The sequence below is a fragment of the Scyliorhinus torazame genome, chromosome 14 (assembly GCF_047496885.1).
Source record: "Scyliorhinus torazame isolate Kashiwa2021f chromosome 14, sScyTor2.1, whole genome shotgun sequence".
Classification (NCBI taxonomy): Eukaryota; Metazoa; Chordata; class Chondrichthyes; order Carcharhiniformes; family Scyliorhinidae; genus Scyliorhinus; species Scyliorhinus torazame.
The window spans coordinates 210,655,628-210,798,651 of NC_092720.1; the positions used below are offsets into that span (position 1 = coordinate 210,655,628).

The 143,024-nt window shown below is 50.3% G+C and overlaps 2 protein-coding genes and 1 long non-coding RNA gene across 8 annotated transcripts; 1 reads left to right on the plus strand and 2 right to left on the minus strand.

The window, feature by feature from the left end:
• Nucleotides 1-5,453: 5,453 nt before the first annotated feature.
• LOC140390459 (zinc-binding protein A33-like) lies at nt 5,454-34,524 on the minus strand. 3 transcript variants are annotated; one of them, XM_072475611.1, is made up of 6 exons: nt 34,055-34,521; nt 33,871-33,966; nt 33,544-33,777; nt 32,426-32,448; nt 31,489-31,604; nt 5,454-5,518 (listed from the first exon to the last, which is right to left on the minus strand). In XM_072475611.1, exons 1-6 carry the CDS (start codon nt 34,463-34,465, stop codon nt 5,484-5,486), a joined length of 915 nt encoding a protein of 304 aa, XP_072331712.1. In that variant the 5' UTR covers nt 34,466-34,521; the 3' UTR covers nt 5,454-5,483. The 3 variants fall into 3 exon arrangements, with proteins under 3 accessions (XP_072331712.1, XP_072331711.1, XP_072331710.1); XM_072475610.1 differs by lacking the exon at nt 5,454-5,518 and adding an exon at nt 12,159-13,005 and having other exon boundaries at nt 34,055-34,500; XM_072475609.1 differs by lacking the exon at nt 5,454-5,518 and adding an exon at nt 17,132-19,525 and having other exon boundaries at nt 34,055-34,524.
• On the plus strand, nt 34,423-69,302 carry LOC140390461 (uncharacterized). Of its 3 annotated transcripts, none has more exons than XR_011934642.1 (4): nt 34,423-34,583; nt 49,129-49,202; nt 64,895-65,001; nt 69,129-69,302. It is a non-coding gene; the product is annotated as an uncharacterized lncRNA (long non-coding RNA). The 3 variants fall into 3 exon arrangements; XR_011934641.1 differs by having other exon boundaries at nt 34,423-34,548; XR_011934643.1 differs by lacking the exon at nt 34,423-34,583 and adding an exon at nt 37,241-37,359.
• A 6,037-nt stretch (nt 69,303-75,339) lies between these two features.
• LOC140390454 (nuclear factor 7, brain-like) lies at nt 75,340-109,697 on the minus strand. 2 transcript variants are annotated; one of them, XM_072475604.1, is made up of 6 exons: nt 109,084-109,697; nt 108,899-108,994; nt 108,572-108,805; nt 107,529-107,551; nt 106,592-106,707; nt 75,340-75,472 (listed from the first exon to the last, which is right to left on the minus strand). In XM_072475604.1, the coding sequence occupies exons 1-6, from the start codon at nt 109,492-109,494 to the stop codon at nt 75,438-75,440; spliced, it is 915 nt and encodes a 304-aa protein (XP_072331705.1). In that variant the 5' UTR covers nt 109,495-109,697; the 3' UTR covers nt 75,340-75,437. The 2 variants fall into 2 exon arrangements, with proteins under 2 accessions (XP_072331705.1, XP_072331704.1); XM_072475603.1 differs by lacking the exon at nt 75,340-75,472 and adding an exon at nt 82,168-83,014 and having other exon boundaries at nt 109,084-109,696.
• Between the last annotated feature and the right edge of the window lie 33,327 nt (nt 109,698-143,024).

Consider the following 143,024-nt stretch of genomic DNA (forward strand, 5'->3'; position numbering starts at 1 on the left):
CTCACATTTGTCCGGATTAAACTCCATCGCCATCTCTCCGCCCAAGTCTCCAAACAATCTAAATCCTGCTGTATCCTCTGACAGTCCTCATCGCTATCCGCAATTCCACCAACCTTTGCGTCGTCTGCAAACTTACTAATCAGACCAGTTACATTTTCCTCCAAATCATTTATATATACTACAAACAGCAAAGGTCCCAGCACTGATCCCTGTGGAACACCACTGGTGTTCCTTCCTTCCTTCCGCGGCCCCGCAAGATCCGTCCCCCATCTTCTTGCGGTGCGGATTTAGAGAGGGCGACAACCACGCATGCACGGGTTACCGCCGGCCAACCCGCGCATGCGCGGATGATGCCCGTTATGCGGCGCCGGCCGCGTAATCTATGCGCGCCGCTTTTACGCAGGCGACAAGGCCTGGCGCGTGTAGATGACGCGGCCCCGATCCTGGCCCGTTGTCAGGGCCTGAATCGGTCGGGACCGGGGCCGTTCCGCGCCGTTGTGAACCTCGATGGCGTTCACGACGGCGCGGCCACTTCGGCGTGGGGGTGGAGAATCCCGCCCTGGGTTTTCACCGGGTTGGATATAACCCTACAAAGGCTCAAGTGGTACAAGCAACAATCACCTACCCGGGTTAGCTCATTTCTCAGGGATCCAAGACATTGCCCCCTGAACGGAGACAGGCCATTCAGCCCTTCCAATTCCACGGACTGTCCGAGGGCTCCGCAGATACTGGGACTGTTTAACTATTGCCCTAACTTTATAGACAACTGTGCGGGAATAGTCAGCCCCATTCCCAATCTGGGGAAAGGGGGCCGAGCTTCAAGTGAGGAATGACAAAGGGCAGAATGGACAGAGTGCGAGGGGACATTTACCCCATTAAACAGCGAATGGCAACAGCTCCAGCGTTAGTGCTGCCAGATTTGAGTGGCCCATTCCATTGATACTGTCCCAACAACAGGAATGACTGCACTGCTGCAGTGAGGCAGCTACACGGACACTGGGAGCGAGCTGCAGCTTATTACTCTAACCCGCGATCGGCAGTCGCTGTGGGGCTGAGCAGATCCATTCCAGCAATGGACTGTGCAGCCTGCCCAGTGAAAGGGAGGGAACCGCTCACGGTGCTGGGGGAAATAGTCTGACACACGGAACATGGCATCGTGCAAATGGTGAATCTGGGGAGGCTGAAGCCCGGGTCTGATGTCAGAAGAGCTCAATGGGCGAGTCTGCTACTGCCCCCCAATGGCCGGATGACCACAGTCAGGGATGATGGGAATAACCCCCAGGATATCTGAATGTTGAAGGCGAGGATCATGTTTGCGATACAGAGACAGGGGATGAGGAAGTGGACAGAGTGAGGCAGGAACCCCTGGAAGGGGCGGAGATAACGTTATTTGTGGATGGATCCCGGAAAATAACAGCCGGGGACCCGGGAACAGGATGGGCAGTGGCCCAAGGCGGGTTCCTGAAGGCAAGCGGCCGGGTAGCGGCCAGTAAATCAGCCCAAGGAGCAGAGTTAGCGGCCCTGATAGAAGCATTGGGACTATCCAGGGGCAGGCGAGTCAATATCTCCACCGAGAGCCGCTGTGCCTTTGGTGCAGGACATGACTGCGGGAGCCCGGAGTGGGCGAGGGGACGTCAGCTCTGGTGGGCAGCTGCTCCCACAGGAAACAAAGAATGCAAAGCCCTGAACAGACAGGACATGATCAGACAGACAGAGCAGCCACAGAGACAGCGGCACAGGAAGAAGCGGAGGGAGAGGACAGTGTAGCTGTCTCCAGCCTGACAGAAGTGAATATACTGAATGGACACAATAGTTCAAAGGCAGAGTGGGGGGAATGGGGAGCAATCCCAGATAGTGATGGGGTCTGGAGGAAAGAGGGAAATGTAGTTGCCCTGAAAAGTATCAGAAACTGTTACTGGGAGTTTCCCACGGGACACAACACACCGGCCGGAATAACATGTTGGGCCTGATGGGCCGGTGCTGGTGGTGGGAGGGGTTAGGAAGGGACACAGCCCAGTTATTACCTGTGCCCAATATAACCCTGGAAAAGCAACGGGAATAAAACTTCACCACCAACCCCGTCCTAGGGACCCTGGGAACAAACACAAACCGATCTCACCGGCCCATTCCCCCCATCAGAGGGAAAGAGGGATTGTTTAGTAATAATAGATCAGTTCACCAGATGGATGGAAGCATTCCCCACCCGGGGCTGCTCTGCCTTGACTGCGGCTAAAATACTCGAGGGAGAAAGAATCCCAAAATGGGGAGTTCCAACTGAAATGGAGCCAGACCCGAGCACTCATTTCCCCAGGAATATTGTCAGGGAAGTGAGCAAACAGATGGGGATCGAGCAGAAATTCCACAAATCCCATCACCCACAAAGCTGTGGAATGGTTGCGAGAATGAATCTTAAAACATCGACAGCAAAGGAAATTCGGGAAACCGGGGAAGGCTGGGCAACAGTCTCTCCGGGAATTCTGATGTACCTACCGGCCACTCCAAACCCAAATCCCGGATTTCCACCCTTCGAGTTAATGACGGGCCGAGACATGCAATTACCTGAGGGGTTATTCCGGGAGGAACCGAGGCGGGACCCCTCAGGGAGAGGATCCGGGAATATGGGAGGGAATTCAGCAACAATTCCACATGATTGGGAAAGAAGTTAGAGATGGACAAGCAGTGCAGGATATAGAGCGAGAGGAGACATGGGAAACATCAATAGTAGCTCAGCTCGGTGAGAGGGGAATGGGAAAAGTGGGGCGGGAAGGGAGCGGTTTGCAGCCGCGGTGACAGGGACCGGAGCAGCTCAGTGTGACAGTGAGACAGCCAAATTATTGATCCGGAGACAGGGAGTGGGTGGCAACACTCTACTCAACTAAAACTGGACAAGGGTGGGGACCATTGTTAAATGTTTCACAGGAACCTACTGACTCCCATTCCATTCCTGGGACCATGGGAAGCAGCGACTGGGAATGTGGGGAACAGCAGGGACCTACATCCCGGACAGTCTGTTCACTTCCCAACTGGAGGAAGAGGAGAATGAATCAATAAACCCAATATCTGGATACGGGATTGAGTAACTCCCACCAGTCATCGGACACAAGTAATCCTGTCACCATGGGAGCAAGCAATATGGAGAGAGGGGTTTCCGTGTCCCGAGAGAGAGCAGGCCTGCCAATTGGAATTGCGGCTCCGGGCTGTGATTGGGGTAAGAGGAGCTGGGACGGGACTACAGCCTGGGAACCTGGCACTATGTTTTCTCCGAGAGGTTGGCGATTTGAAAAAGGCTTGAGAAGGGGAAACCTGTTCATTGAACCCTCTGAACTGGGACTGCGAGTCGAGGTAGATTCAGAGGGCAATTTAGGTGTTAAAGGAATATCTGACTCAAATACAGGACTAGGCTTAAGGACATATTCATGTGATGTCACAGAATCGGATGGATCGGATGGATCATATTGGTTGGTCGATCCTCGATTAAACATAACAGCCAGATAGACCCATCTTCCTCCTTTTGTGTGGGAAGCAGGACTAGACAGTCTTTATTGTCAGGAATGATGTCCTCGGGTAATAGGTAGACTGGATTGTATTGATGTTAGATGTTATAATCTTAGCACGTGTGGCTATCAAAAACCTACCCAAGGTCCAAAAATGATCGAGCTTTCCCCAGTTGGGTTAGCGAGGATTGGGAAGGCTAAAGGTTTACTACATGATGTGACAATGGTGTCCTTAGGGGTAAAACACAATGTTTCTGGGTTATTGGACATGTTACATTCCAAATGCAGCGACCACCCCAAAGCTATAGAATGGATACAGTCCAGATCCAGGGACTCATTGAGGGTTACACGTACCAGATTGCTCCGGAATCCCGAATAAGACATAAAATAATCACCCTGGGAGATATTGGGGAATATTTGGAAATGCAAAGTCGGTAGTCACCTCAGTCTAATTATTCAAACTGAACAGCGCCTCCTCTTGGGTGTCGAGAGAAGTCAGGAAGGGGCTCCGAAAGTTTGGAGCTTATGGGACCGAGTCCGCACTGACCGCCGTAGATTGACAGGGTGAAGCTCTTACAGACACTGAACCGAACAGCTCCGGGGTAGTTAAAGCTGTGGAGACACAGGCCTGGCCTGGGACCTGCTGTGGGGGTTCGTTCACACATCGAGGATTTCAGATTCGGGACTATTCCCCGATATTTATTTGTCTCCCTGGACAAATTACATTTTCTTACCATCCACCCAGACAGACATGAATTGTGGTCACTCGGCCAGGTGGGGCACAGAGAAAGCAGCTATAAAATTCATCGTGGCTGTTCCACAGGAAGGCGCAGCTAACGGGATCTTTGAGGACAGTTATAGATTTGAATCAATGGGTCTAAACGATACAAAACCCTGAATGAGGGCCTGACATATGTAAGCACTGCAGTATGCTGCTCAGAACCGGAACATAGTGAGTGCTTGTCACAGCTCAGAGCCTCCACACAACAGCAAAGTAACCGTTGACATCTTACCAATGAAGGAGACGTTTGAGGCGGTGCACAGATCCTCAATTGTATTGAGGAAGCTGAATTCTTCAAATCAGACTGCGTCTGAAAAGTGTAACAAAAATTACAAGGACACAATGTATCATTGAGAGGCCAGTTTCCGGCAGAGAAACTGCCGGTTACAATTCAAGCTCTATTCTGCAATGTGAATCATGATTGAGTTTATCCCAACTCCATTTACCCACCGTAGCTCCATAACCCTTCATACTCTGGGAAGCTCCAATTATCCCAGTATCCACAGGCTGCGGGTGGAGAGAATTCCACATTTTTCGGAACTGAAGGTCAAGATGACCTTTCATCGGTGTTTTGAAAGCTGAAACATTAATTCTATTTGTCTCCACAGATGCTGCCTGACCTGCTGAGTATTTCCAGCATCTTTGTTTTTAATTTCAGTTTTCCAGCTCCCACAGTATTTTACTCTTCTTCCTGTGTTATGGAATTGTCTGGGAGGAACCGGCCACAACAGGAAATCCATCGCATCATCTCCCCTGACCTGCTGGGCAGAGAAACATTCCAGAAACGTGTGGGAAACTGCCTGGGCTCGTCTGGTCAGTGTCAGTTGTAGTTCAGTGGCAGCGCCCTTATCGCTGAGTGAGAAGAGAGTGGGATCGATCCCAATCCACACTTCAGCACATAACCGGAATTGGAGGGATCTCGCTGATCTCAAATCAGCTCCATGACCCCAGGAGCGAGGAAAGAAACTTTGTTCTTTGCTTCCTTGCAGACAAAACCGAATCTCACATTTCCCTCCCCTCTAAAGATTTCCTCTGTGTGACAGGATGTATTTCCCTAAACCAAACCTGTGACACCGTAATCCTTCCTTTTGGTGAAAATGCATCAGTCAACCACAGACATCAGATTGATGGAGACATTCTGGCCTCACATCTCTAACAGCAGAAAATAAAACAAACACTTCAATCTGTTACTTTATAATGTTGCTCAGTTATTTTTGGAAAACGTGCCGTCGGATGTACTCTCCTGAAATAAACAAAAACACAAATATTAACACACAGTAAACTGATGGCCGTCCACAAATAGAGTAAAAAATCCTCGACTTTCTAGCCTGAAAGAAGACGAGAGTCAATAGTAAAATGTTCAGCAAATTGCTGATCTCAGCTGCCAAGAAGCTGAAGGGAAAGTTTTGGTTCTTGGACAGGAGTGGATGTGAATTAATGGAAGGAAGCGATTGGAAAGCGAATTAGAAAAGGCGAGTGAATAAAACAGGAATAATCGAGTAATGGTTCAGTGAAGTGGACGGGCTGGTGCTCAATATTGAGGGTGAATCACTGGAGAACTGTGACAGGGATTTTTACCGACAGGCACAGGGTCAGCAAGAAACAGGAATAAGTGCTGGGGAAAACCAAAACACAGAAAATAATAGAGGATGTACTGACACCAGGAAGAACACTTGTAAAGACAGTGAGACAGGCACAACAATGTGAAACTACAGGAACAGGAGGAGGCCATTCAGCCCCCTGAGCCTGTCCCATAATTCTATTAAATGAAGAGACCCTATCATGGAGGGGATAGTTCAGAACCCAGAGAACGTGATTAGGATAAAGATGGAGTTGGGAAGGTGCAGGGAGATCCTGGCTGTGGGTAGTGATGCATGTGGGAATAATGATGGAGTTAGTTACCTGAAGACAGGTCTGTGCACATTGAAGATAAATGACAAAAGGGTCTGGAGGAGCTGGAAGGAGTAAATGACAAAGTAAGAAATGATGAGATTATTCAGGAAATGAGAGCCAGACCTCACAGGAGTGAAATGAGGAAATATTTCAAGTTAAAGAGGGTGGTCAAAGTCTGCAACTCCCTTCCCCAGATGGCAACTGATGCTAGATCGAATTGAATTTCAAATCCGAGATAGAGAGATGTTTGTCAAGCAGAGGTTAATGGGAAAGGCGAGTATCTGGAGTTAGATCATAGCTCAGTGAATGTCTCACTGAAAGACAGAACAGGTTTGAGGGTTAAATACCTCCCCCTGCTGTTCTTATGTTCTTTCAAGATAAATTTGTATTTTGATGCCCTTTTGAGTTGTTTGTAGGAATATTTAGTGAATGTTTCAGAAATTAAACTAATCTCAGAAGTTTATGGTCAAAATTATAAAGAATAAGAATAACATTTCAGCTCAGTGGCAAATAATCAGAACAGTAAACACTGAACTAATAAATAATGATAATGATAAAAATAAAACCTTGTTCACCAAAATACTGGAGTCGCATCATTTTCGACAGACAGGATGACCAGTGAAGACAGTCTGTCCTCTCCCACAGTCGATCACTGGTGAATTTTATAAGCTACAACTTCAAGAAGCTCCGTTAACAGCTCATCGCTGATGTGAACACGGTTAACAGGGTCCCGAGTGTTCTCCTTGTGTCGACATTGCTGTTGGCATCACAACTGCACATCTAAATACTTTGTAAATGTTATTGGTCTCTGCCTCCACCATGTTTTCGGGCAGTGAGTTCCAGACTCGCACCAGCCTCTGGGTGGAAAGGTTTTCCTCACATCCCCTCTGAACCTTCTGCCAATTACCTTAAAGCTCTGCCCCCTGGTCACTGATCCCTCAACGAAGGGAAAGAGGTGCTTCCTGTGCACTCCACCCATCCTCTTCAAAATTTTATACATCTCAATTACGTTCCCCCTCAGTCACTTCCATTCCAAGGAAAACAACCCCAGTCTATCCAATCTCTCTTCATAGCTAAAACTCTCCAGCCCAGGCAACAGGCTGGGAAATCTCCTCTGCACCCTTTCCAGTGCGATCACATTCCTTCTGCAATGTGGATTTGAGAACTGCACACAATACTCTAACTGTGGCCTAATCAATGTTTTATACAGTTCCTGCATTGCCTCCCTGCCTATTAAACTCTAAACTTTTCCTGATAAAGGGAAATATACCATATGCCTTCTTAACCACTGTATCCACCTGCCCCTCCTACCTTAAGAAACCGGTGTACATGCACACCAAGGGCCCTCTGATCCTCAGTACGTCCCAGGGTCCTGCCATTTATCCTGTATTCCATTGCCTTGTTTGTCCTGCCCAAATGCATCACCTCACACTTATCTGGACTGAACCCCATTTGCCACTGATCAGCCCATCTGACCAGTCCATCTACATCCTCCTGTAATCTCAGCTATCCTTCTCACTAATTACCGCCCCACTAATATCCGTAACATCCGCAAACTTATTGATCAACCCTCCTACATTCAAGTCTAAATCTATATGCAAACCACAAACAGCAAGGGCCCCAACATTGATCCCTTCGGACCCTACTGGACACAGGATTCCAGTCAAGAAAATAACCCTCGCCCATCATCCTCTGCTTCCTGCCACTCAGCCAATTTTGGATTAAATTTGCAAAATTTCCATGGATCCCATGGGTTCTTACACAAGAAATGGAAGAACTCTTGCGAGTACTGACAGGCAGAGAGATCTGGGCGTGCATGTCCAGCGATCACTGGAAGTGGCAAGGCACGTGGATAAACTGGTGAAGAAGGCATACGGCATGCTGGCCTTCATCGGTCGTGGTTTCAATATAAAAATTGGCAAGTCATGTTGCAGCTGTACAGGACCTTAGTTAGGCCTCACTTGGAATATTGTGTACAATTCTGGTCGCCACACTACCAGAAGGATGTGGATGCTTTGGAGAGGGTACAGAAGCGGTTTACTCGGGTGTTGCCTGGTATGGAGGGCATTAGCTATGAGGAGAGGTTAGATGAACTTGGTCTGCTCTCACTGGAATGACGGGAGTTGAGAGGCGACCTGATAGATGTCTACAAGATTATGAGTGGCATGGTCAGAGTGGATAGTCGGATGCTCTTTTCTAGGGTAGGAGAGTCAAGTACTCGGGGACATAGGTTTTAAACTGTGTGGGGAAAAGTTTAGATCAGATGTCCGATGCAAGTTTTTTTTTTTTTTTTTTTTGACACAGAGGGTGTTTAATACGTGGAATGCGCTGCCTGGGGAGGTGGTGGGAGCAGGTACGATAGCAGCATTTTAGGGACATCTAGACAAATATATGAAAGGGTGGGAATGGAAGGATACGGACCCCCTAAGTGCAGACGGTTTTAGTTTAGGCAGGTACCATGGTTGGCGCAGGCTTGGAGGGCAGAAGGGCCTGTTCCTGTGCTATATTGTTCTTCGTTCTTACCTTCATTATCAGTCTCTCATCTGGAATCTTATCAAAGTCCTTGCTGAAGTCCAAGTAGATTACGTCAGGTGTATTGCCCTCTTTGAAAAATTCAATGAAGTTGGTCAGACATGACCTCCCCTTAACAAAACCATGCTGACTTTCTTGATTAATTCCTACCTCTCCAAATACAGATTAATTCTGTCTCTCAGAATTACCTCCAATATGTTAGACTGGCTGGTCTGTAGTTTCCTGGTTTATCCATTCCGCCCTTGTTGAATAATGGTACCATATTGACTCTCCTCCAGTCCTCTGGCACCTCTCCTGTTGCCAGACTGGAATTGAAAATTATTGCCAGCGCCCCTATTTCCTCCCTTGCCTCATTCAAAAGTCGGGGAAACATTTCATCTGGCTCTGGAGATTTGCCAATTTCTAAGTCTGCCAGACCACTCAGAATCGATGTTTACTTCTTTGATTTTAATCACAGTCGTTCTTCCTGATTTCTGTACCCACACGTCACTTTCACGAGCAAACACGGACACAAAGTTTTCATTTAGAACCCTACCTATGTCCTCCCGCTCCACATACAAATTACCACTCAGCTCCTTAATTCTTTCCCTAGTTACCCTTTTATGGACTTGTAAAGCAACTAAGGATTTTCCTTTATTTTACCTGCCACTGTCCTTTCATATTCTCTCTCCTATAAAGATCCTTTTTGCACATTCTGTAGACCTTGAGGGAGTCTGCTGTTCTGAGCTCTCGCTATCTGTCATAAGCCTCCCTTTTTCTTTTTACCCAAGGCCGCTCCAAATACAGATTAATTCTTTATCCCTCGAGATCCAGGGTTTACCCTTTTTCTTTGTTGGAACATGTTGGCCCTGCACTCTCCCTATTTCCTTCTTGAATGTGTCCCACTGTTCAGTCGCAGATGAATCTAAACATGTCCAGTCCAAGTCCACTCTGAACAAATCATTTCTGATCCTAGTAAAGTCGGCCTGCCCCCAGTTTAGAACTTTGATTTCAAAATAATTTCTTAACTGCTCTTTCAAACGTGTCCTTGCAGCTTCAATCACTTACTTACATGGACACCAAGGTCCCTCTGTTCCTAAACTTCCTTTACAGGTTCTCCCTTTAGTTTAGACTGCCTATCTATATTTGTGGGTTTCCTCCGGGTGCTCCGGTTTCCTCCCACAGTCCAAAGATGTGCAGGTCAGGTGGATTGGCTGTGCTAAATTGCCCTTAGTGTCCAAAAAAAGGACAGGTGGGATAGGGTGGAGGTGTGGGGATAGCATGGAGGTATGACCTTAGGTAGGATGCTCTTTCCAAGGGCCGGTGCAGGCTCGGTGGGGCGAATGGCCTCCTTCTGCACTGTAAATTCTATGACGATTCTTAACGAAATGATTTACTTCACACTTCTCTGAATCGAACTTAATTTGCCACTTGTCTTCCCAATCAAATATATCAATGTTCCTTTTGAAGTTCAAGACTATCCTCATCACAGTCAGCAATGTTTCAAATCTTTGCATTATCTCTAAATTATGAAATCAAGCCCTGGACACTAGTGTCTCAGTCATTAATATATATATCAGAAAGAGCAAGGGTCTCAACACAGACCCTTGGAGATCTCCACTAAAAACCTTCCTCCAAACTTAAAAAAGCCATTGATCACAACTCTCTGCTTTCACTGTCATCGAGGAATATTTGAGCTTTAATAGGAGTGAAGAGATTTCCCCTTCCACGCTATGGGACACACTGAAGCTAATCGTTAGAGGGTAAGGCACAGGGAGGCGGAGGTTGGCGGACACCACCTTAGAGATGGACCGCCAACACTCAATCAGACACCAGAATTGCTGGCAAGGAGGAAGAAGGGAGTTTGGGCTTCTATGCACAGAGAGGGCGGTGCACTGGCTGCAACATTCACGCTGGGAGCAGGGGGAAGGGGTTGCTCTTTATGAACACCATGTTTTACCTTTAAGTCCATTACAGGGCACTTGACAGCAAGGCACTGAATCACTATTAGGAGTGGGGATCATGGTTAAATGTTCCCATTCTCAAACTAGGGATATTGAGGCGAACTGTCGTACATCAGATCAGGAAAAATCAAATTTGGGTTTTCTGAATTGCAATCAGTCTGTTTCATGTCACAGTCATTGAGCCTTTAGTGGAGGTGGAATAAGAAACAACAGACGTTATTCCTCAGGCTAATTCTGTCCATTGTATTTCTTCATTTATTTTAAAGGAGAATTTTGCCTCAAACCCCTTGAGTGTAAAAGACACTGAATTGTTCTTGTCATAATATACACACAGGTATAAGATGGTGCACAGACAGGCAGTGATTGACACACAGGATGACCAGTGAACACAGCAGAACACATCAGCCAATCACCAGACAGGACACAAGCACTATAAAGCCAGAGGGCACTAGTTTTCCCACTCTCTCGGGACCCAGCCTCTGAGACAATCAGAGCCTGTGAGCAGCAACTGGAACACACACCATGTGGTAGTAAGATAGTCTGGTCACGTTAGCCTCGGGTCTCCAGTCAAGTCATCATAGTGTCAACCCAGAGTTTAAGTATGTTTAATTGTTAAGAGTTCAATAAAATCGAGTTGCATTTCTCCAAGTGTTGGAAGCCTGTCTCTCTCACTGCTGCAGTAAACGCAGTCCTCGCAGACCCAGCTTACCCAACACATCAGTTCTGACACAATATTCTGTACAGTTCAGGGCAGTGAAAATTCCTAAAGAATGTGTTCTTTAAGATTCAGGTCTTGTGAGAAAGACATTCCCCCTTCCCCAGCCCCACCCCCCCTCAATGAAAAGGGAGCCCCTCTTACCTGTGCCTGTTACCGGGTGGACAATGCCTCCTTCTCCCATTGACGGCTCCCAATTTGATCTCCCAGTAACCGCTCTTGCTGGGTGGGGCCTTCAGGCTGCGGTGAGGTCTGACTTTCACTGACCTCACACTGACCTCTGCTCAGTGCCACAGGGCGTCATCACTCTGAGTGACAGGGGCTCCGACCAATTCATTTCCCCATCTGCTGGGACCCGCCTTCCGCGCTCTGAGTGACAGGTAGGTTGGCCAATCGGCGTTTACGTTTTCAGGAAATCCGGCTCCCTCACTGTGAGTGGCCCAATAACTGACCAATCCACTTGACGTACAACGCTCGGTTTCTCGGTCCCTTTGTGAGTAGCACTTTGACCAATCCACTTCCGTAATCATCGGAAACCCGCCTCCCTTAGTTTGAGTGACAGAAGGAGCGACCAATCCGCTTCAATAATCCAATTAACCCACCTCACTTGCTGAGTGACAGGAATATCAACCAATCAGTTTTCCTAGTGCCCGGTAACCGCCTCCCTCACTCTGAGTGACAGGCCCTCTGCCCCATCCGCTTCTCTATTCTCCGGAAACCCGCCCCCTCACTCAGTGACGACACAAACAAGGTGTTGAGTTTCTGCTTCGGAATAATAAGCACAATATGACCAGGTTCCATTTACAGAGAACATTAATAATGTTTTAATAAAACAGGTAATTACATACCAGTGATTTCAGGATTATTTCTCTGGTGTGGACAGTGATGAGACAGAGCAGACAAACCAGAGATAAATTACTCACCCAGTAAGGAAACAAAAAACAAAATCACCAAAACATTATTGTCACTCAGCTGGAATCACCCTGAGCTCAGGAACCATTGGAACCATCCGCACCCCCTGTGACTGAGACCCACACCCAGCAGCTTACAGCTGGCAGGAGGCAGGGAGATGGTGTGAAATTATGGGATGGATCTGTTAGTGACCTTTAATCCCGCAGATTGTCAGCGGGGCCGAGTTTTTCCCGCCACTAATCCATCCCGGACAGAAGAAGGGAAAGATTCTCTCAGTGAAAGTGAGGGTGAAAGTGTGGAGATGGGACATGTTGTCCGCATTGTAAAATGACACCTGTCCCCCCTCATAGTCCAGGAAAACCCCGATCTTCCCGGGATTCACACTCGGGGTGAGGCGGGTCGGTGAGGGGGAGGTGGCGGCAGAATAACCAAATCCGGGAAACAGCCTCAAAATCCAGAATCCAGACTCAGGGATCAGGGAGATTCTCTCTTTCCTGTTCACAGACTCTCGGGCCACTCCCAGCCACCACCGGGTCTTCTCCCCCACCCCCACCTCCCAGTAATGTCTCCCTGATGTGAATCCCTCTGATCCCAGGACACATTCCCAGGAATCAAACCTCTCCGGGGTGTCAGGCAGCGGCTGCTGTTTGTCTCCGAATCTCACACTGGTCCGGTCCTCAGACAGGATGAGCCGGGGATTCGCTGTGTTCGGATCCAGAGTCAGAGAGGCTGGAGCTGGGGGAAAGTTAAAATAACACAGTCAGTGATTTAGAGAGGGAGGGGGAGGGAAGAGAGAGAGAGGGGGGAGGGAAGAGAGAGGGAGGGGCAGAGAGGGGCCAACGGGGTAGGTGAGGGAGAGGATAGTGAGGGAGGGGGAGGGAAGAGAGAGGGAGGGGCAGAGAGGGGCCAACGGGGTAGGTGAGGGAGAGGATAGTGAGGGAGGGGAAGAGAGAGGGAGGGGCAGAGAGGGAGGGGCAGAGAGGGGTAAACGGGGTAGGTGAGGGAGAGGATAGTGAGGGAGGGAAGAGAGGGGGGGAGGGAAGAGAGAGGGAGGGGGAGGGAAGAGAGAGAGGGGGAGGGAAGAGAGGGGGCGGAGGGAAGAGAGAGGGGGAAGAGAGAGGGAGGGGGAGGGAGGGGGAGGGAAGAGAGGGGGAGGGAAGAGAGAGGGAGGGGGGAGGGAAGAGAGAGGGAGGGGGGAGGGAAGAGAGAGGGAGGGGGAGGGGGAGGGAAGAGAGAGAGAGAGGGGGAGGGAAGAGAGGGGGGGAAGAGAGAGGGAGGGGGAGGGAAGAGAGAGGGAGAGGGAGGGAAGAGAGGGGGCGGAGGGAAGAGAGAGGGAGGGGGAGGGGGAGGGGAGAGGGAGGGAAGAGAGAGGGAGGGGGAGGGAAGAGAGAGGGAGTGGGGCGGGAAGAGAGAGGGAGGGGGGCGGGAAGAGAGAGGGAGGGGGGCGGGAAGAGAGAGGGAGGGGGGCGGGAAGAGAGAGGGAGGGGGGCGGGAAGAGAGGGAGGGGGACGGGAAGAGAGGGCGGGGGGAGGCAGGGGGGCGGGAAGAGAGAGGGAGGGAGGGGGAGGGAAGGGAGGGAGGGGGAGGGAAGAGAGAGGGGGGGGGCCACGTGCAGACCCGGCCTGCCAAATAGCGTCCCCTTTAACCCTCTCGCCGCCCCCGGACCACCCCCCACCAGTTTACACAGTCCCCGCCTAAGCCCCACAGGCCAGCAGAACGGCTCCCCGTCCCCCGACTGTGGAAGCGCTGGACACAGTCCGCAGCTGCCCTGCAAGGTCCCAGAAAACTGTGAGCAAACGCGGCCCACGCCATCAGGAAGTGGCCAATTGGGGGCGGAGCATCGGGGGAGGGCCTCAGGTGACGTCCTGAGGCCGTCCCGACGGCGTGTGTCATACTCACTGCTGACCCCGCTTTGGAGGGGGCGGTGCATCTGAAAAATGCCGCCCCCCCCCAATTTTGCCGTAAAAATGGGTTCTCCAGCCGATTGCCGAATTTGGTTTCAGCGCCGGTGATTTGAGAATCCAGCTCTAAGTGTTGACACCAACAGAGAATCCATGGACTTCACGGCAGAAAAATCGTCGCCACACCTGCCGGGTCCGTGACTGACACTCGGGAGGCTGACAAGCTGCAGCTGCACAGAAACAATTCTCCCCCCACACACACCATCCCAGCCAACACGGTGGCTGTAAGGAGAGCGGCGCCAAGGTTCACGGACGCAGAGCCCGAGACCCTCTTGGACGCCGTGGAGGAGACTAGGGCGACCCTGTACCCCGGCCCGGGAAGAAGGCTGCCAGCCGCCGCCGTTCGTCGTGCCTGGGCGCAGGTGGCAGAGGCGGTCAGCGCCGGGGGCAACATAGTCCGGACCGGCCAGCAGCGCAGAAAAAAACTGCACGACCTCCTCAGGGTGCCCACGGTGAGTAGGCAGCACTGTCCCCCTGGCACTAACACCCGCCCACTCAGGAGAAGGCCGCACACAAACGCTGGGAGCAGGCGAAGCCAGGAGGTGGACCACGAGACCTGTGGCCCCTCACCGTGGCAGAGCAGAGGGCCCTGGAAGTGGCCGGCGGCCCGGAGGAAAGGGAGGTCGCCGAGGCGGAGTGCGGCCACGGGCGAGGGAGTGAGACCCCGCTGAATTGCGGTTCTCCAGGACACGTGTGAACAATGCCCCGCGAACCACCCAACACCACCCTCACCCCTACACCACTCTCACCCCCACACCACCCTCACCCCCACACCACCCTCACCCCCACATCACCCTCACCCCCACACCATCCTCACTCCCACACCACCCTCACCCCCACACCACACTCACCCCCACACCACCCCCAGACCCTCACCTACCCCAACACCACCCCCACATCACCTCCTCAACACCCTCACCTACCCCCCCACACCACCCTCACCCCCACACCACCATCCATTCCCACACCCTCCCGCCCACCAAAACCCCCGGCCCACGGTCTAATCAGGCATTTTTCTTGTGGCTTGCAGGACCTGCTGGAGATAGGGTGGGTCTACCTGGCGTCCCCCACCCCCAGCCAGTGCCACAGCCGGAGCCCACCCACGTGACCGAGCAGTGATGGGAGCAGCTCGGACACCAGCCCGAGGCCCGAGGCCCAGGACACCCCAGAGCTCAGGTTGGAGGATGACACTGACTTCCCGTCACAGCGTCTCCAACATCCTCCCCCATCCCGGAGACACACACATCGGTTGGCCATGTTAGTGAAGAGGCTCCTGGGACACTCTCTGGTGCTCAGCACACAGCTGACCCGGTACAGCAGGTGGAGGTAGGAGCACCCGAGGGGGAGGACGGTCGGAGGGCCGATCCCAGGGACTAGCTGCCGTCCAGATGGCTCTCGGGCGTCTGGAACAGACAGTCCCATCGATAGTGGAGATGCAGTCGCAGAGCCAGGGACTACATGAGGGGATGTCGGCGAGCATCCAACACCTGCAGGCGCAGGTGGAGGAGTCCAACCGCGTGCCGGAGCAGGAGGTGGTGCCGACCATGCGTGTCACCCAGGGCAACACCGCATGGGTGGGGTCCAGAGTGGAGGGATTGGGGCGATGGTTTTGACTAAGGATCGGCATGCCCAAGGCCTGGGGCATTATGTGCAGGCGCTGGCCGAGGCCCAGGACCGGGTTTGCTGCCCCACAGGCGACCATGTCCCAGAGCCACCTGGAAATTGCAGCGGTGCTCCAGAGCATGGCCCAGTCACAGCAGTGCCAGGTGGCGGGGAGCCTCAGGGGGTAACTCCCCTCACACGCCAGTCCCAGCGAGAAGCCCAGGGGTCATTGGGCACCCGAGGGAGGAGGAGGTGATGAGACCCGTGCCGGTGACTCCCGCAGGGGAAGTGCCAGAACACAACAGCACCTCGGACTCCCCATCCTGCTCCTGGCGTATCTGGTGGGCAGCAGGCAGAACATGGCGGCACAACGCCACCAGGGGGAGTGAGGGGGGGGTGCGGTTGGGATGCAGTGTCCGTGCCCCTGGCCAGTCCCCCAGCACCCCCCCCACCCACCCTGCCTCCTAGTCGGTGAACCTGGAGGCGATCTGACCGTCCAGTGCACGTAGGCCCAGGCATCCCGCGCCTGCCGGGCATCCTGGTGGGCTCGGTCCACATCGAAGTGGATGTATTGATCCGCCTGGGAATATAGGACCTCCGTGAGGGTATTGATGCACCTGTGCACCGAGGTCTGTGAAATCCAGGTCCCCACTCGGCGCCAGGAAGGACCCTGTGGCATAAACATTCAAGTCAACCGTCACCTTGGGAGCGGGTGTCCTCCCCCATACCCCCGCGGTGCCAGGTGTGCCATCATCGGGAGTCTTCGACGGCATGCCCGGTCCGGCAGCTCCTCGAATGACAGGCGGTGCCGGAACACACGTGGTCTCATGTGGTGCCTCCTTGGCACCTCCCCCTCCTCGGCCTGTTGGACAGCCAGCTCTCCAACCTGGGCGGCTGCTCTCTGTCCCTCTGCTGCCCTCTGCCCCTCTGCTGCTCGCACCGCTGCTGCCTGCTCCGCTGCTGCAGCTTCCTCCTCCTCCTCGAGGAGCTCCCGCTCGTACAGCCACAGGGCATCCCCCAGGGCTGCGGCGACCAGCAGGAAGGCCACCATTGCTGGTTGAATTCCAATATCCATTGTCTGCAGGGGACGAAAGGTCGACGCGTTAGCATGTTGCGCACCACCCCCCCCCCCCCCCAAACCCGTGCCCAACCAGGTCCACAGGGCTACACGGTGGTCCCGGTTGGCACTGCGGGATCCACCCCCGCATCTCCCCCCCATCCCCTCACCCCTGGCCCTGTCGGTCCCACAGTCCCAGCTCCTCGGCTGAGCTGCTGCCAACAACTGCTGCTCCCAGCTCCTTAAACTAAAAACAACTGAACACAAACAGTTGTTCACTGACCCTTGAGGTGACCTGTGACCCCCCATCAGGGTTCAGCCTCCTGCCCTGAGACAGGATCTGAATGTGTCAACCCTCGGGACATTCTGAACCTGAAACGTTACAATCTCCAGTCAACTCAAAGGTCACTCCCACATGTGTTCCACACTGAAAACCAACACAAGACAATCTCCAGAATATATATTTCCTCACCCTCTCCATGTAATTAATATATTCTCTTTATATTCTTCCTGCCTTTTCCCACATTATACTCCATCTACTAACTGAACTACCAGCACACGGCACGGTGGCACAGTGGTTAGCACTGCTGCCTCACAGCTCCAGGGTCCCAGGTTCAATTCCGGCCTCGGGTGACTGTCTGTGTGGAGTTTGCACTTTCTCCCTGTGTCTACGTGGGTTTCCTCCGGGTGCTCCGGTTTCCTCCCACAGTCCAAAGATGTGTAGGTTAGGTAGATTGGCCATGTTAAATTGCCCCTTTGTGTCCAAAAGGTTAGGTTGGGTTACTGGGTTACAGGGATAGGGTGGGAGCCTGGGCTAAAGTAGGGTGCTCTTTCCAAGGGCCAGTACAGACTCGATGGGTCAATGGCCTCTTCTGCACTGTAAATTCTGTGATGAACATCACTTTGGAGTTGGGGAGAGTGTGAATGGACTGAGGGAGGATCGAGTGAGCTAGAGGGGACAGGGCATATTCTGGAGGGGAGGGAGAGACGGTTAGGGAAGCTGGAAGTGAAGGAATGGAGATTGTGGTGAACAGTGTGTGGGAGTAGGAGAGAGAGTGTGGGATTGAGGGGTGTGGAACAGCAGAATGGTGAGAGTGATGGGATGGGAGATGAGGGAAGGATAGACAGTGGGAGAGAGGATGTACAGGGAGCAGAACATGTGTAAGATGACGACGAGAGATCTGTGGGTCGTGGGCAGAAGGGGTGTAGATGGAGGAGAGAGAGGGCAGAGGAATGGGAGGTGAGAGAGAAAACTGCAGCGAAAGGGGAGGTGGCTGGCAGCAACTTCTGGATGAGTGGGAGGGCAGAGAATTGGGGAGAGGAATAGAGGAATGGAGAGGGGAAGGGTCTAAATCGGCTGGGAGTGGGGAGAAAGCAGGGGAGGGAGACAGTGTTGGTGCGTTACTTTCTTAACTTCTGCAGTCTATGTGGTGTAGGTACACCCACAGTGCTGTTATGGAGAGAATTCCAGGATCTTGACACAGTGACAATGAAGGAATGGGGATATATTGCCAAGTCAGCATAGTGTGTGGCTGAGAGGGGAACTTCCAGGTGGTGGTGTGTCCAGGCATCTGCTGCTCTTGTCCTCCGAGATGGTAGCGGTTGTGGGTTTGGAAAGAGGCCTTGGCGAGTTTCTGAAGAGCATCTTGTAGACGGTACACACGGCTGACATTGTTCGATCTTGTTAGAGGGATTGCATGTTTGTGGAAGGGGGGGCGATAAAACGGGCGACTTTGTCCTGGATGGTGTTCAACTTCTTTAGTGTTGTTGGAGCTGCAGATAAGCTGACAAGACACTGGCAGTGGGGGGGTCAAGAGAGGTAATGGAGAGATCGAACTGGGTGTCATTTGAAAACTGTCCCTCTTTCTGTGGGTGAGGTTACTAAGTGGCAGCAAGTAGATCAGGAAAAGGAGACAATCAAGGATAAAATGTTTGAGAGTCTCCTCGGGTGCAGTATGGAGGTGAGAAGTGAAACTTTGCTGGAGATACTCTGGCTGTGATAGAATCGGCAAGTGTGGAACCAAATAAAGACAGTGCCACAGAGTCGGGAAATAGAGGAGATTGTTTGGAGGAGAATGGTGGTGTTGACCATGTCAATGTTTGCAGAGATGTTCAGAGGGATGAGGAGGGATAATGTATTATACTCGTTATGTGTGTCATTTATTTGGACCATTCTGCGCTGTGATCGGGATGAAAATCTGGTTGCTGTGGTTCAAATATCCACGTGCAGGAAAATTGGACATTTATTTCAGAAGTGCTCATTTCTGGAAGACTTTGTAGAAGAATGTAAGGTCAGAGAACAATTATAAATACAGAGGGATCGAGTTTGGGGATTTGAACATGGGCTTAAAACTCAGAAAAGGAATTTAACAGGAGGTGACAGCACAGGAACAAGATCGGAGAGAGAACACAGCCCTGTCTGACTCCGGATTTAACTGGAAAACTTTTCAGTTTCAATTGGATCCATTTGCAGATTTGCTCCTCAAACTTCATTTTGGAGAACATATTGACCATGTGGGTGTGTGATATTCTGTTACAGGTCTTCTCCTGGTCCAAGCTGATGAGGCAGGTGTCTACAATCTGTCCCAGATATAGGTGATTATATCCCTGTAGAAGCCAGGTATTTCTAATATACCTAATATAGGTAAAAGATAGCTGTTTAGCGTAAATATTAAGCCCCAGTTTTAAATTAAGGATTAAAAAACACATATTCTGCAAATTAATTTTCATAGTTTTAAAATAACACAGAAGTCTGATAAGACAAAACACTTTTCATTACATTTCTCCAAGGACAAGGGCTGAATCCAGCCCAGTAACTTAAAGGCTCTATTGTTCTCATTTCAGACCATTAGTGATAACAGCCTGAACCACATTCCATAACTTAAACAGGCTGAAACATTCTAGACTATTGCTGGTTTGTTTTTAATAAATGGACAGTTAGAACATCAAATCAAATATATTTGATTCCAACATTCTCAAAACATGACAATTTCATAGAAACAGCATAATTCATTTTACTAGATTAAAACAGACAGTTTGATTTACATTTTTCAAGTCATTGTACAGCATGGCATAACGAGATAACATGAAGTTTCCATTGTTGCAATAGCCAAGCCAGCATAAAACCAGTTTTTGCTGGCTTTGAGAAAGCACAATGTTGCATTCTTTAACATACACAAGTATGCAGATACACATCAATTAGAAGTAATGTTACATTTTGAAGATGGACGGCTTGCCGTCAAATCAGATGTGTTTGAGTCTAACCCAAACCAATTAGGATTATATTGGGGTGTGATCAGATGACTTAAGACAGATATGAAACAGTATAACTGAGGAGTTTCATTCCGCCATTTTTTGGTTAGTTTTAGGTTAGTTTTTTGGGTAGGTAGCTTCAGTTAGTTTTTGACTTTGACTGTTGAAGTTTTGCCGAAGCAAGAAGATATTTCTGTGATTCTTTGAAAGCTTCAAATTGTCTACGAATTGCCTTTTAAATGACTTTCAAATTGTAATCAATAGAAGACAAATAAAACAATTCTTATTTGCACCTGAGAAGTTTTAACTTAAATTTCTACTGAGTTCCAGTAATCGCAAGTGCAGCTGGTAACCTGAATGCTTTCAAAATCCCTCAACTGGCACAATCGAATCCTACAATCCCTGAGGAGCACAAGGCTATCAGAGATCTTCCTTCCGGATACAGCAGAGGTCTGATCAAAGTAGATCACCAACTCTAGAGCAGACTTGACTCGATTGATGACCTTGGACAGAATTCTGTTGTCCATGTTAAGCAGTGGAATGTCGGAGGACTTCCGGGTGCGGCGATGACTAGCTAAGTCGCACGTTTCGGCAGCTCCTGGTGGAACGGACTTTTGGGCTCTTAATAAGAGCCCCAACGGCAATTTTAACGGCTAATAGCACAGTGCGGTAAACCAGAAGGGAATCCCCCCCCGGATACGGATGGAAAAAGGAGAGGAAAGTTGCCAGATTGCAGTGGATCCTTTGGAGCAGCGGCAAGGAAGGCAAGCAAGAACCAAGATGGCGTCGGAAGGTGGCAGTTTAACATGGGGCCCTGAACAACAAGAGTTTTTGAAATGCTGCGTGGAAGAACTTAAAAAGGAGATGAAGAAGGAGCTGTTGGCCCCGATATTACAAGCGATCGAAGGGCTAAAGGATGAGCAAAAGACCCAGGAGCGGGAGCTTCGGGTCGTGAAGGCAAAGGCTGCCGAGAATGAGGACGATATACAGTGCCTGGTGGTAAAGACGGAAATGTATGAGGCACACCATAAACGATGTGTGGAAAGACTGGAAGTGCTGGAGAATAACGCGAGGAGGAATAATTTAAGGATTCTTGGTCTTCCTGAAGGTGCAGAAGGAGTGGACGTCGGGGCATATGTGAGCACGATGCTGCACTCGTTAATGGGAGCGGAGGCCCCGGCGGGTCCGCTGGAGGTGGAGGGAGCATACCGAGTGATGGCGCGAGGACCGAGAGCAGGAGAAATTCATAGAGCCATAGTGGTGAGATTCCTCCGTTTTAAGGACAGAGAGATGGTCCTTAGATGGGCAAAGAAAACTCGGAGCAGTAGGTGGGAGAACGCGGTGATCCGCGTATACCAAGACTGGAGTGCGGAGGTCGCGAGAAGGAGGGCGAGCTTTAATCGGGCCAAGGCGGTGCTTCACAAAAAGAAGATAAAATTTGGAATGCTGCAACCGGCAAGACTGTGGGTCACATATCAAGGGAGGCACCACTACTTTGAGACGGCGGATGAGGCGTGGACTTTTATTGTGGAAGAAAAATTAGAATAAGCGGGTTATTAAAAAAAGAACGTTTGAAACAAAGTGGTGGGGTGAGTATGGGGGGCGAAGAGGGGGAAAAAGGGGGGGAAAGATGAGTTTTATGTTATTAATCCTGCGATGCGGTAACTTTTCTCTCTTCCACAGGTGGTGGTGGAGGGAGGAAGGGAGGTGGAGGAGATGGGGGCCGGGGCCAAAAGGGAAGCGCGGGCTTTGTTCCCGCGCTATGATAATCACGGCGGGAATAGGGAAGCAGGAAGGAGGGGACATCGTACGGTGCGAGCCGAGGTCACGGGGGGAAGCCGAGGTCGGCCAGAGTTTGCTGACTTCTGGGAGCAACATGGGGGGTGTAACTATGCTAGTGGAGGGTCTAGCGGGGGGGGGTGGGAGGGGGGAGTTTCTGGGTTGCTGCTGCTGGGGAGAGGGGGGAGCCGGTAGGGGGTGGGGTGGGCGGGGGGGCGCCGCCTGGGGGGGGGACACAGCTGCGTGGGAACCGGGTGAGGAGCTGGAAAAAGGGGATGGCTAATCGACAAGGGGGGGGGGGGGTAAAAAGCCCCCCAACCCGGTTGATCACGTGGAATGTGAGAGGGCTGAACGGGCCGATAAAGAGGGCACGGGTACTCGCACACCTTAAGAAACTTAAGGCAGACGTGGTTATGTTACAGGAGACGCACTTGAAACTGATTGACCAGGTCAGACTCCGCAAAGGATGGGTGGGGCAGGTGTTTCATTCGGGGCTAGATGCGAAAAACAGGGGGGTGGCTATACTAGTGGGGAAGCGGGTAATGTTTGAGGCAAAGACCATAGTGGCGGATAGCGGGGGCAGATACGTGATGGTGAGTGGCAAATTACAGGGGGAGGCGGTGGTCTTGGTAAACGTATATGTCCCGAACTGGGATGATGCCAATTTTATGAGGACCTAGAGGTGGGAAAGTTGGTAATGGGGGGAGATTTTAATACGGTGCTGGAACCAGGGCTGGACAGGTCGAGGTCCAGGACTGGAAGGAGGCCGGCTGCAGCCAAGGTGCTTAAAGATTTTATGGAGCAGATGGGAGGAGTAGACCCGTGGAGATTTAGCAGACCTAGGAGTAAGGAGTTTTCGTTTTTCTCCTATGTCCACAAAGTTTATTCGCGAATAGACTTTTTTGTTTTGGGAAGGGCGTTGATCCCGAAGGTGAGGGGGACGGAGTATACGGCTATAGCCATTTCGGATCACGCTCCACATTGGGTGGACTTGGAGATAGGGGAGGAAACAGAACGGCGTCCACCCTGGAGAATGGACATGGGACTAATGGCGGATGAGGGGGGGTGTCTAAGGGTGAGGGGGTGCATTGAAAAATACTTGGAACTCTATGATAACGGGGAGGTCCAGGTGGGAGTGGTCTGGGAGGCGCTGAAGGTTGTGGTTAGAGGGGAGCTGATATCAATAAGGGCACATAAAGGAAAGCAGGAGAGTAGGGAACGGGAGCGGTTGCTGCAAGAACTTCTGAGGGTGGACAGGCAATATGCGGAGGCACCGGAGGAGGGACTGTACAGGGAAAGGCAAAGGTTACACGTAGAATTTGATTTGCTGACAACGGGTACTGCAGAGGCACAGTGGAGGAAGTCACAGGGTGTACAGTACGAATATGGGGAGAAGGCGAGCAGGTTGCTGGCCCATCAATTAAGGAAAAGGGGAGCAGCGAGGGAAATAGGGGGAGTGAGGGATGAGGAAGGAGAGATGGAGTGGGGAGCGGAGAGAGTGAATGGAGTGTTCAAGGCATTCTATAAAAGATTATACGAAGCTCAGCCCCCGGATGGGAAGGAGAGAATGATGTGCTTTCTGGACCGGCTGGAATTTCCTAAGGTGGAGGAGCAGGAGAGGGTGGGACTGGGAGCACAGATTGTAATGGAGGAAGTAGTGAAAGGAACTAGGAGTATGCAGGCGGGGAAAGCTCCGGGACCGGATGGATTTCCAGTTGAATTTTATAGGAAATATGTGGACTTGCTTGCCCCGCTACTGATGAGAACCTTTAATGAGGCGAAGGAAAGGGGACAGTTGCCCCCGACTATGTCAGAGGCAACGATATTGCTTCTCCTAAAGAAGGAAAAAGACCCGCTGCAATGCGGGTCCTATAGACCCTATTTCCCTCCTAAATGTAGACGCTAAGATTCTGGCAAGGTAATGGCAATGAGGATAGAGGATTGTGTCCCGGGGGTGGTCCACGAGGACCAAACTGGGTTTGTAAAGGGGAGATAGCTGAATACGAATATATGGAGGCTGCTGAAAAGTGAGTTGTTTGTGGTGCATCCAGGGGAGCAGAGCAGAGAAATAGAGGACTACCGCTGAGGAAGGTAACAAGGGACTTTCACTACTTGGGGATCCAGATAGCCAAGAATGGGGGGTACATTGCATAGGTTAAATTTAACGTGGTTGGTGGAACAGATGGAGGAGGACTTCAAGAGATGGGACATGGTATCCCTGTCACTGGCAGGGAGGGTGCAGGCGGTTAAAATGGTGGTCCTCCGAGATTCCTCTTTGTGTTTCAGTGCCTCCCGGTGGTGATCACGAAGGCTTTTTTCAAAAGGATTGAGAAGAGTATCATGAGTTTTGTGTGGGCCGGGAAGACCCCGAGAGTGAGGAGGGGATTTTTACAGCGTAGTAGGGATAGGGGGGGATGGCACTACCGAGCCTAAGTGATTACTACTGGGCCGCCAACATCTCAATGGTATGTAAGTGGATGGGAGAAGAGGCAGGGAGCGGCGTGGAAGAGATTGGAGAAGGCGTCCTGCAGGGGGACTTGCCTACAAGCTATGGTGACGGCGCCGTTGCCGTTCTCACCGAAGAAATACACCACAAGCCCGGTGGTGGTGGCTACTCTGAAAATTTGGGGGCAATGGAGACAGCATAGGGGAAAGACGGGAGCCTCGGTGTGTCCCCGATAAGAAATAACCATAGGTTTGCTCCGGGGAGAATGGATGGGGGATTTGGAACATGGCAAAAAGCAGGAGTAACACAATTGAGAGATCTGTTTGTAGATGGGACGTTTGCAAGTCTGGGAGCGCTGACCGAAAAATATGGGTTGCCCCCAAGGGAATGCATTCCGGTATATGCAACTGAGGGCTTTTGCGAGGCAACAGGTTAGGGAATTCCCGCAGCTCCCGACGCAGGAGGTGCAGGACAGAGTGATCTCAAAGACATGGGTGGGGGACGGTAAGGTGTCAGACATATATAGGGAAATGAGAGACGAGGGGGGGAGATTATGGTAGATGAGCTGAAAGGGAAATCGGAAGAAGAGCTGGGGGAGGAGATTGAGGAGGGGCTGTGGGCTGATGCCCTAAGTAGGGTAAACTCATCGTCCTCGTGTGTCAGGCTGTGCCTGATACAATTTAAGGTGTTACACAGGGCGCATATGACTGGAACACGGCTCAGCAAATTTTTTGGAGTAGAGGATAGGTGTGCGAGATGCTCGAGAAGCCCAGCAAATCACACCCACATGTTCTGGTCATGTCCGGCACTACAGGGGTTTTGGGTGAGGGTGACAAAGGTGCTTTCGAAGGTAGTGGGGGTCCAGGTCGAACCAAGCTGGGGGTTGGCTATATTTGGGGTTGCAGAAGAGCCGGGAGTGCAGGAGGCGAGAGAGGCTGATGTTTTGGCCTTTGCGTCCCTAGTAGCCCGGCGCAGGATACTGTTGATGTGGAAGGAAGCTAAGCCCCCGGGTGTGGAGACCTGGATAAATGACATGGCAGGGTTTATAAAGCTGGAACGGATTAAGTTCGTCCTAAGGGGATCGGCTCAAGGGTTCACCAGGCGGTGGCAACCGTTCGTCGAATCCCTCACAGAAAGATAGAGGGAATGGAAAAGAAGACAGCAGCAGCAGCCCAGCCAGGGGGGGGGGGGGGGAGGGGGGGGGGGGGGCGGGGGGGGGGGCGGGGGGGGGGGGGGGCGGGGGGCAGGAACCAGAAGGACTCTCAGGGATGTTAATATATAAGTATAATATGTATAGGTTGTTGTTATAGATAATTGTATATTGGACTGTTAAAACATATTTTTGGAGAGTATTTATCTGGGACAAGGCAGTTGCCATTTAGTTTTGTTTTTGTTTATATATTATTTATTTCTTGTTTATAAAACTGGCCATTGTTATTTATATTGTTATATTACTGTGTAAAGGATACACAATGTACTGTTATGGTTGGCCAAAAATTTTCAATAAAATATATTTTTTTTAAAAAGCAGTGAAATGTCACCAATTTCTAAATCCTCTCTGTCCCCTTCCACTTGTAGATGAAGGTGAGAAAGCCTTTCCTCATGGATTCTAAAATCTTATCAGTCAGAATCAAACTCTCACTCACTGGCCTGATCCAGTCTCACAGAGTCAAACACAAATGACCTGATGAACTGTCACTTCCTCTCAAGAAGCTGGCAGTTTGTGTCAACTCAACCAAATTTAGTGTATTTTCTCGTGTCATCTAAGATTTCTGTGATAGGGGACAGTAAAGCTGGGGGGGGGGGGTCTGTGGGCTTCATGTCGCACAATCTGGCACAAAATGATTTGCTGATCCTCAGTATGTCAGACTGCGATGATGTCACTGAACCAACTTCTTCCTTCAGGCTGTTGATCACAGATCTCTCGATCTCTCTCTCTGTCTCTCTCTCTCTCACTGTCTCTCTCTCTCCCTCTCTCTATCTCTCTCTCTCTCTCTCTGTCTCTCTCTCTGTCCCTGTATCCCTCTCTCTCTGTAACCTGTGGAAGATGAAACGTGAGCGGAGTCTGGAATGAATGATAATCTTGGAGCCTCTGCAGCGAAGAGTGAGTCATGAAGAACAAAGAACAAACAACAGTACAGCAAAGGAATAGGCCCTTCTGCCCTCCAAGCCTGCGCCGACCATGCTGCCCGTCTAAACTAAAATCTTCCACACTTCCGGGGTCCGTATCCCTCTGTTCCCATCCTATTCATGCATTTGTCATGATGCCCCTTAAACATCACTATCGGCCCTGCTTCCACCACTCCTCCGGTAGCGAGTTCCAGGCACCCACTACCCTCTGTGTAAAAAACTTACCTCGTACATCTCCTCTAAACATTGCCCCTTGCACCTTAAACCTATGCCCCCTAGGAAACCTGGGAAAAAGTCTCTGACTATCCACTCTGTCTATGCCCCTCATAATATTGTTGACCTCTATCAATTTGCCTCTCAACCTCCGATGTTCCAGTGAGAACAAACCAAGTTTACTCAACCTCTCCTCATAGCTAATGCCCTCCATACCAGGCAACATCCTGGTAAATCTCTTCTGCACCCTCTTTTTTTTTTTTTGGCAATTTACTATTTATTTTGTACAGTGCACACCTTCATTCGAAACAAAAATAATGGATTGATATATTTAAATGATTTACAGTAAATTATGACTGAGGCACAGTGATTGTCACCAAGCTAATGAGGAAGTTCATGATGCTCAAGTTTATAGTGAGAGCCACAGGGTGGACATCGCTGGGGATTTCCAGAATGCAGCCAGAACCAAACAATCGCAGTGTTATCTTCTTCACAAATGCAGCCAACAAGCCTCTTGTCAGCGATTGAAGGAACAACATGAGGATCTTCCTTGGTACCTGCATACTCCTTTGATTTGAAGATACTGGAGGGATCCTTCCCTTTCTTCATAGCTTGCAATACTTTCCTCTCGAGACCAGTCGATTGTTCTTCATCTGTCGGAATACCTGTGGAGGCCAAGGACCTGCTGGCTATGATCCTGCTGGCGGCGGGCACCCTTGGGGCCGCCACCGCGGGACAGCACGTTCCACGTGACACCGCCGCCATCTCAGCGTCCTCTCTTCTGCACCCTCTCTAAAGCCTCCACATCCTTCTGGTAGTCTGGCGACCAGAATTGAACACGATATTCCAAGTGTGGCCTAACTCAGGTCACCTTATACTCAATGCCCGGCCAATGAACGCAAGCATGCCGTATGCCTTCTTGACTACCTTCTCCACTTATGTTGTCCCTTTCAGTGACCTGTGGACCTGTACACCTAGATCTCTCTGACTTTCAATACTCTTCAGGGTTCTACCATTCACTGTATATTCCCTATTGCATTAGACCTTCCAAAATGCATTACCTCACATTTGTCCAGATTAAACTCCATCTGCCATCTCTCCGCCCAAGTCTCCAAACAATCTAAATCCTGCTGTATCCTCAGACAGTCCTCTTCGCTATCCGCAATTCCACCAATCTTTGTGTTGTCTGCAAACTTACTAATCAATGACCCCGATCATCAGCAGCAGGAGCAGATTCTATTTGCTTTTCTCGAGTCAGGACATTTCCTTTTGTCTCTCTCACCCTCTGAACACCTCTAAGGATAAACAACATCTCGATTTTCCACTTGACTGCTTCCCCAGGCACCAGGACCTCAAAGAGGAGTTCCAAAGGCATCCACCTTTTTGTAATCCCGTTTGAGTTCCTTGATGTCCTCTGGGGTCACCAATTTCACGTTGCCCGTCGCCCCCTCTCCCCCGCCCCCCCCCCCCCCCGCACCACCCCCTCCCCACCCCTACAACTCGGTTGTCTGCAAATACAGATGTTCAAGATGTCTGTCAGGGGCACGCGGGAGACAGGTGGGAATGTGGTGTGGTGAACATGGGAATGATCAGGCCCGATTTTCCACAGATTCAACAAAGTCTGCGCTGTCCAGTGAAGACAAGGTGACCCTGGTTTCCCCTGATAACAAAGCTGGAGGGAGGGTGGGGATTGCTCCCTTACCATCCACCTTCAAGGTCATTCTGACCTGCCATTTGCTGGTCCCCAAATCGAATCTTGCCTCACAGGCAATGACCCAGATTCTTCAGGCTAAAACTCATCCCTTACTATTGACACCCTCTACATAAAGTATTTGGAGTGATTTACATTTCAGAATCCTCCAGATTTACTCAGTAAACGGAGCCGTTAGGAGACCAAAATCACTCTCAGTACTTACTACCCAACTCCCACTAATGTCACCAAACACTCTGCAGTTATGTAGCAGCTGCAGGTATCCAGTGTTCCCACACTGAACACAAGAAGAAGCCTCATTGTCTCCACAAACTGGAGACATTTGATTCAGATGGGGAGTCAATACACTCTTGATCCTCCACTGGATGGTGATGCCCCACCCAGAGGAACAGTCTGTAGAATGGTTGAATCACTAGTCTGAAAGTGACCTCTGGAAACTCCATCAGAAATTATGTTCGGAGTTCATTCTCTCTGAGTCCTGCCCAATATTTATAACATCACAACAACGTCATCAAAACAGAAATCTCCCTGATTGGTCAATACTGTTTCTGGAATCTTGCTGTTCAGAAATTGGTTTTCTAATTTCCTACATTACAACAGTGACTGTTCCTCAACAATATTCCACTGGTTATGATGCGTTTGGGGTCACACTGCCGGAATGAGGGCAGTTTTTCAGTTCAATATCTATTTTTCCCTATTGTGTAATGATTTCTCTGTGACCAGGAGGTGGGATTTTTCTTACTGCTGCTCGCCGCTCTTTTCCCTCTCTCACCCCCGCTGTATATACATGTCACCCCACTCCCCTCACCGGAGTCAGAGGAGGATTTCCTGTCTCTTGTCCCCTCCTCAGGAACCACAGAACATCTTCCCACACTGCAAACCCGTGGGAAAGTGGACAGTGATATTGTTCTGAAGATCAGCCCTCAGAATGGACTGGGCCTCTGAGCAAATTCACAGAGTGAGCAGTGGCTTCACTGGTTCACCACCTGCTCCATCAATGGAGTCACTCAAAAAATCAACCTCACTCAGTCCAAACTCCCTATTCTAGATTTAAAACTATACCGACTTTGATCTGGACCCTGTGGCTGTGTTAAACTTGTGGATTTTTACATTCTCCCTTCTGTTTTGAACCTTGAACATTTCAATAATATCACCACACTCCCTCCCTTATCCAGTGCAGACTCGCAGTTTCTGCAGCCCCTCCTCTTGATGAAGGTAACCTACTCCAATCCTACTCCTCTCCGAGGTCCCCTCCTGCTTCAAGAAGACCACCATCATCCCGGTACCAAAAAAGAACCAGGCAACGTGCCTCAATGACTACCGTCTGGTGGCCCTGACGTCAGTCGCAATGAAGTGCTTCGAGACGTTGATCATGAAGCGCATCGCCTCCATACTCCCAGAACACCTTGATCCACTGCAATTCGCATACCGTTGCAATCGGTCCACATCAGACGCCACTTCCGTGGCCCTACACCCATCCCTAGAGCATCTCGAAAACAAGGACTCCTACATTCGACTCCTATTTATTGACTACAGCTCCGCCTTCAACACCATAATCCCAGCCAAGCTCATATCAAAGCTCCAAAACCTAGGACTTGGCTCCTCCCTCTGCAACTGGATCCTTGATTTTCTGACCAACAGACCACAATCAGTAAGAATGAACAACAACACCTCCTCCACAACAGTCCTCAATACCAGGGCCCTGCAAGGCTGCGTACTTAGCCCCCTACTCTACTCCCTGTACACACATGACTGCGTCGCAAAAATTGGTTCCAACTCCATCTACAAGTTTGCTGACGATACGACCATAGTGGGACGGATGTCGAATAACGACGAGTCAGAATACAGGAGGGAGATAGAGAACCTAGTGGAGTGGTGTAGCAACAGCAATCTCTCCCTCAATGCCAGCAAAACTGAAGAGCTGGTCATTGACTTCAGGAAGCAAAGTACTGTACACACCCGTGTCAGCATCCACGGTGCCGAGGTGGAGATGGTTCGCAGTTTCAAATTCCTAGGGGTGCACATCTCCAAAAATCTGTCCTGGTCCACCAACATCAACGCTACCACCAAGAAAGCACAACAGCGCCTATACTTCCTCAGGAAACTAAGGAAATTCGGCATGTCCACATTGAGTCTTACCAACTTTTACAAATGCACCATGGAAAGCATCCTATCGGGCTGCATCTCAGCCTGGTATGGCAACTGCTCGGCCCAGGACTGCAAGAAACTTCAGAGAGTTGTGAACACTGCCCAATCCATCACACGAACCTGCCTCCCATCCATTGACTCCACCTACACCTCCCGCTGCCTGGGGAAAGCGGGCAGCATAATCAAAGATCCCTCCCACCCGGCTTACTCACTCTTCGAACTTCTTCCATCGGGCAGGAGACACAGAAGTCTGAGAACACGCATGAACAGACACAAAAACAGCTTCTTCCCCACTGTCACCAGAATCCTAAATGACCCTCTTATGGACTGACCTCATTAATACTACACCCTGTATGCTTCATCCGATGCCAGTGCTTATGTAGTTACATTGTGTACCTTGTGTTGCCCTATTATGTATTTTCTTTTATTCCCTTTTCTTGCCATGTACTTAATGATCTGTTGAGCTGCTCGCAGAAAAATACTTTTCACTGTATCTCGGTACACTTGAGAATAAACAAATCCAATCCAATCCAATCCAGGAGTTCAATTCCACCAACCAGATTATCTGCCGTTTAACACTTGCTCTCTAATGTCTGAATGTCTTCCCGATAAACAATGATAAAAAATGTTCCCAGAATGACAGACGGGACCAGTCCAGTCTCCTCGACAAATTGGGTTTCCCATCCTGAGATTGGTGCTCTATTCCTCTGGTTATACAGATCCCTTCACTGCTTTGACACACGGTGCTGATGGCTTCAGACACTCACCCAGAGGAACCCACAGAGAGTAAAATATGAGAATGGAGAGGCTCCCGGGGATTAACAACCGGCAAAGAGAATATTTAATCTGGGACCTTGGAGACCCTTTAGTCCCGTCACAACTGGATTTAAAATCAGGAAAATGAATAGAAGAGTTTTACCGGGGTTAATGGAGTTTATCATTTCTCTCCACGCTGTGTACTGTAAAGGGCCTTTGAACTTTCTGATAGACAGGGCGGCAGCAGATACGGAGAGTGTGCGATCCTCATCACTAATCCTGTATGTTAAAAAAATGCAATAAATTTGTATGTTAGAAGATTTTAGAACATATGTAAATGGTCACATTTTCAGCATTTTTGGTGATAGAGAAAATGTAGAAAGTGAAATCTTAATCACGTTTCTATAACTGAGAAAGGGATAACTTGGAAACTCAAAGGCAGAGAATGGAAACCCCCCTGTTCTGAAAAAGGTTCACAGTCTGATAACAGATTAGTTACCGGGATATCACAAATCACAGGAGAAGAGAAACATTTAGCCTGTCCACTTGCTGTTTTACAAACAAAGTTTGTAGAACAAAGACAATGACTGAAAACACCTGGAACTTCTAAAAAATAAATTTAGAGTATCCAATTCATTTTTTCCAATCAAGTGGCAGTTTAACATGGCCAATCCACCTGCCTGGCACATCTTTGGGTTGTGGGGACGAAACCCACACAAACCCACACAAACACGGGGAGAATGTGCAAACTCCACATGAACAATGACCCAGAGCCGGGATCAAACCTGGAAGGTCACAGACACTAACAGCCAACATCAGGCAAGTGATCAGCTCCAGCCTGGGAACCAGGTTGTATTATTTACCTGACATCTTGTCATTTATACAATATTGTAGAACAGTTATAGAAAATCTAATACTGTTTAATCACGGTCATAACGTTTGTTATTGTAAAATACTCGCCAGTGAACAATACGCCGAGTTTTCATGGCCCGATGGACGACCATTTAAAGTTGTGACAACAACCAAGGGATAAATCCATAACAACAATTGACTGAATTATTTTATAAAACTGCAGAGTTTCAGTAAAGAACATGTCCTACCTTCTCTTCCGAAAAGCTTCCTCCTGAAAGAAACGAATGAGGAACAGTGAGGATGTCAGTAACAGATTTCAGGAGGAGTTAGACAGGCTGGTGAAATGAGCAGACTCAGAGCAGATGAGATTTCACACGGAGGTGTGAAGTGATGGATTTTGGAAGGAAGATTGTGGAGAGTCAAATAAACTGGAACTGAGCATCAGCCCCGCTCACAGACACAGTGACTCTCACACACCGTACCAGACACACCCACACACTCACAATATGCTGGAACTGAGCATCAGTCCCGCTCACAGACACTGTGACTCTCACACACCGTACCAGACACACCCACACACTCACAACATGCTGGAACTGAGCATCAGCCCCGCTCACAGACACTGTGACTCTCACACACCGTAGCAGGCACACACACACACTCACAACATGCTGGAACTGAGCATCAGCCCCGCTCACAGACACAGTGACTCTCACACACCGTACCTGACACACCCACACACTCACAACATGGAACTGAGCATCAGCCCCGCTCACAGACACAGTGACTCTCACACACCGTACCAGACACACCCACACACTCACAACATGCTGGAACTGAGCATCAGTCCCGCTCACTGACACAGTGACTCTCACACACCGTACCAGACACACCCACACACTCACAACATGGAACTGGAACTGAGCATCAGCCCCGCTCACAGACACTGTGACTCTCACACACCGTACCAGACACACCCACACACTCACAACATGCTGGAACTGAGCATCAGCCCCGCTCCCAGACACAGTGACTCTCACACACCGTACCAGACACACCCACACACTCACAACATGGAACTGGAACTGGATTACAATGGGAGTTCCAGGAGAAAATTAAACTTGAGAAACACGGAAATAATCACAAAGCGAGTGTATAAATCAGGGCAACACATTTTAGTCCCTGGGTTCTGCAGACAGTTTGGGAGCCGTTCGTTGAGAGACAACAGCAGAACAGTTCAGGAAGGGAAACAATTTCAGTTTAATTCTGTATTTTTTCAGTAAATTCTACAATTATTTCACAATTATCATCAGTTATTTTGTGGCTGTGAAGTTTCACTGAACTGGGCCACAATATATTCCCTCACCTTCAGAAATATCAGTTCGTCTTTTTGCTCCATCTGTTTCTGCAACTTGGAGAGTTTCTCCTCAATAGAATTTAAATTCTCCTGAATCTCTCGAAGATTTTTCTCCATTCTTTCTAGAATCCTCTCCTCTTCTCCCCTGAGATCTCTGAGTAAACGCTGCTCTTTCTCAGTGAGAATCTGATGCATTTTACTGAACTCGGATGTGATGTGGGTCTGCAGACTGCTCGACTGTTCCTACCAAATGAAATGTGAAACATAATTAATGTCCCGCGATAAAGGGAACAAAACTAACCGAGATCCCAGAAAATCAGCACAGGGAGACCTTACCCTAACTTCAGAAATCTTCCGTTTCTGTTTCTGTTCCGTTTCTAGAACCGCCGATTTCTTCTCTGTGAGAGAATTTAAGGAAGATTTCAGCTGATTCTGGGATTGGGAGAGAAAATCACAGAATGAAAATGTTACAGCTGGAAATGGGAGAAAATATCAGTTTATAAAATAATATCTCTTTTACCTTGTAGATTTCAACAGCTTCATCGATGGGCAGAAAGTTGTGAGATTTGTGTTCCCGCGAATCTCTACAAATCAGACAGATCAATTTCTTGTCAGTTTCACAAAACAGCTTCAGTTCTTCCTGATGTTTCTCACAGTGAAGTTTATTTTCCTTCTCTTTCCGATTCAGATTTAATTTTCGAGTTTTCTCGGTCAGATTCGCTAAGGCCCGATTTATCCTGAGGTTTCTTTCCGGAAACTCCTCTCTACATTCCGGGCATGAATTTATCTCCTTCTTTTCCCAACACTGGGAGATACAGGAGCGGCAGAAGTTGTGTCCACAATCCAGTGAAACCGGATCAGTGAAGAAATCAAGACAAATGGGACAAATTGTCTCCTCGGCCAAACTCTGGACCTGCTGTCTGAGAGCCATGTTCACACTCAGCACTTCCTGATTCAAACTGCTTTCAGTTTCAATGATATTGCGCTGCTGACTCGACTGAACAACTTCACCCAGTGAGAATTTTAATTGTATTGACTAAAATATACTGGTCTGTATCCTGTCGACTGTTTTTTAACGTTATGTCAGGGTGAGGATTAGGTTTAGGGCTCGGGTAAGTGTGAGGAGGGTGAGGGTTAGATGGTAATCATATCGAAGTTGGAAGATCTTGGTAATCTTACAGATCTTGTAGAAGTGAAAGGAGGAGGAAGACAAAAGGGAAGGTCTGTAATAGGGTGGAGAACAGGACAGATTAAAGGATTCATAGTGAAATAAAAAATAAAAGATTGACTAGAGGGGATGGAAAAGACATATTCGCAGCCTCACAAATATAAAGTAAATCAATAAAGAAATAAACCAAAGTGGGTAGTGGGGGAGGGGTCAGTTTGGGAGCGAGTAGAGGCGGCATCCTGTAAGAGTACGAGTTTGGAGGCTTTATTAAAGGCACCCCTGCCATTCTCGCCGGCTCGGTACTCCACAAGCCCAGTGGTGGTGGCAGCCCTGGGGGTGTGGGGACATTGGAGAAAGCACATGAGATTGGAGTGTCAGTGTGGTCACCGATCTGTGACAATCACCGTTTTGTTCCGGGGGGGTTGGATGGGGGCTTTAGGAGGTGGCAGCGGGCAGGGATTGAGAGGTTTGGGGATCTCTTCATTCAGGAGGGTTTCCCGAGCCAGGAGGCATTAGAGGAGGAGTTTGAGTTACCGGATGGGAACGGGTTTCGGTACCTACAGGTACGGCACTTTGTCTGGAGGCAGGTTCCAAGCTTTCCTCGCCTCCCCCTGAGGGGACTACAGGATAAGGTGATGTCAAAAACCGGGGTTGGGGAGGGGAGGGTCTCAGAGATATACATGGAATTGATGGAGTGGGAAAGAGTCCCAATTGGGGAGGTGAAGAGGAAGTGGAAGGAAGAGTTGGGAGGGGAGTTGGAAGCCGGGAAAAGGCCTTGAGGGGAGTTAATTCATCCTCATCATGTACCAGGCTTCGCCTGATCCAGTTCAAGGTGGTCCATAGGGCTCATATGACTGTGGCCCGGATGAGTAGTTCTTTTGAGGAGGTGGAGGGGCGGTGTGGGGGTAACCCGGCAAACCACATGTTCTGGGCATGTCCAACGTTGTGGGGATTCTGGCAGGGATTTGCAGACGTCATGTCTGAGGTCCTGGAAAGGAGGGTGACTCCGAGTCCAGAATTTGCAATTTTTGGGGTATCGGAAGATCCGGGAGACCAGCGGAGGGGGCGGGGGTTAGAAGCCGACATTTTGGACTTTGCCTCCCTGGTGGCCCGGAGACGCATTTTGCTGGGATGGAGGGACTCGGAGCCTCCAAAGTCAGGAGTGTGGGTCAGCGACATGGCAGGGTTTCTCAGGCTGGAAAAGATTACGTTCTCCTTGAGAGGTTCAATTCCGGGGTTCGCCCGGAGGAGGCAGCCGTTCATCGACTTCTTCAAGGAAAATTGACCATCAGCAGCAAGGAGGGTGAGTGGAAAAGGGGGGGGGGGGGGAGAAGGAAAATGGCATGGTAGTGTAAGACAAGGACAGGGAACTTAATATACGGGTAATTAGGAAATAGGGCGGGGATGGTAGGGGATGTTACTCATATGTTTTTTGCGTGTGTCGGCCCGCACGGTTGTTTAAGAGATGTTAAACTGTGAAAATTACAAATGCTTCAATAAAATATTATCTAAAAATATAAAGAAATAAACCAGAGAAAAATGAATAAACCAACTAAATGAACATGGGAAGAATGGGAGCAGAGGTTGTGATCTAAAATTGTTGAACTCAGTGTGGTGTCCAGATGGCTGTAAAGTGCCCAGTGGGAAGATGAGGTTCTGTTCCTTGAGGTTGTGTTGAACTTTATTGGAACACTGCAGCAGGCCAAGGACAGGACGGTCAGAGTGGGCGGAAGGTAATTAAAATCACTCCCGAGTGGGATCTCACTATCATACTTACAGTCTGAATGGAGGTGTCAGTAAAACACTCACCCAGTCTTTGTTTCATTTCCCAGGGTAGAGGAGACACATCCTGAGCTTCAAATACAGGATATTTAATTGAAATAAATATAAATTAATCAGTGTTTCATTTGGAAGGAGTGTTTGGAATTTTACACAGTGAGAATGGTGGAGGATAAGGGCAGGTTTTACACCTTCTGTGTTTGTAATGAATTGTTCTGTAGGTGTTGGGTGTAACTAAGTAATAAACTACCTGAAACGCGAACTATGTTTATCTACCGCTGCTGCCTGACCTGCATTTCCAGCATTTTCTGTGTTTATTTCAGATTTCCAGCCACGACAATATTCTGTTCTGGCTTTTCCCGGTGTCCTGGACCACACCAGCAACCACCCCACATTCCCCCACCACCCACCCTCTTAACTTCACCCCACCTCTCAGGAAACATCACCGAAGTGAGATTAACTGGTCATTCGTGTCATTATTAGTTTGTGTTGTTTCTGTGAGTAAAATAGCTGCTGCCTTTTCGTATAAACTCAAATCTTCCACAGTTACAAAGAGCACCGCTGCCACCTGCTGACAGAATGTCGGTGCTGCAGGAAAGAATTCCCCATTAAAAACAGCCCGAGAAATGGGGAGTGTCTTTGAAGGTTCACACACACGATGGGCCGAATGGTCTCTTTCCATTGTGACATCATATTGATTGTTGCGTCACTGAGATTCGGATCGGATCAAATCCACATTTTCAAGATTGACTCACTTCAATCCCATGATTTGATTCCATGTTTGATGGCCATCATTGAGAAAGATCAGTTATAAACTGTCACGTTAATATCCACAATGATGTGACAAATGTCTACTCATTAGGATCCCCTATTCCTGTGTAAGTGTTGATAAATACTGAAGCTGGTTCTGGATTGCAGTACAAAACATCTATCTGGATGACCTCTGGGTATTTTTGCACCAACGGAACGATTTAAGTACAGGAATGGGAGAAAGCAAGTGATTGGAGAACTCAGGAATCGGATAGGATCGCTCTCAGTCTTGGTATCAAACCTCTGCTTTGGGAAAGTCTGCTGCAGTCCTGGTTTGTCGCTGCTTCTGGTGAATATTGCAACGCGAAATCTGGATGCAAATATAGAGAACCTTCACTGCACCAGAAACACGGGTACAGTTCTGGTCTCCTCAATGAAGGAAGGAAATATTTCCCTTCCGGTGACAATGTTCTAGACTGATTCCTGGGGAGATTGTCCTTGCAGAAGAGAATGAACAGTCTGTCGTTGTTACAAAGAGCACCGCTGCCACCGACTGACACAATCTCGGTGCTGCAGGAAATAATTCCACATTGAAAACGGCCCAATAAACATTGACGAAAGAGAAAATGCTGGAATGTCTCAGCAGGTCTGGCAGTATCAGTAGGGAGAGAAAAGAGCTAACGTTTCGAGTTCGATGACTCTTTGTCAAAGCTAACAGACAGAGAAAGTGGGAATGAAAGATGAGTCATAGCCACAAAAACCCAGGGAAAGCGGGTGCTATTGGATTGGATTTGTTTATTGTCACGTGTACTGGGGTACAGTGAAAAGTATTTTTCTGCGAGCAGCTCAACAGATCATTAAGTACATGAGAAGAAAAGGGAATAAAAGAAAATACATAATAGGGCAACACAAGGTACACAATGTAACTACATAAGCACTGGCATCGGATGAAGCATACAGGGTGTAGTGTTAATGAGGTCAGTCCATAAGAGGGTCATTTAGGAGTCTGGTGACAGTGGGGAAGAAGCTGTTTTTGAGTCTATTCGTGCGTGTTCTCAGACTTCTGTATCTCCTGCCCGATGGAAGAAGTTCGAAGAGTGAGTAAGCCGGGTGGGAGGGATCTTTGATTATACTGCCCGCTTTCCCCAAGCAGCGGGAGGTGTACATGGAGTCAATGGATGGGAGGCAGGTTCGTGTGATGGACTGGGCGGTGTTCACGACTCTCTGAAGTTTCTTGCGGTCCTGGGCCGAGCAGTTCCATACCAGGCTGTGATGCAGCCAGATAGGATGCTTTCTATGGTGCATCTGTAAGAGTTGGTAAGAGTCAATGTGGACATGCCGAATTTCCTTAGTTTCCTGAGGAAGTATAGGCGCTGTTGTGCTTTCTTGGTGGTAGCGTCGACGTGGGTGGACCAGGACAGATTTTTGGAGGTGTGCACCCCTCGGAATTTGAAACTGCTAACTATCTCCACCTCGGCCCCGTTGATGCTGACACGGGTGTGTACAGTACTTTGCTTCCTGAAATCAATTACCAGCTCTTTAGGTTTGCTGGCATTGAGGAAGAGATTGTTGTCGCTACACCAGTCCAGTAGGTTCTCTATCTCCCTCCTGTATTCGGACCAAGGGGAAAGAGTGCTAATGGCAGTACCCAGAGAGAACAAAAGATGTGAAAGGTGAAACAGCAGCGAAACTAACATCAGAGGATGAACTGGTGATGTGGGGGGAGGGGAAAACAATGAGAAGGTGAAGGAAAAGTGGATAAGATTCGGGGGGGGGGGGAATTAAATATATATTAAGAAAGAAAGAAATGGTAAAAGACAGTTAAAATGAAATGGGATGAAAACAAATCAGTCGAGGTGGGGTAGAGCTGATCATCTGAAGTTGTCATAGATTATCATAGAATTTACAATGCAGAAGGAGGCCATTCGGCCCATCGAGTCTGCACCGGCTCTTGGAAAGAGCACCCTACCCAAGGTCAACACCTCCACCCTATCCCTATAATCCAGTAACCCCACCCAACACTAAGGGCAATTTTGGACACTAATGGCAATTTATCATGGCCAATCCACCTAACCTGTCCACCTATTGTTGAATTCGATGTTCAGGCCGGAAGGTTGTAGTGTGCCTAACCGGAAGAAGAGATGATATTCCTCGTTGAGCTTCACTGGAACATTGCAGCAGGCCAAGAACAGACATGTGGGCATGGGAGCAAGGTCTTTTGTTAAAATGGCAAGCAACAGGAAGGTCAGGATCCTGAATGCGCACAGACCGAAGATGCTCAGCAAAGCAGCTTCAAGGTATTTACCAAGACTCGCTTCCACAGCCATATTTCCTTGCTCAGTGACTGTCTTCATCTTTTATCCAATAAACATTGACTGTCTTTGAAATATGCACGCAAAATGGGGTGAATGTCCTTCTTCTATCCTGGATAACACGATGATTCTGGTATATTCTCAGATCTGAATCTGACCAAATCCACACTCTGAGAATTAATTCCATCCAATCTAATTGTTTGGTTATAATTTCCCTGTCCATCATTGCGAAAGATTAGCTGGAAAGTCCCAAACTGAAAATCACAATCATGTGGAAATGATTTACCAATTAAGATTCTCCATCAATGTATAAGGTCTGATAGAGTCTTTACTATTTATCCGGCTTTGATTTCAGCGACAGAAAACAATTGTGCCAACAGAGCGATTGCTGGTGGGGAATAAAAATGCTGCCCAGCCAGCAAAACCCGTGAGAAAATGAGAAGGGACCAGGTTTAACCCCTCAGGTCCCTGACCAGAATCCATCCAGCGCTGGGCTGTCGTGTTGGGTGTTCTGGTTTACAAACAAGCCAACAATGCTGGAAGTGGTGTAATGCTATTTTATTAACTGTTCAATTATGTTGACATACTGTTAACGTGGGTATAAGCAATACCAGCTTAACTGTGGACCCTTTCCTATCACTAGCTATGGTGAGGCACTTAGCACACGGTGAATGTCTGTGATGCAGGCTGTGAGCTCTGTGCTCTGAGCTGGCTGCTGCTAGAATGAGCGGGAACTCTCCTGTCCCCTGTCTTTATAGTGCTTGTGCTCTCACTGGCGATTGGCTGCGGTGTTATGTATGCTGGTTGGTCCTACTGTATGTCATCAGTGTGTATATGTGATTGCACCATAATGTACTGATGTATATTATGACATCCCCCTTTTTTTTACAAAGAACATGTGCTTATGTGAGAATAAATAACATGTAATGAGTGTATCTGTGTGTGCAGTATTTATATAACTATGTACATGAGGCTAGTCTATATACACGGGAAGGTGCCTGGTGCAGAGAAAAAACAAGGTGTTACACCAACAACAAAACTAATAACAAATGCTATAAACAAACTAGTGAAATGCTGAAACAGGATGAAAGAACAAAGCATTGAGTCCAACATTGTAAGGCTCATAAATCAAGTCTCTGAGATGGGCGACGAATTCGGGTTGACCGCCTCAAGGGTGGGTCAGGAGCCACCGGCTGAGGATCGGGCCGGGCCACGGCCAAGTGAGGAGGATGCAGAGTATCCGGAAGCTCTACAAAGTCCAGGTCGTGGACAACAGGAGGGCGTGGCACCGGTGGAGGATCGCGTAGCGAGCGTGGAAGCAGACGAAGGGCACGCCGATTGTGGCGGCAAATGGAGCCATCAGGCAGACGGACCAGGAATGAGCGGGGAGCCACCAGCCGAAGAACCACAGCAGTCGCAGACCAGCCACCCTCTGGGATTCGGACGTTGTCACCTGGCGCCAGAGCAGAAGATCAGTCGCTCGAGCGTCATGCGCCGCCTTGTGCTGCGCGCGAGACTGTTGCATCCGCTAAAGGACCGGAGCATGGTCGAGGTCTGGGACGTGAATGGACGGTACAGTGGTCCTGAGGGTGCGACCCATCAGCAGCTGGGCTGGTGACGGGCCTGTGGACATTGGAGCCAAGCGATAGTCCAGGCAAGACGAGGCAGAAGTCGGATCCTACATCAGCAGCCTTGCAGAGGAACCTCTTTACGATGTGGACGCCATTTTCTGCTTTGCCATTTGACTGGGGGTGCAGGGGACTGGACGTCACGTGTACAAAGTCGTACCTGCTAGCGAAGTTAGACCATTCCTGGCTCGCGAAGCATTGTCCGACATCACAGTGAGTGGGTTGCCATGACGAGCAAAGGTCTCTGCAGGCACGGATAACAGCCGATGACGTGATGTCGTGCAGGCGTACAACCTCGGGATAGCTGGAAAAATAATCAACTATGAGAACATAGTCCCTGCCGAGCGCATGGAACAGGCCCACGCCTACCTTAGACCAAGGGGACGTGACCAACTCATGGGGCTGAAGGGCCTCCCGTGGTTGGGCCGGCTGGAACCTCTGACAGGTGGGGCAATTGAGCACAGTGTTGGCAATGTCCTCATTAATGCCAGGCCAGTAGACAGCCTCTCGGGCCCTCTGTCGCCACATCTCTAAGCCGAGATGGCCCTCGTGCAGCTGCTCTAAAACCAGGTGATGCATGCTGTGTGGGATCACAATGCGGTCCAGCTTCAGGAGGACGCCATCAACGACTGCCAGATCGTCTCGAATATTATAGAACAGCGGGCGATGGTCGGTCTCCACAATGAACTCGGGAAGGCCATACACGTAGTCATGGAACTTGTCGACACCGATCGACAGGCCTAGGCACTCCTTCTCGATTTGTGCATAGCGCTGCTCTGTGGGGGTCATGGCCCGTGACGCATAGGCAACAGGGGCCCATGATGAGGTGTCATCTCGTTGCAGGAGCACCGCCCCTATGCCAGATTGGCTAGCGTCCGTTGATATTTTCGTCTCCCTTGCAGGATCGAAAAACGCCAATACCAGGGCGGTGGTCAGCTTGACCTTGAGCTCCTCCCATTCACACTGATGGCCGGGAAGCCACTGGAAGTCTGTCGTCTTCCTAACTAGGTTGCGGAGAGCCGTGGTGTGGGAAGCGAGGTGAGGGATGAACTTTCCTAGGAAGTTGACCATTCCTCAGAACCGGAGCACCGCCTTCTTATCCGCCGGCTTCTGCATGGCCGTGATGGCTGCCACCTTGTCCGCATCCGGCCGCACAACCAACCGGGAGATGTGGTCTCCTAAAAATCTGAGTTCGGTCTGGCCGAAAGAACATTTGGCTCTGTTGAGGCACAGGCCTTGGTCCCATATTCGCTTAAAAACGCGTTGGAGGCGACTGATATGCTCCTGCGGGGTGGTGGACCAGATGATGATGTCGTCCACATAGACGCGCACACCCTCAATGCCCTCCATCATCTGCTCCATGATGTGGTGGAACACTTCAGATGCTGATATGATTCCAAATGGCATTCTATTGTAGCAGTACCTGCCAAATGGGGTGTTGAAAGTACACAGCTTTCTGCTGGACTTGTCCAATTGAATCTGCCAGAAGCCCTTTGATGCATCCAGCATGGTGAATATGTTGGCTCGAGCCATCTCGCACGTGATCTCCTCACGCTTGGGGATAGGGTAATGCTACGATGTTACGATTTAAATCCTTCGGGTCGATACAGATCCGGAGCTCGCCGGAAGGCTTCTTGACGCACACCATGGAACTGACCCAGTTGGTTGGTTCCATCACTCTGGAAAGCACTCCTTGGTCCTGGAGGTCCTGCAGCTGCTGCTTGAGGCGGTCCTTGAGGGGTGTTGGGACTCTGCGAGGTGCATGAACCACAGGCGTGGCGTCCTGTTTGAGCAGGGTTTTGTATGTGTATGGAAGTGTGCCCATGCCTTCGAAGACCTCGCGGTGTGGAGTGATGATGGCACTTAGTTGCGCCCTGAAGTCCGCATCTTGGAAGTCAGACATGTCCTCTGGAGAGAGGGAATGTACGCGCTGCACGAGGTTGAGGAGCTTGCACGCCTGTGCGCCGAGCAGGGAGTCCTTTGAGGAGCCCACAATCTCGAAAGGTAGGGTGACTTTTTGCGAGTTGTGCATCACCTCGAGTTGGTATGACCCGGTGGCGGGGATGACGTTACCATTATGGTCGACCAGTTGGCAATTGGATGGAAGAATTGTTGGTTTGACCCCCAGGGTTTGAAATGCTGACCATGCGAGGAGATTGGCGGAAGCACCAGTGTCCAGACGGAATCTGATCTGGGATCGGTTGACCGTCAGGGTGGCACACCACTCGTCGTCCGGATCAATGCTGTGCACCAACAGCGGCTGGTGCTTTCGATTCGGGGACAGCCTGTTCTTGGTTATGACAGTGACTCGAAAAGGCTCCCTGTCCTCTGTGTCACTGGTCTGCATGAAGTCAGGATCGGACTCGGTGAAGGTGCGTTGGATTGCCCGAACATTCCTGCGAGGCTGGTTAAATCGTTGCGAGTTGGCAGGCTGGGCTGCTCGACAGCAGGCAGCATAGTGGCCAAGCCAGCCACAGCGTAGGCACTGTCGCGATTTTGCAGGGCACTGCCGCTTAAAGTGGGCGGAGCCACCGTTGCCGCTCGTCGTGACGTCAGTGCGTTCGTTGCGCCACCGCGCATGCACGGTACGGTCTTGTGTGGTGCGGGCCTGCGCATCGCGTTCCTCCATGTCTCCGTCCCCTCGTTTGGCGTGTACAAGCGCGGGAGGCCTCGGAAAGCGCGCAAAATGGCCGCCCTCCTCCAGACTGCGGCCCGGGAGATGTTCGATCGTTTAGACCCGTTCCACCTCATGGGGCCCTTGCCACGCCGTTTCAGCTGCCTGTATGTAGGAGTACCGGCTGGTGGCATTCTCATGCAGGACACAGGTCCCGATGGCAGTCGGTAGCGTTAGTTGTTTAACTTTAAGGAGCTGCTGACGCAGGGTGTCCGACATGACCCCAAAAACAATCTGGTCGCGTATCATGGAGTCGGAGGTGGGCCCATAACCGCAGGATTGCGCGAGGATGCGGAGGTGTGTTAAATAGGATTGGAAAGGATTGTCCTTACCCTGCAAGCGCTGCTGGAACAGGTACCTTTCGAAGCTTTCGTTGACTTCAACACTGAAGTGTGTGTCGAATTTGAGGAGCACCGTCGTGTTCTTGGTCTTGTCCTTGTCGTCCGCGAATGTCAGGGAGTTAAAGATGTGGATGGCATGTTGCCCAGCCGTGGAGAGAAGAAGGGCTATCTTCCTGGCGTCCAATGCATTCTCCCTGTCCGTGGCCTCGAGGAAGAGCTGGAAGCGCTGTTTAAATATCTTCCAATTTATCCCGAGATTGCCAGCGATGCGGAGCGGCGGCGGCGGGTTGATGTTCTCCATGCTGTAGGATGCCGGAATGCTGAGAAGTTGCAGGTGGGTCTCACAAGTGCTAGATTGCGGCCACTCCTTGTACCATGTCGTGTTGGGTGTTCTGGTTTACAAACAAGCCAACAATGCTGGAAGTGGTGTAACGCCATTTATTAACTGTTCAACTATGCTAACATTCTGTAAACGTAGGTATCAGCAATACCAGCTTAACTGTGGACCCTTTCCTATCACTAGCTATGGTGAGGCACTCAGCACATGGTGAGTGTCTGTGATGCAGGCTGTGAGCTCTGTGCTCTGAGCTGGCTGCTGCTAGAATGAGCGGGAACTCTCCTGTCCCCTGTCTTTATAGTGCTTGTGCTCTCACTGGTGATTGGCTGCGGTGTTATGTATGCTGGTTGGTCCTACTGCATGTCCATCAGTGTGTGTATGTGATTGCACCATAATGTACTGATGTATATTATGACAGGATGGATCTGTTAGTGATCTTTAATCCCACAGATTGTCAGCGGGGCTGAGTTTTTCCCACTGATATTCCATCCCGGATTGAAGATGGGAAAGATTCAGTGAAAGTGTGGGTGAAAGTGTGGAGATGGGACATGTTGTCCGCATTGTAAAATGACACCTGTCCCCCCTCATAGTCCAGGAAAACCCCGATCTTCCTGGGATTCACACTCGGGGCGAGCGGGGTCAGTGAGGGGGAAGTGGCGGCAAAATAACCAAATCCGGGCTCCAGCCACAAAACCCAGAATCCAGACTCAGGTCTCGGGGAGATTCCCCCTTTCCTGTTCACAGACTCTCGGGCCACTCCCAGCCACCACCGAGTCTTCTCCCCCACCCCCACCTCCCAGTAATGTCTCCCTTATGTGAATCCCTCTGATCCCAGGACACAGGGCCAGGGATTAAACCTCTCCGGGGTGTCAGGGAGCGGCTGCTGTTTGTCTCCGAGCCTCACACTGGTCCGGTCCTCAGACAGGATGAGCTGGGGATGCGCTGTGTTCAGATCCAGAGTCAGAGAGGCTGGAGCTGGGGGAAAGTTAAAATAACACAGTCAGTGATTTAGAGAGGGAGGGGGAGAGATGAGAGAGGGAGGGGGATGGAAGAGAGAGGGAGGGGTAGAGAAGGGCCAACGGGGTAGGTGAGGGAGAGGATAGTGAGGGAGGGAGAGGGAAGAAAGAGGGAGGGGTGGGGAGCAGAGGAGAGAGGTTTCTGAGGGAAGGGGAGAGGAGAACGAGTGGTAAAGGAGAAGGAGCAGGAATGGGAACATGGAGAGAGGTGGGGAGAGAGGTAGTGACACAGATGGAAAAGAGAAGGGAGGGCAAGGGGTGCAGTTGAGAAGAGAGATAACAAGACAGCAATGCGAGGGAGTGGAGAGAGCAGGAGTAAAGAGGGAGAGTCCAGATGAAAAAGTTTGGGAGAGGGTGAGAAACAGTGAGCAGTGTATCATAGCAGGATAGTGTGGGGCTTTGAGAGAACGAGATGGAGGAGTAGGGAGTTCAGGCTGGCAGGGAGAGTCTGTGTGTGAGAGACAGGAGGATGGGGAATAAAAGTGGGAGAGTGAGAAAGAAAGAGGGTGATGATTAGTGAGAGAAATAGAGTGGGAAGGGAGAGAATGTGCAAGACAGACAGAGAAAGAAAGTGGAAGGAGCAGGGAAGGAAGTGCAGAGGGTGAGAGGGAGAGATGGAGCAGAATGATGAGGGAAGAGCAAGGGTGCAATTGGAGAGAGTATGGGTAGGTGGGAGAGAGCGTGGTGTTTAATAAGGCCAAGGCCACTCTGTACAAGAACAACGTGAGGTTTGGTGTGGTGCACCCGGCTCATCTTCGAGTAACTTTCGAGGACAGAGATTATTATTTTGATGGGCTGGAGGATGCGTTTGTGAGGAAGCACGGATTGGGGATGAACTGCAGTGCTTGAGGACTATGGAGTTTTTTCTTTGATTACTGTTAACTTAATCTGCATTTGTATCTTGTGGGGGACTGTTACAATGTGGGGGTGGATTTGGGGTTGTGCTCAGGCTTGTTGGTGGGTGTGTGTTATGGGTGAAGTTGGGGTTTGTATGTTGTACTGTTCAGTTGTATTTGTGAGGGGGGGGGGAACTGGGTGTCGTTTTTTAGTTATCCTCTGGGCTTCAGTATTAAAGTTTGATTAGGGCGGGCGGGGGTTGATTGTTGATATATTGTGTGTTGACTTTGACCTTTACCCTCTGCTGGGGTCGCAATGCTGGCAGTGCAGCAAGTCAATGGGAGCGGAGAAGGGGGGATGTCTGCAGTTTGTTACCATGGGGATTTTTTTTTAAGGTAATGAGCTTTGACCTTTTGTTTCTGTTTTGTTTGGGCTCGGGGATGAGGATGGGGGTGGATTTTGTTTTTCTCTTGGTTGTTAGGATGGTGTTCAGGATGGGGTGGGGCTGGGAGGGAGCTGAGGAGGGGGGAGGGGAAACTGCTGACAGTGATGATTCCCTGGCTCTGCGACTGACGTTTTGGGGATGTGGCGGCCATCTTGAATGTGCCCGGAGTTGGCGCAGGTTGCGGCAATGCTGGATTGCCTCACAGGGTGGATATGGCTAATTCTGGGATGGAGGTGGTGCCAGAGGTTCCCGATCCAGTTGATAACCTGGAATTTGAGGGGTTAAATGGTCCAGTAAAATGGTCGCAGGTGTTTGAACACTAGAGATGTTTGAAGGTGGATGTGGTCTCTTGACTGGAGACCCATCAAAGCATTAAAGATCAAACAAGGTTGCGGAAGGGTTGGGTGGGACAGGCAAACTATTCGGGTTTTGATTGTAGGATGTGGGGGGCTGCTGGCACGGTAGCACAGTGGGGAGCACTGTTGCTTCACAGCTCCAGGGTCCCAGGTTCGATTCCCGGCTTGGGTTTCTGCCTGTGTGGAGTCTGCACAGCTTGGTTGGGGGACATGGGATTTCTGCACTGAGTGAAGATCAAGTAGACTCTGAGGGGGTGGGTGGGAGGATTCTACTGGAGGTGACAGCCGTTTATCTCCTTTCTCAGGAATTGGTCACCATCAGCTGTTCAGTGTGGGGGTGGGGGGGTTTGTCGTTTAGTTGGGTGAAGGGTCATTAAGGTTTTGTTTTCTGTATGGGGGAGGGAAGTGGGGATTTGGGGGTGGGTGGGATGGTTCTATTGTTGGGGGCTTGTTTGTTATAAGGAAAAATTTTGCTTGAATAAGTTACTCTGTTCATAATGAAAACCGTTGCAATAAAAATATTTTTTAAAAGATGGCAGAGATCAAACCCTTGCAATTATGTAGCAGCAACAAAATCGATATCGAGACTTCCGGTGGCGGCCATGACCTGCTAGGTAGCGCGAACGGCACCTCCCGCCGGGATCGGTATTTCGAGCCACTAAACGGGGTGGTGGCGGCACTTGACGGCAGGGACCGGTGCAGGAACGGACGCGGGAGAGGTTCCCCCCGGTGTTGCATGGAGGGAACCAGGAGTGGAGCCGGCAGACGTGCGAACGCGGGGAAGAAGACAGAGAAGGTCCGGGAGGACAAAATGGCGGCCGGAGAAGATCGGGAGGTGTGGGACCAGTGGGCCAGAGAACAGCAAGAGCTCCTTAAAAACTGCTTCATGGAGTTGAAAACGGAGATGCTGGCCTCCATGGAGAGAATTGTGGTGACCCAGAAGGCGCAGGAGAAGGAGATCAAGGAGGTGAGGAGGAAGGTGGCGGAGAATGAGGACGAGATCCTGGGCCTGGCGGTGAAGGTGGAAGCGCACGAGGCGCTACATAAGAGATGGCAGGAGAGGCTAGACGACCTTGAGTACAGGCCTCGGAGCCATAATCTGCAGATCCTGGGCCTTCCCGAAGGAGCGGAGGGGGCGGACGCGAGCACATACTGTGGTAGTCTGTGTTCGGAGGATTACGGTACCTAGTAATGCCGGAATACCATTGGTGGAGAATGTACTTGTTCCCATTGGATAAGCTTGTATGTTAGCTCCGCCCTGCAAGGCGGGGTATAAGAGCCCGTGCCGCCCCAGCGGCTTTCTTCTGTACCTGCGCTGCTGGGAGAAACATCTAGCGTATTATAGCCTTCAATTGTCTCCAATCTCGTTTCTGGGGTTATTGATCGTGCATCACGTACGTGGCCACAATGTTGGGGACGCTGATGGGCGTGGGGGCCTTCCCGCGGCCCTTGGAGCTGGATGGGGCGCACAGGGTTCTCGCCAGAAAGCCGAGGGTAAACGAGCCACCGAGGGCAATGGTGATACGGTTTCATCGCTTGGCAGACCGGGAGCGAGTCCTGCGGTGGGCAAAGAAAGAGCGGAGCAGTAAGTGGGAGAACGGCGAGATCCGCATTTACCAGGACTTGGGAGCTGAGCTGGCGAGGAGGTGTGCGGGTTTCAACTGGGCTAAGGCGGTCCTCCACAGTAAAAGGGTGAATTTTGGGCTCCTGCACCCGGCGAGACTTTGGCTAACATACCAGGACAGGCACCACTACTTTGATACGCCGGACGAGGCGTGGTCGTTCCATCAGGCAAGAGAAGCTGGACCTGAACTAAGGAACAGTTGTATGGGGGTGAAATGTGTGGGTGAGGGGGAGGGAAACCAAGGGTAAGACGGCGGGTAAAGCATAAGTTTATTGACTTGTCTGCTCCAGTTTGGTTGGTGATTTTGTTGTGTGTTTTGTTTTCCAGGTGTTTGGTTCTAGGGGGTGGGAAACGCCCGGGACGGGTGTAGAATCCTGGTATTTCCAATACAACTAGTACAGGTAAAAGATAGCTGTTTAAGCAAAACATATAGCTTCAATAGATACATGAAACAGCATAATTCCATCATAGATTAAAACAGCGCAGTTGCGAGACAATTTGACACTATACTTGTGCTGTTGTCAAGGACAAAGGCTGAATTCCATGGCAACGAGGTGGCAGGAGTCCAGTGCAGTTTGTAGAGCATTGAATCAAATATATGTTTGATTCCAGCTTTCTCGACATGAAGTCTCCATTGTTACATTAGCCAAGCTAGCTTAAAACCAGTTTATTGCCGGTAAAGATAAAGCAGAATATCTCAATCCTTAACAGAGACAAGTATGCAGATACGCATCATTTAAAGCTAATGTTGCACATTGAAGATGGATGGCTTGCGGCCAAATCAATTGTGTTTGAGTCTAACCCAAACCAATTCGGATTATATCGGGGTGTGATTAGATGACTTAAGACAGATATGGAAGTGTATAACTGAAAAGTTTCCCCCCCGCCATTTTAGTCTGTCCTTAATTGACTGTCCTTAATTGTCAGTCTGTTAGTCTGTTTAGTCTGTTAGTCTGTCTGTTTAGTAAGTCTGTCTTTAATTCTCTTAGTCTGTCTTTAATTTGCTGAGTCTGTCTGTCTGTCTGTCAGTCTGTTTAGTCAGTCTGTCTTTGTAGTGATGTAGTGTTTTTGACTTTGAGTTTGAGTTTAGCTGAAGATTAGTTCTCTTTCTTTTTCATGTTTCATTTCCAGAATTTGACCTTTTAAAAGTTACTTTCGAGCTGTCTGCCTAAACAAAAAGATAATGTATTTGATTCTCTGGAAGCTTCAAATTGTCTACGAATTGCCTTTTAAATGACTTTCAAATTGTAATCAATAGAAGACAAATAAAATAATTCCTTTTTGGCACCGGAGAAGTTTCAACTTAAATTTCTGCTGAGTCCGAGTAATCGCAAAGTGCCACTGGTAACCGAATAGTAGAAATAACATAAATTCCTTCAACTTTACACAGTCAAAGAATAGTAGGAATCTAACAACTTGGCGCAGTCCAAAAATATTACAGATCTTTCAACTTGTCGTAGTTCGGCAGGAATAGATCCTTCAACTAGGTTTCCCACAGCGGGTTGTCCGGCGCACGGGGTGGTCCCAGATGGAGCTTGCCCCTCTACCCTGCGGGGGAGGGGGGGGGGGATTGGGTGGCCAGAAGGAGGCAACAAGTTTAGGGTTGGAATATAGAGGCGGGAGCGGCCGGGGTCAGCATGGGTGAGCTGACTCCCGGAAGCACAATGGGGGGGGGGAAACCGGGGCTAAGCGGATGCTTGGCAGGAGGGGGGGGGGGCGCTGGGGGAGGGGGGGGAATGGGTGCTGCTTTGCTGACTGAAGGGGAGCCAGGCGAGGGGTATGGATGGAGAGTCAGGCGGGGGGGGGGGGGGGGGGGGGGGACGCCAAGGGGAGAGCTGGAAGCGGGAGGCGGGGGCACGTGGCTGGCCGAAAAAGGGAGATGGCTAGCCGGCGGGATGGGGGGGGTTGTCAACCCCCCAACCAGGCTGATCACGTAGAACGAGGGGCCTGAATGGGCCGGTCAAGAGGTCCCGTCTGTTCTCGCATCTGAAGGGGTTGAAGGCGGACGTGGCCATGTTGCAAGAGATGCACTTAAAGCTCGCTGACCAGGCTGAGGAAAGGATGGGTGGGACAGGTGTTTCACTCGGGGTTAGACTCCAAGACCAGAGGGCTGGCAATTTCGGTTAGGAAACGAGTGGCATTTGAGGCCGGGGAGTATCGTAGCGGATAAGGGGGGGCAGGTATATAATGGTGAGTAACAAGCTGCAGGGGGCCCGGGTGGTGCTAGTGAATGTATATGCCCCGAACTGGGTCGATGCGGACTTCATGAGGCGCGTGTTGGGTAGGCTCCCGGACTTGGAGACAAGTAACCTGAAAATGGGAGGGGACTTTAATACGGTCTTGGATCCGAGCTTAGATCGTTCCAAGTCCAGGTCGGGAAAGAGGCTGGTGGCGGCCAGGGCCTTTTGGGAGTTCATGGGCCAGTTGGGGGGGGGAGTGGACCCCTGGAGGTTTGCGCGGCCAAGGGCGAAGGAGTTCTCCTTTTCCTCCCACGCCCATAAAGTCTATTCGCAGATAGACTTCTTTGTGCTGAATAGGGCGTTGATCCCGAGGGTGGAGGGGGTCGAATACTCAGCCATTGCGGTCTCAGACCATGCCCCGCACTGGGTGGACCTGCGATTGGGGGCGGAGCGGGGTCAGTGCCCTCTCTGGAGACTGGATGTGGGGCTGCTGGCGGATGAAGAGGTGTGTGGGCAGATAAGGAGGAGTATTGAGAATTATGTGGGAGTGAATGACACAGGGGAGGTAACGGTGGCAGTGGTTTGGGAGGCTCTGAAGGCGGTTGTTAGGAGAGAGTTAATCTCCATTAGGTCCCACAGAGAGAAGAAGGAGAGGGTGGAGAGGGAGAGGCTGGTGGGAGAGATACTCAGGGTAGACAGGAGGTACGTGGAGGCCCCAGAGGGGGGGGCTGTTGAATGAGCGCCGGAAACTACAGGCGGAGTTTGACTTGCTGACCACGGGGAAGGCAGAGGTGCAGCTGAGGAAAGTGAAAGGGGCAGTTCATGAGTATGGGGAGAAGGCGAACAGGATGCTGGCGCACCAGCTGCGTAAGAGGGAGGCGGCTAGAGAGATTGGGGGAGTGCGGGATAGGGAAGGCAACATGGTGCTGAGCCCGGAGAGGGTTAATGAAGTCTTCAGGGAGTTCTATGGGAAGCTAAACGAGTCGGAGCCCCCTGGGGAGGGGGAAGGGATGAGGCAGTTTATGGACCGGTTGAGATTCCCAAGGGTGGAAGTGGAGCGGGTGGAGCGACGGGGGACCCCAATTGAGTTGGAGGAGGTAGTCAGGGGGCTGGTAGTCAGGGGGCTGGCAGGCATGCAGACGGGCAAGGCCCCGGGCCCGGACCGCTTCCCCGTAGAATTTTATAAGAATTTCTCGGAGCTGCTGAGCCCACTCCTGCTAAGAACCTTCAATGAGGCAAAGGAGAGAGGGACCCTCCCTCCGACAATGTCGCAGGCATTGATTTCACTCATCTTGAAGAAGAAGGATCCACTTCAGTGTGGGTCCTACAGGCCGATATCGCTCCAGAACGTAGATGTCAAGCTGTTGGCAAATATTCTGGCCACCAGAATAGAGGACTGTGTCCCAGGAGTGATTGGGGAGGACCAGACGGGTTTTGTTAAGGGCAGGCAGCTGAACACGAATGTGAGGAGGCTCCTGAATATCATCATGATGCCCTTGGAGGGGGGCGAGGTGGAGGTGGAGGTGGTGACTGCGATGGACGCGGAGAAGGCCTTTGACAGGGTGGAGTGGGAGTATCTGTGGGAGGCGCTAGGCGGGTTTGGATTCGGGGAGGGATTTATAGGGTGGGTCAAGCTGCTGTATCAGGCCCCTGTAGTGAGTGTGTCCACAAACTGGCTAAGGTCGGAGTATTTCAGGCTGCACGGGGGGACGAGACAGGGGTGTCCCCTGTCCCCGTTGCTGTTTGCCCTGGCAATTGAGCCGTTGGCCATTGCACTCAGGACTTCGGGGATTGGAGGGGGCTGGTGCGCGGAGGGGAGGAGCACCGGGTCTCCCTCTACGCGGATGTTGTATATTTCGGACCCGTTAGAGGGGATGGGGGAGGTCATACGGATCCTGAGGTACTTTGGGAGGTTCTCGGGGTATAAGTTGAACGTGGGGAAGAGTGAGCTGTTCGTGAACCACGCTAGGGGCCAGGAGGAGAGACTGAGGGAGCTCCCGCTCAGGATAGTGGAGAGGAGCTTTCGGTACTTGGGGATACAAGTGGCCAGGAACTGGGATGTCCTGCACAGGCTCAACTTAACCCGGCTCGTGGAGCAGATGGAGGGAGAGTTTCAAAGGTGGGATATGCTCCTGCTTTCCCTGGCAAGAGGGGTGCAGACTGTGAAGATGACGGTTCTCCCCAGGTTCCTCTTTGTATTTCAGTGCCTCCCCATTTTCATCCCCAAGTTCTTTAAGCGGGTGAATAGGATTGTTACGGGATTTGTGTGGGTGAAGAAAGGGGGGGGGGGGGGGGGCTGGCTCTGCCGAGCTTCTGCAGTTATTACTGGGCGGCCAATGTGGCCATGATTAGGAAATAGATGATGGAGGAGGGGGCTGCGTGGGTGCGGCTGGAGACGGCGTCGTGTAAAGGCACCAGCCTGGGGGCACTAGTCACGGCTCCGCTGCCGTTCTCGCCGGCGCGATACACCACAAGTCCGGTGGTGACGGCACTGAGGATCTGGGGACAGTGGAGGAGACAAAGGTGGGAGGAGGGGGCCTCTGTGTGGACCCCGATACAGAATAACCACAGATTTGCTCCGGGTAGGATGGATGGGGGTTCCAAGGCTGGTATAGGGCAGGTATTAGGAGGATGGGGGACCTGTTTATAGATGGGGCTTTCCCCAGCATGCAGGCGCTGGAGGAGAAGTTCGGCCTGACCCCGCGGGAATGCGTTCAGGTACCTTCAGGTTCGGGACTTCCTTAGAAAACAGGTGGGGACATTCCCGCTGCTGCCCCCGCGTAGGATCCAGGATAGGGTGGTGTCTGGCATCCGGGTAGGGAGGGGAAGGTGTCGGACATATATCAGGAACTGCAGGAGGTAGAGGAAGCCTCAGTGGAGGAGTTGAAGGACAAGTGGGAGGAGGAGCTGGGCGAGGATCTGGATGAGGGCCTGTGGGCCGATGCCCTGGGCAGGGTGAACTCCTCATCATGTGCCAGGCTCGGCTTAATTCAATTTAAGGTGGTGCATCGGGCGCATATAACGGCGGCAAGAATGAGTAGGTTTTTTGGGGTGGAGGACAGGTGCCCGAGATGTGCAGGGGGTCCGGCGAATCATGCCCATATGTTCTGGGCATGCCTAGCGCTTAAAGAATTCTGGCAGGGGTTTGCGAGGGTGATGTCTAGGGTTCTGGACACTCGGGTGAAGGCGAGTCCAACGGCAGCGATATTTGGGGTGTCGGAGGATCCGGAAGGGCAGGAAGCGAAAGAGGCCAAGGTACTGGCCTTTGCCTCCCTGGTAGCCCGGAGATGGATTTTGTTAATGTGGAGGGACTCGAAACCCCCGAGCAGGGAGACCTGGGTTAGCGATATGGTGGGGCTCCTCAGCCTGGAGCGAATAAAGTTTGCCTTGAGAGGGTCCTTGATGGGGTTCTCCCGGCGGTGGCAACCTTTCCTTGACTTTCTCGGGGAGCAGTAAGTGTCAGCAGCAGCAGCATCCCGGGGGGTTGGTTTCAGGTGGGGGGGGGGGAACTGTTGATATAATGTAAGTTGGGTATGGAGACAACACCCACCTTGTTCTGTTTTTTAAAAAAATTGTTTAGTTTTAGTGTAAGTTTTAGGTTATTCTTATTGTTATTTTTATTACCATTTGTATTTCTATTTTTTAATATAAAAACGCTGATTGGGAAAACTTTAATAAAACATTTATTTAAAAAGAAAAAAAAATCGGTATCCAGTATACCCATACTAAACATAAGGAGAAGTCTCATTGTCTCACAAACTGGAGACATTTAATACACCTGGAGACTCAATTCAATCTTAATCTTCCACTGGATGGTGATGCCCCACCCAGAGGAACATTCTGTAGAATGGTCCAATCACTGGTCTAAGAGGGACCACTGAAAACTCCATTGGAGATGATGTGAGGAGTTCATTCTCTCCGTGTCCTTCCCAATATTTATACCACAAACAACATCATCAAAATATAAAACCATCACAGTGCAGTTTCTGGGATATTGCTGTTCACAAATTAGTTTTCTCATTTCCTACATTAAAACAGTGACTGTTCCTCAACAACATTCCACTGGATCCCCCCCCCCCCCCCCCCCGGTCGGTATGGTAACGTGGAATGTGCGATGGTTGGGTGGGCCGCTGAAGCGAGCGGGATTCTTCTCGCATTTAAAGAGCTTGAGAGTTGACTTGGTGCTGCTGCAGGAGACCCATCTGAGGGGGAAGGACCAAGTTAGGCTTCAGAAGGGCTGGGGTGAGTCAGGTGTTCCACTCAGGCTGTGACAGCAGGACCCAGGGGGGTAGCGATACTGGTGGGTAAGAGAGTGAGATTTCAGATGGAAAAGGTCCTGGCAGATCAGGGGGCAGGTATGTTATGGTAACGTGTGCTTTGGAGGGGAGGCTGGTAGTGTTGGTTAGTGTGTCCCGAATTGGGACGATGTAGGGTTCATGAAGGGGAGGTGGCTGCCAGACCGAATTTGGATCAGTAAATCCTGGTGGGTGGTTGAATACAGTGCTGAATCCGAAGGTGGATAGATCTGAGCCGCGCTCGCCGACCCCCTCGGAAGGAGATGGGGGAACGGATCCATGGAATTTTTCGCATCCATAGATTGGGGAGTATCCCTTTTCACCAGTCCATAGGGTGCATTCAAGGATCGATTTCTTCACTATGGGGAAGGTGTATTTGTCGGGGGTAAGGAAAACGGAATACTCGGTAATTGTTATCTCGGACCATGGGTTCCGCATTTCCTGGACATGGTCCTGGAGTAGGGGCCGGCACAGAGGCCAGCGTGGAGGTTGGATGTGGGGCTGCTGGCAGATCTGAATTTTTGTGTGAAGATTGGAAAGGTGATTGATGACTATGTGGGTTCAGCAGGAACAGGGAGGGCTCACCATCAGTGGTCTGGGAGCGCTGAAGGTGGCAGTAAGGGGCGAGATCATCTCGTTTAAGGTGGACAGGGAGGCAAGAGAGGATCTGCAGTGGCTGGTAGAGGAAATTGTGGAAGTGGATGGGAGATATGCGGAAGATCTCACTCCAGAACTTCTGGCGAGGAGAAAAGAATTGCAGGCACGGTTTGCCATTTTGTCCACAGGGAAGGCGGTTCAGCACAAGGCAGGGGAAGGGGGTAGGATATGAATATGGGGAGAAGACTGGTTGTTTCTGGTGGGCCAGCTCCTCTGGAAGGCGGCTGCACGAGAGATTGTTCAGACTGGGATGGGGCAGGGGAGTTGGTGGTGGCGCCGGAGCAGGTGAATGAAGCATTTGAGGAGTTTTATAAAAGGTTGTCTAGGTCGGAGATCCCAGGAGGAGAGTCGGATATGAGGGATTTTTTTGGGGGGTTGGAGTGTCCTAGGGTAGGAGAGGAAGAGAAGGCCCGGCTGGAGGAGCCAGTGGGATGGAGGAGGTTCAGGGGGCGATAGGGAAGATGCAGATGGGTAAGGCACTCGGGCTGGCTGGTTCCCAGTGGAGTTTTACAAAAGGTTTCTGGATAGACTGGCAATGTGGGGGAGATGTTTGAATATGTTGTGGCCAAGGGGGTGCTTCCGGAGACGATGGGACAGGCATGAATTTTGTTAATGTTAAAAAGGATAAGGAACCGGTGAATGTGGGTCGTATAGACCAATATCTCTGCTAAATGCAGAAGAGATTTACGAGGATGTTGCCTGATATGGAGGGCATTAGCTATGAGGAGAGGTTGACTAAACTTAGTTTGTTTTCACTGGAATGAAGAAGGTTGAGGGGTGACCTGATAGAGGTCTACAAAATTATGAGGGGCATAGACAGGGTGGAGAGTCAGAGACTTTTTCCCAAGGTAGAGGGGTCACTTACTAGGGGGCATAGGTTTAAGGTGTGAGAGGCAAGGTTTAGAGGAGATGTACGAGGCAAGTTTTTTATACAAAGTGTAGTGGGCGCCTGGAACTCGCTACCGGAGGAGGTGGTGGAAGCAGGGACGATAGTGACGTTTAAGGGGCATCTTGACAAATACATAAATAGGATGGGAAGAGAGGGATACGGACCCCGGAAGTGTATAAGATTTTAGTTTAGACGGGCAGCATGGTCGGCACAGGCTAGGAGGGCCGAAGGGCCTGTTCCTGTGCTGTACTTTTCTTTGTTCTTTGTTCTAAATGTGGAAGTGGAGATCCTGGCAAAAATGCTGGCACTTTGGTTGAAGGAGTGCCTCCCGCAGGTGATTGGGGAAGATCAGGAGATTCGGGGCTTTTTCAGGTTGTAAGGTGAATCTGGAAAAGAGTGAGTGATTTCTGGTGTCTTCTCCAGGGGCGGGAGCTGGTTTGGGGGGTTTGCCGTTTCAGGTGGTGACTACCCACTTTCAGTATCTGGGAGTGCAGGTGCCTTGAGACTAGGCCCGGCTTCGTGACTGAATTTTTATTTCAGTGGTTTTTATTTTTATTTCAGTGCCTACCCGTCTTTATGTGGGTGGAACGATTGATTTTGTCATTTGTTTGGGCAGGTCAGGTAGTAAGGATTAGGAAGATGGTGCTTCAGAGAGGGCGGCAGTCAGGGGGCGTGACCCTTCCAAAGCTGATGTATTATTATTGGGTGAACACTGAGAAGGTGCGGGGTTGGGGTAAGGAGCCTGAGGCCTTGTGGGTGAGGATAGAGGCAGGCTCTTGTAAGGGGTCGAGGTTGTGGGTGCAGGCGTCGGCGCCGCTCCTGTTTGCCCCGGGGAAATATTCAAGGAGTCCGGTGGTGGTGGCCACATTGAAGATATGGAGGCAATTTCGGCAGCACTTTAGGTTAGGGGCAGCGTCGGGACTTCCAGTGGCGGCTGTGAAGGAGTAGGTCGCACGTTTGGTGGCTCCCACTCGGGTCGGACCTTTGGACCTTTTTCCCCGATTTTTATCGGACCTGATTCGGTAAATTAATGGTGAAGGCAATTGTGGAGTGGATTCCCACATCAGTGCATGGAGAGGCAGACTAGAAGTGCTTGCAAGGGAAGAAACAGACGAACAGAGAAGGCTTGGGCTGAAGCTGCAGCGGGAGAAAGCATGGTGGACGACCGGAGTCCTGGCTTGACGACCCAGCGGTCATCGGAGCAGCTGATACGGTTCGTACAGGAGTGCTACGCCAAGCAGAAGCAGGAATGTTTTGATCTGATTAAACAATCGATTGTCCAGCTGGAACTAAGATTGGATGCCCAAGATCGGGCGATCCAGAAAGTAGAGAAGACGCAGGCTGAGCAGGAGGAACATCAAACAGCAGTGGAGTTGGAGGTGGGAATACCCCCCAACTAGGCTGATCACATGGAATGTGAGAGGGCTAAATGGGCTGGTTAAGAGGACACATATGTTCGCGCACTTGAGGGAACTGAAGGTGGACGTGGTAATGTTACAGGAAACGCACCTTAGAGTAACTGATCAGATTAGATTCAGGAAGGGATGGGTCGGACAGGTTTTTCACTCGGGGCTGGACTCGAAGACTAGAGGGGTCGCGGTCCTGATTAATAAACGAGTGGTATCTGAGGTGGGAAGAATATTTGCTAATGTGGGAGGTCGGTACATTATGGTCAGTGGGAAACTGGAAGGACTGCCGGTGGTACTAGTGAATGTGTACGCGCCAAATTGGGATGATATGGAGTTTATAAAGAGGATGGTGGGGAAGATCCCGGACCTGGATTCGCATAAGTTGGTTATGGGAGGGGATTTTAACACAGTTATCGACCTTGGGTTAGACCGGTCGAGCTCAAGGACGGGTAGGGTGCCAGCAATAGCGAAGGAGCTAAAGGGGTTCAGGGAGCAAATGGGGGGGGTGGACCCATTGGGCAGCCGAGAGTGAAGGAATTCTCCTTCTACTCACACGTGCATAAAGTGTATTCCCAGATTGATTTTTTAATTTTGAACAGGGCTTTACTGACGGGGGTAGTGGACACGGGGTATTCGGCGATTACAATCTCAGATCATGCCCCGCACTGGGTTGACCTGCAGGTTAGCAGGGAGAGTAGCCAGCGCCCGCACTGGAGGCTGGACGTGGGACTTTTAGCTGATGAAGAGGTGTGCGGACGGCTGAGGAAATGTATTCAGAACTACCTGGAAGTCAATGACAAAGGTGAAGTTTCGGCAGCGGTGGTCTGGAAGGCATTGAAGGCGGTGGTTAGAGGAGAGCTGATCTCGATACGGGCCCACAGGGTGAAGTCAGACAGAGTAGAAACGGACCGACTGGTGAAGGAGATATTGCAGATCGACAGGAGGTTTGCGGAGACCACAGAAGCAGGGCTTCGACGGGAGCGACGGAGGCTACAGGCAGAGTTTGGCTTGTTAACTACAGGGAGGGTGGTGGAGCAGCTGAGGAAGGCGAGGGGGCAATCTATGAGCATGGAGAGAAGGCCAGCAGGATGCTTGCACAGCAGCTTAGAAAGAGGGAGGCAGCCAGGGAGATGAGGAAAGCAAAGGACGGGGACGGGAACCTGGTCAGAGATTCAGCAGGGGTGAATAAGGCGTTCAAGGAGTTTTACAGCAGGCTGTATGGGTCGGAACCCCCAGCTACGCCCGGGCTGAGGCACCTTTTAGGGGGGCTGAAATTCCCGAAGGTGGACGGGAGGTTGGTTGAAGGGCTTGGAGCCCCGATCGGGTTGGAGGAAATAGCTGAGGGACTGAAGGCCATGCAGTCGGGTAAAGCCCCGGGGCCGGAAGGGTACCCAGTGGAGTTCTATAAAAAGTTCTCAGGGATATTCGGGCCACTGTTGATGAGGACATTCAATGAGGCGAGGGAACGTGGGGTGCTTCCCCCGACAATGTCACAGGCCACGATCTCATCGATCCTGAAGCGGGACAAGGACCCGGAGCTATGTGAGTCCCACAGGCCGATATCCCGACTAAATGTGGACGCCAAACTGTTGGCCAAAATCTTTGTCCACTGGGATTGAAGACTGTGTTACGGACGTGATTGGGGAGGACCAGACAGGATTTGTTAAGGGTATACAGTTGGTGGCCAACGTAAGAAGGTTGTTAAATGTAATTATGATGCCCCCAGAAGGTAGGGATGTGGAGATAATAGTCGCAATGGACACAGAGAAGGCTTTTGATCGGGTGGAATGGGAATATCTGTGGGAGGTACTGGGGCGGTTTGGATTTGGGCGGGGCTTCATTGACTGGGTCAGGCTGTTGTATCAGGCTCCTGTTGCGAGCATATGGACAAACAGGTCAACATCGGACTATTTTAGGCTGCATCGGGGGACCAGACAAGGATGCCCCCTCTCCCCACTGCTGTTTGCGTTAGCCACAGAGCCACTGGGAATAGCGCTGCGAGCCTCAAGGGGCTGGTCCGCGGGGGAGTGGAACACATGGTCTCGCTTTATTCAGACGATCTGTTCTTGTATGTTTCGGACCCACTAGAGGGGATGGAAGAAATTATGAGGATTCTGGGGAAATGCGGCCAGTTTTCAGACTACAAACTAAATATGGGGAAAAGAGATGTTTGTGGTTCAGGCAAGGGGCAGGAGAGGCGATTGGGGGAGCTGCCGTTTAGGGTGGTAGGGGGAAGCTTTCGATACCTGGGCATCCAAGTGGTGCGGGAATGGGAATGGCTACACAAGTTTAATCTGGCCCAACTAGTAGACCAAATTAAGGAAGATTTCCGAAGGTGGGGCGTGCTCCCGTTGTCACTAGCTGGGAGGGTGCAGATAGTGAAAATGACGGTCCTCCCGAGATTCCTGCTTGTGTTTCACTGTCTCCCCATCTTTGTTCCGCGGTCCTTCTTTAAACGAGTTAATAAGGTGATCACTGGCTTTGTATGGGCGGGTAAGACCCCGCGAGTAAAAAAGGGGATGCTTGAGCGGAGCCAGGGGAGAGGGCGGGCTGGCACTGCCAAACTTCAGTAATTATTACTGGGCGGTGAACATAGCCATGATCAGGAAGTGGGTGGTGGGGGGAGGGTCGGTATGGGAGCGTGTGCAAGGGCACCAGTTTGGGACATTGGTAACGGCGCCTCTGCCGTTCCCGTCGACAAGGTACTCCACCAGCCCTGTGCTGGTGGCGGCCCTGAGAGTCTGGGGGCAATTGAGGAGGCATGTGGGAGTGGAGGGAGCATCGGTGTGGTCTCCAATCTGAAATAATCACCAATTTGCCCCCGGGAAGGCTGGATGGAGGGTTCCGGAGATGGCAGAGAGCGGGGATTGAGAGGTTGGGGGATATGTTTATCGAGGGGAGCTTTTCTAGCCTGAAGGAGCTGGTGGAGAAATTTGGATTGGCGAGGGGAAATGAGTTTAGGTACCTGCAGGGGAAGGACTTTCTACCCAGGCTGGTTTCAACCTTCCCGCTCCTACCACCAAGGGGGATAGAGGATAGGGTAGTTTCCAGTGTGTGGATGGGAGGAGGGAGGGTTTCTGACATTTACAAGGAACTCATGGGGTCAGAGGAGACGCAGATCAAGGAGTTGAAACGCAAGTGGGAAGAGGAGTTCGGTGGAGAGATTGAGGATGATCTCTGGGCGGATGCATTGAGTAGGATCAATACATCCACAACATGTGCCAGGCTCAGCCTGATACAATTTAAGATCGTCCACCGGGCCCACATGATAGTGGCCCGGATGAGCAGGTTCTTTGGGATAGAAGACAGGTGCGCAAGGTGTGTGGAATGGTCAGCGAATCATGTCCACATGTTCTGGGCATGCCCGAAGCTGAGGGGATTCTGGCAGGGATTTGCGGATTTCATGTCCAAAGTGCTGAAGACAAGGGTGGCACCGAGTCCAGAGGTGGCGATTTTTGGAATGTTGGAAGATCTGGGAATCCAGGGGGAGAAAGAGGCAGATGTTCTGGCCTTTTCTTCCCTGGTAGCCTAGAGATGGATACTATTAGCTTGGAGGGACTCAAAGCCCCTGATGACGGAGACCTGGCTAACTTACATGGCTAGCTTTCTCTGTTTGGAGAAAATCAAGTTTGCCTTGAGAGGGTCAATGGTAGGGTTCGCCCGGAGGTGGCAGCCGTTCGTCGACTTCTTTGGGGAAAATTAACCGTCAGCAGAAGGGGAAGGTTGGGGCTTAGTTTAGTTTAGAGTAGGGGGTTAGTAAAGGTGGGACCTGTAAGGGAGGAAGACGGCTTTTGCACTAGGTTTATAAATTCATGTACATTGTTTATTTTGTTGTTGTTGTAAAACCATAAATACCTCAATAAAATGTTTTTTAAAAAGGTTCGGGGCAGGGTCGATGTTGATGCTGATCTGTGGGAATCACGGGTTTGAGCCGGTGAGGTTGGATGCTAGGCTTCGGGATGGGAGGAGTGGGGGTTAATGGAGATGAAGGACTTATTTCTGGAAGGGCGGTTCGCCAGCTTGGAGGAGTTGAGGGAGAAGTTTGGGATTCTGCAGGGAGAGGTCTTTAGGTATGTGCCGTGTGGGATTTTCCGAAGAAGGTTTTTCCAACATTGCCAGTAGCTCCCCCTTCCTCGATGTTGTAGGCGGTGTCGGACTTGGCGGAGTGACAGATGGGAGCGGGGGCAGATGATTTAGCCTTCACCTCGCTGATTGTTCGCAGACAGGTCCTGTTGGGGTGGAGGTCAGACTCTCCACCCTGTGCGTTGGTATGACTAGGGGAGTTAATGGGGTTCCTGTATTTGGAGACGGTAACATTTATTTTGAGGGGTGTGAGTGAGGGGATCCTCAAGAGATGGTGTTTGTTTATATTACATTTGAAAGAGCTGGTTACCATCAGGTGCTGGGCTGGGGGGGTGCGAGTGGGTCTTTTGGTTAAGGGGGTGGAGGGGGGGGGGGTCTGGGTCTTTTGTTGTTTTCCTTTGTTGGGTTGTATGTTTGAAATGTTAGTAATTTAATTTTTTTTTTTTTAAATTCCACTGGTTCTGAAGTGTTTGGGTCACACTGCGGAAATGAGGGCAGTTTTTTAGTTCAAGGTCTATTTTCCCCTATTGTGTATTGATTTCTCTGTAACCAGGAGTTGAGATTTTTCTTACTGCTGCTCGCCGCTCTTTTCCCTCTCTCACCCCCGCTGTATATTCATGTCACCCCCACTCCCCTCACCGGAGTCAGAGGAGGATTTCCTGTCCCCTGCCCCCTCCTCAGGAACCACAGAACATCTTCCCACACTGCAACCCCGTGGGAAAGTGGACAGTGATATTGTTCTGAAGATCAGGCCTCAGAATGGACTGGGCCTCTGAGCAAATTCACAGAGTGAGCAGTGGTTTCACTGGTTCACTACCTGCTCCATCAATGGAGTCACTCAAAAAATCAACCTCACTCAATCCAAACTCCCTATTCTAGATTTAAAACTATACTGACTTTGATCTAGACTCTGTGACTGTGTTAAACCTGTGGATTTTTACATTCTCCCTTCTGTTTTGAAACTTAAACATTTCAATAAGATCACCACACTACCTCCCTTATCCAGTGCAGACTCGCAGTTTCTGCAGCCCCTCCTCTTGATGAAAGTGTCCAATTCCACCAACCAGATTCTCTGCCGTTTAACACTTGCTCTCTAATGTCTGAATGTCTTCCCGCTAAACAATGATAAAAAATGTTCCCCAGAATGACAGACGGGACCAGTCCAGTCTCCTCGACAAATTGGGTTTCCCATCCTGAGATTGGTGCTCTATTCCTCTGGTTATACAGATCCCTTCACTGCTTTGACACACGGTGCTGATGGCTTCAGACACTCACCCAGAGGAACCCACAGAGAGTCAAATATGGGAATGGAGAGGTTCCCGAGGATTAACAACCGGCAAAGTGAATATTTAATCTGGGACCTTGGAGACCCTTTAGTCCCGTCACAACTGGATTTAAAATCAGGAAAATGAATAGAAGAGTTTTACTGGGGTTAATGGAGTTTATCATTTCTCTCCACGTTGTGTACTGCAGATACTGAGAGTGAGCGAGTCTCATACTAATCCTGTATGTTAAAAAAAGATGCAATAAATTTGTTTGTTAGAAGATTTTAGAATGTATGTAAATGGTCACATTTTCAGCATTAATCATCATCGAGAAAATACACAAAGTGAAATATTAATCACGTTTCTATAACTGAGAAAGGGAAAACTTGGAAATTTAGAGGCGAGAATGGAAACCCCCATGTCCTGAAAAAGGTTCACAGTCTGATAACAGATTAGTAACCGGGATATCACAAATCACAGGAGAAGAGAAACATTTAGCCTGTCCACTTGCTGTTTTACAAACAAAGTTTGTGGAACAAAGACAAAGGCTGAAAACACCTGGAACTTAATGTTCAACCCTTAGTAACTGACCCCACAACCCGCCGAGAATCCTGCTCTCCTCTACTGGCATCTTGAATATCTCTGATTTTAGTCACTCCCCCATTGGGAGCTGGACCTTCAGCTGCCGAGGTCCTGAGCGACAGGCAGTCTAGCCAATCCAATTACACAGAGTAGGTAAATCCGCCAGCTTCAGCCTGAGTGACAAGCAGTCTAGCCAATCTAATTCCACAGGGTCAGTAAGCCCGCCTCCTTCTGTCTGAGCGATAGTCAGTGCAAAAAATGCACAGTTGGTTCACGGCTCCAGGGTCCCGGGTTCAATTCCCGGCTTAGGTCGCTGTCTGTGTGGAGTCCGCACGTTCTCCCTGTCTCTGCATGGATTTCCTCCAGGTGCTCCAGTTTCCTCCCGCGGTCCAGGGATGTGCAGGTTGGGTGGATTGGCCGTGCTAAATTGACTTAGTGTCCAAAAATGTTAGGTGGGGTTACTGGGTTACGGAACAGGATGGAGGTGTGGGCTTAGGTAGGTTGCTCTTTCCAAGGGCCCGTGCATACTTGATGGGCCGAATGCAAACTTCTGCACTGTAAATTCTATGATTCTATTAATCGGATTCCCCATTCTCCTCAGCCCGCTCCCTTTCTCTGAGTGACAGATGTAATGATGTGTAGAATACCGTTTGTGTATGTAATATAATAACCAAACTATATATAAACATTAGTGCCTGTTTGTATTGATTACAATTCTTGCATCCGACCACAGGTGGCATGATGAGAGGAGAGCATTACTGGAACACAGACACATGTGAGGCAGAACATGGATAGCAGACGGACAGTCCAGTCGCATATCGAGTCGCTGCTGAGTCAACAGTAATTAACACTAGTTAATCATAGTTGTTTATATTTAGTTGTCATATCCAACTATAATCATAGTAGACATCATAGAAAGCTTTTAATGTTTTAGTTAGTTAATGAACTGTTTTGTTCATTTACAAAGCCGTATGTTCTCTGATCACTTGAACTACAAAGGCCTCACCATCTGTCCAGACTGAGAACATAACAACAGACAGTTTGGCCAATCCGACTGCCTGATGCCCAGGAACTCTGCCGCCTCCCTCAGTATGAGTGACAGGTGTTCCGACGAATCCACATCCCTACTGTCCAGAAAACCCACCTCCCTCAGTCTGAGTGACAGGTGTTCTGGCCAATCCACATCCCTACCGTCTGACAAAAACCACCACCCTCTGTCTGAGTGACAGGTGTTCTGGCCAATCCACATCCCTACTGTCCAAAAAACCCACCTCCCTCAGTCTGAGTGACAGGTGTTCTGGCCAATCCACATCCCTACCGTCTGACAAAAACCACCACCCTCTGTCTGAGTGACAGGTGTTCTGGCTAATCCACATCCCGACCGTTCAAAAAACCCACCTCCCTCAGTCTGAGTGACAGGTGTTCTGGCTAATCCTCTCCCACAAGGATATTCCCTGGAAGGCTGCCCCTGTTCTAGTGCGGTTTTGACATTTCCAGACAATCCAAATCGCTTTAAAACACAATGTAATACTTGGAGAAAAATCATTCAATGTCGAAATTGACAGCAACTAGTGTGTAAATAGAATCTGCAATGTGATGTTGGAGAACATTCCAGTTCCAGATTTGTTTGGTTGCAGACAATTTTTTTCTCAGGTCTTCACTGTTTCTTTTCCCAATTAACTGAACTCCAAGCCATCTTGTTCTCGAACCTTTCACCAATGGGAACAGTTTTCCAAACTCCTCAGTCCGGATCCCTCAGGATTTTGAACAGTCCAAAGATGTGCAGGTCGGGTGGATTGGCCATGCTAAATTGCACTTTAGGGTCGAAAGGTTAGGTGGGTATTATAATCTGCCCGGATCCTGTTGGTTGGATCCAACTGGTTATCCTATAATATATTTTAGGGTCCAATCAACTTAATAGAATAACAAAAATTAACTCAGGGGCAAATTAAAAGGGGCCGTTCCTGGTAGGGGCACTGTCTGAGAACAACAAAGACCAATGGAAACTCGAGATCGTCAAATCATAATGTGCAGAGAGGGGTTGATGAAGCAATCCAACCCCTGTGGTGCCCAGAGGCACGGAAGGCCTCAAGTGTGCCCATGGACACCGCATGCTCCCTCTCCAGGGCACCCTGCTGCGAATGAAGCCGCTGAAGAGGGGCAGACAGTCCGGTCGGACGACCCCCGTGGTTGCTTGCCGCCAGGACCTATTAATAATGGCGAGTTTGGCCAGGCCCAGGAGCAGGTTTATGATGAGGTCCTCCATCTTCCCCCCTCCTCTCCATACTGGGTACCCGTAGATTAGGAGTGTGGGGCTGAAGTGCAAACAAAGTTACAATGAAAGATTTGTGAAGAAACCAAAAAAGAGTGCAGCCTGGAACATTCAACATTGACGTGGCTCAAAGACTCCACAAGACTGCAAAAATGGCAGGGCTCTTGGGCATCTGTGAAAAGGTGCAAATGGTGGTTACAGGGTAGTGTTGCATGCATCACCCTCCACCACAGGTCACCAAGATTGAGGGGGAGGACACCTCCGTAGAGGGACTTCCAGTGGGGACCTCCGCTGCCAGACGCAACGAGGCACGCCAAGGCATTTCTAAATGGCGGGCAAGGGCAAGGAGGTGGATGGTGTGCAGCAGCAGCCCGTACAGGAAACCCCGCCGCGCACAGGGCTAAATCGCTGGCTTTGAAAGCAGACCAAGGCAGGCCAGCAGCACGGTTCAATTCCCGTAACAGCCTCCCCGAACAGGCGCCAGAATGTGGTGACTAGGGGCTTTGCACAGTAACTTCATTTGAAGCCTACTTGTGACAATAAGCGATTTTCATTTCATTTTTTTTCATTTTCATTTATCCCATAATCCTTGGGGAATATGAGCTTCCCCAATGAGGGGAGAGGGTGGGGCAATCATTAGCAGTAGAGCTCTATAAATAGAGCTGGCCAGGGTGGTACTGGCTGGAGAAGGAATCAGTAGTGAACTGCTGGTACTCTGAAGATATTGTTTTTTTAAAGTAAATGTTTTCCAAATAAGGGGCAATTTAGCGTGGCCAATCCACCTACCCTACACATCTTTGGGTTGTGCGGGTGAAATCCATGCAGATACGAGGAGAATGTGGAAGCTCCACACAGACAGTGACCCAGGGCCAGGATCGAACCCCGGTCCTCAGCACCGTGAGGCACCGTGTACATATTGGTGTAAATAAAGTTACTTTCTGTCTGACTCTACAAAAACATGGCCCTCACAAAAGTGGGTTACAGAACGGGACGGGCCAGTGTACCTGGCTAGGGTGCTCTTTCAGAGGGTTGGTGAAGACTTGATGGGCTGAATGGCCTCATTCTGCACTGTCAGGATTTGGTGATTCTGTGACCTGCAGCAAATATTCTCCAAACCTCTTGTCTCAGGAAAACAGTCACATTATTTTCCAATCAATCAATGTCAGGGAAGCGCCTCACTCCGGACCCAATCGCGTGAATCTTATCTGCACTCTCGCTCTCAAATATCGTCACATATGTTTCATGAAGTGTGAGTCTCTTAATGCTCCACACAATGCTCCAGTTGAGGAAGAACCAATCTTCTATAGAAATGTATCATATTTCACTTGCTCTTCTATGACCCAATGATAAAGCCTCGTGTTATATATGTTTTATTAACGGCTCTATCAAACTCTCTTGTCACATTCCCTTATCTACATATGTGCCCAGGTCCCTCTGCTCCTGTAGCAACACTACCATTGGACCCCTTATTTTATATTGTATCTTCATATTCTTCCTACCAAAGCGAATCACTTCACACTTCTCTGCACTGAATTTCACACACCACTGCCTCTTCCACCAACCAGTCTATGTCCTGGAGAAATTTTACCCCGTTCACAAGTCACAATGATTCTACATTGTGTATCTACTGCAAGTTTTGAAATTGAGCCCGTACACCAAGGCCTAGGTCAGTAATATCTATCAGGGGAAACTAGGGTCCTAACACTGAACCCTGGGAGCTCCACCAAAAATCATCCTGCTCTTCAAAAAACATACATTAACCACAAATCTGTTTCCTACCACTCAGCTAAATTTCCAGCCATGTTACTACTGTCCCTTTTATTCCATGAGCTATAACATTGGTCAATAGCTTTAAATTCCTGGGGGTCACCATCGCCATCAGTCTGTCCTGGTCATATTTTCTCATATACCCGTCCTTGTTTTCTTCATTGATCCATTAATCTTCCCAAGTGAATATTAACTTTGTCCTGAATTATTGTTTCTCAAAGTTTGCCATGACCAAAGTAACAAATAATTCTCAGTACTCCACATGGCATTGATATAGGTGACGGTGAATTGAAGTGAAAGTGAGGAAATGGGTTTGAGATACAGACCACACACAATCTACTCAAAAGACAGAAAAGTCTGAGTAACTTGCTCCTGTTTGTAGCTTCCTGCGACTTGCTCAGTTTGCGAATCTGCAGACATTCTGTCCCTTGCAATTCAATCAATGCCACGTTCGGCTCAAGTTAATGTTTCAGGTTTGAAAACAAAACAGAGCAACACAATTCTCTTCATCCCTCACCTTGTCCCATTGAAGAAAGTGATTAACAGATCGTTCATTTCATTCACTATTTGCAGATTTTTTGCTGAATTGTAAATGGCTGCTGCATTTTCCTACCTGAAGGCATCCACCGCAATGGCCAGTACGACATCCCATTTGTAGGAAATGTCTGGAATTAAACAGATGCTGGAAATACACAATAGCATCTTTCGGAGAGAGAAACAGACAAGAGTTAATTTCACGTATCTTTCCCCAGCCATTTCATTTTGTTCCCAGTGCTGTATAAGATTGGTGAGGTAACAGGTATTAAGCAAATGCAGAGACAGGGGAAGCAGTCAGGGGATGTGCTTTTCCACAGTGTACCCGAGGTGGCAGATTCTTGCTGTACTTCAACTAAAATAGAAACAGCCAAATATTTTCTCTTGTTCACAGATGCTGGTTTTTCCAGTGTAGATATTCCTCGAGCCAAGTCTACATCAGTTGGAATATACTTCAAACGTATATCAAAACCTCCTTGTTCAAAGACCACCAAGTGCTTGAATGGGTTTGTGTCTGACAGAGATGTTTGCATTTATTTCATTGTATGATTAAACCAACGTAGAACTCTGTGTGACAATATTAATCTTACATAGTCCAAAGATGTGCAGGTTAGGTGGATGGCCATGCTAAATTGCTCCTAAATGTCCAAAGGTTGGATGGGGTTCCAGGGATTGGGCGGGGGATTGTGCCTGGTGGGTGTTCTTTCGAAGGGTCAGTGCGGACTCAATGAGCTGAATGGCCTCCTTCTGCACTGCAGGGATTCTATGATATCTGGCCCTTTACGTCAGGCTAAGCGACAATATCCCATTGCTGCAGAATCCCTCACGGTTGTCGGGAGAGAATAGGGGATTTAGAGGAACAGGGAATAGTTTAGAAACAATCTCCTGCACCAACTCACCTATTTGGCCAGGGGTAAAATGCTGATGTGTCGGACAGACTGACCATTGACTAAACCATTTTGAATGTAGTCACCCCCCCCCCCCCCCCCGCATTCATCCAATTGGGACAAGCCCATCTTCCAGATTGAATTCCCTTCATCCACGACACAGGATTTTCACGAGGTTGGATATTTCCAACGGATTCTGGGCCATACCTCTTGACGTGGATTCCAAATCCAAATTCACCTTCACAACAGGGGAAAGACAATTTAGCTGGACCCGAGTCCCACAGGAGTTTCAGACCAGTCCGGGGAGATTCCACCCAAATATGGCCAAAGCCATTGAGGAAATAGATTTTACAGGGACAGGGGGTGTTTTACTGCAAGACGTGGATGACCTCCTTTAGACCTCCGATGGCCATAGGAGCCACACCCTGGAGTTAATACAATTACTGCGAGTCAGCAAGGACGCAGGACTAAAAATCAACCCTACAAAGGCTCAAGTGGGACAAGCAACAGTCACCTACCCGGGTGAGCTCATTTCTCAGGGATCCAAGACATTGCCCCCTGAACGGAAACAGGCCATTCGGCCCTTCCAATTCCCCGGACTGTCCGAGGGCTCCGGCAGATACTGGGACTGTTTAACTATTGCCCGAACTTTATAGACAACTGTGCGGGAATAGTCAGCCCCATTCCCAATCTGGGAAAAGGGGGCCGAGCTTCAAGTGAGGAATGACAAAGGGCAGAATGGACAGAGGAGTGTGAGGGGACATTTACCCTATTAAACGGCGAATGGCAACAGCTCCAGCGTTAGTGCTGCCAGATTTGAGTGGCCCATTCCATTGATACTGTCCCAACAACAGGAATGACTACACTGCTGCAGTGAGGCAGCAACACGGACACTGGGAGCGAGCTGCAGCTTATTACTCTAACCCGCGATCAGCAGTCGCTGTGGGGCTGAGCAGATCCATTCCAGCAATGGACTGTGCAGCCTGCCCAGTGAAAGGGAGGGAACCGCTCACGGTGCTGGGGGAAATAGTCTGACACACGGAACATGGCATCGTGCAAATGGTCAATCTGGGGAGGCTGAAGCCCGGGTCTGATGTCAGAAGAGCTCAATGGGCGAGTCTGCTACTGCCCCCCAATGGCCGGATGACCACAGTCAGGGATGATGGGAAGAACCCCCAGGATATCTGAATGTTGAAGGCGAGGATCATGTTTGCGATATAGAGACAGGGGATGAGAAAGTGGACAGAGTAAGGCATGAACCCCAGGAAGGGGCGGAGATAACGTTATTTGTGGATGGATCCCGGAAAATAACAGCCGGGGACCCGGGAACAGGATGGGCAGTGGCCCAAGGCGGGTTCCTGAAGGCAAGCGGCCGGGTAGCGGCCAGTAAATCAGCCCAAGGAGCAGAGTTAGCGGCCCTGATAGAAGCATTGGGACTATCCAGGGGCAGGCGAGTCAATATCTCCACCGAGAGCCGCTGTGCCTTTGGTGCAGGACATGACTGTGCGGGAGCCCGGAGTGGGCGAGGGGACGTCAGCTCTGGTGGGCAGCCGCTCCCACAGGAAACACTGATCGAGAACTTACCCAAACATTCAAGAGACAGAGGAGGCGGCAGTTATTAAAATCAAAGGCCACAGGAGAATGCAAAGCCCTGAACAGACAGGAAATGATCAGACAGACAGAGCAGCCTCAGAGACAGCGGCACAGGAAGAAGCGGAGGGAGAGGACAGTGTAGCTGTCTCCAGCCTGACAAGTGAATATACTGAATGGACACAATAGTTCAAAGGCAGAGTGGGGGGAATGGGGAGCAATCCCAGATAGTGATGGGGTCTGGAGGAAAGAAGGAAAGGTCGTTGCCCCGAAAAGTATCAGAAACTGTTACTGGGAGTTTCCCACGGGACACAACACACCGGCCGGAATAACATGTTGGGCCTGATGGGCCGGTGCTGGTGGTGGGAGGGGTTAGGAAGGGACACAGCGCAGTTATTACCTGTGCCCAATATAACCCTGGAAAAGCAACGGGAATAAAACTTCACCACCAACCCCGTCCTAGGGACCCTGGGAACAAACACAAACCGATCTCACCGGCCCATTCCCCCCATCAGAGGGAAAGAGGGATTGTTTAGTAATAATAGATCAGTTCACCAGATGGATGGAAGCATTCCCCACCCGGGGCTGCTCTACCTTGACTGCGGCTAAAATACTCGCGGGAGAAAGAATCCCAAAATGGGGAGTTCCAACTGAAATGGAGCCAGACCCGGGCACTCATTTCCCCGGGAATATTGTCAGGGAAGTGAGCAAACAGATGGGGATCGAGCAGAAATTCCACAAATCCCATCACCCACAAAGCTGTGGAATGGTTGCGAGAATGAATCTTAAAACATCGACAGCAAAGGAAATTCGGGAAACCGGGGAAGGCAGGGAACAGTCTCTCCGGGAATTCTGATGTACCTACCGGCCACTCCAAACCCAAATCCCGGATTTCCACCCTTCGAGTTAATGACGGGCCGAGACATGCAATTACCTGAGGGGTTATTCCGGGAGGAACCGAGGCGGGACCCCTCAGGGAGAGGATCCAGGAATATGGGAGGGAATTCAGCAACAATTCCACATGATTGGGAAAGAAGTACAGGGAAGTATTGGGAAAGATGGACAAGCAGTACAGGATATAGAGCGAGAGGAGAAATGGGAAACACCAATAGTAGCTCAGCTCGGTGAGAGGGGAATGGGAAAAGTGGGGCGGGAAGGGAGCGGTTTGCAGCCGCGGTGACAGGGACCGGAGCAGCTCAGTGTGACAGTGAGACAGCCAAATTATTGATCCGGAGACAGGGAGTGGGTGGCAACACTTTACTCAACTAAAACTGGACAAGGGTGGGGACCATTGTTAAATGTTTCACAGGAACCTACTGACTCCCATTCCATTCCTGGGACCATGGGAAGCAGCGACTGGGAATGTGGGGAACAGCAGGGACCTACATCCCGGACAGTCTGTTCACTTCCCAACTGGAGGAAGAGGAGAATGAATCAATAAACCCAATATCTGGATATGGGATTGAGTGACTCCCACCAGTCATCGGACACAAGTAATCCTGTCACCTTGGGGAGCAAGCAAAATGGAGAGAGGGGTTTCCGTGTCCCGAGAGAGAGCAGGCCTGCCAATTGGAATTGCGGCTCCGGGCTGTGATTGGGGTAAGAGGAGCTGGGACGGGACTACAGCCTGGGAACCTGGCACTATGTTTTCTCCGAGAGGTTGGCGATTTGAAAAGGGCTTGAGAAGGGGAAACCTGTTCATTGAGCCCTCTGAACTGGGACTGCGAGTCGAGGTAGATTCAGAGGGTAATTTAGGTCTGAAAGGAATATCTGACACAAATACAGGACTAGGCTTAAGGACATATTCATGTGATGTCACAGAATCGGATGGATCATATTGGTTGGTCGATCCTCGATTAAACATAACAGCCGGATAGACCCATCTTCCCCTTTTGTGTGGGAAGCCGGACTAGACGGTCTTTATTGTCAGGAATGATGTCCTCGGGTAATAGGTAGACTGGATTGTATTGATGTTAGATGTTATAATCTTAGCACGTGTGGCTATAAAAAACCTACCCAAGGTCCAAAAATGCTCGAGCTTCCCCCAGTTGGGTTAGCGGGGATTGGGAAGGCTAAAAGTTTACTACATGATGTGACAATGGTGTCCTTAGGGGTAACACACAATGTTTCTGGGTTATTGGAAATGTTACATTCCAAATGCAGCGACCACCCCAAAGCTATAGAATGGATACAGTCCAGATCCAGGGTTACACGTACCGGATTGCTCCGAAATCCCGAATGGGGCAGCACGGTAGCATGGTGGTTAGCACAATTGCTTCACAGCTCCAGGGCCCCAGGTTCAATTCCGGCTTGGGTCACTGTCTGTGCGGAGTCTGCACATCCTCCCCGTGTGTGCGTGGGTTTCTTCCGGGTGCTCCGGTTTCCTCCCACAGTCCAAAGATGTGCAGGTTAGGTGGATTGGCCATGATAAATTGCCCTTAGTGTCCACAATTGCCCTTAGTGTTGGGTGGGGTTACTGGGTTATGGGGATAGGGTGGAGGTGTTGACCTTGGGTAGGGTGCTCTTTCCAAGAGCCGTTGCAGACTCGATGGGCTGAATGGCCTCCTTCTGCACTGTAAATTCTATGATAAAGACATAAAATAACCACCCTGGGAGATATTTGGAAATGCAAACTCGGTAGTCAACTCAGTCGAATTATTCAAACTGAACAGCGCCTCCTCTTGGGTGTGGAGAGAAGTCGGGGCTACGGTTTGGAGCTTATGGGACCGAGTCTGCACTGACCGCCATAGATTTACAGGGTGAAGCTCTTACAGACACTGAACCGAACAGCTCCGGGATAGTTAAAGCTGTGGAGACACAGGCCTGGCCCGGGACCTGCTGTGGGGGTTCGTTCACACATCGAGGATTTCAGATTCGGGACTATTCCCCGATATTTATTTGTCTCCCTGGACAAATTACATTTTCTTACCATCCACCCAGACAGACATGAATTGTTGTCACTCGGCCAGGTGGGGCACAGAGAAAGGAGCTATAAAATTCATCGTGGCTGTTCCACAGGAAGGCGCAGTTAACGGGATCTTTGAGGACAGTTATAGATTTGAATCAATGGGGACAGAGAAAGGGGGCTGGGTTTACCGAGCCGGGTCTAAAGGATACAAAACCCTGAAGGAGGGCCTGACATATGTAAGCACTGCAGAATGCTGCTCAGAACCGGAACATAGTGAGTGCTTGTCACAGCTCAGAGTCTCCACACAACAGCAAAGTAACCGTTGACATCTTACCAATGAAGGAGACGTTTGAGGCGGTGCACAGATCCTCAATTTTATTGAGGAAGCTGAATTCTTCAAATCAGACTGCGTCTGAAAAGTGTAACAGATATTACAAGGCCACAATGTATCATTGAGAGGCCAGTTTCCGGCAGAGAAACTGCCTGTTACAATTCAAGCTCTATTCTGCAATGTGAATCATGATTGAGTTTATCCCAACTCCATTTACCCACCTTAGCTCCATAACCCTTCATACTCTGGGAAGCTCCAATTGTCCCAGTATCCACAGGCTGCGGGTGGAGAGAATTCCACATTTTTCGGAACTGAAGGTCAAGATGATCTTTCATCAGTGTTCTGAAAGCTGAAACATTAATTCTATTTGTCTCCACAGGTGCTGCCTGACCTGCTGAGTATTTCCAGCATCTCTGTTTTTATTTCAGTTTTCCAGCTCCCGCAGTATTTTACTCTTCTTCCTGTGTTATGGAATTGTCTGGGAGGATCCGGCCACAACAGGAAATCCATTGCATCATCTCCCCAGACCTGCTGGGCAGAGAAACATTCCAGAAACGGGTGGGAAACTGCCTGGGCTCGTCTGGTCAGTGTCAGTTGTAGTTCAGTGGCAGCGCCCTTATCGCTGAGTGAGAAGAGAGTGGGATCGATCCCAATCCACACTTCAGCACATAACCGGAATTGGAGGGATCTCGCTGATCTCAAATCAGCTCCATGACCCCAAGAGCGAGGAAAGAAACTTTGTTCTTTGCTTCCTTGCAGACAAAACCGAATCTCACATTTCCCTCCCCTCTAAAGATTTCCTCTGTGTGACAGGATGTATTTCCCTAAACCAAACCTGTGACACCGTAATCCTTCCTTTTGGTGAAAATGTATCAGTCAACCACAGACATCAGATTGATGGAGACATTCTGGTCTCACATCTCTAACATATTTAATAGCAGAAAATAAAACAAACACTTCAATCTGTTACTTTATAATGTTGCTCAGTTATTTTTGGAAAACGTGCCGTCGGATGTACTCTCCTGAAAGAAACAAAAACACAAATGTTAACACACAGTAAACTGATGGCCGTCCACAAATAGAGTAAGAAATCCTCGACTTTCTAGCCTGAAAGAAGACGAGTCAATGATAAAATGTTCAGCAAATTGCTGATCTCAGCTGCCAAGAAGCTGAAGGGAAAGCTTTGGTTCTTGGACAGGAGTGGATGTGAATTAATGGAAGGAAGCGATTGGAAAGCGAATTAGAAAAGGTGAGTGAATAAAACAGGAATAATCGAGTAAAGGTTCAGTGAAGTGGACGGGCTGGTGCTCAATATTGAGGGTGAATCACTGGAGAACTGTGACAGGGATTTTTACCGACAGGCACAGGGTCAGCAAGAAACAGGAATAAGTGCTGGGGAAAACCAAACACAGAAAATAATAGAGGATGTACTGACACCAGGAAGAACACTTGTAAAGACAGTGAGACGGGCACAACAATGTGAAACTACAGGAACAGGAGGAGGCCATTCAGCCCCCTGAGCCTGTCCCATAATTCTATTAAATGAAGAGACCCTATCATGGAGGGGATAGTTCAGAACCCAGAGAACGTGGTTAGGATAAAGATGGAGTTGGGAAGGTGCAGGAAGATTCTGCCTGTGGGTAGTGATGAGTGTGGGAATGATGATGGAGTTAGTTACCTGAAGACAGGTCTGTGCACATTGAAGATAAATGACAAAAGGTACTGGAGGAGCCGGAAGGAGTAAATGACAAAGTAAGAAAAGATGAAGATTATTCAGGAAATGAGAGCCAGACCTCACAGGAGTGAAATGAGGAAATATTTCAAGTTAAAGAGGGTGGTCGAAGTCTGCAACTCCCTTCCCCAGATGGCAACTGATGCTGGATCGAATTGAATTTCAAATCTGAGACAGAGAGATGTTTGTCAAGCAAAGGTTAATGGGAAAGGCGAGTATCTGGAGTTCGATCGTAGCTCAGTGAGTGTCTCACTGAAAGACAGAACAGGTTTGAGGGTTAAATACCTCCCGCTGCTGTTCTTATGTTCTTTCAGGAGAAATTTGAATTTTGATGCCCTTTTGAGTTGTTTGTAGGAATATTTAGTGAATGTTTCAGAAATAAAACTAATCTCAGAAGTTTATGGTCAAAATTATAAAGAATAAGAATAACATTTCAGCTCAGTGGCAAATAATCAAAACAGTAAACACTGAACTAATAAATAACGATAATGATAAAAATAAAACCTTGTTCACCAAGATACTGGAGTCACATCATTTTTGACAGACAGGATGACCAGTGAAGACAGTCTGTCCTCTCCCACAGTCGATCACTGGTGAAGTTTATAAGCTACAACTTCAAGAAGCTCCGTTAACAGCTCACCGCTGATGTGGACACGGTTAACAGGGTCCCGAGTGTTCTCCTTGTGTCGACATTGCTGTTGGCATCACAACTGCACATCTAAATACTTTGTAAATGTTATTGGTCTCTGCCTCCACCATGTTTTCAGGCAGTGAGTTCCAGACTCGCACCAGCCTCTGGGTGGAAAGGTTTTCCTCACATCCCCTCTGAACCTTCTGCCAATCACCTTAAAGCTATGCCCCCTGGTCACTGATCCCTCAACGAAGGGAAAAGGTGCTTCCTGTCCACTCCACCCATCCTCTTCAAAATTTTATACATCTCAATTACGTTCCCCCTCAGTCCCCTCCATTCCAAGGAAAACAACCCCAGTCTATCCAATCTCTCTTCACAGCTAAAACTCTCCAGCCCAGGCAACAGGAAGGTGAAATCTCCTCTGCACCCTTTCCAGTGCGATCACATTCCTTCTGCAATGTGGATTTGAGAACTGCACACAATACTCTAACTGTGGCCTAATCAATGTTTTATACAGTTCCTGCATTGCCTCCCTGCCTATTAAACTCTAAACTTTTCCTGATAAAGGGAAATATACCATATGCCTTCTTAACCACTGTATCCACCTGCCCCTCCTACCTGAAGAAACCGGTGTACATGCACACCAAGGGCCCTCTGATCCTCAGTACTTCCCAGGGTCCTTCCATTTATCCTGTATTCCATTGCCTTGTTTGTCCTGCACAAATGCATCACCTCACACTTATCCGAACTGAACCCCATTTGCCACTGATCAGCCCATCTGACCAGTCCATCTATATCCTCCTGTAATCTCAGGCTATCCTTCTCACTAATTACCGCCCCACTAATTTCCGTAACATCCGCAAACTTATTGATCAACCCTCCTACATTCAAGTCTCAATCTATATGCAAACCACAAACAGAAAGGGCCCCAACATTGATCCCTTCGGACCCTACAGGACACAGGCTTCCAGTCAGGAAAATACCCCTCGCCCATCATCCTCTGCTTCCTGCCACTCAGCCAATTTTGGATTAAATTTGCAAAATTTCCTTGGATCCCATGGGTTCTTACACAATAAATGGAAGAACTCTTGCGAGTACTGACAGGCAGAGAGATCTGGGCGTGCATGTCCAGCGATCACTGGAAGTGGCAAGGCACGTGGATAAACTGGTGAAGAAGGCATACGGCATGCTGGCCTTCATCGGTCGTGGTTTCAATATAAAAATTGGCAAGTCATGTTGCAGCTGTACAGGACCTTAGTTAGGCCTCACTTGGAATATTGTGTACAATTCTGGTCGCCACACTACCAGAAGGATGTGGATGCTTTGGAGAGGGTACAGAAGCGGTTTACTCGGGTGTTGCCTGGTATGGAGGGCATTAGCTATGAGGAGAGGTTAGATGAACTTGGTCTGTTCTCACTGGACTGACGGGAGTTGAGAGGCGACCTGATAGATGTCTACAAGATTATGAGTGGCATGGTCAGAGTGGATAGTCAGAAGCTCTTTTCTAGGGCAGGAGAGTCAAGTACTCGGGGACATAGGCTTTAAAGTGTGTGGGGAAAAGTTTAGATCAGATGTCCGAGGCAAGTTTCTTTTACACAGAGGGTGGTTAATACGTGGAATGCGCTGCCTGGGGAGGTGGTGGGAGCAGTTACGATAGCAGCATTTTAGGGACATCTAGACAAATATATGAAAGGGTGGGAATGGAAGGATACGGACTCCCTAAGTGCAAACGGTTTTAGTTTAGTTAGGTACCATGGTTGGCGCAGGCTTGGAGGGCAGAAGGGCCTGTTCCTGAGCTATATTGTTCTTCGTTCTTACCTTCGTTATCAGTCTCTCATCTGGAATCTTATCAAAGTCCTTGCTGAAGTCCAAGTAGATTACGTAAGATGTATTGCCCTCTTTGAAAAATTCAATGAAGTTGGTCAGACATGACCTCCCCTTAACAAAACCATGCTGACTTTCTTGATTAATTCCTACCTCTCCAAATACAGATTAATTCTGTCTCTCAGAATTACCTCCAATATGTTAGACTGGCTGGTCTGTAGTTTCCTGGTTTATCCATTCCTCCCTTGTTGAATAATGGTATCACATTGACTCTCCTCCAGTCCTCTGGCACCTCTCCTGTTGCCAGAGCAGAATTGAAAATTATTGCCAGCGGCCCTATTTCCTCCCTTGCCTCATTCAAAAGTCTGGGATACATTTCATCTGGCTCTGGAGATTTGCCAATTTCTAAGTCTGCCAGACCACTCAGAATCGATGTTTACTTCTTTGATTTTAATCACAGTCGTTCTTCCTGATTTCTGTACCCACACGTCACTTTCACGAGCAAACACGGACACAAAGTTTTCATTTAGAATCCTACCTATGTCCTCCCGCTCCACATACAAATTACCACTCAGCTCCTTAATTCTTTCCCTAGTTACCCTTTTACCCTTAAATGGACTTGTAAAGCAACTAAGGATTTTCCTTTATTTTACCTGCCACTGTCCTTTCATATTCTCTCTCCTATAAAGATCCTTTTTGCACATTCTGTACACCTTGAGGGAGTCTGCTGTTCTGAGCTCTCGCTATCTGTCAGAAGCCTCCCTTTTTCTTTTTACCCAAGGCCGCTCCAAATACAGATTAATTCTTTATCCCTCGAGATCCAGGGTTTACCCTTTTTCTTTGTTGGAACATGTTGGCCCTGCACTCTCCCTATTTCCTTCTTGAATGTGTCCCACTGTTCAGCCACAGATGAATCTAAACATGTCCAGTCCAAGTCCACTCTGAACAAATCATTTCTGATCCTAGTAAAGTCGGCCTGCCCCCAGTTTAGAACTTTGATTTCAAAATAATTTCTTAACTGCTCTTTCAAACGTGTCCCTGCAGATTCAATCACTTACTTACATGGACACCAAGGTCCCTCTGTTTCTAAACTTCCTTTACAGGTTCTCCCTTTAGTTTAGACTGTCTATCTATATTTGTGGGTTTCCTCCGGGTGCTCCGGTTTCCTCCCACAGTCCAAAGATGTGCAGGTCAGGTGGATTGGCTGTGCTAAATTGCCCTTAGTGTCCAAAAAAGGACAGGTGGGATAGGGTGGAGGTGTGGGGATAGCATGGAGGTATGACCTTAGGTAGGATGCTCTTTCCAAGGGCCGGTGTAGACTCGATGGGGCGAATGGCCTCCTTCTGCACTGTAAATTCTATGATGATTCTTAACAAAATGATTTACTTCACACTTCTCTGAATTGAACTTAATTTGCCACTTGTCTGCCCAAACAAATATATCAATGTTCCTTTTGAAGTTCAAGACTATCCTCATCACAGTCAGCAATGTTTCAAATCTTTGCATTATCTCTAAATTATGAAATCAAGCCCTGGACACTCGTGTCTCAGTCATTAATATATATATATCAGAAAGGGCAAGGTCTCAACTCAGACCCCTGGAGATCTCCACTAAAAACCTTCCTCCAAACTTAAAAAAGCCATTGATCACAACTCTCTGCTTTCACCGTCATCGAGGAATATTTGAGCTTTAATCGGAGTGAAGAGATTTCCCCTTCCACGCTATGGGACACACTGAAGCTAATCGTTAGAGGGTAAGGCACAGGGAGGCGGAGGTTGGCGGACACCACCTTAGAGGTGGACCGCCAACACTCAATCAGACACCAGAATTGCTGGCAAGGAGGAAGAAGGGAGTTTGGGCTTCTTTGCACAGAGAGGGCGGTGCGCTGGCTGCAACATTCACGCTGGGGGCAGGGGGAAGGGGTTGCTCTTTATGAACACCATGTTTTACCTTTAAGTCCATTACAGGGCACTTGATAGCAAGGCACTGAATCACTATTAGGAGTGGGGATCATGGTTAAATGTTCCCATTCTCAAACTAAGGATATTGAGGCGAACTGTCGTACATCAGATCAGGAAAAATCAAATTTGGGTTTTCTGAGTTGCAATCAGTCTGTTTCATGTCACAGACATTGAGCCTTTAGTGGAGGTGGAATAAGAAACAACAGTCGTTCTTCCTCAGGCTAATTCTGTCCATTGTATTTCTTCATTTCTTTTAAAGGAGAATTTTGCCTCAAACCCCTTGAGTGTAAAAGACACTGAATTGTTGTCATAATATACACACAGGTATATGATGGTGCACAGACAGGCAGTGATTGACACACAGGATGACCAGTGAACACACAGAAAACAGCAGCCAATCACCAGACAGGACACGACCACTATAAAGCCAGAGGGCACTAGTTTTCCCACTCTCTCGGGACCCAGCCTCTGAGACAATCAGAGCCTGTGAGCAGCAACTAGAACACGCACCATCTGGTAGTAAGATACTCTGGTCAGGTTAGCCTCGGGTCTCCAGTCAAGTCAGCATAGTGTCAACCCACAGTTTAAGTATGTTTAATTGTTAAGAGTTCAATAAAATCGAGTTGCATTTCTCCAAGTGTTGGAAGCCTGTCTCTCTCACTGCTGCAGTAAACGCAGTCCTCGCAGACCCAGCTTACCCAACACATCAGTTCTGACACAATATTCTGTTCAGTTCAGGGCAGTGAAAACTCCTAAAGAATGTGTTCTTTAAGATTCAGGTCTTGTGAGAAAGACATTCCCCCTTCCCCACCCCCCTCAATGAAATGGAAGCCCCTCTTATCTGGGCCTGTTACCGGGTGGACAATGCCTCCTTCTCCCATTGACGGCTCCCAATTTGATCTCCCAGTAACCACTCTTGCTGGGTGGGGCCTTCAGGCTGCGGTGAGGTCTGACTTTCACTGACCTCACACTGACCTCTGCTGAGTGCAATAGGGCGTCATCACTCTGAGTGACAGGTAGGTTGGCCAATCGGCGTATACGTTGCCAGAAAACCCGCCTCCCTCATTGTGCGCGGCCGAATGACTGACCAATCCACTTCCCGTACCACGCTCGGTTTCTCAGTCCCTTTGTGAGTGGCACTTTGACCAATCCACTTCCGCATTCATCGGAAACCCGCCTCCCTTTGTTTGAGTGACAGGAGGAGCGACCATTCCGCTTCAAAAATCCGCATTAACCCACCTCACTTGCTGAGTGACTGGAATATCAACCAATCAGTTTTCCTAGTACCCGGTAACCGCCTCCCTCACACTGAGTGACAGGCGCTCTATCCAATCCGCTTCTCTCTTCTCCGGAAACCCGCCCCCTCACTCAGTGACGACACAAACAACGTGTTGAGTTTCTGCCTCTTGGATTTAATGATGCCCTTTGTAAAGTTTGAGAAAAACTCTTTTATTCCAGTGGTTCTCAGGTTGTTTTATTTTGTTTAAAGAATCATTTTACAAATGTAACCATGTACCCTCCAATGTAAATTACAATTCTATATAATAAACACAATATGATCAGGTTCCATTTACAGAGAACATTAATAATGTTTTAATAAAACAGGTAATTACATACCAGTGATTTCAGGATTATTTCTCTGGTGTGGACAGTGATGAGACAGAGCAGACAAACCAGAGATAAATTACTCACCGAGTAAGGAAACAAAAAACAAAATCACCAAAACATTATTGTCACTCAGCTGGAATCACCCTGAGCTCAGGAACCATTGGAACCATCCGCACCCCCTGTGACTGAGACCCACACCCAGCAGCTTACAGCTGGCAGGAGGCAGGGAGATGGTGTGAAATTATGGGATGGATCTGTTAGTGACCTTGAATCCCGCAGATTGTCAGCGGGGCCGAGTCTTTCCCGTCACTATTCCATCCCGGACAGAAGAAGGGAAAGATTCTCTCAGTGAAAGTGTGGGTGAAAGTGTGGAGATGGGACATGTTGTCCGCATTGTAAAATGACACCTGTCCCCCCTCATAGTCCAGGAAAACCCCGATCTTCCCGGGATTCACACTCGGGGTGAGGGGGGTCGGTGAGGGGGAGGTGGCGGCAAAATAACCAAATCCGGGATCCAGCCACAAAACCCAGAATCCAGACTCAGGGCTCGGGGAGATTCCCCCTTTCCTGTTCACAGACTCTCGGGCCACTCCCAGCATCCAGCAAATCTTCTCCCCCACCCCCACCTCCCAGTAATGTCTCCCTGATGTGAATCCCTCTGATCCCAGGACACATTCCCAGGAATGAAACCTCTCCGGGGTGTCAGGGAGCGGCTGCCGTTTGTCTCCGAGTCTCACACTGGTCCGGTCCTCAGACAGGATGAGCCAGGGATTCGCTGTGTTCGGATCCAGAGTCAGAGAGGCTGGAGCTGGGGGAAAGTTAAAATAACACAATCAGTGATTTAGAGAGGGAGGGAGAGGGAAGACAGAGGGAGGGAGGGGAGGGGGGAGGAGGAGGGGGGAGGAGGAGGGGGGGAGGGGGGAGGAGGAGGGGGGAGGGGGGAGGGGAGGGGGAGGGGGAGGAGGAGGGGGGGAGCAGGAGGGGGGGAGGAGGAGGAGGAGGGGGTAGAGGGGGAGGGGGGAGGAGGGGGGGGAGGGGGTGGGAGGGGGGAGGAGGGGGGAGGAGGGGGAGGGGGGGAGAGGAGGGGGGGAGGGGGGGAGAGGAGGGGGGGAAGAGGAGGGGGGGAGAGGAGGGGGGGAGAGGAGGGAGAGAGGGGAGAGGAGGGAGGGGAGAGGAGGGAGGGGAGAGAGGAGGGAGGGGAGGAGGGGGGGAGCGGGGAGGAGGGGGAGGGGGGAGGGGGGAGGGGGGGAGGGGGAGGAGGAGGAGGGGAAGGGGGGAGGGAGGAGGGGGGGTGGAGAGGAGGGGGGGTGGAGAGGAGGGGGGGTGGAGAGGAGGGGGGTGGAGAGGAGGGGGGGAGAGGGGGGGAGGAGGGGGGAGAGGGGGGAGGGAGGGGGGGAGAGGGGGGAGGGAGGGGGAGGGAGGGAGGGAGGGAGGGGAGGGGAGGGGGGGAGGGAGGGGGGTGGGGAGGGAGGGGGAGGGAGGGGGGGAGAAGGGAGGGGGGAGAAGGGAGGGGGGAGAAGGGAGGGGGGGAAGAAGGGAGGGGGGGAGAAGGGAGGGGGGGAGAAGGGAGGGGGGAGAAGGGAGGGGGGGAGAAGGGAGGGGGGAGAAGGGAGGGGGGAAGGGGGTAGGGAGGGGGAGGGGGGGAGAGGAGGAGGGGGGGAGAGGAGGAGGGGGGGAGAGGAGGGGGGGTGAGAGAGGAGGGGGGGTGAGAGAGGAGGGGGGGCGGAGAGGAGGGGTGGTGAGAGAGGAGGGGGGGGAGAGAGGAGGGTGGGGGGAGGAGGGAGGGGGCGACAGGAGGGAGGAGGGGGGAGAGGAGGGGGGGAGAGGAGGGAGAGGGGGGAGGGGGAGGGGGAGGAGGGGGGAGGGGGGAGAGGAGGGGGGGAGGGGGGGGGAGGGGGGGAGGGTGGAGGGAGGGGAGGGGGGAGGGAGGGGGAGAGGGTGGAGGGGGGAGAGGGGGAGGGGGGAGGAGGTGGGGGGGGAGGGGAGGGGGGGAGGGGAGGGGGGGAGGGGGGAGGGGTGGGGGAGGGAGGAGGGATGGGGAGGGGGGAGGGGGAGGAGGAGGGGGGAGGGGGAGGAGGAGGGATGTGGAGGGGGAGGGGGGAGGGAGGGGGAGGAGGGGAGGGGGGGAGGGGAGGGGGGAGGGGGGGAGGGAGGGGGGAGGGGAGGGGGGAGGAAGGGGGTAGGAAGGGGGGAGGGAGGGGGGAGGGAGGGGGAGGGAGGGGGGAGGAGGGGGGAGGGAGGAGGGGGAGGGAGGGAGTGGGGGAAGGGAGGGAGGGGGGGAGGGGGAGGGGGGAGGGAGGGGGAGGGAGGGGAGGAGGGATGGAGGAGGAGGAGGGATGGAGGAGGGGGAGGGAGGGAGGGAGGAGGGAGGGAGGAGGGAGGAGGAGGGAGGGAGGAGGGAGGAGGGGGGAGGGGGAGGGGGGAGGGGGTGGAGAGGGGGGAGGAGGGGGAGGAGGGGAGGGGAGGAGGGGAGGGGAGGGGGGAGGGGGAGGGGAGAGGGGGGAGGGGAGGGGAGGAGGGGGAGTGGGAGGGGGAGGGGAGAGGGGGATGAGAGGGGGAGGGGTGAGGGGAGAGGGGATGGGAGAGGGGAGAGGGGAGGGGAGGGGGAGGGGAGGGGAGGGGGAGGGGAGGGGAGGGGGAGGGGAGAGGGGGGAGGGGAGAGGGGGAGGGGGGAGGGGAGAGGGGGAGGGGGGAGGGGAGGGGTTGGGGAAGAGAGAGGGGGAGGGAGGGGAGGGAAGAGAGAGGGGAGGGAGGCGACGGAAGAGAGAGGGGGAGGGAGGGGAGGGAAGAGAGAGGGAGGGAGGGGGAGGGAAGAGAGAGGGAGGGTGGGGGAGGGAAGAGAGAGGGGGAGGGAGGGAAGAGAGAGGGGGGGAGGGAGGGAGGGAAGAGAGAGGGGGGGGGAGGGAAGAGAGAGGGGGGGGAGGGAAGAGAGGGGGGGAGGGAAGAGAGAGGGGGGGAGGGAAGAGAGAGGGGGAGAGGGAAGAGAGAGAGAGAGGGGGGAGGGAAGAGAGAGAGAGAGGGGGGGAGGGAAGAGAGAGAGAGAGGGGGCGGAGGGAAGAGAGAGGGGGGGGAGGGAAGAGAGAGAGGGGGGAGGGAAGGGAGAAAGAGGGGGTGAGGGAAGAGAGAGAGAGGGGGGGAGGGAAGAGAGAGGGGGGGAGGGAAGAGAGAGAGGGGGGAGGGAAGAGAGAGAGGGGGGAGGGAAGAGAGAGAGGGGGGAGGGAAGAGAGAGAGGGGGGAGGGAAGAGAGAGAGGGGGGAGGGAAGAGAGAGAGGGGGGAGGGAAGAGAGAGGGGGGAGGGAAGAGAGAGGGGGGGAGGGAAGAGAGAGGGGGGAGGGAAGAGAGAGAGGGGGAGGGAAGAGAGAGAGGGGGGGAGGGAAGAGAGAGAGGGGGGAGGGAAGAGAGAGAGGGGGAGGGAAGAGAGAGGGGGGGAGGGAAGAGAGAGGGGGGGAGGGAAGAGAGTGGGAGGGGCAGAGAGGTGTAAACGGGGTAGGTGAGGGAGAGGATAGTGAGGGAGGAGGAGGGGGTCAGGGGAGAGAAATCAGAGCAGCAGAGCCAGGGAGTGGGTGAAGTGAGAGAGCAGGAAAGGAGAGAGGGAGTGTGAGAATGGAGTGAAAGTGGGGCAGAAGTGAGCGACGGAAAGCTGGAGGGTTTGAGTGTGGGGGAGCCGGATTACAGAGAGATTGGGAGAGGGTTGGGAAATAGACGGTGTGGCAGGGAGAACAGGAAGTGACAGGGAGTGTAGGAGGGTGTGAGAGACCGAGGTGGAGGAGTAGAGGCAGCAGGTTCGCAGGGCAGGTTCGCAGGGAGAGTGTGAGGGTGAGAGAGAGTGCCGAGGAATGAGTGCAAAAGTGGGAGAGTGTGAAAAAGAGTGGGGGTGTTCGCAACAGTAGGAAGGTGGGAGGGAAAAGAAAGTGAAGGGACGGGGGATTGCGAGGGGGAGGGAGAGAGTGGGCGGAGGGGAGGGTAGATGGAGAGGTACAGCGGAATGATGAAGGAAGAGGGAAGGAGAGAAATGGAAGAGAGTGTGTGGTTAGGTGGAAGAGAGAATGGAAGGGGCTGAGAGAGAGAGGGTGGGAGGGGGAAAGGAGATAAAGAGTGGGAGGGAAAGATGTTAGATTGAGTAGAGGGCAGAGTGTGAGTGCATGGCTGGGAGAGAGAGATTGTGGGAAGGGCAGAAGTAAGGAGAGTGGATATGAAACAGAGAGAGAGATCGTGTGTGGGAGTAATAGGCTGTGAGGAACAGGGGAGAGGGAAAGTGCAGATGGAGGGAAGGAAGGGGGAGAAGAGGGAGTGACCCGAGCCAGTCAGAGTGTGAGGGACAGGAGTGGACGCAGTGAGATAGCAGGGCAGTGGGGAGAGAGAGAATGTGAGAGAGAGATGAGAGATTGTGAGAAGGAGAGTGGGAGGGGAAAGACAAGATTGTGGAGAGAGGGAGAGGGAACAGAGGGAAGGAGAGAAAGAGCTGGAGAGAGAGCGGGTGGGAAGTAATGTTTCTGCTAAGCAGCGTTTTGATGTCACTGCACAGGTTGTACACAATCCGAGCCTGTGAGATACCAGACAAAAATTACATGACAAGAATACAAGAATTAGGAGCAGGAGAAGGCCATTCGGCCCCTCGAGCCTGCCCCACCATTCAGTAAGATCATGGCTGATCTGATTGAATATATTTCCTGACCCAGTCACCACTGCTCACTGGGGAAGAGAATCCCAAACACTAACAACCCTCTGACAGCAAACAAATTCTCCTCATCTCAGTCTCAAATGTCAGATCCCTCATTTTAAACTGTCCCTTCATGCTCGACTCCTCCACAAGGGAAACATCCTCTCAGCATCCACCCTCTCAAGTCACCTCAGTGTTTTATACGTTTGAATAAGATCACCTCTCAATCTCCTAAACCCCAATGGGTATCGGCCCAACCTGCTCAACCTTTCATCATAAGATAACCCCTTCATCCCAGGAATCAGGCGAGTGAACCTTCTCTGAACTGCTTCTAATGTAATTATATAATTTAATAAATAAGGAGACCAAAATGGTACAGAATACTCCAGATGTGACCGCATTAAGGCCCCGGATTGCTGCAACAACAATTATATATTTTTCTATTTTATTACAATGAATAACGGGCGGATGAATAAACGCGCCAAGCCACCCCGACGCCGGGGGGTGGGGGGGCCTGTTGGGCTCCTTTCTTCTGCGCCGGCCCCTGTTGCCCTATGCCATTTGGCGTCGGGGCCGGCACGGAGAAGGGAGCGTTGGCGCTGGTGCCACTGCACATGCGCAGACCCCACGGCACCCAGTTGGCGCCAGGGTCAGCTGCTGGAGCAGTGTGGGCCGCTCCAGTGCCATGCTGGCCCCCTGTACCCCGGAGAATCAGGCGCCAAAAGGCCTGTTGACGCCGGAGTAAAACACTCTCGTTTTACGCCGGCGTCAACACTTAGTCGCGCGATGGGAGAATCCCGCCCAACATCTCATTTACTTTCCTGATCACTTGCTGTATCTGTGGACTAACTTTTTGTAAATCTTGCACCAGGACAGCCAGATCCATTTGCAGTTCTGCAGTTTCTCTTGACCCGATACCAGAGCAGATCCCAAATTCATAACAGTCCTGAACAATAACCCCCAAATTTGGGGTTTTTTTTGGTTAAGGACCATTAAACCTTTTATTAGTTGACCTAGTAAGAGAATAAATGTCATAAGGTTCCAGGATTTGAAACCACCAGAAGAAATTTCCTATCATGGGTCATCAAAGCAAATAGTTGGGGGCAGCATGTGGCGCAGTGGTTAGCACTGAGACTGCGGCGCTGAGGACCCGGGTTTGAATCCTGGCCCTGGGCCACTGTCTGTGTGGAATTTGCACATTCTCCCCATGTCTGCGTGGGTTTCACGCCCACAACCCAAAGATGTGCAGGTTAGGTGGATTGGCCACACTAAATTTCCCCTTAATTGGAACAAAATAATTGGGTGCTCGAAAAAAATTTTTTTTAAATCAAAGCGAACAGTTAATACTCGCTATCTTATACTCTAACATTAAAAAAATAGGTAAACCTGTTGAACAAGAAATCTTTGCTGTAACTCACCCAAAACCCTGGGCGGGATTCTCCGAGACTGAGGGATGTCCCGTATACAACATGGCACCGGCCACGTGCAGACCCGGCCTGCCAAACAGCGTCCCCTTTAACCCTCTCGTCGCCCCCGGACCACCCCCCACCAGTTTACCCAGTCCCTGCCTAAGCCCCACAGGCCAGCGGAACGGCTCCCCGTCCCCGACTGTGGAAGCGCTGGACACAGTCCGCAGCTGCCCTGCGAGGTCCCCGAAAACTGTGAGCAAACGCGGCCCACGCCATCAGGAAGTGGCCAATTGGGGGCGGAGCATCGGGGGAGGGCCTCAGGTGACGTCCTGAGGCCGTCCCGACGGCGTGTGTCATACTCACTGCTGACCCCGCTTTGGAGGGGGCGGTGCATCTGAAAAATGCCGCCGCCCCCCCATTTTGCCGTAAAAATGGGTTCTCCAGCCGATTGCCGATTGCCGAATGCGGTTTCAGCGCCGGTGATTTGAGAATCCAGCCCTAAGTGTTGACACCAACAGAGAATCCATGGACTTCCCGGCAGAAAAATCGTCGCCACACCTGCCGGGTCCGTGACTGACACTCGGGAGGCTGACAAGCTGCAGCCGCACAGAAACAATTCTCCCCCCACACACACCATCCCAGCCAACACGGTGGCTGTAAGGAGAGCGGCACCAAGGTTCACGGATCAGAGCTCGAGACCCTCTTGGACGCCGTGGAGGAGACTAGGGCGACCCTGTTCCACGGCCCGGGAAGAAGGCTGCCAGCCGCCGCCGTTCGTCGTGCCTGCGCGCAGGTGGCAGAGGCGGTCAGCGCCGGGGGCAACATAGTCCGGACCGGCCAGCAGTGCAGAAAAAAACTGCACGACCTCCTCAGGGTGCCCACGGTGAGTAGGCAGCACTGTGCCCCTGGCACTAACACCCGCCCACTCAGGAGAAGGCCGCACACAAACGCTGGGAGCAGGCGAAGCCAGGAGGTGGACCACGAGACCTGTGACCCCTCACCGTGGCAGAGCAGAGGGCCCTGGAAGTGGCCGGCGGCTCGGAGGAAAGGGAGGTCGCCGAGGCGGAGTGCGGCCACGGGCGAGGGAGTGAGACCCCGCTGAATTGCGGTTCTCCAGGACACGTGTGTGAACAATGCCCCGCGAACCACCCCCCCAACACCACCCTCACCCCTACACCACCCTCATCCCCACACCACCCTCACCCCCACCTCACCCTCACCCCCACATCACCCTCACCCCCACACCACCCTCACCCCCACACCACCCCCACACCCCCAACACCCTCACTCCCACACCACCCTCACCCCCACTCCCACACCACCCTCACCCCGACATCACCCTCACCCCCACATCACCCTCACTCCCACACCACCCTCACCCCCACACCACCCTCACCCCCACACCACACTCACTCCCACACCACCCTCACCCCCACACCACCCTCACTCCCACACCACCCTCACTCACACACCACCCTCACTCCCACACCACCCTCACCCCCACACCACCCTCACTCCCACACCACCCTCACCCCCACACCACCCTCACCCCCACACCACACTCACTCACACACCACCCTCACCCCCACACCACCCTCACCCCCACACCACCCTCACCCCCACACCACACTCACCCCCACACCACATCACCCCCACACCACACTCGCCCCCACACCACCCCCAGACCCTCACCTACCCCAACACCACCCCCACATCACCTCCTCAACACCCTCACCTACCCCCCCCACACCACCCTCACCCCCACACCACCATCCATCCCCACACCCTCCCGCCCACCAAAACCCCCGGCCCACGGTCTAATCAGGCATTTTTATTGTGGCTTGCAGGACCTGCTGGAGATAGGGTGGGTCTACCTGGCGTCCCCCGCCCCCAGCCAGTGCCACAGCCGGAGCCCACCCCCCGTGACCGAGCAGTGATGGGAGCAGCTCGGACACCAGCCCTCAGCCCGAGGCCCAGGACACCCCAGAGCTCAGGTCGGAGGATGACACTGACTTCCCGTCACAGCGTGTCCAACACCCTCCCCCATCCCGGAGACACACACATCGGTTGGCCATGTTAGTGAAGAGGCTCCTGGGACACTCTCTGGTGCTCAGCACACAGCTGACCCGGTACAGCAGGTGGAGGTAGGAGTACCCGAGGGGGAGGACGGTCGGAGGGCCGATCCCAGGGACTAGCTGCCGTCCAGATGGCTCTCGGGCGTCTGGAACAGACAGTCCCATCGATAGTGGAGATGCAGTCGCAGAGCCAGGGACTACATGAGGGGATGTCGGCGAGCATCCGACACCTGCAGGCGCAGGTGGAGGAGTCCAACCGCGTGCCGGAGCAGGAGGTGGTGCCGACCATGCGTGTCACCCAGGGCAACACCACATGGGTGGGGTCCAGAGTGGAGGGATTGGGGCGATGGTTTTGACTAAGGATCGGCATGCCCAAGGCCTGGGGCATTCTGTGCAGGCGCTGGCTGAGGCCCAGGACAGGGTTTGCTGCCCCACAGGCGACCATGTCCCAGAGCCACCTGGAAATTGCAGCGGTGCTCCGGAGCATGGCCCAGTCACAGCAGTGCCAGGTGGCGGGGAGCCTCAGGGGGTAACTCCCCTCACACCCCAGTCCCAGCGAGAAGCCCAGGGGTCATTGGGCACCCGAGGGAGGAGGAGGTGATGAGACCCGTGCCAGTGACTCCCGCAGGGGAAGTGCCAAAACACAACAGCACCTCGGACTCCCCATCCTGCTCCTGGCGTATCTGGTGGGCAGCAGGCAGAACATGGCGGCACCACGCCACCAGGGGGGAGTGAGGGGGGGTGCGGTTGGGGTGCAGTGTCCGTGCCCCTGGCCAGTCCCCCAGCCCTCCCCCCCCCACCCACCCTGCCTCCTAGTCGGTGAACCTGGAGGCGATCTGACCGTCCAGTGCACGTAGGCCCAGGCCTCCCGCGCCTGCCGGGCATCCTGGTGGGCTCGGTCCACATCGAAGTAGATGTATTGATCCGCCTGGGAATATAATAAGGGGGTGTGCCACCATCGGGAGTCTTCGACGGCATGCCCGGTCAAGCAGCTCCTCGAATGACAGGCGGTGCCGGTACACACGAGGTCTCATGTGGCGCCTCCTTGGCACCTCCCCCTCCTCGGCCTGTTGGACAGCCAGCTCTCCAACCTGGGCGGCTGCCCTCTGTCCCTCTGCTGCCCTCTGCCCCTCTGCTGCCTGCTCCGCTGCTGCAGCTTCCTCCTCCTCCTCGAGGAGCTCCCGCTCGTACAGCCGCAGGGCATCCCCCAGGGCTGTGGCGACCAGCAGGAAGGCCACCATTGCTGGTTGAATTCCAATATCCATTGTCTGCAGGGGGTGAAAGGTCGACGCGTTAGCATGTTGCGCACCCCCCCCGTGCCCAACCAGGTCCACAGGGCTACACGGTGGCCCCGGTTGGCACTGCGGGATCCACCCCAGCATCTCCCCCCCATCCCCTCACCCCTGGCCCTGTCGGTCCCACAGTCCCAGCTCCTCAGCTGAGCTGCTGCCAACAACTGCTGCTCCTAGCTCCTTAAACTAAAAACAACTGAACACAAACTCTTGTTCACTGACCCTTGAGATGACCTGTGACCCCCCATCAGGGTTCAGCCTCCTGCCCTGAGACAGGGTCTGAATGTGTCAACCCTCGGGACATTCTGAACCTGAAACGTTACAATCTCCAGTCAACTCAAAGGTCACTCCCACAGGTGTTCCACACTGAAAACCAACACAAGACAATCTCCAGAATATATATTTCCTCACCCTCTCCATGTAATTAATATATTCTCTTTATATTCTTCCTGCCTTTTCCCACATTATACTCCATCTACTAACTGAACTATCAACACACGGCACGGTGACACAGTGGTTAGCACTGCTGCCTCACAGCTCCAGGGTCCCAGGTTCAATTCCGGCCTCGGGTGACTGTCTGTGTGGAGTTTGCACTTTCTCCCTGTGTGTGGGTTTCCTCCGGGTGCTCCGGTTTCCTCCCACAGTCCAAAGATGTGTAGGTTAGGTAGATTGGCCATGCTAAATTGCCCCTTAGTGTCCAAAAGGTTAGGTTGGATTACTGGGTTACAGGGATAGGGTGGGAGCCTGGGCTTAAGTAGGGTGCTCTTTCCAAGGGCCAGTACAGACATCCATGGGCCAATGGCCTCTTCTGCACTGTGAATTCTGTGATGAACATCACTTTGGAGTCGGGGAGCGTGTGAATGGACTGAGGGAGGATCGAGTGAGCTAGAGGGGACAGGACATATGCTGGAGGGGAGGGAGAGACGGTTAGGGAAGCTGGAAGTGAAGGAATGGAGATTGTGGGGAACAGTGTGTGGGAGTAGGAGAGAGAGTGTGGGATTGAGGGGTGTGGAACAGCAGAATGGTGAGAGTGATGGGATGGGAGATGAGGGAAGGATAGATAGTGGGAGAGAGGATGTACAGGGAGCAGAACATATGTAAGATGACGAGGAGAGAGCTGTGGGTCGTGGGCAGAAGGGGTGTAGATGGAGGGGAGAGAGGGCAGAGGAATGGGAGGTGAGAGAGAAAACTGCAGCAAAAGGGGAGGTGTCTGGCAGCCACTTCTGGATGAGTGGGAGGGCAGAGAATTAGGGAGCAGAAGGGGAGAGGAATGGAGAGGGGAAGGGTCTAAATCAGCTGGGGGTGGGTAGAAAGCAGGGGAGGGAGACAGTGTTGGTGCGTTACTTTCTTAACTTCTGCAGTCTATGTGGTGTAGGTACACCCACAGTGCTGTTAGGGAGGGAATTCCAGGATCTTGACACAGTGACAATGAAGGAATGGCGATATATTGCCAAGTCAGCATAGTGTGTGGCTGAGAGGGGAACTTCCAGGTGGTGGTGTGTTCAGGCATCTGCTGCTCTTGTCCTCCTAGATGGTAGCGGTTGTGTGTTTGGAAAGAAGCCTTGGCGAGTTTCTGAAGAGCATCTTGTAGAAGGTACACACGGCTGACATTGTTCGTCCTTGTTAGAGGGATTGCATGTTTGTGGAAGGGGGGTCGATAAAACGGGCGACTTTGTCCTGGATGGTGTTCAACTTCTTTAGTGTTGTTGGAGCTGCAGATAAGCTGACAAGACACTGGCAGTGGGGGGGTCAAGAGAGGTAATGGAGAGATCGAACTGGGTGTCATTTGAAAACTGTCCCTCTTTCTGTGGGTGAGGTTACTAAGTGGCAGCAAGTAGAACAGGAAAAGGAGACAATCAAGGATAAAATGTTTGAGAGTCTCCTCGGGTGCAGTATGGAGGTGAAAAGTGAAACTTTGCTGGAGATACTCTGGCTGTGATAGAATCGGCAAGTGTGGAACCAAATAAAGACAGTGCCACAGAGTCGGGAAATAGAGGAGATTGTTTGGAGGAGAATGGTGGCGTTGACCATGTCAATGTTTGCAGAGATGTTCAGAGGGATGAGGAGGGATAATGTATTATGCTTGTTATGTGTGTCATTTATTAGGACCATTCTGCGCTGTGATCGGGATGAAAATCTGGTTGCTGTGGTTCAAATATCCACGTGCAGGAAAATTGGACATTTATTTCAGAAGTGCTCATTTCTGGAAGACTTTGTAGAAGAATGTAAGGTCAGAGAACAATTATAAATACAGAGGGATCGAGATTGGGGATTTGAACATGGGCTTAAAACTCAGAAAAGGAATTTAACAGGAGGTGACAGCACAGGAACAAGATCGGAGAGAGAACACAGCCCTGTCTGACTCCAGATTTAACTGGAAAACTTTTCAGTTTCAATTGGATCCATTTGCAGATTTGCTCCTCAAACTTCATTTTGGAGAACATATTGACCATGTGGGTGTGTGATATTCTGTTACAGGTCTTCTCCTGGTCCAAGCTGATGAGGCAGGTGTCTACAATCTGTCCCAGATATAGGTGATTATATCCCTGTAGAAGCCAGGTATTTCTAATATACCTAATATAGGTAAAAGATAGCTGTTTAGCGTAAATATTAAGCCCCAGTTTTAAATTAAGGATTAAAAAACACATATTCTGCAAATTAATTTTCATAGTTTTAAAATAACACAGAAGTCTGATAAGACAAAACACTTTTCATTACATTTCTCCAAGGACAAGGGCTGAATCCAGCCCAGTAACTTAAAGGCTCTATTGTTCTCATTTCAGACCATTAGTGATAACAGCCTGAACCACATTCCATAACTTAAACAGGCTGAAACATTCTAGACTATTGCTGGTTTGTTTTTAATAAATGGACAGTTAGAACATCAAATCAAATATATTTGATTCCAACATTCTCAAAACATGACAATTTCATAGAAACAGCATAATTCATTTTACTAGATTAAAACAGACAGTTTGATTTACATTTTTCAAGTCATTGTACAGCATGGCATAACGAGATAACATGAAGTTTCCATTGTTGCAATAGCCAAGCCAGCATAAAACCAGTTTTTGCTGGCTTTGAGAAAGCACAATGTTGCATTCTTTAACATACACAAGTATGCAGATACACAACAATTAGAAGTAATGTTACATTTTGAAGATGGACGGCTTGCCGTCAAATCAGATGTGTTTGAGTCTAACCCAAACCAATTAGGATTATATTGGGGTGTGATCAGATGACTTAAGACAGATATGAAACAGTATAACTGAGGAGTTTCATTCCGCCATTTTTTGGTTAGTTTTAGGTTAGTTTTTTGGGTAGGTAGCTTCAGTTAGTTTTTGACTTTGACTGTTGAAGTTTTGCCGAAGCAAGAAGATATTTCTGTGATTCTTTGAAAGCTTCAAATTGTCTACGAATTGCCTTTTAAATGACTTTCAAATTGTAATCAATAGAAGACAAATAAAACAATTCTTATTTGCACCTGAGAAGTTTTAACTTAAATTTCTACTGAGTTCCAGTAATCGCAAGTGCAGCTGGTAACCTGAATGCTTTCAAAATCCCTCAACTGGCACAATCGAATCCTACAATCCCTGAGGAGCACACGGCTATCAGAGATCTTCCTTCCGGATACAGCAGAGGTCTGATCAAAGTAGATCACCAACTCTAGAGCAGACTTGACTCGATTGATGACCTTGGACAGAATTCTGTTGTCCATGTTAAGCAGTGAAATGTCGGAGGACTTCCGGGTGCGGCGATGACCAGCTAAGTCGCACGTTTCGGCAGCTCCTGGTGGAACAGACTTTTGGGCTCTTAATAAGAGCCCCAACGGCAATTTTAACGGCTAAAAGCACAGTGCGGTAAACCAGAAGGGAATCCCCCCCCGGATACGGATGGAAAAAGGAGAGGAAAGTTGCCAGATTGCAGTGGATCCTTTGGAGCAGCGGCAAGGAAGGCAAGCAAGAACCAAGATGGCGTCGGAAGGTGGCAGTTTAACATGGGGCCCTGAACAACAAGAGTTTTTGAAATGCTGCGTGGAAGAACTTAAAAAGGAGATGAAGAAGGAGCTGTTGGCCCCGATATTACAGGCGATCGAAGGGCTAAAGGATGAGCAAAAGACCCAGGAGCGGGAGCTTCGGGTCGTGAAGGCAAAGGCTGCCGAGAATGAGGACGATATACAGTGCCTGGTGGTAAAGACGGAAATGCATGAGGCACACCATAAAAGATGTGTGGAAAGACTGGAAGTGCTGGAGAATAACGCGAGGAGGAATAATTTAAGGATTCTTGGTCTTCCTGAAGGTGCAGAAGGAGCGGACGTCGGGGCATATGTGAGCACGATGCTGCACTCGTTAATGGGAGCGGAGGCCCCGGCGGGTCCGCTGGAGGTGGAGGGAGCATACCGAGTGATGGCGCGAGGACCGAGAGCAGGAGAAATTCATAGAGCCATAGTGGTGAGATTCCTCCGTTTTAAGGACAGAGAGATGGTCCTTAGATGGGCAAAGAAAACTCGGAGCAGTAGGTGGGAGAACGCGGTGATCCGCGTATACCAAGACTGGAGTGCGGAGGTCGCGAGAAGGAGGGCGAGCTTTAATCGGGCCAAGGCGGTGCTTCACAAAAAGAAGATAAAATTTGGAATGCTGCAACCGGCAAGACTGTGGGTCACATATCAAGGGAGGCACCACTACTTTGAGATGGCGGATGAGGCGTGGACTTTTATTGTGGAAGAAAAATTAGAATAAGCGGGTTATTAAAAAAAGAACGTTTGAAACAAAGTGGTGGGGTGAGTATGGGGGGCGAAGAGGGGGGAAAAAGGGGGGGAAAGATGAGTTTTATGTTATTAATCCTGCGATGCGGTAACTTTTCTCTCTTCCACAGGTGGTGGTGGAGGGAGGAAGGGAGGTGGAGGAGATGGGGGGCGGGGCCAAAAGGGAAGCGCGGGCTTTGTTCCCGCGCTATGATAATCACGGCGGGAATAGGGAAGCAGGAAGGAGGGGACGTCGTACGGTGCGAGCCGAGGTCACGGGGGGAAGCCGAGGTCGGCCAGAGTTTGCTGACTTCTGGGAGCAACATGGGGGGTGTAACTATGCTAGTGGAGGGTCTAGCGGGGGGGGGTGGGAGGGGGGAGTTTCTGGGTTGCTGCTGCTGGGGAGAGGGGGGAGCCGGTAGGGGGTGGGGTGGGCGGGGGGGCGCCGCCTGGGGGGGGGGGGGCACAGCTGCGTGGGAACCGGGTGAGGAGCTGGAAAAAGGGGATGGCTAATCGACAAGGGGGGGGGGGGGGGTAAAAAGCCCCCCAACCCGGTTGATCACGTGGAATGTGAGAGGGCTGAACGGGCCGATAAAGAGGGCACGGGTACTCGCACACCTTAAGAAACTTAAGGCAGACGTGGTTATGTTACAGGAGACGCACTTGAAACTGATTGACCAGGTCAGACTCCGCAAAGGATGGGTGGGGCAGGTGTTTCATTCGGGGCTAGATGCGAAAAACAGGGGGGTGGCTATACTAGTGGGGAAGCGGGTAATGTTTGAGGCAAAGACCATAGTGGCGGATAGCGGGGGCAGATACGTGATGGTGAGTGGCAAATTACAGGGGGAGGCGGTGGTCTTGGTAAACGTATATGTCCCGAACTGGGATGATGCCAATTTTATGAGGACCTAGAGGTGGGAAAGTTGGTAATGGGGGGAGATTTTAATACGGTGCTGGAACCAGGGCTGGACAGGTCGAGGTCCAGGACTGGAAGGAGGCCGGCTGCAGCCAAGGTGCTTAAAGATTTTATGGAGCAGATGGGAGGAGTAGACCCGTGGAGATTTAGCAGACCTAGGAGTAAGGAGTTTTCGTTTTTCTCCTATGTCCACAAAGTTTATTCGCGAATAGACTTTTTTGTTTTGGGAAGGGCGTTGATCCCGAAGGTGAGGGGGACGGAGTATACGGCTATAGCCATTTCGGATCACGCTCCACATTGGGTGGACTTGGAGATAGGGGAGGAAACAGAACGGCGTCCACCCTGGAGAATGGACATGGGACTAATGGCGGATGAGGGGGTGTGTCTAAGGGTGAGGGGGTGCATTGAAAAATACTTGGAACTCTATGATAACGGGGCGGTCCAGGTGGGAGTGGTCTGGGAGGCGCTGAAGGTTGTGGTTAGAGGGGAGCTGATATCAATAAGGGCACATAAAGGAAAGCAGGAGAGTAGGGAACGGGAGCGGTTGCTGCAAGAACTTCTGAGGGTGGACAGGCAATATGCGGAGGCACCGGAGGAGGGACTGTACAGGGAAAGGCAAAGGTTACACGTAGAATTTGATTTGCTGACAACGGGTACTGCAGAGGCACAGTGGAGGAAGGCACAGGGTGTACAGTACGAATATGGGGAGAAGGCGAGCAGGTTGCTGGTCCATCAATTAAGGAAAAGGGGAGCAGCGAGGGAAATAGGGGGAGTGAGGGATGAGGAAGGAGAGATGGAGTGGGGAGCGGAGAGAGTGAATGGAGTGTTCAAGGCATTCTATAAAAGATTATACGAAGCTCAGCCCCCGGATGGGAAGGAGAGAATGATGTGCTTTCTGGACCGGCTGGAATTTCCTAAGGTGGAGGAGCAGGAGAGGGTGGGACTGGGAGCACAGATTGTAATGGAGGAAGTAGTGAAAGGAACTAGGAGTATGCAGGCGGGGAAAGCTCCGGGACCGGATGGATTTCCAGTTGAATTTTATAGGAAATATGTGGACATGTTTGCCCCGCTACTGATGAGAACCTTTAATGAGGCGAAGGAAAGGGGACAATTGCCCCCGACTATGTCAGAGGCAACGATATTGCTTCTCCTAAAGAAGGAAAAAGACCCGCTGCAATGCGGGTCCTATAGACCTATTTCCCTCCTAAATGTAGACGCTAAGATTCTGGCCAAGGTAATGGCAATGAGGATAGAGGATTGTGTCCCGGGGGTGGTCCATGAGGACCAAACTGGGTTTGTGAAGGGGAGACAGCTGAATACGAATATACGGAGGCTGCTAGGGGTAATGATGATGCCCCCACCAGAGGGGGAAGCAGAGATAGTGGTGGCGATGGATGCCGAGAAAGCATTTGATAGAGTGGAGTGGGATTATTTGTGGGAGGTGTTGAGGAGATTTGGCTTTGGAGATGAGTATATTAGATGGGTACAGCTGCTACAGGGCCCCTTGGCGAGCGTGGTCACGAATGGACGGGGGTCTGCGTATTTTCGGCTCCATAGAGGGACGAGGCAGGGATGTCCTCTGCCCCCATTATTGTTTGCACTGGCGATTGAGCCCCTGGCAATAGCATTGAGGGGTTCCAGGAAGTGGAGGGGAGTACTCAGGGGAGGAGAAGAACACCGGGTATCTCTGTATGCGGACGATTTGTTGGTGTATGTGGCGGACCCGGCGGAGGGGATGCCAGAGATAATGCGGATACTTGGGGAGTTTGGAGAATTTTCAGGATATAAGCTGAACATGGGGAAAAGTGAGTTGTTTGTGGTGCATCCAGGGGAGCAGAGCAGAGAAATAGAGGACTTACCGCTGAGGAAGGTAACAAGGGACTTTCACTACTTGGGGATCCAGATAGCCAAGAATTGGGGTACATTGCATAGGTTAAATTTAACGTGGTTGGTGGAACAGATGGAGGAGGACTTCAAGAGATGGGACATGGTATCCCTGTCACTGGCAGGGAGGGTGCAGGCGGTTAAAATGGTGGTCCTCCCGAGATTCCTCTTTGTGTTTCAGTGCCTCCCGGTGGTGATCACGAAGGCTTTTTTCAAAAGGATTGAGAAGAGTATCATGAGTTTTGTGTGGGCCGGGAAGACCCCGAGAGTGAGGAGGGGATTTTTACAGCGTAGTAGGGATAGGGGGGGATGGCACTACCGAGCCTAAGTGATTACTACTGGGCCGCCAACATCTCAATGGTATGTAAGTGGATGGGAGAAGAGGAGGGAGCGGCGTGGAAGAGATTGGAGAAGGCGTCCTCAGGGGGACTTGCCTACAAGCTATGGTGACGGCGCCGTTGCCGTTCTCACCGAAGAAATACACCACAAGCCCGGTGGTGGTGGCTACTCTGAAAATTTGGGGGCAATGGAGACAGCATAGGGGAAAGACGGGAGCCTCGGTGTGGTCCCCGATAAGAAATAACCATAGGTTTGCTCCGGGGAGAATGGATGGGGGATTTGGAACATGGCAAAGAGCAGGAGTAACACAATTGAGAGATCTGTTTGTAGATGGGACGTTTGCAAGTCTGGGAGCGCTGACCGAAAAATATGGGTTGCCCCAAGGGAATGCATTCCGGTATATGCAACTGAGGGCTTTTGCGAGGCAACAGGTTAGGGAATTCCCGCAGCTCCCGACGCAGGAGGTGCAGGACAGAGTGATCTCAAAGACATGGGTGGGGGACGGTAAGGTGTCAGACATATATAGGGAAATGAGAGACGAGGGGGAGATTATGGTAGATGAGCTGAAAGGGAAATCGGAAGAAGAGCTGGGGGAGGAGATTGAGGAGGGGCTGTGGGCTGATGCCCTAAGTAGGGTAAACTCATCGTCCTCGTGTGCCAGGCTGAGCCTGATACAATTTAAGGTGTTACACAGGGCGCATATGACTGGAACACGGCTCAGCAAATTTTTTGGAGTAGAGGATAGGTGTGCGAGATGCTCGAGAAGCCCAGCAAATCACACCCACATGTTCTGGTCATGTCCGGCACTACAGGGGTTTTGGGTGAGGGTGACAAAGGTGCTTTCGAAGGTAGTGGGGGTCCAGGTCGAACCAAGCTGGGGGTTGGCTATATTTGGGGTTGCAGAAGAGCCGGGAGTGCAGGAGGCGAGAGAGGCTGATGTTTTGGCCTTTGCGTCCCTAGTAGCCCGGCGCAGGATACTGTTGATGTGGAAGGAAGCTAAGCCCCCGGGTGTGGAGACCTGGATAAATGACATGGCAGGGTTTATAAAGCTGGAACGGATTAAGTTCGTCCTAAGGGGATCGGCTCAAGGGTTCACCAGGCGGTGGCAACCGTTCGTCGAATCCCTCACAGAAAGATAGAGGGAATGGAAAAGAAGACAGCAGCAGCAGCCCAGCCAGGGGGGGGGGGGGGGGGGGGGGGGCAGGAACCAGAAGGACTCTCAGGGATGTTAATATATAAGTATAATATGTATAGGTTGTTGTTATAGATAATTGTATATTGGACTGTTAAAACATATTTTTGGAGAGTATTTATCTGGGACAAGGCAGTTGCCATTTAGTTTTGTTTTTGTTTATATATTATTTATTTCTTGTTTATAAAACTGGCCATTGTTATTTATATTGTTATATTACTGTGTAAAGGATACACAATGTACTGTTATGGTTGGCCAAAAATTTTCAATAAAATATATTTTTTTTAAAAAGCAGTGAAATGTCACCAATTTCTAAATCCTCTCTGTCCCCTTCCACTTGTAGATGAAGGCGAGAAAGCCTTTCCTCATGGATTCTAAAATCTTATCAGTCAGAATCAAACTCTCACTCACTGATCCAGTCTCACAGAGTCAAACACAAATGACCTGATGAACTGTCACTTCCTCTCAAGAAGCTGGCAGTTTGTGTCAACTCAACCAAATTTAGTGTATTTTCTCGTGTCATCTAAGATTTCTGTGATAGGGGACAGTAAAGCGGGGGGAGGGGGGTCTGTGGGCTTCATGTCACACAATCTGGCACAAAATGATTTGCTGATCCTCAGTATGTCAGACTGCGATGATGTCACTGAACCAACTTCTTTCTTCAGGCTGTTGATCACAGATCTCTCGATCTCTCTCTCTGTCTCTCTCTCTCTCACTGTCTCTCTCTCTCCCTCTCTCTATCTCTCTCTCTCTCTCTCTGTCTCTCTCTCTGTCCCTGTATCCCTCTCTCTCTGTAACCTGTGGAAGATGAAACGTGAGCGGAGTCTGGAATGAATGATAATCTTGGAGCCTCTGCAGCGAAGAGTGAGTCATGAAGAACAAAGAACAAACAACAGTACAGCAAAGGAACAGGCCCTTCTGCCCTCCAAGCCTGCGCCGACCATGCTGCCCGTCTAAACTAAAATCTTCCACACTTCCGGGGTCCGTATCCCTCTGTTCCCATCCTATTCATGCATTTGTCATGATGCCCCTTAAACATCACTATCGGCCCTGCTTCCACCACTCCTCCGGTAGCGAGTTCCAGGCACCCACTACCCTCTGTGTAAAAAACTTACCTCGTACATCTCCTCTAAACATTGCCCCTTGCACCTTAAACCTATGCCCCCTAGGAAACCTGGGAAAAAGTCTCTGACTATCCACTCTGTCTATGCCCCTCATAATATTGTTGACCTCTATCAATTTGCCTCTCAACCTCCGATGTTCCAGTGAGAACAAACCAAGTTTACTCAACCTCTCCTCATAGCTAATGCCCTCCATACCAGGCAACATCCTGGTAAATCTCTTCTGCACCCTCTTTTTTTTTTTTTGGCAATTTACTCTTTATTTTGTACAGTGCACACCTTCATTCGAAACAAAAATAATGGATTGATATATTTAAATGATTTACAGTAAATTATGACTGAGGCACAGTGATTGTCACCAAGCTAATGAGGAAGTTCATGATGCTCAAGTTTATAGTGAGAGCCACAGGATGGACATCGCTGGGGATTTCCAGAATGCAGCCAGAACCAAACAATCGCAGTGTTATCTTCTTCACAAATGCAGCCAACAAGCCTCTTGTCAGCGATTGAAGGAACAACATGAGGATCTTCCTTGGTACCTGCATACTCCTTCGGTTTGAAGATACTGGAGGGATCCTTCCCTTTCTTCATAGCTTGCAATACTTTCCTCTCGAGACCAGTCGATTGTTCTTCATCTGTCGGAATACCTGTGGAGGCCAAGGACCTGCTGGCTATGATCCTGCTGGCGGCGGGCACCCTTGGGGCCGCCACCGCGGGACAACACGTTCCACGTGACACCGCCGCCATCTCAGCGTCCTCTCTTCTGCAACCTCTCTAAAGCCTCCACATCCTTCTGGTAGTCTGGCGACCAGAATTGAACACGATATTCCAAGTGTGGCCTAACTCAGGTCACCTTATACTCAATGCCCGGCCAATGAACGCAAGCATGCCGTATGCCTTCTTGACTACCTTCTCCACTTATGTTGTCCCTTTCAGTGACCTGTGGACCTGTACACCTAGATCTCTCTGACTTTCAATACTCTTCAGGGTTCTACCATTCACTGTATATTCCCTATTGCATTAGACCTTCCAAAATGCATTACCTCACATTTGTCCAGATTAAACTCCATCTGCCATCTCTCCGCCCAAGTCTCCAAACAATCTAAATCCTGCTGTATCCTCAGACAGTCCTCTTCGCTATCCGCAATTCCACCAATCTTTGTGTTGTCTGCAAACTTACTAATCAATGACCCCGATCATCAGCAGCAGGAGCAGATTCTATTTGCTTTTCTCGAGTCAGGACATTTCCTTTTGTCTCTCTCACCCTCTGAACACCTCTAAGGATAAACAACATCTCGATTTTCCACTTGACTGCTTCCCCAGGCACCAGGACCTCAAAGAGGAGTTCCAAAGGCATCCACCTTTTTGTAATCCCGTTTGAGTTCCTTGATGTCCTCTGGGGTCACCAATTTCACGTTGCCCGTCGCCCCCTCTCCCCCGCCCCCCCCCCGCACCACCCCCTCCCCACCCCTACAACTCGGTTGTCTGCAAATACAGATGTTCAAGATGTCTGTCAGGGGCACGCGGGAGACAGGTGGGAATGTGGTGTGGTGAACATGGGAATGATCAGGCCCGATTTTCCACAGATTCAACAAAGTCTGCGCTGTCCAGTGAAGACAAGGTGACCCTGGTTTCCCCTGATAACAAAGCTGGAGGGAGGGTGGGGATTGCTCCCTTACCATCCACCTTCAAGGTCATTCTGACCTGCCATTTGCTGGTCCAAATCGAATCTTGCCTCACAGGCAATGACCCAGATTCTTCAGGCTAAAACTCATCCCTTACTATTGACACCCTCCACATAAAGTATTTGGAGTGATTTACATTTCAGAATCCTCCAGATTTACTCAGTAAACGGAGCCGTTAGGAGACCAAAATCACTCTCAGTACTTACTACCCAACTCCCACTAATGTCACCAAACACTCTGCAGTTATGTAGCAGCTGCAGGTATCCAGTGTTCCCACACTGAACACAAGAAGAAGCCTCATTGTCTCCACAAACTGGAGACATTTGATTCAGATGGGGAGTCAATACACTCTTGATCCTCCACTGGATGGTGATGCCCCAACCAGAGGAACAGTCTGTAGAATGGTTGAATCACTAGTCTGAAAGTGACCTCCGGAAACTCCATCAGAAATTATGTTCGGAGTTCATTCTCTCTGAGTCCTGCCCAATATTTATAACATCACAACAACGTCATCAAAACAGAAATCTCCCTGATTGGTCAATACTGTTTCTGGAATCTTGCTGTTCAGAAATTGGTTTTCTAATTTCCTACATTACAACAGTGACTGTTCCTCAACAATATTCCACTGGTTATGATGCGTTTGGGGTCACACTGCCGGAATGAGGGCAGTTTTTCAGTTCAATATCTATTTTTCCCTATTGTGTAATGATTTCTCTGTGACCAGGAGGTGGGATTTTTCTTACTGCTGCTCGCCGCTCTTTTCCCTCTCTCACCCCCGCTGTATATACATGTCACCCCACTCCCCTCACCGGAGTCAGAGGAGGATTTCCTGTCTCTTGTCCCCTCCTCAGGAACCACAGAACATCTTCCCACACTGCAAACCCGTGGGAAAGTGGACAGTGATATTGTTCTGAAGATCAGCCCTCAGAATGGACTGGGCCTCTGAGCAAATTCACAGAGTGAGCAGTGGCTTCACTGGTTCACCACCTGCTCCATCAATGGAGTCACTCAAAAAATCAACCTCACTCAGTCCAAACTCCCTATTCTAGATTTAAAACTATACCGACTTTGATCTGGACCCTGTGGCTGTGTTAAACTTGTGGATTTTTACATTCTCCCTTCTGTTTTGAACCTTGAACATTTCAATAATATCACCACACTCCCTCCCTTATCCAGTGCAGACTCGCAGTTTCGGCAGCCCCTCCTCTTGATGAAGGTAACCTACTCCAATCCTACTCCTCTCCGAGGTCCCCTCCTGCTTCAAGAAGACCACCATCATCCCGGTACCAAAAAAGAACCAGGCAACGTGCCTCAATGACTACCGTCTGGTGGCCCTGACGTCAGTCGCAATGAAGTGCTTCGAGACGTTGATCATGAAGCGCATCGCCTCCATACTCCCAGAACGCCTTGATCCACTGCAATTCGCATACCGTTGCAATCGGTCCACATCAGACACCACTTCCGTGGCCCTACACCCATCCCTAGAGCATCTCGAAAACAAGGACTCCTACATTCGACTCCTATTTATTGACTACAGCTCCGCCTTCAACACCATAATCCCAGCCAAGCTCATATCAAAGCTCCAAAACCTAGGACTTGGCTCCTCCCTCTGCAACTGGATCCTTGATTTTCTGACCAACAGACCACAATCAGTAAGAATGAACAACAACACCTCCTCCACAACAGTCCTCAATACCAGGGCCCTGCAAGGCTGCGTACTTAGCCCCCTACTCTACTCCCTGTACACACATGACTGCGTCGCAAAAATTGGTTCCAACTCCATCTACAAGTTTGCTGACGATACGACCATAGTGGGACGGATGTCGAATAACGACGAGTCAGAATACAGGAGGGAGATAGAGAACCTAGTGGAGTGGTGTAGCAACAGCAATCTCTCCCTCAATGCCAGCAAAACTGAAGAGCTGGTCATTGACTTCAGGAAGCAAAGTACTGTACACACCCGTGTCAGCATCCACGGTGCCGAGGTGGAGATGGTTCGCAGTTTCAAATTCCTAGGGGTGCACATCTCCAAAAATCTGTCCTGGTCCACCAACATCAACGCTACCACCAAGAAAGCACAACAGCGCCTATACTTCCTCAGGAAACTAAGGAAATTCGGCATGTCCACATTGAGTCTTACCAACTTTTACAAATGCACCATGGAAAGCATCCTATCGGGCTGCATCTCAGCCTGGTATGGCAACTGCTCGGCCCAGGACTGCAAGAAACTTCAGAGAGTTGTGAACACTGCCCAATCCATCACACGAACCTGCCTCCCATCCATTGACTCCACCTACACCTCCCGCTGCCTGGGGAAAGCGGGCAGCATAATCAAAGATCCCTCCCACCCGGCTTACTCACTCTTCGAACTTCTTCCATCGGGCAGGAGACACAGAAGTCTGAGAACACGCATGAACAGACACAAAAACAGCTTCTTCCCCACTGTCACCAGAATCCTAAATGACCCTCTTATGGACTGACCTCATTAATACTACACCCTGTATGCTTCATCCGATGCCAGTGCTTATGTAGTTACATTGTGTACCTTGTGTTGCCCTATTATGTATTTTCTTTTATTCCCTTTTCTTGCCATGTACTTAATGATCTGTTGAGCTGCTCGCAGAAAAATACTTTTCACTGTATCTCGGTACACTTGAGAATAAACAAATCCAATCCAATCCAATCCAGGAGTTCAATTCCACCAACCAGATTATCTGCCGTTTAACACTTGCTCTCTAATGTCTGAATGTCTTCCCGATAAACAATGATAAAAAATGTTCCCAGAATGACAGACGGGACCAGTCCAGTCTCCTCGACAAATTGGGTTTCCCATCCTGAGATTGGTGCTCTATTCCTCTGGTTAGACAGATCCCTTCACTGCTTTGACACACGGTGCTGATGGCTTCAGACACTCACCCAGAGGAGCCCACAGAGAGTCAAATATGAGAATGGAGAGGCTCCCGAGGATTAACAACCGGCAAAGAGAATATTTAATCTGGGACCTTGGAGACCCTTTAGTCCCGTCACAACTGGATTTAAAATCAGGAAAATGAATAGAAGAGTTTTACCGGGGTTAATGGAGTTTATCATTTCTCTCCACGCTGTGTACTGTAAAGGGCCTTTGAACTTTCCGATAGACAGGGCGGCAGCAGATACTGAGAGTGAGTGAGTCTCATCACTAATCCTGTATGTTAAAAAAATGCAATAAATTTGTCTGTTAGAAGATTTTAGAACATATGTAAATGGTCACATTTTCAGCATTTTTGGTGATAGAGAAAATGTAGAAAGTGAAATATTAATCACGTTTCTATAACTGAGAAAGGGATAACTTGGAAACTCAAAGGCAGAGAATGGAAACCCCCCTGTTCTGAAAAAGGTTCACAGTCTGATAACAGATTAGTTACCGGGATATCACAAATCACAGGAGAAGAGAAACATTTAGCCTGTCCACTTGCTGTTTTACAAACAAAGTTTGTAGAACAAAGACAATGACTGAAAACACCTGGAACTTATAAAAAATAAATTTAGAGTATCCAATTCATTTTTTCCAATCAAGTGGCAGTTTAACATGGCCAATCCACCTGCCTGGCACATCTTTGGGTTGTGGGGACGAAACCCACACAAACCCACACAAACACGGGGAGAATGTGCAAACTCCACATGAACAATGACCCAGAGCCGGGATCGAACCTGGAAGGTCACAGACACTAACAGCCAACATCAGGCAAGTGATCAGCTCCAGCCTGGGAACCAGGTTGTATTATTTACCTGACATCTTGTCATTTATACAATATTGTAGAACAGTTATAGAAAATCTAATACTGTTTAATCACGGTCATAACGTTTGTTATTGTAAAATACTCGCCAGTGAAGAATACGCCGAGTTTTCATGGCCCGATGGACGACCATTTAAAGTTGTGACAACAACCAAGAGATAAATCCATAACAACAATTGACTGAATTATTTTATAAAACTGCAGAGTTTCAGTAAAGAACATGTCCTACCTTCTCTTCCGAAAAGCTTCCTCCTGAAAGAAACGAATGAGGAACAGTGAGGATGTCAGTAACAGATTTCAGGAGGAGTTAGACAGGCTGGTGAAATGAGCAGACTCAGAGCAGATGAGATTTCACACGGAGGTGTGAAGTGATGGATTTTGGAAGGAAGATTGTGGAGAGTCAAATAAACTGGAACTGAGCATCAGCCCCGCTCACAGACACAGTGACTCTCACACACCGTACCAGACACACCCACACACTCACAACATGCTGGAACTGAGCATCAGCCCCGCTCACAGACACTGTGACTCTCACACACCGTAGCAGGCACACACACACACTCACAACATGCTGGAACTGAGCATCAGCCCCGCTCACAGACACAGTGACTCTCACACACCGTACCAGACACACCCACACACTCACAACACGCTGGAACTGAGCATCAGTCCCGCTCACTGACACAGTGACTCTCACACACCGTACCAGACACACCCACACACTCACAACATGGAACTGGAACTGAGCATCAGCCCCGCTCACAGACACAGTGACTCTCACACACCGTACCAGACACACCCACACACTCACAACATGGAACTGGAACTGAGCATCAGCCCCGCTCACAGACACTGTGACTCTCACACACCGTACCAGACACACCCACACACTCACAACATGCTGGAACTGAGCATCAGCCCCGCTCCCAGACACAGTGACTCTCACACACCGTACCAGACACACCCACACACTCACAACATGGAACTGGAACTGGATTACAATGGGAGTTCCAGGAGAAAATTAAACTTGAGAAACACGGAAATAATCACAAAGCGAGTGTATAAATCAGGGCAACACATTTTAGTCCCTGGGTTCTGCAGACAGTTTGGGAGCCGTTCGTTGAGAGACAACAGCAGAACAGTTCAGGAAGGGAAACAATTTCAGTTTAATTCTGTATTTTTTCAGTAAATTCTACAATTATTTCACAATTATCATCAGTTATTTTGTGGCTGTGAAGTTTCACTGAACTGGGCCACAATATATTCCCTCACCTTCAGAAATATCAGCTCGTCTTTTTGCTCCATCTGTTTCTGCAACTTGGAGAGTTTCTCCTCAATAGAATTTAAATTCTCCTGAATCTCTCGAAGGTTTTTCTCCATTGTTTCTAGAATCCTCTCCTCTTCTTCCCTGAGATCTCTGAGTAAACGCTGCTCTTGCTCAGTGAGAATCTGGTGCATTTTACTGAACTCGGATGTGATGTGGGTCTGCAGACTGCTCGACTGTTCCTATCAAATGAAATGTGAAACATAATTAATGTCCCGCGATAAAGGGAACAAAACTAACCGAGATCCCAGAAAATCAGCACAGGGAGACCTTACCCTAACTTCAGAAATCTTCCCTTTCTGTTTCTGTTCCGTTTCTAGAACCGCCGATTTCTTCTCTGTGAGAGAATCTAAGGAAGATTTCAGCTGATCCTGGGATTGGGTAGAGAAAATCGCAGAATGAAAATGTTACAGCTGGAAATGGGAGAAAATATCAGTTTATAAAATAATATCTCTTTTACCTTGTAGATTTCAACAGCTTCATCGATGGGCAGAAAGTTGTGAGATTTGTGTTCCCGCGAATCTCTACAAATCAGACAGATCAATTTCTTGTCAGTTTCACAAAACAGCTTCAGTTCTTCCTGATGTTTCTCACAGTGAAGTTTACTTTCCTTCTCTTTCCGATTCAGATTTAATTTTCGAGTTTTCTCGGTCAGATTCGCCAAGGCCCGATTTATCCTGAGGTTTCTTTCCGGAAACTCCTCTCTACATTCCGGGCAGGAATTTATCTCCTTCTTTTCCCAACACTGGGAGATACAGGAGCGGCAGAAGTTGTGTCCACAATCCAGTATTACCGGATCAGTGAAGAAATCAAGACAAATGGGACAAATTGCCTCCTCGGCCAAACTCTGAACCTGCTGTCTGAGAGCCATGTTCGCACTCAGCACTTCCTGATTCAAACTGCTTTCAGTTTCAATGTTATTGCGCTGCTGACTCGACTGAACAACTTCACCCAGTGAGAATTTTAATTGTATTGACTAAAATATACTGGTCTGTATCCTGTCGACTGTTTTTTAACGTTATGTCAGGGTGAGGATTAGGTTTAGGGCTCGGGTAAGTGTGAGGAGGGTGAGGGTTAGATGGTAATCTTATCGAAGTTGGAAGATCTTGGTAATCTTACAGATCTTGTAGAAGTGAAAGGAGGAAGAAGAACAAAAGGGAAGGTCTGTAATAGGGTGGAGAACAGGACAGATTAAAGGATTCATAGTGAAATAAAAAATAAAAGATTGACTAGAGGGGATGGAAAAGACATATTAGCAGCCTCACAAATATAAAGTAAATCAATAAAGAAATAAACCAAAGTGGGTAGTGGGGGAGGGGTCGGTTTGGGAGCGAGTAGAGGCGGCATCCTGTAAGAGTACGAGTTTGGAGGCTTTATTAAAGGCGCCCCTGCCGTTCTCGCCGGCTGGGTACTCCACAAGCCCAGTGGTGGTGGCAGCCCTGGGGGTGTGGGGACATTGGAGAAAGCACATGAGATTGGAGTGTCAGTGTGGTCACCGATCTGTGACAATCACCGTTTTGTTCTGGGGGGGTTGGATGGGGGCTTTAGGAGGTGGCAGCGGGCAGGGATTGAGAGGTTTGGGGATCTCTTCATTCAGGAGGGTTTCCCGAGCCAGGAGGCATTAGAGGAGGAGTTTGAGTTACCGGATGGGAACGGGTTTCGGTACCTACAGGTACGGCACTTTGTCTGGAGGCAGGTTCCAAGCTTTCCTCGCCTCCCCCTGAGGGGACTACAGGATAAGGTGATGTCAAAAACCTGGGTTGGGGAGGGAAGGGTCTGAGAGATATACAAGGAATTGATGGAGTGGGAAGGAGTCCCAATCGGGGAGGTGAAGAGGAAATGGAAGGAAGAGTTGGGAGGGGAGTTGGAAGCCTTGAGGGGAGTTAATTCATCCTCATCATGTACCAGGCTTCGCCTGATCCAGTTCAAGGTGGTCCATAGGGCTCATATGACTGTGGCCCGGATGAGTAGTTTTTTTGAGGAGGTGGAGGGGCGGTGTGGGGGTAACCCGGCAAACCACATGTTCTGGGCATGTCCAATGTTGTGGGGATTCTGGCAGGGATTTGCAGACGTCATGTCTGAGGTCCTGGAAAGGAGGGTGACTCCGAGTCCAGAATTTGCAATTTTTGGGGTATCGGAAGATCCGGGAGACCAACGGGGGGAGAGGGGGCGGGGGGGGGGGCAGAAGCCGACGTTTTGGACTTTGCCTCCCTGGTGGCCCGGAGACGCATTTTGCTGGGATGGAGGGACTCGGAGCCTCCAAAGTCAGGAGTGTGGGTCAGCGACATGGCAGGGTTTCTCAGGCTGGAAAAGATTACGTTCTCCTTGAGAGGTTCAATTCCGGGGTTCGCCCGGAGGAGGCAGCCGTTCATCGACTTCTTCAAGGAAAATTGACCATCAGCAGCAAGGAGGGTGAGTGGAAAAGGGGGGGGAAGGAAAATGGCATGGTAGTGTAAGACAAGGACAGGGAGCTTAATATACCGGTAATTAGGAAATAGGGCGGGGATGGTAGGGGATGTTACTCATATGTTTTTTGCGTGTGTCGGCCCGCACGGTTGTTTAAGAGATGTTAAACTGTGAAAATTACAAATGCTTCAATAAAATATTATCTCAAAATATAAAGAAATAAACCAGAGAAAAATGAATAAACCAACTAAATGAACATGGGAAGAATGGGAGCAGAGATTGTGATCTAAAATTGTTGAACTCTGTGGTGTCCAGGAGGCTGTAAAGTGCCCAGTGGGAAGATGAGGTTCTGTTCCTTGAGTTTTGTGTTGAACTTTATTGGAACACTGCAGCAGGCCAAGGACAGAACGGTCAGAGTGCGCGTAAGGTAGAGAATTAAAATCACTCCCGAGTGGGATCTCACGATCATACTTACAGTCTGAATGGAGGAGTCTGTAAAACACTCACCCAGTCTTTGTTTCATTTCCCAGGATAGAGGAGACACATCCTGAGCTTCAAATACAGGATATTTAATTGAAATAAATATAAATTAATCAGTGTTTCATTTGGAAGGAGTGTTTGGAATTTTACACAGTGAGAATGGTGGAGGATAAAGGGCAGGTTTTACACCTTCTGTGTTTGTAATGAATTGTTCTGTAGGTGTTGGGTGTAACTAAGTAATAAACTACCTGAAACGCTAACTCTGTTTATCTACCGCTGCTGCCTGACCTGCATTTCCAGCATTTTCTGTGTTTATTTCAGATTTCCAGCCACGACAATATTCTGTTCTGGCTTTTCCCGGTGTCCTGGACCACACCAGCAACCACCCCACATTCCCCCACCACCCACCCTCTTAACTTCACCCCACCTCTCAGGAAACATCACCGAAGTGAGATTAACTGGTCATTCGTGTCATTATTACTTTGTGTTGTTTCTGTGAGTAAAATAGCTGCTGTCTTTTCGTGTGAACTCAAATCTTCCACAGTTACAAAGAGCACCGCTGGTTCTGGGTTGCACTACAAAACATCTATCTGAATGACCTCTGGGTATTTTTGCACCAATGGAACGATTTCAGTCCAGGAATGGGAGAAAACAAGTGATTGGAGAACTCAGGAATCGGATAGGATCGCTCTCAGTCTTGGTATCAAACCTCTGCTTTGGGAAAGTCTGCTGCAGTCCTGGTTTGTCACTGCTTCTGGTGAATATTGCAACGCGAAATCTGGATGCAAATATAGAGAACATTCACTGCACCAGAAATACGGGTACAGTTCTGGTCTCCTTAATGAAGGAAGGAAATATTTCCCTTCCGGTGACAATGTTCTAGACTGATTCCTGGGGAGATGGTCCTTGCAGAAGAGAATGAACAGTCTGTCGTTGTTACAAAGAGCACCGCTGCCACCGACTGACACAATCTCGGTGCTGCAGGAAATAATTCCACATTGAAAACGGCCCAATAAACATTGACGAAAGAGAAAATGCTGGAATGTCTCAGCAGGTCTGGCAGTATCAGTAGGGAGAGAAAAGAGCTAACGTTTCGAGTTCGATGACTCTTTGTCAAAGCTAACAGACAGAGAAAGTGGGAATGAAAGATGAGTCATAGCCACAGAAACCCAGGGAGCGGGTGCTATTGGATTGGATTTGTTTATTGTCATGTGTACCGAGGTACAGTGAAAAGTATTTTTCTGCGAGCAGCTCAACAGATGATTAAGTGCATGAGAAGAAAAGGGAATAAAAGAAAATACATAATAGGGCAACACAAGATATACAATGTAACTACGTAAGCACTGGCATCGGATGAAGCATACAGGGGATAGTGTTAATGAAGTCAGTCCATAAGAGGGTCATTTAGGAGTCTGGTGACAGTGGGGAAGAAGCTGTTTTTGAGTCTGTTCGTGCGTGTTCTCAGACTTCTGTATCTCCTGCCCGATGGAAGAAGTTCGAAGAGTGAGTAAGCCGGGTGGGAGGGATCTTTGATTATACTGCCCGCTTTCCCCAGGCAGCGGGAGGTGTACATGGAGTCAATGGATGGGAGGCAGGTTCGTGTGATGGACTGGGCGGTGTTCACGACTCTCTGAAGTTTCTTGAGGTCCTGGGCCGAGCAGTTGCCATACCAGGCTGTGATGTAGCCAGATAGGATGCTTTCTATGGTGCATCTGTAAAAGTTGGTAAGAGTCAATGTGGACATGCCGAATTTCCTTAGTTTCCTGAGGAAGTATAGGCGCTGTTGTGCTTTCTTGGTGGAAGCGTCGACGTGGGTGGACCAGGACAGATTTTTGGAGATGTGCACCCCTCGGAGTTTGAAACTGCTAACCATCTCCACCTCGGCCCCGTTGATGCTCACAGGGGTGTGTACAGTACTTTGCTTCCTGAAATCAATTACCAGCTCTTTAGGTTTGCTGGCACTGAGGAAGAGATTGTTGTCGCTACACCAGTCCACTAGGTTCTCTATCTCCCTCCTGTATTCGGACCAAGGGGAAAGAGTGCTAATGGCAGTCCCCAGAGAGAACAAAAGATGTGAAAGGTGAAACAGTAGCGAAACTAACATCAGAGGATGAACTGTAGATGTGGGGGGAGGGGAAAACAATGAGAAGGTGAAGGAATAGTGGATAAGATGGGGGGGGGGAATTAAATATATATTAAGAAAGAAAGAAATGGTAAAAGACAGTTAAAATGAAATGGGATGAAAACAAATCAGTCGAGGTGGGGTAGAGCTGATCATCTGAAGTTGTCATAGATTATCATAGAATTTACAGTGCAGAAGGAGGCCATTCGGCCCATCGAGTCTGCACCGGCTCTTGGAAAGAGCACCCCACCCAAGGTCAACACCTCCACCCTATCCCCATAATCCAGTAACCCCACCCAACACTAAGGGCAATTTTGGACACTAATGGCAATTTATCATGGCCAATCCACCTAACCTGTCCACCTATTGTTGAATTCGATGTTCAGGCCGGAAGGTTGTAGTGTGCCTAACTGGAAGACGAGATGATATTCCTCGTTGAGCTTCACTGGAACATTGCAGCAGGCCAAGAACATGTGGGCATGGGAGCAGGGTCTTTTGTTAAAATGGCAAGCAACAGGAAGGTCAGGATCCTGAATGCGCACAGACCGAAGATGCTCAGCAAAGCAGCTTCAAGGTATTTACCAAGACTCGCTTCCACAGCCATATTTCCTTGCTCAGTGACTGTCTTCATCTTTTATCCAATAAACATTGACTGTCTTTGAAATATCACACGCAAAATGGGGTGAATGTCCTTCTTCTATCCTGGATAACACGATGATTCTGGTATATTCTCAGATCTGAATCTGACCAAGTCCACACGTTGAGAATTAATTCCATCCAATCTAATTGTTTGGTTATATTTTCCCTGTCCATCATTGCGAAAGATTAGCTGGAAAGTCCCACACTGAAATTCACAATCATGTGGAAATGATTTACCAATTAAGATTCTCCATCAATGTACAAGGTCTGATAGATTCTTCACTATTTATCCGGCTTTGATTTCAGTGACAGAAAACAATTATGCCAACAGAGCGATTGGTGGTGGGGAATAAAAATGCTGCCCAGCCAGCAAAACCCGTGAGAAAATGAGAAGGGACCAGGTTTAACCCCTCAGGTCCCTGACCAGAATCCATCCAGCGCTGGGCTGTCGTGTTGGGTGTTCTGGTTTATAAACAAGCCAACAATGCTGGAAGTGGTGTAATGCTATTTAATTAACTGTTCAACTATGTTAACATACTGTAAACATTTCCTATCACTAGCTATGGTGAGGCACTCAGCACATGGTGAATGTCTGTAATGCAGGCTGTGAGCTCTGTGCTCTGAGCTGGCTGCTGCTAGGATGAGCGGGAACTCTCCTGTCCCCTGTCTTTATAGTGCTTGTGCTCTCACTGGTGATTGGCTGCAGTGTTATGTGTGCTGGTTGATCCTACTGTATGTCCATCAGTGTGTATATGTGATTGCACCATAATGTACTGATGTATATTATGACATCCCCCTTTTTTACAAAGAACATGTGCCTATGTGAGAATAAATAACATGTAATGAGTGTATCTGTGTGTGCAGTATTTATATAACTATGTACATGAGGCTAGTCTATATCCACGGGAAGGTGCGTGGTGCAGAGAAAAAACAAGGTGTTGCACCAACAACAAAACTAATAACGAATGCTATAAACAAACTAGGGAAATGCTGAAACAGGATGAAAGAACAAAGCATTGAGTCCAACATTGTAAGGCTCATAAATCAAGTCTCTGAGGTGGGCGACGAATTCGGGTTGACCGCCTCAAGGGTGGGTCAGGAGCCACCGGCTGAGGATCGGGCCAGGCCACAGCCAAGTGAGGAGGATGCAGAGTATCTGGAAGCTCTACAAAGTCCAGGTCGGGGACAACAGGAGGGCGTCGACACCGGTCAACAGGCCTAGGCACTCCTTCTCGAGTTGCGCATGGCGCTGCTCTGTGGGGGTCATGGCCCGTGACGCATAGGCAACGGGCCCATGATGAGGTGTCATCTCGTTGCAGGAGCACCGCCCCTATGCCAGATTGGCTAGCGTACGTTGATATTTTCATCTCCCTTGCAGGATCGAAAAACGCCAATACCGGGACGGTGGTCAGCTTAACCTTGAGCTCCTCCCATTCACACTGATGGGCGGGAAGCCACTGGAAGTCTGTCGTCTTCCTAACTAGGTTGCGGAGAGCCGTGGTGTGGGAAGCGAGGTTAGGGATGAACTTTCCTAGGAAGTTGACCATTCCTCAGAACCGGAGCACCGCCTTCTTATCCGCCGGCTTCTGCATGGCCGTGATAGCTGCCACCTTGTCCGCATCTGGCCGCACACCCAACCGGGAGATGTGGTCTCCTAAAAACCTGAGTTCGGTCTGGCCGAAAGAACATTTGGCTCTGTTGAGGCGCAGGCCTTGGTCCCATATTTGCTTAAAAACGCGTTGGAGGCGACTGATATGCTCCTGCGGGGTGGTGGACCAGATGATGATGTCGTCCACATAGACGCGCACACCCTGAATGCCCTCCATCATCTGCTCCATGATGCGGTGGAACACTTCAGATGCTGATATGATTCCAAATGGCATTCTATTGTAGCAGTACCTGCCAAATGGGGTGTTGAAAGTACACAGCTTTCTGCTGGACTTGTCCAATTGAATCTGCCAGAAGCCGTTTGATGCATCCAGCATGGTGAATATGTTGGCTCGAGCCATCTCGCACGTGATCTCCTCACGCTTGGGGATAGGGTAATGCTACGATGTTACGATTTAAATCCTTCGGGGCGATACAGATCCGGAGCTCGCCGGAGGGCTTCTTGACGCACACCATGGAACTGACCCAGTCGGTTGGTTCCGTCACTCTGGAAAGCACTCCTTGGTCCTGGAGGTCCTGCAGCTGCTGCTTGAGGCGGTCCTTGAGGGGTGTTGGGACTCTGCGAGGTGCATGAACCACAGGCGTGGCGTCCTGTTTGAGCAGGATTTTGTATGTGTAGGGAAGTGTGCCCATGCCTTCGAAGACATCTCGGTGTTGAGTGATGATGGCACTTAGTTGCGCCCTGAAGTCCGCATCTTTGAAGTCAGACGTGTCCTCTGGAGAGAGGGAATGTACGCGCTGCACGAGGTTGAGGAGCTTGCACGCCTGTGCACCTAGCAGGGTGTCCTTTGAGGAGCCCACGATCTCGAAATGTAGGGTGACTTTTCGCGAGTTGTGCATCACCTCGAGTTGGTATGACCCGGTGGCGGGGATGACGTTACCATTATAGTTGACCAGTTGGCAATTGGATGGAAGAATTGTTGGTTTGACCCCCAGGGTTTGAAATGCTGACCATGCGAGGAGATTGGCGGACGCACCAGTGTCCAGACGGAATCTGATCTGGGATCGGTTGACCGTCAGGGTGGCACACCACTCGTCGTCCGGATCAATGCTGTGCACCAACAGCGGCTGGTGCTTTCGATTCGGGGACAGCCTGTTCTTGGTTATGACAGTGACTCGAAAAGGCTCCCTGTCCTCGGTGTCACCGGTCTGCATGAAGTCAGGATCGGACTCAGTGAAGGTGGGTTGGATTGCCCGAACATTCCTGCGAGGCTGGTTAAATCGTTGCGAGTTGGCAGGCAGCATAGTGGCCAAGCCTGCCACAGCGTAGGCACTGTCGCGATTTTGCAGGGCATTGCCGCTTTAAGTGGGCGGAGCCACAGTTGCCACACTTCGTGACGTCAGTGCGTTTGTTGCTCCACCGCGCATGCATGGTATGGTCTTGCGTGGTGCGGGGCTGCGCATCGCGTTCCTCCCCGTCTCCGTCCCCTCGTTTGGCGCGTACAAGCGCGGGAGGCCTCGGAAAGCGCGCAAAATGGCCACCCTCCTCCAGACTGCGGCCCGGGAGATGTTCGATCGTTTAGACCCGTTCCACCTCATGGGGCCCTTGCCACGCCGTTTCAGATGCCTGTATGTAGGAGTACCGGCTGGTGACATTCTCATGCAGGACACAGGTCTCGATGGTAGTCGGTAGGGTTAGTTGTTTAACTTCAAGGAGCTGCTGATGCAGGGTGTTCGACATGACCCCAAAAACAATCTGGTCGCGTATCATGGAGTCGGAGGTGGGCCCATAGGCGCATGATTGCGCGAGGATGCGGAGGTGTGTTAAGTAGGATTGGAAAGGCTCGTCCTTACCCTGCAAGCGCTGCTGGAACAGGTACCTTTCGAAGCTTTCGTTGACTTCAACACTGAAGTGTGTGTCGAATTTGAGGAGCACCGTCGTGTTCTTGGTCTTGTCCTTGTCGTCCGCGAATGTCAGGGAGTTAAAGATGTGGATGGCATGTTGCCCAGCCGTGGAGAGAAGAAGGGCTATCTTCCTGGTGTCCAATGCATTCTCCCTGTCCGTGGCCTCGAGGAAGCGCTGGAAGCGTTGTTTAAATATCTTCCAATTTACCCCGAGATTGCCAGCGATGCGGAGCGGCGGCGGCGGGTTGATGTTCTCCATGCTGTAGGATGCCGGAATGCTGAGAAGTTGCAGGTAGGTCTCACAAGTGCTAGATTGCGGCCACTCCTTGTACCATGTCGTGTTGGGTGTTCTGGTTTACAAACAAGCCAACCAGGCTGGAAGTGGTGTAACGCTATTTATTAACTGTTCAACTATGCTAACATTCTGTAAACGTGGGTTTAAGCAATACCAGCTTAACTGTGGACCCTTTCCTATCACTAGCTATGGTGAGGCACTCAGCACATGATGAATGTCTGTGATGCAGGCTGTGAGCTCTGTGCTCTGAGCTGGCTGCTGCTAGAATGAGCGGGAACTCTCCTGTCCCCTGTCTTTATAGTGCTTGTGCTCTCACTGGTGATTGGTTGCGGTGTTATGTATGCTGGTTGGTCCTTCTGCATGTCCATCAGTGTGTGTATGTGATTGCACCATAATGTACTGATGTATATTATGACAGGATGGATCTGTTAGTGATCTTTAATCCCACAGATTGTCAGCGGGGCAGAGTTTTTCCCGCCGATATTCCATCCCGGATTGAAGATGGGAAAGATTCTCTCAGTGAAAGTGACGAATGTGATATAAAATAGTTACTTTAGAGATAGTAGTTAATGTAATGTAGAAAATAGGCCACTTTGATTCTGGTTAGTTCACAGACAAAGGATTTCAGACCGCATGGAAAAGCAGGAAGAGGTGTGTCTACGAGAGTGATGTTGGATAATAGGGGCCAGAGGAAGGGATTGGAAGTGAGCCAATCAGAATAGATCAAACAGGTCAGGAGGGACATAGGATGACCTATGGGCGTCGAGTATGTGAAACCTGATGCCATTTGAATGTATCAGTACAGAGCTCTTTGTTTGATAAAGGCACTTGATTCTGGAAGTACAGAGAGCGAGACGCATTCTGTACTGCTGTGAACTGAGAAAGCTTGCAAGCTGAATGAAATAGCTAATGTTGTACCTGCAAATCCATCTCGACTTTTATTGAGGCCAGACTGACGGGTAAAGAAACTGAGGATTTAACATTTGGTGCCGAAACCCGGGATTTCTCAAGACGATCCTGAACCAACTGCGAAATCAGAATTAGACTGATTATGAACAGGAGGATGGGGAAAAAAGGGCCCTCAATGTACAGCTGGAAAATGACCGCGCATTGATTTTTCCCCTCTTCTTATCGTCTGATTAGTCTGGTCACTCGCGGTTGGCACAGAAAGATCGTCTCGACGAAATCAAAGGTCAGTCTGGGGATTAGCATTTTAATTGATGGGATCTCATATTGTTAATTCGGCTTGGGTTAGGTTATGTGGTTGATGCAACATTTGAAATTGTAAATGGTTCAACTTCATGTGTGAGTTAATTCGGCTTGGGTTAGGTTATGTGGTTGATGCAACATTTGAAATTGTAAATGGTTCAACTTCATGTGTGAGTTAATTTGGCTTGGGTTAGGTTATGGGAGGTCGATGAGACATTTGAAATTGAAAATGGTTCACCTCCATGTGTGAGTGTGTTAAATATATAGTTGATTAAGCTAAAATTGTACCCTTGGACTGTGGTGGCGAAGGGCGCAGTTCTGAGGACTAGTTGAGATTGTGGGGAATGCTGCATATTGGTTGAAGCAGAAGACTCTTAAAGGGTTAACAGCAGCAGGCAAAATTAAAAGACAGACAGTGCTTCTCACTCAGGCTTTGAGATAACAGCAGCAGCCTGTAGTGTAATCGGATACCTTTCCTTTGAGTCAGTGAACACCAGCAAAGTTACGTTTTGAATTAATTAAAGGAAACCAGTGGGCTTCTCCACCTCTTTGATAAAAGTTATTATTTTCAAAAGCAATTGATTGAAATTGCCAGAATCTTAAGTTTTACTTACTTGAAATAATGTTTATCTCATTTTATCAGGAGATTAATAGAAACTTAAAGGAGGTCACGGACACCATTTTAAAAAGTGTAAATCTGGAGATGATAGTTGATTTTGCCAACATTTATGTGAATGTAAAAGAAAAAAAAAAACTTGTTAAAAGAAAAATTGTTAAGATAAAGAAATAATTAAGTTGTAAATGTTATACAAGTTTGTGTTAAGCAAATCGTAAATTTAGTTCTGAGTTGAGATCGGAGCTAAGCTTGTAAGTTGCAGTAATTCAATTTGAATTTTCAAACATTTTTAAGTTTAAAAAAAAAACACTGTTAGAACCTTTTCAACCAAGTAGAGACAGGAAAGGCATGGGTGAAACAAAAGATGAGCTACGTAGTTCAATGGCTGGCCTTGAATTGACAGAAAATGATAAATTCAATAATTTAGAAAATGTTCACTAAAAGTTCCGACTGCACCTGTAGCATTGTCTGCACTAATTCCAGAACCACCAGAGTATAATAATTGATATCCAGTCACTGCTCCCAGATTCCAATTATGCCAGTAACTCAAGCCCTTTTGGGTGATAGTGTGGGTCCTGATTTACCATCTTCACGATCAGTAGAGGAAGAGGATCTCTGTTCCACAAGCCCAGTTAGCTCTAGGACAAGATCTCGGACAGCGAGAGAGGGGCTTGACCCTCACCAGAAACAATTAAGTATACCACCTAAGTCTCTCCAAACTAAGGAGAAACCACAAGGTTCGGGAACAAAGGAACCTGCAATAGATGATTTTGAAGAGAAAGAACTCCCCCTAGTGACAGGAAGAGACGTTGAAGTCTTGGAACAAAGGGGAAATAGCTAGAGTGCCCCCTGGTGAGATTCGGAGACCGTTGTCAATTAGGAGGATACCAAACCCACCCAAAGGGACCCTCAGCTCCTTTTTATGGCCCACCGAATGCATCAACGGCTTTACAACCGCAGCCCCCTCTGAGGGGCCATTGGTCTACTGGGAGAAGAGGACGAGGCAGATATAGAGGGAGCAATGCATGTTTTAATTGCGGCCGTGCAGATCACTGGCAACAGGAATGCCCCTTTAAAAGACAGGCAGTAGAAGGAGATTATCCGACCCAAAGGAGAGGGTACCCACCGAGGGGAGGACAGACGAGATACACTGACTTCTCCCAGGAAAACCCTTTCCCAACACAGGATTGACTAGCTAATTTAGCCATAAGGACTCTCCAATTGGACAGGGAACCTATTATCTCTCTGCAGATAGGAGATCAACATCACCCATTTGTAATCGACACTGGAGCAGCCATGTCTTCTGTGCAATCAGCACTTCGACGACCATTATCCGACCACACGCAGCAATTGTCGGGGTTCCAAGGACAGGTGTGTGAGTATCCTATTTCTGAACCTGTGACAGTCACTTACGAGAATAAGTCTGCAGATCATCAGTTTGTAGTGACTACTGGATTGGACTGTAACTTGTTGGCCCGAGATTTACTGTGTATCTTCCAGCTACAGCTAGAGTGCGGAGATGAGGGAGTAACGGTTACATCATGAAGGATGTTCAACAGCGGTACTCACCCAGCAACATAGGGACAAGCACCGGCCCGTAGCATATTACTCTTCCAAACTCGACCCAGTGGCGTTGGGCCACCCTGTTTGCACCCAGATCTTGGCAGCGATATACAATAGTTTGCAGGCTGCTGCCAATATCACTCTCCAACAGGATATTACGGTGTATAGCTCCCACTCGGTAATCGCACTATTGGGGCAACTGCAGACTCAGCATCTTACCGCAGCTCGTCAGAATAGGTATGAGATATACCTTTTGAACAATCCACGTCTGACATTTAAATACTGTACCACTATCAACCCAGCCTGTTTTCTTAGCGGTCCCCCTGTCCATGAGGACACGCCTCGTCACGACTGTTTAGCCTTGATTCAGGAAACTACAACAATAAGGGATGATCTGAGTGATATTCTGTTAGAACAACCTGACATGATTATGTCTGTTGATGGCAGTGCATTAGTAAGCCCCACTGGCCGGAGACTGTCCGGTTATGCAATCGTAGATCAGGATGGTCTGATTCTAGAAGCGGCAGCTTTCCAGACCCCTTATTCAGCTCAACAAGCCGAACTTTTTGCCCTCACCCGTGCATGTATACTTGGGGGAGATCGTCGGGTAAATATCTACACTGACTCCCGATATGCTTTCGGGGTAGTTCATGACTTCGGACAACTCTGGAAGAATAGGGGATTCCTTACCTCGGCAGGCACAGAAATATCCAACTGGGGTTTAGTTAATGACTTACTGCAGGCCCTCCTTATGCCCGCGCAGATTTCTGTTATTAAATGCGCTGCCCACACGAATGGTAGGACCCCAGTTGACGTTGGTAATGAACGAGCAGATTGTGCAGCGCGAACAGCCGCCCAAATTCAGCAAGTGATGGTGCCTAAGATGTTAAGTCAGACTAAACGATCTACTATAAATATGTCTGCTTCTGACAAGTCAATGCCAACCATCCAAGACATCATAAGGTTACAGGAGGACGCTCCTGGGAGTGATAAACAAATGTGGAAATGGTTAGGTTGTACATATGATTCTGTTTCCTCTTTATGGACCATGCCAGCACATCAGACTTGTATGTCTGATGTACTGGCTTTATGGGTCATTGAATGTGTACACTTTGCAACTCATTGTGGGGCTCGAGGGACTAGTGATTTGTTGCTGGACACTTGGTGGCACCCTAAAATGCAGGGGTTGGCCCAAAGTATCACTAATCGGTGTTTGATTTGTCAGCAATATAACACCGGAAAAGGTATCCCTTGCGGGATGGGGCAAACCCCGTTGCCCAGTGGTCCCTTTGAGACGCTCCAAATGGATTACATTGAGTTGGAAAGGTGTCAATGTTATAAATATGTTTTGGTCATTGTGGATGTGTTCAGCAGATGGGTCGAGGCGTATCCGACTATCGATAATAAAGCAGCTACTGTGGTTAAAGTCTTGATGCGGGAAATCATTCCCCGGTACGGTATACCAGCTCAGTTAAGTTCTGATAATGGGCCTCATTTTATTGGACAAATTAACAAGGAGTTTTGCTCCCAGTTGGGCATACGCCAGCAGTTACACTGTGCTTATAGACCGCAGGCGGCCGGGTTGGTTGAGAGACACAATCAGACCCTCAAAACTAAATTGGCTAAATTAAGAGCAGACACGGGACTGACATGGCTTAAGTTGCTCCCCGTTGCCCTCTTCCAGCTGCGGGTTACACCTGCGGGACCGGCCCGGCTCTCTCCTGCCGAGATTCTTTATGGCAGGCCTCTTAGAACTCCCTGGAGCCTGCAGGTTCCCAGACTGGTTCAGTTTCACCAGATGACTGAAGAGATGACCACCTATGTTCTAGCCCTCACGCAAGTGCTCAAGGAACTCCATGGTCAGGTCCGCGCAGCTCACCAGCCATCGCCCCCAGTACCTAGCTCACTTTCAGTCCAGCCCGGCAGTTATGTCATAGTCAAAAAATTGGACTAGGAAGGGGTCGGAGCCGCGATGGGACGGGCCCTTCCAAGTTCTCCTTACCACCCCCACAGCGGTTAAAGTGGAGGGGCGAAGTGCTTGGGTCCACCTACATCACTGTAAATTGAGTCCATCTCCACTACTGTAAAAGGTCGGATACTAACCTGCCTCCCTTCTCCAGTGCTATTTTACAGGTGTGGAGCATGATGGAGTGGCTACGCACCGTCTGTGTGATGTTTGGCCTCACTTCGCTTGGAGTGTTATTGGCGATGGACATGGAAAAGGGGAATATTATATATTTTTGTAACCCCAACCAATCTACCAGGATACATCACCTATGCAAAGGTGATGTTCTTCGCTGCCCCCATATACGAGGACATGGTATCGACTCATGGAAGGTCATCAAAGTAAGGAGAATGCAGGACTCCTGAAGCAATTGCACCGGTCCCGGCGATGGGAAGGGAACATTATATGGACAGTGCCTCGTTTTTGGAATACATATAAATTCGATTTTGGATGTGTTAAGAGTGGTGCAATAAAGGTAGCATCAGGCCGTCAGAAGAGTGTAGGAAGAGGCTATGAGAAAGTGAAAGGGACTAGAGAGAGGACGGGGCGTATGAGAAGGGAAGTACAGCTGGAGCGTAGGTTACCGGGAGATACACTTAAGTTAGTTAAAGGCCAAACTGAGGGAAACCCGGGTAGTATGAATCTCTTCTACCAGATTTACCACCGCTTGTATGGCCAGGGACGGGTTGTCTGCTACCCGAACCCCGCAGCGGTGTCTAGGTTATTTTCTGTTTCACCGCTTTGGAGCACTCCCCAAACGGTGGTTCATTGTCAGCATTCCGAGCCACTGCCCGAGCAAGTCACTCTTCCTTACGATCCGGGTTCAGCACCACCGGCTATTTGCCTTCCCCTTCCTCGGGATAATTCCCATTCACAGTACGATAGGCTGCAACGGTGGAGGGCGTACATACCTAGCCACTTCACTCCCAATAGGGATTCCCGGTCGTACGAGAATTGTTTCAGCAGTGAAGGATACGGCTGTTTGCTGATAGAGGTGGAAACGAATATAACATGTCTGTTCCCCACCTGTACGGACAGGAGGTGCCATATCACCCAGGCGTCTGGCCAATGCATTTGTTACAACACCACTTGCGTTCCATTGAACGCCGGCCTCCAGCTCCTTTGTGGCTGGGCGAATGTCTCTCATATCACTGTTGGGACTAGGGCTTTCCGCATTGCTAGGCGGCCCGAATGGGCGTTTCAAAGTTGGATAAACTGGGCTACTGGGGGGTCCTTACGCAACCAATATGCTGATTGTGATGCTAGCCTGCACACGGAACAAGGATACTACTTTTTATTTAATGGTGCAGCGACCAACGTTTTGTCACCCCCATTTCCCCGGCGAATTGCTATAGGGACTCTAGTCCCTACCACAGTCCCCTGCCCTTCGGCGTGGAAGCTGCATAATCAGTTAGCACGCAGGGCAGTCTCTGCTGAATTTTGCGAGAACTGGAAAAAACCTCAGGTTCTTGAACCCAACCGGGGCCACTCAGCCGGATGGGGGATTCTGAGCGTATTGACACTGGGAGGTGTGGGGGGTTCCTTGGCTGTCAGTGATAGGAATTATTTTATTTGTGGCCTCACCATCTTGGGAAATGAAACCTTGGGAGCCCTCGGGGCAATAACCAAGGAATTGTCTCAGCTACGGTTGTTTGCAATACAGAACCGGTATGCTCTTGACTATCTTCTGGCCCGTGAGGGTGGGGTATGCGCCATAGTGCAGGGCAAGTGTATCATGGGAGTTCAAGACTTGACCGCTAACATCACTAAATTTATGGATCGCATACGGGATCACCTGGACGGGATGCAGGATCCTGGCTCTTGGGGTAACTGGGGATTCGGAGGTTGGAAGGACTGGTTGATAAATATGGCCATGTATTTAGTGGTAGCTATCGGCTGCATCTTTGTGGGCCTGGCCATCCTTAAATGTGTGATGGGTAGAATGCGGGGTGCACTGGATCAGATCAACGCCCCTAAAAACTTAACTGTTAAAATCCATGAGGGTGAAGCAGATGAGGGGGGGCTAAGCCAGGAATTGGAAATGCAGCGACGGATCTTTTTAGATGAGGAACCATAGCTATGGATTGGATAGTCCGGTTATCATGGAATGATAAAAGGAGGGAATGACGAATGTGATATAAAATAGTTACTTTAGAGATATTAGTTAATGTAATGTAGAAAATAGGCCACTTTGATTCTGGTTAGTTCACAGACAAAGGATTTCAGACCGCATGGAAAAGCAGGAAGAGGTGTGTCTACGAGAGTGATGTTGAATAATAGGGGCCAGAGGAAGGGATTGGAAGTGAGCCAATCAGAATAGATCAAACAGGTCAGGAGGGACATAGGATGACCTATGGGCGTCGAGTATGTGAAACTTGATGCCATTTGAATGTATCAGTACAGAGCTCTTTGTTTGATAAAGGCACTTGATTCTGGAAGTACAGAGAGCGAGACGCATTCTGTACTGCTATGAACTGAGAAAGCTTGCAAGCTGAATAAAATAACTAATGTTGAACCTGCAAATCCGTCTCGACCTTTATTGAGGCCAGACTGACGGGTAAAGAAACTGAGGATTTAACAAAAGTGTGGGTGAAAGTGTGGAGATGGGACATGTTGTCCGCATTGTAAAATGACACCTGTCCCCCCCCTCATAGTCCAGGAAACCCCGATCTTCCCGGGATTCACAGTCGGGGTGAGGGGGGTCAGTGAGGGGGAAGTGGCGGCAAAATAACCAAATCCGGGCTCCAGCCACACAATACAGAATCCAGAACCAGATCTCGGGTAGATTCCCCCTTTCCTGTTCACAGACTCTCTGGCCACTCCCAGCTCCCACTCAGTCTTCTCCCCCACCCCCACCTCCCAGAATGTCTCCCTGATGTGAATCCCTCTGATCCCAGGACACAGAGCCAGGGATTAAACCTCTCCAGGGTGTCCGGGAGCCGCTGCCGTTTGTCTCCGAGTCTCACACTGGTCCGGTCCTCAGACAGGATGAGCAGGGGATTCGCTGTGTTCAGATCCAGAGTCAGAGATCTTTTTTTAAAAGATGGCAGAGATCAAACCCTTGCAATTATGTAGCAGCAACAAAATTGGTATTGAGACTTCCGGTGGCGGCCATGACCTGCTAGGTCGCGCGAACGGGTCCTCCCGCCGGGATCAGTATTTCGGGCCGCTAAACGGGCGGCGGCGGCACTTGACGGCAGGGACCGGTGCAGGAACGGACCCGGGAGAGGTTCCCCCCGGTGTTGCATGGAGGGAACCAGGAGTGGAGCCGGCAGACGCGCAAACGCGGGGAAGAAGACAGAGAAGGTCCGGGAGGACAAAATGGCGGCCGGAGAAGATCAGGAGGTGTGGGACCAGTGGGCCAGAGAACAGCAAGAGCTCCTTAAAAACTGCTTCATGGAGCTGAAAACGGAGATGCTGGCCTCCATGGAGAGAATTGTGGTGACCTAGAAGGCGCAGGAGAAGGAGATCAAGGAGGTGAGGAGGAATGTGGCGGAGAATGAGGACGAGATCCTGGGCCTGGCGGTGAAGGTGGAAGCGCACGAGGCGCTACATAAGAGATGGCAGGAGAGGCTAGACGACCTTGAGTACAGGCCTCGGAGCCATAATCTGCAGATCCTGGGCCTTCCCGAAGGAGCGGAGGGGGCGGACGCGAGCACATACTGTGGTAGTCTGTGTTCGGAGGATTACGGTACCTAGTAATGCCGGAGTACCATTGGTGGAGAATGTACTTGTTCCCATTGGATAAGCTTGTATGTTAGCTCCGCCCTGCAAGGCGGGGTATAAGAGCCCGTGCCGCCCCAGCGGCTTTCTTCTGTACCTGCGCTGCTGGGGGAAACATCTAGCGTATTACAGCCTTCAATTGTCTCCAATCTCGTTTCTGGGGTTATTGATCGTGCATCACGTACGTGGCCACAATGTTGGGGACGCTGATGGGCGTGGGGGCCTTCCCGCGGCCCTTGGAGCTGGATGGGGCGCACAGGGTTCTCGGCAGAAAGCCGAGGGTAAACGAGCCACCGAGGGCAATGGTGATACGGTTTCATCGCTTGGCAGACCGGGAGCGAGTTCTGCGGTGGGCGAAGAAATAGCGGAGCAGTAAGTGGGAGAACGGCGAGATCCGCATTTACCAGGACTTGGGAGCTGAGCTGGCAGGAGGCGTGCGGGTTTCAACTGGGCTAAGGCGGTCCTCCACAGTAAATGGGTGAAGTTTGGGCTCCTGCACCCGGCGAGACTTTGGGTAACATACCAGGACAGGCACCACTACTTTGATACGCCGGACGAGGCGTGGTCGTTCCATCAGGCAGGAGAAGCTGGACCTGAACTAAGGGACAGTTGTATGGGGGTGAAATGTGCGGGTGGGGAGGGGCCGAGGGTAAGACAGCGGGTAAAGCATAAGTTTATTGACTTGTCTGCTCCAGTTTGGTTGGAGATTTTGTTGTGTGTTTTGTTTTCCAGGTGTTCAGTTCTAGGGGGCGGGAAACGCCCGGGACGGGTTGTCCGGCGCACGGGGAGGTCCCGGATGGAGCTTGCCCCTCTACCCTGCAGGGGAGGGGGGTGTTGGGTGGCCCGAAGGAGGCAACAAGTTTAGGGTTGGTATATAGAGGCGGAAGCGGCCGGGGTCAGCATGGGTGAGCTGACTCCCGGAAGCACAATGGGGCGGGGGGGAAACCAGGGCTAAGCGGATGCTTGGCGGGGGGGGGGGGGGGGGTGCTGGGGGAGGGGGGGGGGAATGGGTGCTGCTTTGCTGACTGAAGTCGATTTCGGCGGGAGAACAGCTGGTGAGTCAGTTTCAGCGGGAGCATTGCGGAAGTGGCTGCTGGGAGTTAAGTCAACCTTTAAAAGCACTTGTCTTTGCAGGGGCAGGCCAGTCGATTTCGGCGGGAGAACAGCTGGTGAGTCAGTTTCAGCGGGAGCATTGCGGAAGTGGTTGCTGGGAGGTAAGTCTGTCCTTTAAAAGCACTTGTCTTTGCAGGGGCAGGCCAGTCGATTTCGGCGTGAGAACAGCTGGTGAGTCAGTTTCAGCGGGAGCATTGCGGAAGTGGTTGCTGGGAGGTAAGTCTGTCCTTTAAAAGCACTTGTCTTTGCAGGGGCAGGCCAGTCGATTTCGGCGTGAGAACAGCTGGTGAGTCAGTTTCAGCGGGAGCATTGCGGAAGTGGTTGCTGGGAGGTAAGTCTGTCCTTTAAAAGCACTTGTCTTTGCAGGGGCAGGCCAGTCGATTTCGGCGGGAGAACAGCTGGTGAGTCAGTTTCAGCGGGAGCATTGCGGGATGCTGGCGCACCAGCTGCATAAGAGGGAGGCGGCTAGAGAGATCGGGGGAGTGCGGGATAAGGAAGGCAACATGGTGCTGAGCCCGGAGAGGGTTAATGAGTTTTCAGGGAGTTCTACGGGAAGCTAAACAAGTCGGAGCCCCCTGGGGAGGGGGAAGGGATGAGGCAGTTTATGGACAGGTTGAGATTCCCAAGAGTGGAAGTGGAGCGGGTGGAGGGACGGGGGGCCCCGATTGAGTTGGAGGAGGTAGTCAGGGGGCTGGTAGTCAGGGGGCTGGCAGGCATGCAGACGGGCAAGGCCCCGGGCCCGGACGGCTTCCCCGCATAATTTTATAAGTTCTCGGATCTGCTGAGCCCACTCCTGCTAAGAACCTTCAGTGAGGCAAAGGAGAGAGGGACCCTCCCTCCGACAATGTCGCAGGCATTGATTTCACTCATAGAACATAGATCTTGAAGAAGGAGAAGGATCCGCTTCAGTGTGGGTCCTACAGGCCGATATCGCTCCTGAACGTAGATGTCAAGCCGTTGGCAAAAATTCTGGCCACCAGAATAGAGGACTGTGTCCCGGGAGTGATTGGGGAGGACCAGACAGGTTTTGTTAAGGGCAGGCAGCTGAACACGAATGTGAGGAGGCTCCTGAATATCATCATGATGCCCTCGGAGGGGGGGGACGCGGAGGTGGTGGCTGCGATGGACGCGGAGAAGGCCTTTGACAGGGTGGAGTGGGAGTATCTGTGGGAGGCGCTAGGCAGGTTTGGATTTGGTGAGGGATTTATAGGGTGGGTCAAGCTGCTGTATCAGGCCCCTGTAGCGAGTGTGTCCACAAACCGGCTAAGGTCGGAATATTTCAGGATGCACTGGGGGACGAGACAGGGGTGTCCCCTGTCCCCATTGCTGTTTGCCCTGGCAATTGAGCCGTTGGCCATTGCGCTCAGGACTTCGAGGATTGGAGGGGGCTGGTGCGCGGAGGGGAGGAGCACCGGGTCTCCCTCTACGCGGATGTTGTATATTTCGGACCCGTTAGAGGGGATGGGGGAGGTCATGCGGATCCTGAGGGACTTTGGGAGGTTCTCGGGGTATAAGTTGAACATGGGGAAGAGTGAGCTGTTCGTGGTCCATGCTAGGGGCCAGGAGGAGAGACTGAGGGAGCTCCCGCTCAGGATAGTGGAGCGGAGCTTTCGGTACTTGGGGATACAAGTGGCCAGGCACTGGGATGTCCTGCACAGGCTCAACTTAACCCGGCTCGTGGAGCAGATGGAGGGAGAGTTTAAAAGGTGGGATATGCTCCCGCTTTCCCTGGCAGGACGGGTGCAGACTGTGAAGATGACGGTTCTCCCCAGGTTCCTATTCGTATTTCAGTGCCTCCCCATTTTCATCCCCAAGTCCTTTAAGTGGGTGAATAGGATTGTTACGGGATTTGTCTGGGCGAATAAAACCCCGCGAGTTAAAAGGGTATTCTTGGAGCGTAGTATGATTAGGAAATGGATGATGGAGGAGGGGGCTGCGTGGGTGCGGCCGGAGGCGGCGTCGTGTAAAGGCACCAGCCTGGGGGCACTAGTCACGGCTCCGCTGCCGTTCTCGCCGGCGCGATACACCACAAGTCCGGTGGTGACGGCGGCACTGAGGATCTGGGGACAGTGGAGGAGACAAAGGTGGGAGGAGGGGGCCTCTGTGTGGACCCCGATACGGAATAACCACAGATTTGCTCCGGGTAGGATGGATGTGGGTTCCAAGGCTGGTATAGGGCAGGTATTAGAAGGATGGGGGACCTGTTTATAGATGGGGCTTTCCCCAGCATGCAGGCGCTGGAGGAGAGGTTCGGCCTGACCCCACGGGAATGCGTTCAGGTACCTTCAGGTTCGGGACTTCCTTAGAAAACAGGTGGGGACATTCCCGCTGCTGCCCCCGCGTAGGATCCAGGATAGGGTGGTGTCTGGGTAGGAGAGGGGATGGTGTCGGACATATATCAGGAACTGCAGGAGGTACAGGAAGCCTCAGTGGGGGAGTTGAAGGACAAGTGGGAGGAGGAACTGGGCGACGAGCTGACGAATGTGATATAAAATAGTTACTTTAGAGTTACTAGTTAATGTATGTAGAAATAAGCCACTTTGATTCTGGCAGTTAGGGACAAAGGGGTTTGAGACCGCATGGAAAAAGCAGGAAGAGGTGTGTCTATGAGAGTGATGCTGCATTGATAGGGGCCAGAGAAAGGGATTGGAAGTGAGCCAATCAGAATAGATCGAACAGGTCAGGAGGGACATAGGCTGACCTATGTCCGTTGAGTATGTGAAACTTGATACCATTTGAATTGATTTTGCAGAGATCCCTTTGTCTTTTAGTTCAGTCGTTTTCTGGGGTGTAAGAGGCTGGATGTCTCTTACGTTTCTGTAAGATGATTCAAGCTTGCAAGCTAAATAAATAACTTCTTTTTACGTGCGAATCCATCTCAACTTTTATTGAGGCCAGACTGACAGAGAAAGAAATTTGGGGATCAACAGAGCTGGATGAGGGCCTGTGGCCCGATGCCCTGGGCAGGGAGAACTCCTCCTCATCATGTGCCAGGCTCGGCTTAATTCAGTTTCAGGTGGTGCATCGGGCACATATAACGGCGGCAAGAATAAGTAGATTTTTTTGGGGTGGAGGACAGGTGCCCGAGATGTGCAGGGACTCCGGCGAATCATGCCCATATGTTCTGGGCATCCCTGGCGATTAAAGAATTCTGGCAGGGGTTTGCGAGGGAGATGTCTCGGGTTCTGGACACTCGGGTGAAGGCGAGTCCAACGGTAGCGATATTTGGGGTGTCGGAGGATCCGGGAGGGCAGGAAGCGAAAGAGGCCGAGGTACTGGCCTTTGCCTCCCTGGTAGCCCGGAGATGGATTTTGTTAATGTGGAGGGACTCGAAACCCCCGAGCAGGGAGACCTGGGTTAGCGATATGGTGGGGTTCCTCAGCCTGGAGCGAATAAAGTTCGCTTTGAGAGGGTCCTTGATGGGGTTCTCCCGGCGATGGCAACCTTTCCTTGACTTTCTCGGGGAGCAGTAAGTGTCAGCAGCAGCAGCATCCCGGGGGGTTGGTTTCAGGTGGGGGGGGGGGGAACTGTTGATATAATGTAAGTTGGGTATGGAGACAACATCCACCTTGTTCTGTTTAAAAAAAAATGTGTTTAGTTTTAGTGTAAGTTTTAGGTTATTCTTATTGTTATTTTTATTACCATTTGTATTTCTATTTTTTTTTATGTAAAAACGCTGATTGGGAAAACTTTAATAAAACATTTATTAAAAAAAACAAAATCGGTATCCAGTATACCCATACTAAACATAAGGAGAAGTCTCATTGTCTCACAAACTGGTGACATTTGATACACCTGGAGACTCAATTCAATCTTAATCTTCCACTGGATGGTGATGCCCCACCCAGAGGAACATTCTGTAGAATGGTCCAATCACTGGTCTCAGATGGACCACTGAAAACTCCATCGGAAATGATGTGAGGAGTTCATTCTCTCCGTGTCCTTCCCAATATTTATACCACAAACATCATCATAATATAAAACCATCACAGTGCAGAAGAGCTTGAGAGTTGACGTGGTGCTGCTGCAGGAGACCCATCTGAGGGGGAAGGACCAGGTTAGGCTTCAGAAGGGCTGGGGGGAGTCAGGTGTTCCACTCAGGCTGTGACAGCAGGACCCAGGGGGGTAGCGATACTGGAGGGTAAGACAGTGAGATTTCAGATGGAGAAGGTTCTGGCAGATCAGCGGGGCAGGTACGTTATGGTAACGGGTGCTTTGGAGGGGAGGCTGGTAGTGTTGGTTAGTGTGTACATCCCGAATTGGGAAGATGTAGGGTTCATGAAGGAGAGGTGGCTGCCAGACCGAATTTGGATCAGTGAATCCTGGTGGGTGGTTGAATACAGTGCTGAATCCGAAGGTGGATAGATCTGAGCCGTGCTCGCCAACCCCCTCGGAAGGAGATGGGGGATCGGATCCATGGAGGTTTTCACATCCATAGATTGGGGAATATCCCTTCTTTTCACCAGTCCATAGGGTGCATCCAAGGATCGACTTCTTCACTATGGGGAAGGTGTATTTGTCGGGGGTAAGGGAAACGGAATACTCGGTAATTGTTTTCTCGGACCATGGGTTCCACATTTCCTGGACATGGTCCTGGAGTAGGGGCCGGCACAGAGGCCAGCGTGGAGGTTGGATGTGGGGCTGCTGGCGGATCTGAATTTTTGTGTGAAGATTGGAAAGGTGATTGATGACTATGTGGGTTCAGCAGGAACAGGGAGGGCTCACCGTCAGTGGTCTGGGAGCGCTGAAGGAGGCGGTAAGGGGCAAGATCATCTCGTTTAAGGCTCAGGTGGCAAGAGAGGATCTGCAGTGGCTGGTAGAGGAAATTGTGGAAGTGGATGGGAGATATGCGGAAGATCTCACTCCAGAACTTCTGGCGAGGAGAAAAGAATTGCAGGCACGGTTTGCCATTTTGTCCACAGGGAAGGCGGTTCAGCACAAGGCAGGGGAAGGGGGTAGGATATGAATATGGGGAGAAGACTGGTTGTTTCTGGTGGGCCAGCTCCTCTGGAAGGCGGCTGCGCAAGAGGTTGTTCAGACTGGGATGGGGCAGGGGAGTTGGTGGTGGCGCCAGAGCAGGTGAATGAAGCATTTGAGGAGTTTTATAAAAGGTTGTCTAAGTCGGAGATCCCAGGGGGAGAGTCGGATATGAGGGATTTTTTTTTGGGGTTGGAGTGTCCTAGGGTAGGAGAGGAAGAGAAGGCCCGGCTGGAGGAGCCAGTGGGATGGAGGAGGTTCAGGGGGCGATAGGGAAGATGCAGATGGGTAAGGCACTGGGGCTGGCTGGTTCCCAGTGGAGTTTTACAAAAGGTTTCTGGATAGGCTGGCAATGTGGGGGAGATGTTTGAATATGTTGTGGCCAAGGGGGTGCTTCCGGAGACGATGGGACAGGCATGAATTTTGTTAATGTTAAAAAGGATAAGGAACCGGTGAGTGTGGGTCGTATAGACCAATATCTCTGCTAAATGCAGAAGAGATTTACGAGGATGTTGCCTGATATGGAGGGCATTAGCTATGAGGAGAGGTTGAATAAACTTGGTTTGTTTTCACTGGAACGAAGGAGGTTGAGGGGCGACCTGATAGAGGTCTACAAAATTATGAGGGGCATAGACAGGGTGGAGAGTCAGAGACTTTTTCCCAGGGTAGAGGGGTCAATTACTAGGGGACATAGGTTTAAGGTGTGAGAGGCAAGGTTTAGAGGAGATGTACGAGGCACGTTTTTTACACAGAGGGTAGTGGGTGCCTGGAGCTTGCTGCCGGAGGAGGTGGTGGCAGCAGGGACGATAGTGATGTTTAAGCGGCATCTTGACAAATACATAAATAGGATGGGAAGAGAGGGATACGGACCCCGGAAGTGTATAAGATTTTAGTTTAGACGGGCAGCATGGTCGGCACAGGCTTGGAGGGCCGAAGGGCCTGTTCCTGTGCTGTACTTTTCTTTGTTCTTTGTTCTAAATGTGGAAGTGGAGATCCTGGCAAAAACGCTGGCACTTTGGTTGAAGGAGTGCCTCCCGCAGGCGATTGGGGAAGATCAGACTGGGTTCGTAAAGGACAGGCAGTTGTCTTTGAATGTGCGGTGTTTGTTAAATGTGGGCTCTTCCGAGGGCGGCACTGCGGTCCAGTGGTTAGCACTGCTGGCTCACAGCGCTGAAGACCTGGGTTCGATCCCGGTGTGTGTCTCACCCCCACAACCCAAACGATGTGCAGGATAGGTGGATTGGCCACGCTACATTGCCCCTTAATTGGAATTTTTTTTTAAAGAAAAAAATGTGGTGCTCTCCCCATCAGAGGGGAGGGAGCCGGAGTTGGTGGTGGCGCTGGATATGGAGAAGGCACTTGACCGTGTGGAGTGGAGCTATTTGTTTGTGGTGTTGGGATTGGGCCTATGTTTGTGGCATGGGTCAAATTGTTATATAGGGAACCGAAGGTGAATGTGCGCATGAATGAGGAGCATTTGGGGTATTTTCAGTTACACAGAGGAACGAGGCAGGGGTGCCCCATGTCCTCTCCTCCTGTTTGTGCTGGAGATAGAGCCCTTGGCCATTGCACTGAGGTACACAGATAAGTGGAGGAGGATAGTGAGGGTGGGGAGGAGCAGAGGGTGTCTCTGTCTGCCGATGATTTGTTGTTGTACATCTTTAACCCGGGTTCTACGATGGGGAATGTAATGGGGCTGCTCAGGAGATTTGGGGCTTTTTCAGGTTGTAAGGTGAATCTGGAAAAGAGTGAGTGATTTCTGGTGTCTTCTCCAGCGGCGGGAGCTGGTTTGGGGGGTTTGCCATTTCAGGTGGTGACTACCCACTTTCAGTATCTGGGAGTGCAGGTGCCTTGAGATTGGGCCCGGCTCCGTGACTGAATTTTTATTTCAGTGGTTTTTATTTTTATTTCAGAGCCTACCGGTCTTTATGAGGGTGGAACGCTTGATTTTGTCATTTGTTTGGGCAGGTCAGGGAGTAAGGATTAGGAAGATGTTGCTTCAGAGAGGGCGGCAGTCAGGGGGTGTGACCCTTCCAAAGCTGATGTATTATTATTGGGTGGCGAACACTGAGAAGGTGCGGGGTTGGGGTAAGGAGCCTGAGGCCTTGTGGGTGAGGATAGAGGCAGGCTCTTGTAAGGGGTCGAGATTGTGGGTGCAGGCAACGGCGCCGCTCCTGTTTGCCCCGGGGAAATATTCAAGGAGTCCGGTGGTGGTGGCCACGTTGATGATATGGAGGCAATTTCGGCAGCACTTTAGGTTAGGGGCAGGGTCGGGACTTCCAGTGGCGGCTGTGAAGGAGTAGGTCGCACGTTTGGTGGCTCTCGGGTCGGACCTTGTCCCCCGATTTTTATCGGACCTGATTCGGTAAATTAATGGTGAAGGCAATTGTGGAGTGGATTCCCACATCAGTGCATGGAGAGGCAGACTAGAAGTGCTTGCAAAGGAAGAAATAGACGAACAGAGAAGGCTTGGGCTGAAGCTGCAGCGGGAGAAAGCATGGCGGACGACCGGAGTCCTGGCTTGACGACCCAGCGGTCGTCGGAGCAGCTGATACGGTTCGTACAGGAGGGCTACGCCAAGCAGAAGCAGGAATGTTTTGATCTGATTAAAGAATCGATTGTGCGGCTGGAACTAAGATTGGCTGCCCAAGATTGGGCGATCCAGAAAGTAGAGAAGACGCAGGCTGAGCAGGAGGAACATCAAACAGCAGTGGAGTTGGAGGTGGGAATACCCCCCAACTAGGCTGATCACATGGACTGTGAGAGGGCTAAATGGGCTGGTTAAGAGGACACATATGTTCGCGCACTTGAGGGAACTGAAGATGGATGTGGTAATGTTACAGGAAACGCACCTTAGAGTAACTGATCAGATTAGATTAAGGAAGGGATGGGTCGGACAGGTTTTTCACTCGGGGCTGGAATCGAAGACTAGAGGGGTTCGCGATCCTAATTAATAAACGAGTGGTATCTGAGGTGGGAAGAATAGTTGCGGATGTGGGAGGCCGGTACATTATGGTCAGTGGAAAACTGGAATGACTGCCGGTGGTACTAGTGAATGTGTACGCGCCAAATTGGGATGATGTGGAGTTTATAAAGAGGATGGTGGGGACGTCCCGGACCTGGATTCACATAAGTTGGTTATGGGAGGGGAGTTTAACACAGTTATCGACCTTGGGTTAGACCGGTCGAGCTCAAGGACGGGTAGGGTGCCAGCAATGGCGAAGGAGCTGAAGGGGCTCATGGAGCAAATGGGGGGGTGGACCCATTGGGCCGCCGAGAGTGAAGGAATTCTCCTTCTACTCACACGTGCATAAAGTGTACTCCCAGATTGATTTTTTTATTTTGAACAGGGCTTTACTGACGGGGGTAGTGGACACGGGGTATTCGGCGATTACAATCTCAGATCATGCCCTGCACTGGGTTGACCTGCAGGTTAGCAGGGAGAGTAGCCAGCGCCCGCACTGGAGGCTGGACGTGGGACTTTTAGCTGACGAAGAGGTGTGCGGGCGGCTGAGGAAATGTATTCAGAACTACCTGGAAGTCAATGACAAAGGTGACGTTTCGGCAGCGGTGGTCTGGGAGGCATTGAAGGCGGTGGTTAGAGGGGAGCTGATCTCGATACGGGCCCACAGGGTGAAGTCAGACAGAGTAGAAATGGACCGACTGGTGAAGGAGATATTGCAGATCGACAGGAGGTATGCGGAGACCCCAGAAGCAGGGCTTCGACGGGAGCGACGGAGGCTACAGGCAGAGTTTGGCTTGTTAACTACAGGGAGGGTGGTGGAGCAGTTGAGGAAGGCGAGGGGGCGATCTATGAGCATGGAGAGAAGGCCAGCAGGGGTTAATAAGGCGTTCAAGGAGTTTTACAGCAGGCTGTATGGGTCGGAACCCCCAGCTACGCCCGGGCTGAGGCACCGTTTAGGGGGGGATGAATTTCCTGAAGGTTGGTTGAAGGGCTTGGAGCCCCGATCGGGTTGGAGGAAATAGCAGAGGGACTGAAGGCCATGCAGTCGGATAAAGCCCCGGGGCCGGAAGGGTACCCAGTGGAGTTCTATAAAAAGTTCTCTGGGATATTCGGGCCACTGTTGATGAGGACATTCAATGAGGCGAGGGAACATGGGGTGCCTCCCCCGACAATGTCACAGGCCACGATCTCATTGATCCTGAAGCGGGACAAGGACCCAGAGCTATGTGGGTCCCACAGGCCGATATCCCGACTAAATGTGGACGCCAAACTGTTGGCCAATATTTTGTCCACTGGGATTGAAGACTGTGTTACGGACGTGATTGGGGAGGACCAGACAGGATTTGTTAAGGGTATACAGTTGGTGGCCAACGTAAGAAGGTTGTTAAATGTAATTATGATGCCCCCAGAAGGTAGGGATGTGGAGATAATAGTCGCAATGGACACAGAGAAGGCTTTTGATCGGGTGGAATGGGAATATCTGTGGGAGTTACTGGGGCGGTTTGGATTTGGGCGGGGCTTCATTGACTGGGTCAGGCTGTTGTATCAGGCTCCTGTTGCGACGTATGGACAAACAGGTCAACATCGGACTATTTTAGGCTGCATCGGGGGACCAGACAAGGTTGCCCCCTCTCCCCACTGCTGTTTGCGTTAGCCACAGAGCCACTGGGAATAGCGCTGAGAGCCTCAAGGGGCTGGAAGGGGCTGGTCCGCGGGGGAGTGGAACACATGGTCTCGCTTTATTCAGACAACCTGTTCGTGTATGTTTCGGACCCACTAGAGGGGATGGAAGAAATTATGAGGATTCTGGGGAAATGCGGCCGGTTTTCAGACTACAAACTAAATATGGGGAAAAGAGATGTTTGCGGTTCAAGCAAGGGGCAGGAGAGGCGATTGGGGGAGCTGCCGTTTTGGGTGGTAGGGGGAAGCTTTCGATACCTGGGCATCCAAGTGGTGCGGGAATGGCTCAAGTTTAATCTGGCCCAACTAGTAGACCAAATTAAGGAAGATTTCCGAAGGTGGGACGTGCTCCCGTTGTCACTAGCTGGGAGGGTGCAGATAGTGAAAATGACGGTCCTCCCGAGATTCCTGCTTGTGTTTCACTGTCTCCCCATCTTTATTCTTTAAACGGGTTAATAAGGTGATCACTGGCTTTGTATGGCGGGTAAGACCCCGCGAGTAAAAAAGGGGATGCTTGAGCGGAGCCAGGGGAGAGGGTGGGCTGGCACTGCCAAACTTCAGTAATTATTACTGGGCGGTGAACATAGCCATGATCAGGAAGTGGGTGGTGGGGGGAGGGTCGGTATGGGAGCGTGTGCAAGGGCACCAGTTTGGGGCATTGGTAACGGCGCCTCTGCCGTTCCCGTCGACAAGGTACTCCACCAGCCCTGTGGTGGTGGTGGCCCTGAGAGTCTGGGGGCAATTGAGGAGGCATGTGGGAGCGGAGGGAGCATCGGTGTGGTCTCCAATCTGAAATAATCACCGATTTGCCCCCGGGAAGGCTGGATGGAGGGTTCCGGAGATGGCAGAGAGCGGGGATTGAGAGGTTGGGGGATATGTTTATCGAGGGGAGCTTTTCTAGCCTGAAGGAGCTGGTGGAGAAATTTGGATTGGCGAGGGGAAATGAGTTTAGGTACCTGCAGGGGAAGGACTTTCTACCCAGGCTGGTTTCAACCTTCCCCCTCCTACCACCAAGGGGGATAGAGGATAGGGTAGTTTCCAGTGTGTGGATGGGAGGAGGGAGGGTTTCTGACATTTACAAGGAACTCATGGGGTCAGAGGAGACGCAGATCAAGGAGTTGAAACGCAAGTGGGAAGAGGAGTTCGGTGGAGAGATTGAGGATGATCTCTGGGCGGATGCATTGAGTAGGATCAATGCATCCACAACATGTGCCAGGCTCAGCCTGATACAATTTAAGATCGTCCACCGGGCCCACATGATAGTGGCCCGGATGAGCAGGTTCTTTGGGATAGAAGACAGGTGCGCAAGGTGTGTGGGAGGGTCAGCGAATCATGTCCACATGTTCTGGGCATGCCCGAAGCTGAGGGGATTCTGGCAGGGATTTGCGGATTTCATGTCCAAAGTGCTGAAGACAAGGGTGGCACCGAGTCCAGAGGTGGCGATTTTTGGAATGTTGGAAGATCTGGGAATCCAGGGGGAGAAAGAGGCAGATGTTCTGGCCTTTTCTTCCCTGGTAGCCTAGAGATGGATACTATTAGCTTGGAGGGACTCAAAGCCCCTGATGACGGAGACCTGGCTAACTTACATGGCTAGCTTTCTCTGTTTGGAGAAAATCAAGTTCGCCTTGAGAGGGTCAATGGTAGGGTTCGCCCGGAGGTGGCAGCCGTTCGTCGACTTCTTTGGGGAAAATTAACCGTCAGCAGAAGGGGAAGGTTGGGGCTTAGTTTAGTATAGAGTAGGGGGTTAGTAAAGGTGGGACCTGTAAGGGAGGAAGACGGCTTTTGCACTAGGTTTATAAATTCATGTACATTGTTTATTTTGTTGTTGTTGTAAAACCATAAATACCTCAATAAAATGTTTTTTAAAAAGGTTCGGGGCAGGGTCGATGTTGATGCTGATCTGTGGGAATCACGGGTTTGAGCCGGTGAGGTTGGATGCTAGGCTTCGGGATGGGAGGAGTGGGGGTTAATGGAGATGAAGGACTTATTTCTGGAAGGGCGGTTCGCCAGCTTGGAGGAGTTGAGGGAGAAGTTTGGGATTCTGCAGGGAGCGGTCTTTAGGTATGTGCCGTGTGGGATTTTCCGAAGAAGGTTTTTCCAACATTGCCAGTAGCTCCCCCTTCCTCGATGTTGTAGGCGGTGTCGGACTTGGCGGAGTGACAGATGGGAGCGGGGGCAGATGATTTAGCCTTCACCTCGCTGATTGTTCGCAGACAGGTCCTGTTGGGGTGGAGGTCAGACTCTCCACCCTGTGCGTTGGTATGACTAGGGGAGTTAATGGGGTTCCTGTATTTGGAGACGGTAACATTTATTTTGAGGGGTGTGAGCGAGGGGATCCTCAAGAGATGGTGTTTGTTTATATTACATTTGAAAGAGCTGGTTACCATCAGGTGCTGGGGTGGGGGGGGGGGGGGGGGAGTGGGTCTTTTGGTGAAGGGGGTGGAGGGGGGGGTCTGGGTCTTTTGTTGTTTTCCTTTGTTGGGTTGTATATTTAAAATGTTAGTAATTTAATATTGTTTTTTAAAAATTCCACTGGTTCTGAAGTGTTTGGGTCACACTGCGGAAATGAGGGCAGTTTTTTAGTTCAAGGTCTATTTTCCCCTATTGTGTATTGATTTCTCTGTAACCAGGAGTTGAGATTTTTCATACTGCTGCTCGCCGCTCTTTTCCCTCTCTCACCCCCGCTGTATATTCATGTCACCCCCACTCCCCACACCGGAGTCAGAGGAGGATTTCCTGTCCCCTGCCCCCTCCTCAGGAACCACAGAACATCTTCCCACACTGCAACCCCGTGGGAAAGTGGACAGTGATATTGTTCTGAAGATCAGCCCTCAGAATGGACTGGGCCTCTGAGCAAATTCACAGAGTGAGCAGTGGCTTCACTGGTTCACTACCTGCTCCATCAATGGAGTCACTCAAAAAATCAACCTCACTCAGTCCAAACTCCCTATTCTAGATTTAAAACTATACCGACTTTGATCTAGACTCTGTGACTGTGTTAAACCTGTGGATTTTTACATTCTCCCTTCTGTTTTGAAACTTAAACATTTCAATAAGATCACCACACTACCTCCCTTATCCAGTGCAGACTCGCAGTTTCTGCAGCCCCTCCTCTTGATGAAAGTGTCCAATTCCACCAACCATTTTCTCTACCGTTTAACACTTGCTCTCTAATGTCTGAATGTCTTCCCGCTAAACAATGATAAAAAATGTTCCCCAGAATGACAGACGGGACCAGTCCAGTCTCCTCGACAAATTGGGTTTCCCATCCTGAGATTGTGCTCTATTCCTCTGGGTATACAGATCCCTTCACTGCTTTGACACACGGTGCTGATGGCTTCAGACACTCACCCAGAGGAGCCCACAGAGAGTAAAATATGGGAATGGAGAGGTTCCCGAGGATTAACAACCAGCAAAGTGAATATTTAATCTGGGACCTTGGAGACCCTTTAGTCCCGTCACAACTGGATTTAAAATCAGGAAAATGAATAGAAGAGTTTTACTGGGGTTAATGGAGTTTATCATTTCTCTCCACGTTGTGTACTGCAGATACTGAGAGTGAGCGAGTCTCATACTAATCCTGTATGTTAAAAAAAGATGCAATAAATTTGTTTGTTAGAAGATTTTAGAATGTATGTAAATGGTCACATTTTCAGCATTAATCATCATCGAGAAAATGCACAAAGTGAAATATTAATCACGTTTCTATAACTGAGAAAGGGAAAACTTGGAAATTTAGAGGCGAGAATGGAAACCCCCATGTCCTGAAAAGGGTTCACAGTCTGATAACAGATTAGTAACCGGGATATCACAAATCACAGGAGAAGAGAAACATTTAGCCTGTCCACTTGCTGTTTTACAAACAAAGTTTGTGGAACAAAGACAAAGGCTGAAAACACCTGGAACTTAATGTTCAACCCTTAGTAACTGACCCCACAACCCGCCGAGAATCCTGCTCTCCTCTACTGGCATCTTGAATATCTCTGATTTTAGTCACTCCCCCATTGGGAGCTGGACCTTCAGCTGCCGAGGTCCTGAGCGACAGGCAGTCTAGCCAATCCAATTACACAGAGTAGGTAAATCCGCCAGCTTCAGCCTGAGTGACAAGCAATCTAGCCAATCTAATTCCACAGGGTCAGTAAGCCTGCCTCCTTCTGTCTGAGCGATAGTCAGTGCAAAAAATGCACAGTTGGTTCACGGCTCCAGGGTCCCGGGTTCAATTCCCGGCTTAGGTCGCTGTCTGTGTGGAGTCCACACGTTCTCCCTGTCTCTGCATGGATTTCCTCCAGGTGCTCCAGTTTCCTCCCGCGGTCCAGGGATGTGCAGGTTGGGTGGATTGGCCATGCTAAATTGCCCTTAGTGTCCAAAAATGTTGGGTGGGGTTACTGGGTTACGGAACAGGATGGAGGTGTGGGCTTAGGTAGGTTGCTCTTTCCAAGGGCCCGTGCATACTCGATGGGCCGAATGCAAACTTCTGCACTGTAAATTCTATGATTCTATTAATCGGATTCCCCATCCTCCTCAGCCCGCTCCCTTTCTCTGAGTGACAGATGTAATGATGTGTAGAATACCGTTTGTGTATGTAATATAATAACCAAACTATATATCAACATTAGTGCCTGTTTGTATAGATTACAATTCTTGCATCCGACCACAGGTGGCGTGATGAGAGGAGAACATTACTGGAACACAGACACATGTGAGGCAGAACATGGATAGCAGACGGACAGTCCAGTCGCATATCGAGTCACTGCTGAGTCAACAGTAATTAACACTAGTTAATCATAGTTGTTCATATTTAGTTGTCATAGCCAACTATAATCATAGTAGACATCATAGAAAGCTTTTAATGTTTTAGTTAGTTAATGAACTGTTTTGTTCATTTACAAAGCCGTATGTTCTCTGGTCACTTGAACTACAAAGACCTCACCATCTGTCCAGACTGAGAACATAACAACAGACAGTTTGGCCAATCCGACTGCCTGATGCCCAGGAACTCTGCCGCCTCCCTCAGTCTGAGTGACAGGTGTTCCGACGAATCCACATCCCTACTGTCCAGAAAACCCACCTCCCTCAGTCTGAGTGACAGGTGTTC

What these genes read in the sequence shown, in the direction of transcription:
- LOC140390459 (XM_072475610.1), bottom strand. Translation starts at nt 34,465, where the DNA reads ATGGCTCTCAGACAGCAGGTCCAGAGTTTGGCCGAGGAGACAATTTGT. An exon ending in GGAAGATTTCTGAAGTTAGG is followed by an intron (nt 33,778 to 33,870) that starts GTAAGGTCTCCC and finishes TTCATTTGGTAG; the next exon opens with GAACAGTCGAGCAGTCTGCA. An exon ending in GAAGCTTTTCGGAAGAGAAG is followed by an intron (nt 31,605 to 32,425) that starts GTAGGACATGTT and finishes TTTAACATACAG; the next exon opens with GATTAGTGATGAGGATCGCA.
- LOC140390454 (XM_072475603.1), bottom strand. Translation starts at nt 109,494, where the DNA reads ATGGCTCTCAGACAGCAGGTTCAGAGTTTGGCCGAGGAGGCAATTTGT. An exon ending in ACGAGCTGATATTTCTGAAG is followed by an intron (nt 107,552 to 108,571) that starts GTGAGGGAATAT and finishes CGTTTCTTTCAG; the next exon opens with GAGGAAGCTTTTCGGAAGAG. An exon ending in GAAGCTTTTCGGAAGAGAAG is followed by an intron (nt 106,708 to 107,528) that starts GTAGGACATGTT and finishes TTTAACATACAG; the next exon opens with GATTAGTGATGAGACTCACT.